This window comes from Anoplophora glabripennis, unplaced genomic scaffold, assembly GCF_000390285.2.
Source record: "Anoplophora glabripennis isolate ALB-LARVAE unplaced genomic scaffold, Agla_2.0 scaffold274, whole genome shotgun sequence".
In the NCBI taxonomy this organism is placed as follows: domain Eukaryota; kingdom Metazoa; phylum Arthropoda; class Insecta; order Coleoptera; family Cerambycidae; genus Anoplophora; species Anoplophora glabripennis.
This window is the reverse complement of record NW_019416630.1, coordinates 368,385-512,563: the sequence shown is the minus strand read 5'-3', so window position 1 is coordinate 512,563 and position 144,179 is coordinate 368,385. Positions and strand designations below refer to the sequence as shown.

General features: G+C 31.8%; 3 protein-coding genes across 6 annotated transcripts in view; all 3 read left to right on the top strand.

Moving 5' to 3' along the window:
• The window catches only part of LOC108908810, a 158,934-nt gene extending 123,441 nt beyond the window's left edge, over positions 1–35,493 (top strand). The window contains exons 4-8 of one of the 3 annotated variants that reach the window (XM_018712953.1): positions 1,474–1,698; positions 9,693–9,808; positions 21,697–21,827; positions 27,358–27,534; positions 35,107–35,493. In XM_018712953.1, the coding sequence (XP_018568469.1) occupies positions 1,474–1,698; positions 9,693–9,808; positions 21,697–21,827; positions 27,358–27,534; positions 35,107–35,153 (696 nt within the window). In that variant the 3' untranslated portion in view covers positions 35,154–35,493. The remainder of the gene's footprint in view (positions 1–1,473; positions 1,699–9,692; positions 9,809–21,696; positions 21,828–27,357; positions 27,535–35,106) is intronic. The other 2 variants (XM_018712952.1, XM_018712951.1) reach the window with 2 other exon arrangements.
• A 31,754-nt stretch (positions 35,494–67,247) lies between these two features.
• Positions 67,248–118,422, top strand: LOC108908811 (vicilin-like seed storage protein At2g18540). 2 transcript variants are annotated; one of them, XM_018712955.2, is made up of 4 exons: positions 67,248–67,649; positions 110,166–110,373; positions 116,607–116,778; positions 117,053–118,422. In XM_018712955.2, the coding sequence occupies exons 2-4, from the start codon at positions 110,249–110,251 to the stop codon at positions 117,848–117,850; spliced, it is 1,095 nt and encodes a 364-aa protein (XP_018568471.1). In that variant the 5' UTR covers positions 67,248–67,649; positions 110,166–110,248; the 3' UTR covers positions 117,851–118,422. The 2 variants fall into 2 exon arrangements, with proteins under 2 accessions (XP_018568471.1, XP_018568470.1); XM_018712954.2 differs by having other exon boundaries at positions 67,250–67,649; positions 110,166–110,388.
• Positions 84,769–88,527, top strand: LOC108908806. The gene has a single exon (XM_018712945.1). The coding sequence runs from the start codon at positions 84,769–84,771 to the stop codon at positions 88,525–88,527; it is 3,759 nt and encodes a 1,252-aa protein (XP_018568461.1).
• Positions 118,423–144,179: the final 25,757 nt, after the last annotated feature.

The window sequence follows — 144,179 nt, the reverse complement described above, 5'->3', positions numbered from 1 at the left end:
TACTTATTTTAATAAGGTTTAAACCTATTTGTACATTACACAGAGTATTTTACTTAACGATAAATCTCCTACAACTTTCATACGGGTTGTCTGATTGATCATACTTGACATCCTGGAGCAAAAGGACATGGTTGAACTGATGAGAACAATTGCATTATTGTAAATACTGTATATTGTGTATTGCTTATTACTTTTCCAGATGCAATTCAAACGGAATAATTTTAATTTATTTGAATTGGAATGTCACAGTGACATCAGGTTTGATATGTCTATCTCTAGTTGTAACAGTTATGTCAAAGAGTGTGTTACTAGCATAAACCTTATAAACTACTACTACTACTAGGTCTATGGTTACTAGTGAAGTGAGTTACACTGAGAGAAATAAAACACTGTGCTTTTGACAAACTCTTTTGACTTTCACTTTACTAATAGAGATAGATCGATCATGAATTATGTTACTTCAATTGCAAGAAAGCACTCTATTTAAATAAATAAAGAGATACAATTTAAAAAATAAATAATCAAACAATCCGTTTAAAATAAATATGTGATAAAAAAACCAGTGCGCATAGCAATCGAGTACTATACACTAACAATATCAGTAAATACATTTGCCAGTATTCGAGTAGGGTTATACCTGGAATAACATTTATACCAAGTAAAGACAATGTCGTAGAAAGAAATATAACAATAAACGCAAACTTTTTACAATCTTGTGTGCTATTGACAATTTCAGTCCATAAACAGTAATTGGTTGAATTTTGAAACTCGGTATCTCACTTTAACCATAAGGTCAAAATAAAGACCTTCCAATTTAGCTCATATTTACTTAATATTGGCACATTTCTGTCATGAAAAGGCTCTGTAAAATAAAGCGTCACATTTGCATGCTGCAATTGGTATGATAATCGAAGTAAACTTAAAGGCTGATTTGGTTTCTCTATTTTAATCTAAGCACCTCCTGCGGTCATATGTAACTGTGGCAAACCCATTTTTTTCTTTAATTATGCGACACAACAAGTTTTGTGCACCAGAATTTTGCTTTCACTTAATGCTTTTATTATATATTAACATTTTAGCATTCCAAGAAGATATTGAAAATCATTCAAAAGAGAGAACGATAATCCCTTTTCTTTCATCTGTAATACTTAATTTCAAAATTGTGCATGATTTTGGCAGCGTCAATCTCAGCACACTTCTATCTGATTCTATAAATTAATTTTAATTAATTTATTTAAATGAATTTAAAATACATAATTTACAAAAATGTACAAATTTTTGTAAATTATATTATGTTTATTAAGAAAGGGATGATCCAAATTTATTTCCCAAGGTCATGTCTTGGAAATTGTAAGAATAAGTATATAATTATCAAAAATGAAAGAGGAAACCACATTCTAACAATTTCTAAGAATTTAGATTTGGGAATTCCACATCCTCCCAAACACCCATTTAAATTCATTTTATTTGCAGAAAATGATCTTTGTTAGAGAACCAATTAGCGGCCTTCTAGAATACAGACTGTACCCTACAGCGCCGTATCTTCGCCACAAAGTTTATAAGCCTTTAAGTTTATATTGCGATTATTACTACCCCATTAGGTCTTTGTACTGGAATTCTTCATACTGGCCGCTATACAGATCTGTCAGTGATTTTCGTAACGACTTGCCAAGTGAGAGAGGCACCCGTTTGCAGAAAGTAAGTATGTCTGGTTTAAATTTTTGATGGACAGCTTGCACTTAAAATTATAGCAAGCGTCGATTATGAAGAAGATGGGAAATAAACCAATTTATACTTGACCACACCTCAAATTTTGTTATTTATCTATTGTAAATAATTTAAGATAATTATAAATTCGATCCTAACATCATTTTTAGTTGCTAGCTAATTAATTAATTTCTATCATCAATCTGATTATACAGAGTGGCCAAATAAAAACGAAACAGCCATTTTCAGGAACTGCGTCAAGACTGTAAAAAACGCTCAGACCCGTCGATTTTAGATTAAAGGGGGACATTTTTTGCTGGTATTTTTGACTCCGCCACTTTCACCCCTAAGCAAGAGTAAGCATCACCTCAAAATATTTAAATGGCATTGGGGGTTGAGTAATATTTCTTTTGAAAGCTCTTACAATTCTCTTTACAACAGACTTTAAATTTTATAATTCCGCCCAATACTTATTAGGAATTTTGATTTTAAAGTTGAAACTTATGTACAAACAATTAGTAACGGTAAAAATGTCAGTCATTCGAGTTAAGTACGCCAATGGTATAAATTTAGTATTTCTTGCGTTACATTGGTTTTTGGCGATTTGTTATCACTTTCGTAAAAAAAAACACAATTGTAAAAAACAGAAATGAATGCTATACACACACAATGAACGTAAAATTAGTGGATTCCAAATTATTTTCTAGTATTATTTGGAAGCGTTGGTTGGTAGTTTATTTAATTGTGTTTTTGAAAATTAAACACTATGGTTTATTCCATTGCGGAAAGGGTAGATATCATTTCGCTTTACTTTATGAACAATAAATGTGCGAATAGAACAGCTCAGCTATTTAATGAACAACATCAAGATCGACATGTCAGGAGGAAGTATGTTCTAGAGTTAGTAAAAAAATTTCAAGAGACAGGGAACGTAGCCAATAAAAAACGAGAAATTGAAAAACCTATAGTTAATGAAGCTAGTGAAGTTGCAGTTTTGGGACAAGTTCATCTTGATCCTACATTAAGTACGAGGCAGCTGGCATCTGTGTCTGGGATCAATCGAACTAGCATACAAACCATTTTGAAGAAGAATAAATTCCATCCATACAAAATACATTTAGTCCAGGAACTTCATGAGGATGATTATGACCGCCGTTTGCAATTTTGCGAAATAATGAGTGAGCGAGCAGGGAACGATCCACAGTTCCTTTTTAACATCTGTTTTTCTGATGAATGCAGTTTTTTCTTGAACGGGACGGTAAATCGTCACAATTGCCGCTATTGGTCCGATTCAAACCCAAGAGTTTTTCACGAGGTGCATACACAGCAACCGGAAAAATTAAATGTATGGGCTGGAATTTTCGGTGACCGGCTGGTGGGTCCTTTTTTTCTACCTGGTAATTTGACTGGCCAAATGTATTTGCAATTACTGGAAGACGCTATTGACCCTGCCTTGACTGATATTATTGAAAATGTTCCAGAGTATGATGAAGATCATTTGATTTTTCAACAGGACGGTGCTCCTCCGCATTATGCGTTAATTGTCCGTCAGTATTTGGACCAACGTTTTCTACGGAATTGGATTGGGAGAAGAGGCAGCATTGAGTGGCCTCCACGATCACCGGATTTATCGCCCCTTGATTTCTTTTTGTGGGGATACCTAAAAAGTAAAATCTATAAAACACAGCCAGCGTCGCTGGAAGATTTGCGTCAAAGAATCGTCAACGAATGTCATCGAATCACTCCGGAAATGCTTCGGAATGTGCGCGAACGTTTCGAACAAAATCGTTATTTTTGCATGGAAGCGGGCGGTCATCAGTTTGAACATTTAATCAAGAAGTAAGTAAGCAACTAAACATAATTTAAATTTTAAAATGTAAATTTTTTCAAAGTATTGGGCGGAATTATAAAATTTAAAGTCTCTTGTAAAGAGAATTGTAAGAGCTTTCAAAAGAGATATTACTCAACCTCCACTGCTGGGTAATGCTCACCCTTGCTTAGGGGGTGAAAGTGGCGGAGTCAAAAAATATCAGCAAAGAATGTCCCCCTTTAATCTAAAATCGACGGGTCTGAGTATTTTTCTACAATCGTGACGCAGTTTCTGAAAATGGCTCTGTTCCGTGTTCATTTGGCCACCCTGTATGTATAGTAGTTGACAATTGGTTTGTCTCTTAAAAAAAAACATCAGCAACAAAGCGTTTGCTTGTATATAATATGATTTTACAGAGCCTTTAAGATACAGAGATCATCATGATGATTCACAATATGGCACTGAAGCATGAAATTGTGCTGAATTGTTGAAAAACAATATTTATCTTTACAAGAAATTTCTAGCAGGCTTGAAACTGTCATGACAAAATGGTATCTACAAAAATATTTGTCAGCTAATTTAACATTAACAGTTTTTATCATAACATCTCATTAACATGGGATCTAGAGAGAAAAAAAAACAAAATAGCAAGAAAATTATACTTTTAATGAAGTAGAAGCCTAAAAATAACTCAAAATATCATGTAGTACTAAAAATTGAATTCCTGTTTAATTTTACCAATCTCTGTTAATAAAAGGAAATCTTGAAGCTCGAGGCTCCCGGCTTCCTTAAAGACATGTCTCGTCCTTTTTAATTAACTATTACGATAATAATTAATTTTTTTCCATTACAGTTTTTTAACAGGATAAGATATCATCTGAATAATATCTGAGCGTAATAAATTTTGCCAGACAAACTTTTTTACTAATGTTGTGATAAATAAGAAAAAGGAAGGACTTTGGAAATGACTGGGGATAAAAAAATCTAATAATTAAGCTTAGGCCCGACTACATCAGCATTATTTAAATATGCGCTTCTTTAAGTGATCTAAACAGTAATTTAGGGTTTAAAACATTTTCTTTGAAGATCTCTAGTACATTTCCTTAGATTTTTAAAAGTAGTGCTTAAAACATATAAATATTAGTTTTTTATTTCAGCCTAGCTTAACATGTAAGTAATAGTAGTGCAAACGGCCATTCATGTTTGTAAGTTGTCTTGTTATGTATTTTAAGTTATTGAATTTAAATAACCTTAACCAAATTCAGAGAAAGATAATGTCTTTGACAGTGCGATGGGAATAGTGAATATTTAATTTTCTAAAACAAAAATAATTATTGCAGGCTTTTAAGAGAAAGGACGTTGATAAATTGACTTTTCAGAAATTAATGGCACAAAATTAGATTTCTATAGAACTCTGGCAAATTAAATTTATGAGATTTAAAGGTCTGGTAACTAATTTTACAATTTATACAGGGTGATTCATTAACAATGGGAAAGTGGAAAGCTGAAGATACTACACGTGAAATGGTGACCATTGGCGCAAACATGCCTTATCCGAAAGTTGATAGTTTCGGAAATACAGGGTGTTGAAAGTTAAAATTTTAAATCGTTTTTTTGCGATTATTCTGAAAATATGTAGGTTAGGAACTTGAAAATTTGTGAAACTATATTTTTTAGGCGACGAATAAGATGCGTGTTGTAATTTCAGCATTGCTCATAGAGGGCGCCACTTATGACCAATTTTACCGAAAATTTAGTTAATAACTTTTTACCCTGTATGTCTAACATGAAACTTGATTCAAAACCTGAAAGAGCAATCATTTTTCCATTAATTATGTATTCTTGTTTCATTTCGGTATCTCGATCCGTTTTCGAGAAAAATCGATTTAACGAACACTATGTTTTGATAATACGAGAAATTAAAAGCGAAACAAACCAAGTGTTTCTTCGTGTTATTACAACAATTAACAATAAAACAAATAAAATACGTAATTATGATTTAAAGTAATTGTTCGAAGAATCCACCGTTGACACTGATACACTTTACACGTTTTCTGAGAGATCTTCGAGTTTGAAACAACATATTGGGATTGCGTCTGACTTCGTTGGCAGCGATTTGTATTCTTTGCCACAACTCTTCACACGAGCCAATAGATTCTTTGTAAACTATATCTTTCATTCGAGACCAAATAGAAAAATCAAGAGGATTGAAGTCCGGACTTCTGGATGGCCAAGCAAAAATGCTTACATGGCCAATCCAGCGATTTGGAAAAACTGCATCTAAATATGCACGCACTGGCCAAGAAAAATGCGGTGGAGCTCCGTCGTGCATGAACCACATGTCTCTTCTTAAATAAAGTGGAACTTCTTCAAGCCGTGGAAGCATTTTTACTTGGCCACCCAGAAGTCCGGACTTCAATCCTCTTCATTTTTCTATTTGGAAGAATCTATTGGTTCGTGTGAAGAGTTGTGGCAAAGAATACAAATCGCTGCCAACGAAGTCAAACGCAATCCCAATATGTTGTTTCAAACTCGAAGATCTCTCAGAAAACGTTGTGTAAAGTGTGTAAATGTCAACGGTGGATTCTTCGAACACTGACTTTAAATCATTATTACGAATTTCATTTGTTTTATTGTTAATTGTTGTAATAACACGAAGAAACACTTGGTTTGTTTCGCTTTTAATTTCTCGTATTATCAAAATATAGTGTTCGTTAAATCGATTTTTCTCGAAAACGGATCGAGATACCGAAATGAAACAAGAATACACAATTAATGGAAAAATTATTGCTTTTTCAGGTTTTGAATCAAGTTTCATGTTAGACATACAGGGTAAAAAGTTATTAACTAAATTTTCGGTAAAATTGGTCGTAAGTGGCGCCCTCTATGAGCAATGCTGAAATTACACGCATCTTATTCGTCGCCTAAAAAAACATAGTTTCACAAATTTTTAAGTTCCTAACCTACATATTTTCAGAATAATCGCAAAAAAAACGATTTAAAATTTTAACTTTCAAACCCTGTATTTCCGAAACTATCAACTTTCGGATAAGGCATATTTGCGCCAATGGTCACCATTTCACGTGTAGTATCTTCAGCTTTCGATTTTCCCATTGTTAATGAATCACCCTGTATACTTACAGTCGAAATTCCTGGCAGATGTTTAGGGAAACCGAGTATACGTATATTATACCTATATTATGCAAATTTGCTTTGGTTGAAGTAATTTAATATTTGAATTGTATAAATAATGTACCTATCTATGTGCATTTAAGGTATAATGCTGTGAAGTTATGGCAGCAGCTATTCAGATACTTTTAGTGAATGTTATCAGTGTCTATATATGTTAACTCATTTCCCTAGTTTTGCCTGCAAAATATCTTCAGATAATATATCCATATTACTTTATTAACAAGTATGTATGCTGCGGTTATAGCCTTCACATATATCATCAATTAATTAAATATTATAGTGAGAAAAATATGTGGGTCCTCATAACCTTACAATTAACGAAAAACAAATTGGTACAAATTCTGGATTAATAATAGAATTTTTTCACTTTCACATTCAGAAAATCCACGCAATATCCATCTCTATTTACATGGCGGTCTTCTTCATTATCATAATAACAATAAAGTCAACATTAAAGTGCATATTAATACGACTAATTAAACACACATCGGCATTTTCATTATTAGAGTAAATAACAAATTAACATGAAAATTCATGTCATATTAATACGCCTATAATTAAATAAAATATTTGTAGATGCTGTGACTTAAGTATGTTTAAAAATGCAAAGGTGGTGACCCTCAGTTATAAAGAAAAAATCTAATTCACAAATATCCAAAAATGTTTAATTCGGTATAAGATGTTAAAATTTCTAAAGTTGTTTCTTATGTACATTTTGATCAGAGGAATTACATATATTTTAATAAAATAATTTTTTTTCCTAAAAAGTGAATTAGGGAAATCAAATTTATCAGGAAACTATTACCTTATGTGTAATTTTACTTTATTTTGTTACTGTACAAGGTAATTTTACAATGATCATAACTTTATAATACAATTTTTATTAGTTATAGTTTCTTTTTCTTAAAATTAGCTATAAACAAGAAAAATGGTGGAAGTTGGCATAGTTATTTAACTAAAGTAAAGAGCGATTAAGGTTGTATAAAATTAAGTTTTTAAAGAACAAATGTTTTTTATGTTTTATTATTAATTAGTAATTCATAAATAAATAATGCAGTAAGGGAAGTTTTCGTTTAATTACGGTCTATAGGATTTTTGTTGTTATACGTAATTGTCATCTGAAAAAAATAAAAGCCATCAATTTGCTAAGGGGTAATGCTTAAAAAAATAGTAATAATTTATTTTCCAAATAATCTAGTAAGTTTATTCTAGATTTATTAAATTGCTGGTAAAAATTGCTCGTTATCCAAAAATAACAAAAGACATCTTTTTTCTTGAAGATTAATAAGAAATCAAATATATTCATGGAATTCCTTAAAATATTCAACGTTAAACTTCTGCCAATTTTAGTGCCACTATCACCCTGTAACTCCACTGGTGGTTAGACATAATTGTCCAAAAATTCAGATATTTTTTTTACCTTTTCTTGTAACTAGCTTAGTTTCGTTAGTATACGTCTGACATTTTCAAAGATATTTACGGAAATGTTACGTTTTCAAAACGTAAGTTGTTTAGGTCATACTCGTGCGAACTTTTCCTTTTAACATATGTCAATTAATCACCTTCTGTAATTGTTTTGCATACTTCAGTTATACCTATTATACATCTGGATAAAATTGTACCATTTGAATTTATACAAATATTAAAAATTCAGTTTAAATTTTACATAGATCAAACTCTAATGACATCATATTTGATTTGTAATTAAAAGATCGGTCATGATTTCTATTGGTACAATTTTCAGGAAATATCAAACTATTTCCATATTATGTGCGAATATCATTAAAATTTTACACAAGCAAACAAAATCCAATAGTAATTTTTAATTCTAAAACGATCATCAAAGATTAGTTTTCTTCGAATTTTATGAAAAAAAATTATATTTTGGAACAATTCTGAAAGTGTGTTACAATGTCGCCACTACACCCTGCATTTAGCATTATTTAACTTTCATTTCATTTAATTTCCTGCATTCATGCCACAATTAATTACACAGGCATACAAAAAGTTATCTATTTGTATTTTAACCTCCAGAAACAGAATCTGCCATGGGAAATGCTCCATCATCTTCATTTTTTTTTAATTGCCACACACCCTGAAACTTACAGAGCTCCCTGCATTCAGTAGGTTCCTTTATAGATATAGCTTTAGAGACGAGTCAACGCATCATACTCGTGGAGCTCATTCTATTGGATTGGATTTTCAAGGGCTCGACCAACCCTTGCAACCCTTCAGTTTCGGGTGAACACCAAGAAACCGCTTCTACAACATAAAAAGCAGCTATTCATGTCACAAACTCAAATCACGAATTTACATCCCGGAGACAAAGAGTTTACAAACATAAATTCCTAGCCTACTAACACTACACATAGTACGATACCTTCACCTAATACTGCAGATACTCGACGTACAAATATGATTATACAATGAAGAGATATACGTACGGAAAGAAAAAAGAAACAAAAATCTTCAGCAGGGGTCATTTGAAGATTCAGTAGACATTACAAAAGAATTTATCTGTGCATTGCGTGGGTAAATTGTACGCATGTAGTATGTGGGTCTATGGAATTTAGGTCCATGATCAAGTAAGTTAGCTTTATTTACTTGCCTGCAATGTAGGATGTGTAGATATCGCTGTCTTCGGACTGTCATCTGGTGGTTTGAATTTGTGACTTAAATCCGCTGAATATAGAATACTAACTTAGTTTTAGATTTTAATGATGACCAGGAGCTGAAGGGTTACAAAAGTTGATTGAGTCTTTGTAAACTCAAAAAATTCAATGTGCCTTGAAGACAAACCTACTAAAGCAGAGTTTTTGATTTGGGGTGGTTATCGGTGGTTAAAAAAAATGAAGGGTTAAGAAATGTTTTCAAAGGCAGATTCGCTTTCTGAGAGTTAAAATACATATGGTGGTATTGCTTTTGTGTGCCTACGTTATTTTCGTCTACTAGATTCGCATCACTAATAAATTCCTTTTTACAGATATTCAATAACGAGACAAGCCTTATTCGCGCGCAAACGGCGTCTCTCCTGAGACGGATTCACGATCCCGTGCCCCGCGTTCCGAGGTTCAGCTGGCCCCTTTCAGTGACATCGAAGTAAGTACTCCTAGTTTTTAGACATTAATTATTACTTGGGAGAAAAGAAATTTATTTTCCGTGTAGCAAAACATTGATTCTGCCTGGAAGATAGATTTCAATATAATTATCGAAAGATAAGAGAGATAGATAATCTCTCATTTCTCAAATTGGTACGACTTTAATAGAAAAATTGTTTGCCCTGCTTAACAGGCTAAACATTTTAAATTTTAGTGTTTATTAATTTGTTCGTTGACTTAAGATGAAATCATAAGGATAATTATCTACAAATTATTTTAATAGCGATATGCATTTATATGCCTTAAGAGAAATCCATTTTTAACTCATTTTGATTTCTTCTTAGAAACAAATGATGTTAACATCAGTTGCTGCCAATTTTGATTTTTCTTTGGGGAAATAGACAAAAATTTAACATTTCAGTAACTCCATTTATCGAGAAAAATTGGTGGATGAAAATCGCATCACGATATTTTGATTCATTTATGAGAAAACGATTAATACTTTTAGTTCTTTTCTGACGACGAATAACTTTTTGATTTGTACAAAGAGGTTTCTTATTCATTTTTTTTTTGCATCTGGTGACGTGCGCAATATTTTTCTATAATTTTCCAATTATAATCCAACCTTATACACTCTAAGAAAAATTGGACTTATTTTCACTCAATTCAGTCAATAATGTATTTATATAATTTCTGTCCACACCTGATTGAGTGAAATTTTCATATATTAGTACCTATGAGTACAACTAAAATTTTATGAATCTATCAGTTTTAGTTCAAATATTATCAATATTGTGTAAAACTATCAATATGGACAATATTGACTGAAAATGTACTCAATAATTTCACACAATGAGACCGATTTATTTACAGTGTTTCTTTGGTTCCTTTTTAAATTGCAGGTGATATTTTTTAATTACGAAAATTTTGAAAATTGAAAGATATGTAGAAGTTCATGTTTAAATATGAAGAGGTTATAGAAATCTCAGAAATAAAAAAGTTAATCGACACCAGAACTCCAAAAAAAAAAAATATACAATAACTTTTTACTAACCCAAGAGGAAACAACTATAACTAACCACATCCAAAGCCAAAATTGACCGTTCTTCTTCGACAATAGACCTTTTTAGAGTGACGTCACATATTTAGGCAACCCGCAACAAATTGACATAGTTGAAATTGTAGAGACCGAATCTGACCATTGTGTACTATTTATATAGATACTATAAAAATAAACAACTTAAAATTAGAATAACTAATACGTGTTTCGTAAAATAGACACACTAATGTGCTTAAAACTTACAAAAAACGAAAATTCCTAAATTTAAATAAAGTAAAAATTTAACATTAGCCGTGTTATTCCTAATGCTCATGCTTGGAAAGAATAGCCTCATACGCAGGTGAGATCTTGTTGATATGTTATCGCTGTCATCATTAGCGTATTTTCTCTTATTTTGTTTAATCTTGGCATTTTATATTTTTACTTATTATTTTTATTGTCATTCTTGGTGTTGTACTGTGTCAGTGTGTTTATCGAGTGTTTTTTTCTTCTAGTGGTTTATTATAGACGTACTCTTAACCACAACCAAACTTTTCCTGGATCCTGTTGCGAGGCTAGTTCGCTTACATGAAATTATGAAATGCGCGTGCTCAGTAACATTGATGTAATTTTAATTTATTAATTACTATAAAAAGTCAATATGTTAAATATATAAATTCTATAATTCTATTAGTTTGTCACTTGGGGTTTGAAACTTCTTAAATATTTCTGATATTGCCAGAATCTCGCGATATTTAAGATCATGACAAAGAAACCATTTTTTGGTACATAAGGTCGAAAATCAATTTAGAAAAAATATTGAGAAATTCTTCATGACAATATGCACTATGGGATTGCCTATTATTTGACGTATGTGACGTCACTACTAAAAAGGTCTATTAACCACAAAATAGCATATTATTGAGATGAATCATCAGTAGTATCGAAAAATGAAGAATAATCGCACCGTAATTTTTTATCCAAATCACTGAAATTATTGTAACGAATAGCGTCAATGAAAAATTAATCCTTCTGCGGAATATCGATAATACGGTTGACTTTTAAACGACACGTGGAAAGCAATCTAGGGTTCGCCTCTTTCGTACGGAAAATGAAGAGACGTGGAAAATTGCCTTTAAGAATCCATTTATAATATTTTTATTGGCTTCTCTTTGAATATCAAATTTCTAAATTAAAAAGCTTTTTAAACGAGTATGAAATATAGATATGTTCGAGAAATTTCAAATCCTTCAAATAAATTTAATTTACGTATTTGATTTTTTGTGGAAGAGAAGCTGTATGGTATTGAGCATTTATATAGATAAATATGAAGTGAAATTTTAAATGAAATAACATTAATTCCAAGACATGTCATACCAATGAAAACCAGACTTACTCTGTAATTTTATGTAGAGTTGGTTTTTCGTTGAACTAAGTCAATTTTTTTCTCATCAGTATGCATTTTGACATCAAATATCAAGTCGTTACCCCCACCATAAATTTTATATAGGTAGATAGTTAAAGGATGCATCATTCAAAAGGCTTGTTTTCACCCTCGATGTCTTTTTTTTAACAATTTAGTAGTTTTTCAGAGGTAGCTGATTTTTTTAATGTGAAACTAGAATAAAAATATATATATTTAATTCCCCATTTAGGCAAAGTAAAATGAAACAAAATTTTTTAAAACAACTTTAACTATTCATTATCGGTATCTGCTCTGTAAAAAAATTATTAAATAATACTTCAACAAAAATTCTACGCATTTTTATTTAAAAAAATTTAATGTAGTAATTAAAAAAGTAAGTAATAAGTAATAATAAATATTTTTTTTTGTTAACATGTGTTGAGTAAAAATTTTTATGATTTTTTATATAAAAAAACTATACTATATAAGGAAAAGTTGGGGTACGGGGGTCAATAAGTATTATGACGTTCCCCCCTTCACGCAACGATTTTTTTACCAAAATTATACGAAAGACATGACAACATAAGGTAAAAGTCTGTGGCAAAATTTCATTTGAATGTCTTAAAAAACAAAAGAAATTTTTTTAATTAAATTTTTACATCCTGTATCTTGAAAAATAAGAATAGGTTAAGGGACGTTCCATTATTTTCACTAAAATAATCTGTGGTTAACGGCTTGACTTTTTGAAACATCCTATATATTGTTGCCGTCACATGTTACCATGTGAGACATTGAGATGATAGGTGGATGCATAATAAATACAATTATATAATAATCTGTAAAAACACTTTGACAGCGACTCTAAAATAATGGGCTTTCCTTAAGCCTGCTGATTAGACGGTAAACTTTTTGTCAATTGAAGAAAAATACCATATACGTGAGTACGCGAAATAAACTAAATAAGAAATTTGAGAAGAAGAAAGAATTTACTGGAAAATAAAGAATATATGAGTATATTTGTATTTTAAAGGTACAACATAGACAAATTATTATTTTTAGACAAGAATAATAATAATTAAATCTTGTAGTGCTTAGTTGTGAATCTAATTAAATAATTTATCACACTGAAAAGGAAAAGAAATTAAGTTTATACTTAAAATTTATAAAATTTTTAAATAATAATTATCTCATGTAGCTAAAAAGGTTGATTTTGTAAACTTATTTTTGTCTAATCAGGAATATTTCACATTGAGAAAGTAGATAACTGTGATTTCATTATAAATACTGTTAAGTCTAAATAAATCAATAATCAAAAATTCAGTAAACGACTTTTTGTATTTTATACGTAAAAGGAAAATACCTTTAAAACAGTATTCAGCTGTATTCAAATGGAAAATATTAAATCGCGACACTAATTTTGTTATTAAAATTTTTTTTAAGGATAAAACACGCAAATATGTTGCAAAATATTAAGGTTAACCTTCAATTTGTCATTAGATGTTATTAATTTGTGTTTGCAGGGATGTAACATTATAGAGTAAACTGATTTTGACATGATAGAATTGAATTAGAGCGTATATAGATCTACGACTAGATTTTTTGTATATTATAACAAGAAAAAACTTAACTTGACCTAACTTAACTTTATGTTACATATTATAAAAAAAACATAACCTGATCTAAGCTAACTTTATGATCTAACCTAACTTCTATCTGTTTATGTAAAGTTAAGTTAGGTTAGGTTAAGTTTCTCTTTGAATGTGTTTACCTAATCCAACATTATGCATACATCTGAAAGGTAGGGTTCTTCTTTGTATGTGTTACATAAAAAAAACTAAATCTAACCTAACTTTGTGTAGGTGTATACAGTCCAATTAGTAAGTTTCCCAAAAGTTTTGTTTCGCAAATTTCATTTTTTATTAGAAACCTGAATTTACTACTACTTTTTTATATCAAATCTAAATTAAAAGTTAAATATGTATATCCCAAGGTGCGATTCTAAACTATGAATAACGCGAGTTTTGTCAAAATATTGATTTAGCAAAAAGCTTTTCACTAAATGTTTACCTATTTTTTATATATTTTTAAGTAATGTGATTTAATTGTTCTCTTCAGAGTAAAATATACTATAAAATGTCACAAGTAAATAATTACGAATAATATCAGAATGCATTTAAAGATGAGTAAAAAATAAGTTTTATGTTTGTCAGTTTTCGAAAAATTGTTACGTTGTTTTAGAAAAAATTAAAAAAAACTGTCAGGAAAATTATAAAGAAATAAAAAGCTTTAAATTAATTATCCCATCATTCAATAATACAATGTCTTCTGACATGAACAAGTTTTAAATATATCTGAATTATTGCATTTAGGAATAAAAGGCGTTTATTTTTTTATAATAATTTGTCCTGTTCAAGAATTACATATTGTTTATTTGAATTTCTGAAGAAACAGATTTAGATTTGATTTTCAAAAATAAAGCATGATATGAATATTGTGTACACGATAAAAATATCCACTTTTCAAATGATTGATTCAAATTTGCATTTAAATTTTTTTGAATTGTTGGTTAGGATTGTACTACATCGTCTCATTTGTGTCAAAATTTATTCTCGTTAAAATAAATAAATAAAAACTGATCAGGTACATTTTAAAAAATTTACTATGTTTTGCACATCGAACTCACATGATAATAAGTGACGATGATATACAGACTCCTCATAAATGATTGCATGTCACGTGATCGCCGAGTTTAGGAAACCAACATCACACGGCTGATTCAATCAACTGAAAGTTCCTAAATCTTAGCGTCACCAATATAACGATTCGTTTACAATCAACAATGACAAACCGTTATGTCTACACTCGAGATAATGCGATCGCTGATTGTTGAAATAAAATCTCGTGAAAAATTACATCGATTACCAGCCGGTGAAACAGAATGTTGTGTTTTAATGTAATTTTAATATATTGCCAACTTTGAGGAAATAAAATTATTATTCCGAACAAAATTACTTGTCGAGCGGCTTGTAATCATTTATGAAGACTCCGTATTTTATGTCCTTAGAACTATTAATCGTAACAAAATTCCGAATATTCTTCCATAATCTGACAATCGCCGTCCAGTTACGTCAGCTGCTAACGCCTTTTGCTACAAAAGAAGGCTTCAGTCTAGCAGCGCCATGTACCTAGTTAGTTCACACTGATTACATAATCTAATTTACATAAAATGTGTTACGCTATCTTATACCAGACTGAAGTACATATTTAATAAATGCACAGAAATTATGGCATGTAAATTTCGCGAACCCGTAAATTTCAACTTCAACTAGTCCTACGCCGCCATCGGCGGGCGGCGGCGTAACGTAGTTAACATTCTAGTTTTGCATACTAGTTTTGCATACTAATGGTTTCTAGGAGTGGATATTATTGCTTGCAACTGTTTGCAGATGTGAAATGTATCATTTCATATCATAGAAACATAATAATTTTGTGAAAACAGAGTCTTTTTAGTTTACATTATATTTTCCTGACATTCCTACTCGTTAATAGGGTGTTATAAGAATAAGAAAGAAACATGTCGTGAGCTCCCAGTAGATACATATATTCCATTTATTTTGCATTGATAAAGACATACACGTCGGATAGGAAATTTGCTCATCTTATACAATAGTTTTCTACCTGTACATAATGTACCCTGTTTAGGGTGTAACTAACATAAGGATAATAATAAAATAGAATGCTAGGTCCAAATAAATAAAATATCGTCAAAATGACAGATCATTTTCAATAAGATTATGTTTGATACTTCGCGTTTTGCGTTATTACTAAAATAGCTTTTACTGGCCTTCAAATTGATAAAATATTATAGAGATACTCAGAATATTTGAAGAAATTATCATAAGATATCATAAGACGTATTCTAAAAACGGAATACACGCAAGCAAAATTGATTGGTTAAAAATTTAAGAATTTCCTTGATAAAAACCAGTACAATGCCGTAGGCATCTCATCTAATCAAGAAATAAAAAAACATTTTTCACTTTATTGTTCCATTCTTTTATCTAAAATTAAAAGTAAATTACTCATATCTCATGCCCCGCTAATAAGGAAAAATAAACAAATTTTCTTAATATTCACGCAAAGATTTGGTGATCTCTGATAAATGTGTAAATGACAATTTTTTTTAACGAAAACATGATCTTATGATGGTAGGCACAGGCTGTGACAAAGTTGATTTATCGCTAGAAGTTGTATTTTTTTAAATGGAACACCCTGCATTTGAGTGGATATTTATATTTTACATGGAATTATGCAACTTTTTCGTAATAGGTACTATGTGTCTATGAGTCAAAAATCAGCCTTTTCCGAGATATTAATATTTTAATATAAAAAATGACATTTTCGGCGTTCGGCGACTTGATCGTTGCTGATATCCTCGTTTTTTGAGATACAATCTAAGCAATCGTGACACATATTATACTAGGTTCACCGTAAATTCTGAAGGGTCACTGTTTATAAATGTCATACAGGGTGTTCACAAAATCGTAACAAATGTTATCTTTTTCAAAGTAAACTCTGTACTTTTTAACGGAATGTGATAGATCTCAAAATCTACAACTTTCGTAATAGGTGTTATATATAAATTCCTCATATTTTACGATATTTTTCGCAATTTCTTTATATTTCATTTTTTACGTAGCGTCGACGTACTAGAGCTAAAGAGTTGAAACAAAGAAGCATTGCTTAAAATGTATCTTTAATTTTTGCAGAAAAGAGCAATGATTCTAAATTATGCAGATTTCTTATTCTCATTGAATTTTTAGTGAAAGAGACCTTTTATATATAAAAGATATATTTATTGATAAAACAAAGTTTTATTAAGTGTTACAATAGATGTTCAAAAATATTGCCTCTTTCTCAAATACACAAGTTAATTTGGCGAAAAATATCAATATGAACGTCATGTACCATTTCTGGTGTAATATCAAGCTTGTCTTATTCTATTTATCATATCCCTCTATACATATACCCTGTATTTTACAAATCCCACAAAGAAAGTTAAGCGGTGTAAGGTCATATGATATAGGAGGCCATGACAGTGGCCCACCTCGACCAATATATTAGGATTCTTTACTTGAGAAATTCATTACGAACAAAAGAACAAAACCATACAAACAATATTGATTAGTTAAGAATAACTATTTGAATAATAGAAAAACGCTACTAAAACAGTCAAAGCTAATGACAGGAAAAACAATTGATAGTTACAAACATTTCTTTTGTTTCACTGCCATATCAATGCCTCTATAGAATATTTTCATAAAAAATAAAGAAATTGCTAAAAATATCGGAAAATATGAGGAACTGATATATGTATAACACCTATTATGAAAATTGTACATTTTGAGAAGGTCTTTCACATCCAGTTCAGGATAACTTTGGCACGATTTTGTGAAAATTCTGTATGACATTTATACAGTGAACACTTCAGAATTTACGGTGAACCTAGTACAATATGTGTGACGACTTCTTAGATTGTATCTACACGAGTATATCAGCAACGATCAAGTGTAACGCAGAAAATGGCATTTTTATACTAAATATTTTTGACACATAGACACATAGTACGTATTACGAAAAAATTGCATAATTCCATGTAAAATATAAATATCCACTCAAATTTAAAAAAATATATCTTCGGTGAGCTTTCCGAAAACGAATCACCTCGTATAAGTCAAATTATTTTTAAAATGTGCATTTCTTGTCCCCCTACACGAACCTATTTTGTAATGTTTTGCCTCAATTATATTCTAGCGATAAATTAACTTTGTCACAGCATTAACTCACCGTGTATAGAGTTAAGGCTATAGTGTAAAAAATTAACCAAAACACTTCGAATACCTACTTTACTCCGAAAAAATAATGAAATACCTATGCATTATTGGAAACATTGGAAACATATTACGTATTAAAGACAATAAAATTATCCCTTAAAGCTATTATACTCCAGTCGGCAGAGGCCGAAAAGTTACTGTTGGTGACATTTTATTGATAAACCGGAAATAACTACACAAGAATACTTTAAATGATGAGTACAATAACAGGCTAATTTGCTGACAGAGTATTTTATCAGGAAAAAAGTTATTAACAATTTAATCGTGAAAAAAATTTTTTTTAGTAGTTTTCTTTAAATAATTCAGCGGGATGACTTTGTACGAAAAAATACTTAGGACATGATTTTGTTCGTAATAAAAATAGCTACAAAATGGTGGTGGTCCTATTACGACATTTGAAATAACAAAGCCGTGAGATTGAAAAAACTATATAAAACTCCAATTTCTTTAAGTTGCTGTAAAAATGTCAATTATAAACAAAAAGTGATAAAACTTTCGAAAACTATAGTTCAATATATATACAATAATGACGCTAAAGCCGAAAATCAGGAGAGCAAAACTTTTTGTTCTATAAGTTTTTATACATCCATCGGCATCTGAAACTCGAAACTTTGCCAAATTTGTTTGAAGTTTTGCTGACACTTGAAATTTGGTATACACATAGTGTAAATATGCAGAAACCAAAAGCAATTTGCAAAATTCAAGTATCTTCATTTTTGCAGTTTTGGTCAGGTTTTATATGTCACCCTAGTTTTATACGTCACCGTTTTTTTTAATTTTTGGAAAAATATATATGTATATTTATAAAATATTCCATCACGGTAGGTTAAGCAGCACAATTACCTACAATTAAAAAAAAAAATATTTTCATCGTTTAGATCCTAAGCTACTTAACATTTTGCGCCTGTTAGCCGTAGTCGTACATTATTCAACATATCAACATAAAACAGAAACGTACGTGTGGGGTAAACCGCTCTTCGGCGCTTGTATACTATTAGAAATATACAACAGTAAATTTAAACAATTATTGTTTACTAAAGGTTAAAGGTTTACCCCACACGTACGTTTTTGTTTTATGTTGATATGTTGAATAATGTACGAGTATGGCTAACAGGCCCAAAATGTTAAGTAGCTTAGGATCTAAACGATGAAAATATATATTTTTAAATTGTAAGTAATTGTGCTGGTTAATCTACCGTAATGGAATATTTTATAAATATACATAAATATACGTCGATAAATTAAAAAAACGGTGACGTATAAAACTAGGATGACGTATAAAACCTTACCAAAACTGCAAAAATGAAGATACTTGAATTTTGCAAATTGTTTTTGGTTTCTGCATATTTACACTATGTGTGTACCAACGCACAATAGGCCTAATTAGGCCGCAGTGCTATGGGACTTTTTAAAGGACCAACCACTAGATGAAGATGAAGATGAAGATGTGTGTACCAAATTTCAAGTTTTAGCAAAGCTTCGAACAAATTTGGCAAAGTTTCGAGTTTCAGATGACGATGAATGTATAACGCCTCATAGAACAAAAAGTTTTGCTTTCCTGATTTTCGCATTTAGCGTCATTATTGTATATATATTGAACTATAGTTTTCGAAAGTTTTATCACTTTTTATTTATAATTGACATGTTTACAGCAGCTTAAAAAAATTGACGTTTTATACCGTTTCTTCAATCTCACGGCTTTGTTATTGTAAGTTTCGTAATCGAACCACCGCCATTTTGTAGCTATTTTTATTACGAATAAAATCATGTCCTAAGCATTTTTTCGTACAGTCATCCCGCTGAGTTATTCAAAGAAAACTACTAAAAAAAAATTTTTTTTCACGATTAAATTTAAATAAAAAATTAAAATATAATTTAAACTTTTTTTCCTGATAAAATACTTTGTCAGCAAATTAGCCTGTTATTGTACTCATCATTTAAAGTAGACCTGTGCAGTTATTTCCGGGTTATCAAGGTTTGACACAGGCCGAACCTCTACGAACTGGACTATTAAGAAACCTTAGATAAGATGAAACGACGGTAATGTTTATTCTAATAACATTGACTACACAAAGTGATTTCTGAGATCTATCCGCCACACGTTTTCACATCTTATGTAAATTCAAGGGTTTATCTAATCAATAAAAAAATATAATAGGTATTCTATTTTTTTTGTGCAGAGTTGTTGGTTATAAATGTCACATCACCCTAATTTTCCTATAGTTAAGTTTAAAAAAAATGTCAATTAAAAGAATTTATGTTAGCAACTAGAAGTATTTCATGTTTGTATTGAAATTGATATAAGGTATTTTAAAAGTAATAATAAATTAAAATTATGATTATTTTTTTATTGGCAGATTACAGTAACATAAGGTTTGATTAAACATGTCGCATTACGTCCATCAAATCTTATATCATGTTAATCCTGAAAAATTTGATATGAAAGAACATTTAGTGTTACATAAAATGAAATCATAAGTTTCGCCTTTTACGAACTTCCTATGTAATATCATCATAAAATATTTCTAGTTTATAGTTGTTATTTTCTTACACACCTTTTTTTAAATTTAAAAATAAGAAAGTTAAGGGGTTTGTAACCAATAGCTGTCTACCTACAACAGAAAGGTTCTTTTTCAGCTAAGAATATTGTTCCTTAAAAAGACTACCTACCATGTAACACCCTCTCAGTTTAAATGATTGTTCAGACGTGCCTAATGAATTGAATAATTTTTCTTTGAATGAGTTGTAATAGTACAAGGAAAAGCCTTTAGGTGGTTTATGTAAAACCCTTGGAAAAACGAAAAATTTACTGCAATATACTATCTCAGTGGGGATCCTCACATAAAAGCAAATATAAACACCGTCGGAATATTTGTTCTATGTGCAAATAAAAATGTTTGCTAAGTACTGCCAGAAAGGAATATGCAGAATGGAGTAAATGTGGTAATTTGCGAGTTGCACTATATGAAAATTGTACACGGAGACACATTGTTACTTTGATTGGCTAGCATTCTTCAGAAACGTCTAAAGCTTATCCACAAATATTTCTTTTTAATTATAAAAATTATTAAGATGGGCCAGTGAAAACGAAATAACTTAACAAAAAAGGTCGATCGTGCTTTGAAGGGGAGCATCTTCAACTTTAACCTTCTAGAGAGAGTTGATTCCCTGAAAATTTCAACGTTTTAATTGATGACCGCTCCCAATTTATACCGCGGTTCAAAGCATCCACATTTGTGATGTTATTCGGTAGTATTTATATCGGACTAATTGGCAGTAATCTTTTAAAAAGGCTGACGGCATTAAGAAAATGTTCATAGTTTAAGAGAAATAAATTTAGTAAAAATAAATATAGCGATCGGGTAAGTTACTCAGATTTTTTTTTTAAAATATATGTGACAGCGTGTTGGAAATTGACGTTAACCATTCGAGGAAAAATTTTTATCAAAATGATATTTTAATAGAATTTAATATCTTTATTTAAATATCCTAAATATCCTTAATTTATAATTAAATTATATTGAAAATATATATTTTTTTTAATTTATCAGGTACTACGACGACGGTCTACCAGCTAGACTCAGCAACGACAACTACATTCACAAGTTGCTGATCACGTCGTCCACCAATCCTAAGGTATCTTACACCACGTACTACACCGAACCCATCAGAAAGTACATCGGTAAGTTCAAAAGGTCTCTTCTCAGAAAATGCCAGATTAAAGCACTAAACACGATTTGATTGCTTCAAATCCTGAATTAGTATAGCTTTGCTTTAGCTAATCCGCTTGCGCTAATCTTGTACGGACGAAATATTGATACTGTCGTGTCTTACATAAGCACTACGTGTTCAATATGTGTTATATTATTGTTATTTACTATGTTAAAGAATTTTATACATGGCACTGTGTATATTTTTATTACCCTAATCCTAGTTTTTCAATTTGGTTTGTCACACAAACATTTATTCCAATAACAATCCAGCACTATTTTGAAATTCTCATAAATGTTTATCCCTACGTCATACTCATAGAAACTAAATTAAAAATGTCACTTCTATTGATTTAAAACTAGAGATGAACAATTATTAGCAACATATATATTAATCTTAAAATAATATCTACTAATAATGTTACGTGGAGAGAAACACGTAGATAGGTATTTTTTACTTATGAATAGCCATTTAGTAAACAAGAAATTTATAATCTAACAAAAAATATTTACCTATGATTAAGCGTCACATAAAATTGATTTTCTATGGCTATATGCAAGAGACTGAAACATATTTTTCTGAAACTTGAAATGAAAAGTAAACAGACATACAAAAACAATTTAAAAATTGATGTTTTTGCTGAACTTGCCTTGGGGTCGTCTCTAGAAAATACTACAGGGATAATCTAAAATCAAAATAATTATTTTATCAGATTGTTCCTTCTAGAGAGCCATATTTTTTTATTAAACGGAAAAGTTCTGGGGTATCAAAACAAAAGTTAGATACAGGGTGTTCCATCTAGATGTCTAGTGTCGAAGAACATTCTTTGATTTCATTTGATAATATTTTATTTAATTTGTTTGAATTAGCTTAATATCTTAAAAATGAGTAAAATCATGTGAGAGCTAATAATAGAACAGATGTATTTTTAAAAAATTATGCAGTCTGTACTTTATTCTAATTTAAATTTACATTCTTCATACAATTACAGTTTAATTACCGCCTACTCTGATATTATTATCATGACAATTTTTGTCACACAAACGTTATTTCGTTCAAATATACCACGGAAGCTACTATGTGAAATTACATCACTTGCTAGTGCACATACAGAATATCAATGGAACTTCGCTACCCTACTTTATTGTATGCAACTTGCTCTGTGTCCTGAATATGTTTACACAAATTCTGCATATGTCAATTCCAGAGAAATTCCAGTTTGATATATGATTCTCTAAAATTGTCTTGATGTTAAGTTCAGGACTGAAAATAATTATTCATGACGTGCTTGCAGAAGTCTAGTCAAGTAATTGACTGAAGGATGTGTATTCTGTATTTCCTTTCTTTAGATATGGTTTATTAAAATAATACGTGTACCAAATTTTAAAACTGTCTTTTAATTGAAAATTATTAGAATATCTACCTACTGCTAGAACAAAGTGTTAATAAGAAAATTGGGGTTTTGTAACTGCTCTAATATTGAATTGTCGAAAAATATGCCATAGATAGTTGTACCATTACTTTTATGGCTAGAACTACGCCTCAAATTTATTTTCCAAATACCCTGTATTATACTCTCCAGATCATATTTCGAAAATTCTCTGCTCTAGAAGGAATGAGATATTAAATTTCGTATATTTTAAATTTTAAAATGTGATTTTTCAAAATATATATGATTAATTTTTTATTCAACATCTGAATAAATCCAACAACGTCATTTTGTTACAAAACTGATTGAAAATTAGTATTTTTCACAATTTTTTATAGAAAAGGCGTGTACGTTATTAAAATTTATTCTTAACTTAGGATAAGGCAAATTGTGGGTGAGCTCTTTGTTCAAGCTGACCTAGAAAATGAAGGGGATGTTACCTTGAATGAAATATGAAACAAAGACAGTGCCTTTCTCCTTAAGCTTTGGAAAAAGCAGCACATTGTGTTAGCTTTTAAATGAATGCGGTTTTTATCTTAGTACAGGAAAGAATACACAATTTTAATTAGACTTAAAGACTTAAGGTACATTTAATTAAATTACGTATTACCAGAACAAGAACGGTTTAACATTTCCAGTAGAACGCATTTGCAAGGAAGAAATTGATGAAAAATTATGTGTTTATAGATGAATTTTTAGTTGCAGAATTTTACAAAAAATGTAAAAAATCAGTTTTTTTATTTCAAGGAAGAATCGACTCTATAACATCAAGATGTTTCTGAAACTTGTAACATAATTGATATAATTGCTTCGAAATATAGACAGTAGTTTTTTTTTGAGAATATTCACTATCAATTAGCTCCTAATTGTTACAACTAGTATCTCAAAGGCTCCAAGCGTATTGTAATTTTAAAGAGGTGGGAGCTAATGTAAAATTAACCTTCTCCCTACCATTAGTAACACAGTTTCCAACTGTTAGCATCGAGCATATTACAGCCTTATTTTATAGGCAACACCTAGCAGTCCCATTTTATAGCTACACCCTAATGATTTCGAAGTTATAATTTCAAAAGGAAGTAAGGGGGAAGTTTGGAGACGACGTGGGTGGTCGCTACCTATGAATTAATGTTATTATAAAGAGCATACCTACCACTGAAAATTATCTATTGTATCCTAGATTGTGTCTGAGAAATGAGCCGACTTAGTTAATGGTAAAGATATACATATAATGTGTTACAAAAATAATTAAAAAAATTTTGCTGCGATGTGTTTTAGTGACATTTTATGTTGTTTTTGACGTTAGATGTTTTATAGAATGAAAACGTAATATTCCATTTACAGAAAAGGTGACATTGTCAAAATGGCTGAAAAAGCACAGTGTTTTAGGAGAGGCAGTAGCTAACCACCTCTAGTTGATGATCAAAAACTACCAACATGTATTTACCACTCTCAAATACTTACGTATACAAAGTTAAATAATTTGTTAGTAGTAATTGCTGCAATTTTCGGAAAAATTCTAAATGGGGAAGGGAGTTTAACGAAATTATCTGTATAAGTTCAGTCACATATCAATCTTTTCCCCTCTATCTTTTTTAACTTTCCATTTAGAGAAAAATAGCATACATACTAGTCTTAGTAAATTTCCTTGTGATGTCAGAAAAGTACATGTAAAAACTATTAATAGCATATTGCATTTCTGAGATATAAACCAAAAGTTTGTCTTTTTGAACGGACCATCCTGTATATTTATGGTTTTTTGATTACACCAATATCTACATAATTATCACGTATTTGCTTCCACAGTTTGTACAACATTTTGGTATATTTACCCCTGCAATAGATAAAGTTAAGATTGCGAACTCTTTGCTGTTAAATTTACTAAACTATGAAGTCTTACATCTGATAAAAGATTTTCCCTCATTCTGGTTTAGACAAAATACATAATATAACTCATATAAATTATTATGTAGTTCTTTGTTTTCTTTATCTTATATTGGGGCAAATTAGGACTTCTTACCTTAAAATTTCCCTTTCATAAGAGAGTTAAAAGAATGTTTTTTTTTTAAACAGAATATATACATATTATGTATTTGCTTTCATTTGCATAATATTTTGATATATTTACTAAAAATGCACAATGGACAATCATGTAAAATCCAATTCAATGGTAATTCACTGTAGCAATTCTAATAGAACTAAGCTGTAATTATAATGTTTTTATAATATTTTGGGAAACAATGGTATTTTTGGATGTTGCACTTCCTGGAAAATGAAATATTATAAATTATTTTATAATAACTATTTAAAAAAGACATACTTTTAGCTATCTTATAAACAAGCAATTTTATGATCAGCAAGAAGTCCTGATCTGACCTCCATGTAGTTCTTTCTATAGAAAATAGTGGGAGAAAAAGTAAATAAAGAACGACTTAATATCTTAAATATCCTAAGGAAGAACATGTTGAACGCAGTTAATAACATCAATGAGATGGATGAAGCAGAGTATTATATTCTTTATCTGGAACAGTATGATGGAATATCTTTTATAATAAGATAATTTTCCAAGAATCGAAAGAAGTTTTGTAAAGGGTATAGCCGATGAAACATTTCAAAACTGCACCAGCGTCTAATGAAGAGTTCTTACCTTGTATCTATTGTGTTTAGAACGATATTATTCTTAGAACAATACATACAAGAATTCTTCATTAGACGCTGGTGCAGTAAGTAAACCAAAATATTATACAAACTGTTGAAGCAAATATACGGCATGTATACATTGCTGAAATAAAAAAATAGGGGATTTCAAAAAACAAATATACAAGGCGTCCTACTTAAAAATAACTGTTTCGTTTATATTTCGGGAAGGTAACATTAACTTGTTTTTATTTATGTACTTGATTAACACCGCAAAGAAATTTACTTTGGACTTAACAATTATTTTGTAAATAGAAAGGTACAAAAGATAAGGGGGTAGAATGTTATTAATTAAAGAGGTGCAACGTTTGACTAAGGCAATTTGGTGCATTGTTCTGTTCTGAAGAACTGTGTCCCATTCTAACGAAACAACCTTCAGTATAGTTGGTTTAAAGACTTCACTGCAACAAAAAAGGGAAACAAAAGTTTTTGTCTTTTAGATCATACTCTATCTATTTTGATGTTCTCAAAATGAATTTCAGTGTTAGAAAAAAATACGATGTGTTTTCCATAAATCACCTTCAAATGAGCGATATTTCAGGTTTTCTTGCATTTTTTAGGTAACCTCATGCCACTCTCAAAAGTGTGATGTGAATAGAAGTTTTTGACATTAGAGACTGCGTATGAAAGGTTGAGGTACAGATTTCCAAGCTATAGAGTATCACCAATTGTCACTTCTATTCCTGCCTCTTTTGGATATCCGAGACCTTGTCGCCAAAGATTTCCTTCCTCTTGAACCAACCATTCTAGGTTTTTTATTCTGGGAACCTGTGAATCTTAGTCCCTCAGGATGAATGTTGACTGAATTAAAAATCAATCAACATTCATCCAGAGCTCAAACCCCAAGGCATTCACCATATTGGGGAATAAATTATATCACTGAATAAAAGTTGATGGCATTGGAGAAAAGGAAAACAAGATATTGACTGTCAAATAAACCGGAAAGTAGGAATTCACAGACACCTAGTTCCATTGAGAAAATGGAGCTCTTGACCCTATTGACAGTCTAGTGAAAAATCACAATTTTGTTTATATCACGCAAGTCTTGAGTTTACCAAAAAATTCCAGAAAACCAGAAATATCGCGCATTAGAAGGTGAATCGTGGAAAACCCTTGCTTCAGAATTTTTTCTAACCCTGAAATTCGTTTTCAGAACATCAAAATATATAGGTAAAACCGGGTCTGATCTAAAAGACAAACCTTTTTTTTTGCGACCTGTGTTATCGAGCAATCCTTGAGTCTGTACAGCTTCCGCGCTTTTGGACCACCGACGGTAGTTTCCGCAGTGGTCTCAGCCTGCTTGACGCTCAATGCATGAACGCTGCGCTACATTTGTTGCCCCTACCTGTTATTGATTTGGGAGTGTGACCGCCTCTAGGCCAAGGCCGTCTAGCGTCTGTCTCGTATGCAGGAGATAGGGCCTACAGCCGCCGGCCGCACATCTACCTCTACGACGACCCTCTGAAGAGCGACATCCAACTGCTCAGCTACTACATCAACAAGTTCAAGCAAGACAAAGCTATCGCAGCATCTGAGTCATCGGTTCCGGCTAAAGGTACGGTTTGGGATTCTTAGGTTCTCGGGGACGAATGGGTTTTGGCGTTCTAGAGGGCTGCCTCTCGGAAAGTGAAAACGTATATCTTGATTGCACTGGTTTTATTAGTCAGGGAATCCAAATTCAATTTCATTTGTTGAACAATGTTGTTATTTAGGTAGACATTTCATTGAGGCAATTAGTGAACCAAGAGAACAACATAAAAATCAGATCTTTCCTTTTCATGACGCTTCTTGGCATAATTAAATCGACCGTTCCAATTTTCACCACAATAACGCAGATCTACTCCTTCTGAATTTATGTCACCATATGAAAAATCCAATTTTTTGTTTATTTGGATAAATTCCCACGTATGAACAATTTTAAATATTATTAAACAAAACTTTGCAACAAAACTGATTAGTTGAGGGATGTTTCTATGAAATTGTGTTTGCTTAAACTAAAACACATACACATACAAAAAAGGAGATGTATTTAAAATAATCTAATTTTTTAAACCGACGCACAGTGAGCGAAAACGCTCAAAATTCTGTGTAAGATAGTAAAAGTTGTATAAATTGGGATATATTTTTTTAAATATTCGTAATTATGCTTTCATTATGCTATGTCACTGTGATAACTGCGATATTTTACGATCTCAACTTGCGATAAACTACAATAAAAACTTACTTGATACCATAAAATATGAGCAATATTTAGCGAATATAAGAAAAGTAAGGTATAGGTAAATATTACAACCAGTTAATTGTAAACCCTTTAACCACACATTCTTGAAACCATAAGTCTAAAAACCTAATAAACCTAAATTCATTAAACTAAACACAAAAAATTCAGACCCATAAAATTTAAACCAATAAAAACTAAACCCACAAAACCTAAATCAACAGGTTTATTGTTTCAATAATTTGTCGTTGAATGGCTTACAATTAACTACTGGTTTTAAAATGTATACCTTACATTTTTTATATTCGCTAAATATTGTTCATATTTTATGATATCATTTATGGGAAACATTTCTGATTGTAGTTTATATGAGTATTTAAAATATCGCAATTGTCACAGTGACATAAAAAATCGGATATAATTACGAGTATTTTCAAAAAATATATCCCAATTTGGACAACTTTTACTACCTCACAAGGAATTTTGGGCGTTTTCGCCCATTGTGCAACGTTTGTAATTAATTAAACAGCTTATATTTTATTGGTTGCTTTCATGATCTTTATATTATGTTTAGTGTATTATTATAATTTATTTATTAATTTAATATTTGTAATCAACGAGGGTCTAATTTCAGGGAATAATTCAACGTACGAAACATTCTTATAATTTTCTTTTATTTGTACTGCCTTTTTTCAAAATTTTGGGGCAAAACCCTATTGAACTATGTGACGTTTTCTGAAGTATGAAAATTGGGTTTTTGATATACCTATTCAATGTGATTCGACCAAAATATTGATGAAATAATATAGTGTTAAAAGAACCCCTCGTTATTTAATTAAATTGCAAAAAATGAACCAATTCGTGAATTTGTTGATTGTAAATATTGAAAGAAATAATAATAAAAAATATATCATGAGTTAACTTAACCAACTTTTAAAATTTCATAGGTGGCAAAATACCTAAATAAGCAAGGATTTTCTTAAGCTACTAATTAACATTCTTCTTAAATACAATTTTACATTCAGAAGGACTAGACTTATTAACAATTTAATTACGATTTAGAAAAATAATAGTAACATCACCAATTCTCCATGTGGGTAAGAACAACTGATTTAATTATGTATTGAGGCAAAATATTGATTGATTATTTGCCGTTTCTCGTCAGTGCATAAATAAAAAAAGAACATGAACTTTTTATACTACTTTTGATTTACTATTTATACTAGAAGAATCTCTTGTAAATAATTGTAGATATACTGAAAACTGTTTATTTTTACCACAAACCAACAAAATTTTACTTTTTTTTGGAAGCAGAAACTTATGTATTTCCGAAGGATTTAGGTGCGCTGAATCCGAATCTAGAAGCAGAATTGCTCTATCACGTCACGTTTTTGAGATATCCTAACCTAAAAGTGTAAAAAACACTGTTTTTCGTCATATTTGAGGTTATGTAGTAATGCCATCTATTCTTTTTTAAAAAACTAATACATTGAATCTAAAAGTACAAAGCTCCCTCCTTCGAATGAGTTTGCTCAAATATCTTTTTCTTTTCGTTGAGATATCACATGTTGAAATTTTTAAGTTTCTCAGTTTCTTAATATGCGAAAATCTACTAAGGATTACTTACAATTAGACATCAAGCAGTCGATTGCAATTCAGAAACATCATACCCATACGGTTTGTGGGTTTGGAGTTGGTGGGCTTGGGGTTTGTAAGCTTGGAGTTTGTAGGTTCGGGTTTGGTGGGATTGGGGTTTGTGGGTTTAGGGATTGTGGGTTTGGGGTTTGTGGGTTTGTGAATTTGGAGTTTGTGAGTTTGAGTTTGTATGTATTGAAGGTTTCTGAATATGAAGTTTCTGAACTGCAATCAACTGTTTAACGTCTAAGGGATCCTTAGTAGATTTTCGCATATTAAGAAATTGATAAATTTTATAATATTTATAAGACTTACCTTATTTTTTCAACACATTAAAAAATCTTGAAACACTTTTTTTTGGCAATAATTCAATTGCCAATTTTTTGAGGATACTGCTGTTAAATATGATTTAGCATCATTTATTTTTTTTACATTCAAGACATATATTCCCAAGAAATTTATCGTAAGTTCGTTTCTTTGCAAATCAAGATATACATTTCACTTAAAACTACGCTCTCATGCTTGAACCGCTTTGCTCACATTCACATCGGTGGAACATTGCTTTTAGATCTATCTAGTCTATCATTTCACTTCATCTAAAATAACTAGCACTTCTTTCTATGAATAAGAAGGATTAACCTCACACTTTATACCACTGTTCCAATAGACTGTTAAATGATGGAAATCTACAAACTTCTGTACACTTTAATTTACAGAAAACGTTCCTATTTACATGTGTCCGAAAATACTTCATTTTTAAGATATAGGGTGTTAAAGTTAAAAGAGAAATTATTTTCTTTTACCTAAAAGGAAGAACTGAAGAGATGTTTTTCAATTTGGCATGTAGCTTTAGTTACCAGTTAATCTAAGTTTAAGTTTAAAGGTAAATGTATACACTTTTTTCTTTTTCGTCGTTGTCTGGTTACCTCCAGACATATTCATTTATCAATAAAATCAAACATGGTTAGTCTATATTTTATATTATTGCCGCTAAAATCATTTTTCAACTCTTTGATATTAAGTTAAAGGTGTGCGTAATTTATTATCAAACATTCTGTATATACAGATATTATTTTTAGGAATTTAAAGACTGTCCGTTGCCTTATTTTTTAATAAATATTCCTTATTAAGGAAAATGATTATTTGTTGAATTTAAAATATCTTTTTACTGCAAACTGAACTGTTAAACAATTAACATTTATTAGATACATTTCTTTTCTTTATCTTGAGAATGGTGTTCTAATGTTGCTAAAATGGCTATAAAAGCAAGTTGATCAACAGAAAGTTTTATCGGAGCATAGTACATTGACGTTGTAAACCAGTCGTTTGGGTAGAAATATGCTTATCGAAAGTCTGACAAACAACTCTATAACTTCCGAACAGTACGACTGAGAGAGAATCTGTGAACTTTAGTCGTTCGTCAAGGTTTTTTTCTTTGACATATGTTAAGGAAATGAAACTGAATTAAACCCTTAGCAAGGGCTGGATCTCGACAATAATTTTTTTATCGATTACAAATATCTAATATGATTTCTTTGTCTTCTTTGTCTATAAGTAGATAGAAATGGAAAGAACTGGCAATATTATTTATTTTGTACAGTGATTCCTGTCAGTATATTATAAAGTTTTAATATGTCTTTTATTAATACTTATAGTTGAAGCAATACTTTGCAAAAAGTTTAACTAGGATGTTCAGCTAGGCGAAAAGAATAATCAAAACTGTGTTCTATAATGCATATAGTCCTGAGAAGTGTTATAAAGGAAAATTGTATTTTGTTATTGAAATTTTTATATAATTTAGCACACTTTTATTAATTTATCTGCGTAATTCGAAACAATCCATATTGCTCGGAGTAGAGAAAGTTCGATGGATTTGAGGTATGTCAATATGTTTCTTAATTCCGAATTTAGAGTAAATGATAACTCAAATCGCAGCCTACCTACTATTTCTATCAATTTCAGAGACACGTAGCATATTTTTTAAGTAACAATGTTGCCTAACTTCTGTATCTGCGGCAGAAAAAGCACAAAAACTATTACAGGATACTTTTGGGTTGAACACAGTGATGTTGAAGAGAAAATCTTACAGTTAATCATTTGGGAGTCTTAATCAATTTGTTTTTACGAATTTAATCAGTTTAATTAGGTAATTTTGTTTCAAGTAAATAATTTAGCAATTTTCCATGGCCTCCACCAAAGATTTTAGTTTACAGTTTGTAACAAAATTAACGCACCACTAAAAGTGACTTTCATTTCAAAATTTACTTTGTCATGAACAGATAATTTGACTTTGATGATACAGGCTGGTTCAGTTTTAAATGAACAAAGTTCAAAGATCAGCAGAATTTCGAAAAATAATGTCAGTATTTTATACATTTTTTTTTATTTCAGGGCTTTAAAAGGGTGTTGAAGTTTTCTAAAAAATATAGACTCTTTTGTATAGTTGTAATGTCGGAAATATTTGGTATACAGTGTAACTAATTAAGGTGTTATAAAATGTTTAAGAATCAAGTACTTTCAATAACCAGTGGTACAGTTACGCTCACTTAATACGCTTAAGTTAAAAAAAAAACAGGTGTGTCATCCTGTATAATATTAAAATTGATGGCATTTTTAAACGTAGAGTACAATTTTAAACAAAAATTGTATTTTAACCTATTTTCGTATTATATGTTACGGTTATACAACAAATTTTACTTTTTTCATTTATGTCACCAATTCACTTATTTGCCTGTTTTAATAGCCAAAGCGGAAAAATTTGTATCTATGGTAAAATTATCTTTTTTATAGGTTTAGAAGTAGCACCTGGTTTGTATTCTGAAAAAAATATTAAAAGTGAATTTTTTAGTTTCTGAATTGGTAGTCATAAAAAAACTAATGATTTTTGTAACACAGAAGATTTAATAAGTAACATCTAACTAAAACAAAATAATTTAAATTTACAGTAAATATAATTCAGAATAGTTGGTCAAAATGTGAGATGACCATCTAAACAAGTCCAGCATCGCTTGAGTAAATTATTCTTAAATTCGTTCCTCGACTGTATTTACCGGTGGCGCATAGTTATTTTATTTTAAACTGGGCTATAAGAAATAATCTAATAGATTTAGATCGGGAAACCGAGTAGGCAGTGGTATGGGTCCATAACCTGATTGCACTGCGACTATTTGTCTATTTCTTGTACGCAGAAAGTCAAGATGTCGGTTAACTCTGTCGAGAATATACCAACAAAAATCGATCCTTTTTTCTAAACCATCTGGCGTCAGATTTTGTACGGGTTGCATGTTAATGATCACGTTTCAGTGTGTTAAACACTTTACTAATCACTTTAACTAAATGAAGAACGAATGTCCACCACCACATATTTTTTTCATTGTTTCTTCATAATATACAATAACTGTTATTGCAGTTTATCTGCAACTCCTTTGTTATTAGGTTTTTAACCTAGAGTACAGGTAATTTTACCATAGATACACATTTTCCCATTTAATTATATATTAAAACTGTTTTTGACAGGAACAATGAAGTAATGGAAAAAGTCAGATTCGCCATATAACCGTAACATACGAAACTAGGGCAAAGTAATTTCCGTTTAAAATTTAATTAAAAATGCCATTGGTTTTAATATTATACAGGGTGGTGCAACTTTTTTTTATAAATGGATGGTAGTAAGTGCCCATACTTCTGCCACTGGTTGTTGTTAGTGTAATTAATAATTATAAGTACTGTATACCAAATAAACCCCGAAATTATAAAAAATTAGATATACAGGCTGTTACAAATTCGCTTCTCGAAAACGGTAAGAGATACAAACTAGCTTAAATAGGGGCAAAGTTGCATAATCAGGGGACCAACATTATGTCTCTAAAAAATCTAGGCTAACATGATTAGTTTTCGAAATATTTGAAAAAAACCGAAATTTTGGAAATCCGTTTTTGTTTCATTTCAGCCTCTTACATTCTTAAGAAAATCAATGTTGATATGTTTATAAACACTTAGGTTTAGAAATAACAAATTTTCCGTTTTACTTTTATTATTTATTTTATTCATTAAACCATCGTCTTACACGGATAAAAAGAATTCTCGGCATTAAGAAATCGGATTATTTGAAGATATGTATTCAATTTAAACAAATATTGTTTGTTTTAACATTTAAAACTAAATTATCCTGAATAACACGTAGCGTTCTCCAGTTAAAATATAAAGTCTATTTTTCTTTATTTATTTCGATATTTTGCGACAAAAAAAATTATAAATGAAATAAATTCTTGAGCCAAAAGGCTTATTTTTTATGAGAATAGGTTTGTTTAACTAAAATTCACCTTTATACATTGGGAAAACGGTCATATAATAAACATTATTTGATGTCTGTCTGATGTGGAAACAAGCAGAAAAAAACAAATTTAAACTGTCAAAACTAATTTAAAACGAAGTGTTATTCCATGTTCTGATTGATTTTGGAAACGTCAACAACTTAACAAAGTGTGCGATATGTAGGGATGAGTATTTCAGTATTAAATTTATTTTCAGGCATTGTATATCAAAAGTTCTCTTCAAAGAATGCTTAACAGTTAACTTTATTCGATTCGACGAGGTGTGTTTCTTTTAATTCTTAGAAACATCTCACTCGCGGATAAAGACAAAATAAACTACTCTTGTATCAAACTGGAGAAATGTAAACATAATGAGAAATAAGCAGATAGCAGATAGTTAAAATTACCATGTTTTTGACAAACGCTCTCTGTGTCTGAAACGGAAAGAGATAGCACTCCGAGACGTGATTTTTCTTTAAAATTGTCAGAAAGCATACATCATTTTTCGATATAACCTAAAATAACATCGAATTTAGTCAACTCTGTCCAATATGTCCTATTTTATATAAACAGTACGTAACCTTGTGTCATGTCATAATAATTTTATTGCAGTTTCTTTATCTACTTCTTCTAGTTTCCTAGTTATCAATGTTAGATATAAAAAAGCCGATTTTACGAGACGCGTACTTCCCGAAAAATTCAGTGGAGTATATCTTTTATTTCTTCAGATATAGGTTAGTCTTTTTTCATAATGTACATGTATGTGACGACTAGGGTTACCCACCAAATGAAGAGCCAAATGAGACAATTTACACTTCATTTCTTGCCCTAACATCATCAGTCATAAACTAACATCTTATTTGCACTGCGATCACTTAGTACCACACACTCACTAACCTCTATCTCACCAGTTTGTACCTAACAAGTGTGTATTGATGTTGTTGGTTTTCTTTCCTTGCAGCTGAGAAAGAGGAAGAGAAGCCCGAAATCACTGAAATTACCGAATAACCTTGCCAACTCCCACATTACATTCTTTACCCCAATTATCTACACGCAAAAATTTATTTTGAGACTTATTATGTGCACATATTGTATTTTTTGATATATTTTACGTTCTGGAAAGCTATATTATATATACCATGTTGTTATTTTATTTTTGTTTAATTAATATAATATATCCTTACACAGTAATCAAGTTTTGTCAAAATACTTAACGAAAATCTAAAAAAAAAATGTGCATAATCCTGAGAAAATTGTAAAATTTTATTGTGTACCTTGTGTTTACGACACCCTGTAATGCATGGTATTGCATATAGCACTGTGTTCAATAAAATTTTATTTTGTTAGAGCATTGTTTTATTTTTTGTATATTGTATGAGCGTAGGTATTCACAAATTCACATGGGCGGCAAATATTACAAAAACAATAATTAATGTTTTTGCTATTACTTAAAATGTTTAAAAAGCGTAAAATAATTTAAAAAGGATATTACAGTTTATAAGGCTATGTACATATATTTGTACCTGCAAAAAACAGTAGCCTACTATATGTATGTATATATCTACTTTGATTTATAAATATTAACTTAAAATTACATTTGTTTAGTACTTTTTAAATAGAAATGAATAAAAGGATAATAAAGTATTAATATACCCAATATGAATATAATAAAACTGTTTTAAAATAAAAGTGACAAAATGTTATAATAATTTTATTAAAATTTCTAATTTAATTATCTTTTTTTAATTACAATACTTTTTTAATCAGAAGGATGCCCTTAAGGGAAAATCAATCACCTAATCAATGTTACATACTTCAAGGGTATAACCTAGAACCTAAATGGGGTCGATTTAACAAAATTTGCTTAAATGAAACAAAAAAAAGTTATAGTGTGTTAAAATTTCTTTTTTATTTCTTGTTTTCTCCTTAACTCAGAACCCAGCTAACCGATTTGAGTTAAATTTGATGTTGCTTAATATCTTTTCATAGTTAAATCATACAGGGCGTTCATTTTAGTACAAACTTTTGTGAATATTCTTCTGTAACTTTTTTGTACCTTTAAATTTTTACACGAAACTATCAGAAATATATAGGTAGAGAATTTTACTCTACACAAAAAATGTATACCTATCAAAAATAGAAATTATGCTCGGTTGTAAAGATATTACAGAAAATATTTATTAACACATACCTCATACTTTTTGGAAATAAGTACGTATCCCTAACAGCATGCCAATTTCGATAAGTCACTGTCAAGTTTGTATTTTGCAAAAGTTTGTTTCTGAAAATATCTCGTCACAATGCATTTACGAATAATGAAATGAGAGACGTGATAGTGATATATTATACAAGTACATTTTAGTGACGTACTGCTAAGAGGACATATGAAGAATTTTATCCGAATCGCAGACAGCCTTCTCATGCATTGTTTGGTTCTTAATTCACCAAATGAGGAAAAACTGGAAACTTTCGGTCTAATTCACGAAATAGAAGGTAAGTTCAAAGAAGGGTACAAGGCGAAGAACAAATTCCAGAAAGAGTAGAAGAAAATCCCGTAATTAGTATTCATCGTTTGTCAGCAGTCGCAGGAGTTTGCCGCAAAAATATTATTTTGGGGGCTGAAGCTTTAACTTGCAAAGTTGAATAGTCAAAATTATTTGGAATTTCTTCGGCAAGAACTTCTTGGGGCTCTGGAAGAAGATCCCATTAATACTAGACGACAAATGTGGTTCATGCACAATGGTACCCCTGCTCATTACAGCCATTTGGTGAGAGATCATTTAAATCAACCATTTCCAAACCGTTGAATTGGTCGAGGTAGTGACTTTCCTTGGTCTTCTCGCTGTCCGAATTTTAATCCGCTAACTTTTACTTTTGGAGTCATTTGAAAGGAATTGTATTAGGTGTTACAGAGAAGAAGTTTGGGATAGAATAAAAGACGCCGTACGACAAGTTAGACAAACGTATAATTCGTTTCCTAGTCTCAATAGCTTCATAAAACGTTTAAAATGTTATTTATTACGTTTATTATGGATATGTAGTTATTTCCAAAAAAATATGAGGTATGTGTTAATAAATATTTTCTGTAATATCTTCATAACCGAGCATAATTTCGATTTTTGATAGGTATACATTTTTTGTGTAGAACAAAATTCTCTATTTATTTCTGATAGTTGCGTGAAAAAATTTAAACCTACAAAAAAGTTACAGAAGAATATTCACAAAGAGTTATAGTAAAATGAACGCCCTGTAGGATTTAACCTAATAGGAACATAAGCACTGCATATTTCATGAAGGGAAACTAAGCAATAGCTTTGCTCAAATCGGTTAACTGGGTTCTGAGTTAAGGAGAAAACAAGCAATAAAAAAAAAACTTTAACACTGTAACATTTTGCGACATTTTTCGTTGAATTTCGTTTGATTAAAACGTCGCCATTTTGGTTCTAGATTATATCCTTGAAATATGTAACATTCGTTAGGTGTATTATACTCTAAAATGTAGACTTCGAAAATTCCTAATTTAGGGATTTAAGAAACTCGACGAGATGTAGCAGAAATAAAAAAGAAAATTAATATAAAATCAACCTTAAATATACATTCTAAGGAAGTTTCCCACAAATTTTGCTGTTCAGTGATGCGAACAGAATAATACAAAGCGTTAATAGAATTTACATTTTTATTATACATTATGAAACGGATTACAAAGTTATACCTAAAGTTAATTATTTCTACTTTGAAGCATTTTAATTATTGGAACGATTTTCAATACCAAACTTATAATATCAGTAATTGTGATTTGAGCTGATAAAGGTAAGTAATTTAAAACTTTTCATGCTACAATTAATTATGAAAATAATTTCGAAATTAGAAATTTTGTTAAATTTATATTTTCTGCTTTTTAATACCTGCAGTTGTTTAATTACTATAGTCACTATTTCAAGTAAGATAAATAAATAAATTTAATATTTTAATATAATTGCAGAAAATGTATTTATACAAAGAAAAATGTTCACTTAATTATGAAATTTATTGCTATTAAGTTTTCTTTTCAATTCAGTAGAGTTAATTCGAAATAGTCAAAATTAAAAATTGGAGAAAATTGATAAAACTTTCATATCCATCTTAGGATAATCAACAGAGGTTCTACGGGGTGCTAAATTGTTTCGAGGTTTGGTAAAGATTTTACTAAAAACCAAATTCTATGGTAGCGGTACTTGAATGAATGAACATGTAGTACTTTTCAGTTTTCTAGACATACAGGAGTGTCCGGTGCGTATTTGCAATTTTTTCTTTACTTTTACTATTGATGTTTGAGAAAATTATTAATTTTTCTATGCATTGTTCCAGCATTTCAGTTTTTTCCAGTTGACATATTTAATTAAGTCAAAATAAAAAATTTAAAAAACATAGGACTTTCATTTCTATCTTAAGATATCAACAGAGCTTCATCCTGGAGAAATCAAATTTCACAACAGTGGTAATTAAATGTATAATATCCCCTTTTTTAAATTTCGTAAATATAAAGGCGAATAATTTTTTCTTTACTGTCTTCTTGATTAATCCAGAAAGTAAAAATAATGATATGTACATATGTATGAAAAATATGTTTACACACACCTAACCTATAGCCTAACAAAATTATTGGGTGATTATATACATAAAATTTATAAGCATGCTTATTAAAGGTATTTAAGCACTTAGGTCAAAACGTTGCTCTTTTATTATTTGGCCTCCCTTCGTTAATCCATATTTTTGGTTTATTGTCACTATTTAAATATTATATTAGTCCAATAGAAACAACGACACCTTATTTTCTATTCTATTTCACGTATGCATTTACATCACAGACGTCTTGGTATATACATGTCTGACCTTAGGATATCGGTTCCACATCTGCCTCTTCAATTTCTACTTTGTGTCTCGGTAGACAATACAAGATATGTTCAGAAAATAACCTAACTTTATTTTTTTTACTGGATGGTCTTTAAAGTATGTGACGAATTTGCTTTGATGTCATCAGTAGTCTGAAAATGGCGTCCTTTCAGCACTGATTTTAATATCGGAAGTAAGAGAAAATCGTAAGGAACTAGGTCTGGTGAGTAAGAAGGGTAAGGGAGGAAAGTAATCTTATTTTTAGAACAAAATTGACGAATTGACAAAGCTGAGCCTGCGGGCGCATTGTCATCGTGCAAGAACTATGTCACAAGGTGACACAGTTAGTGTGACATTAGGGTTAGGGTGACAGACAACATGTGACAAGTTGTCTTGTCATAACTCTGGTGTCTTTTTGGGGATTTTTTCGCGTTAACCGTTGTAAAACCCCTTGATAGTACACACGGTTCACTGCTTCGGCTTAAGAATTCAAAATCACAATTCTATTAAATTAGAAACAACAGTGAGCATCACTTTGACATTGGATCGAGACTGATCTTGGGTTGCAGAACCTTTGCCAATTCATTGTAATAACTGAACTCAATGTCTTAGCCGCAAATCCAGCTTTCTTTCATCTCCCTTTATGATCTTCTGAAAGAATTTTTCATCGTCACTATATTGTTAAAGGAGTTGCCAACAACCGTCCATAAGATTTTCTTTTTGTTGCCCGGTCATCAAACGAATACAAATTTTGTGACACACAACATAGAAATCGACGTTTACAAAAATATACTACTATTCACTAGAAAATATTTTAGATTATATTAAATTTCAGTTAAAATATTTGAATCATGAAGAGAATTACTTATTTTGTCAGAATATCAACATTCACCCTACTTTCCCCCGCATACAACTCATACAGTTAAATGTTTCAGTGAAGAAATTTATTTTTATTTATTCAAGTTATTGAAAAATCAGTCAAAGATTAATACTACGGTAGACCACCAAAAATTAACTGCGAAGATCTCTCTTGGAAGATAGAGTCCATACCAACCAATTTTTTTCTTTTTGTAGAAATTATTATATAAAAAAAATTCTTTTAGGGTGTAACCTATGTAAATTAACAAAAAACAAATGAAATTTTGAGCCCTGAAGAGAGTGTCAGAAAACGTGGAAACATTGACAGCAAGTTGAAAATTGTGACTTTTTAAATATGATTCTTATACATAGGTATAAAAGATCATTAAAATTCAGAAAAATATACCTCTCTTAATTACATTCTTGAATTTTGAAGTTCCACTATTATTATTATTACTATCCATACGTTTGATAACTTCATTTAAATACATTTTCAAATTCAAATATTAATGAACATTTTTCTCAGTGTAAATTAACTTTCCATCAACTTTTGACTTACAATTCTTGCAAAAAGCGCAAATAAATTTAAACTTATACGTAGTGTATAGTGGAACGTTGAAAACGAAAGCACCATGATGAGACTGAAATATTATTAATAATTTATTTGAAGATCAAGCCTAAGAAGCATTTACATAATAGAAGCGTTGCTGAAAGTTCAAAGAGCTGCAGAAGGGGGAAAAATAAACAACGTTAGCATCGCGTCGGTATACTCGGTATACACAAGAAGGCCATAAACGTAAACTTCAGGGTGAGTATAGTTTTGATTTGTACTGTGATGATTTTATTTTTGTTAGTATATTTTAGGACACCCATGTGTTGTGACAATACATTGTGTATTTGTTAGTTGTATGGCACAGTTGTTTTTTTTTAAGTAAATTTAATGATTTAGTGATAATTAGAAAACAACAAACTACAACATGTACGACAACGCACAACTTTAACAATGAGCTGATTATTAAATGCTCGAATATCTAATTGAAAAGCCCACGTTATGTATTGGCTGGTCCACCAAAGTGTGACTCCTTAGTTTTCCCATTATTCTTCGAGATACCTATGAAGAAATGTTTAAATATAAAAGCTTTTGGTACATTTTTTATATCATCGTTGTATATTTTAATATAACGTTTTCTTATGATTACAGAGTTATAAAGTTTGATAGACTGATCTTTAACAGCAAGAAAAAAATGGTTGCCAAGTAACTACATTGGCACATTATTTTGGCGCACCTGCCTTACTATTAGTAATTAGATTATCAGTATAATGATGATTGATGAGGTCCAAATGTACAAAAATACAGGGTGATTCACAACTTATCCAAAAAAATAGATGCGGTGTGAGAAATGGAGTCGATATTGTAAAAGAAATTTTTGTAAAATCCTTATAGTTTCCGAGAAAAAAATAATTGAATTTGTAGTACATTCAACCATTACATAGCTGGACAACTATAGTCCCTAGCGTCATTCGCAATACGCGTGAATAGCCACGTGGCTTAGCAACTCCGAATACTGATATTCCATTTTACAATCGTCGTCGTTGCGATAGTGTTTACTGTGGTGGTGTTTACAATAGTTTTTTAGTAGTTAGTGTCAAAAATGTCAAAACTCGGAATTTATGGATATCGTTTTAATTTATGGTGAAGCAAGACAACATATGTATTATGGTGAAGCATTTGTGTTATGGTGAAGCAAGACAACATTTGTGTTTACACGTCGGTGCATAAAATTTTGAACTGTTGTTCAGGTATGTCAAATTATTTTATTATTTAAAACCAAAAAATAATTTTATTAATTAAAAATAACAATAACGGCTAAAGCAGTTGAATTTGCTGATATAAAATAGGTACCTACTATAAAATTCTATGTAAGTACATTCTTTCCTTGGGAAAGTTTTTGTCCGTTTTTATCACACTTTGCCGCAATGCCGGTCACATTGTGAGAGGTCAGGTTTTACAGTGGATCAGTTTCCAGTGCCGTGCAAAGGTGTATTTTTAAATCATTTTCGAACTGCCCTTATTGATTTTTTCTTTACAAAATAGTATTTGTAAGAGTCCCCTGTACATCCAAAAAATTTTTTTTTGGATAAGTTCTGAATCACTCTGTATATGTGTGTTTTTTAAGATATCGTGTTTCCGATATATTTCTATATATCCGGCTAATCAGTAATTGTTTTCGTCAACAACGAGGAGGTCACGCTGGAAGATCTCCTCCACGCGAAATGATGGAGATCGAGGAAGAAATTTTAGAAACTGTCGAAAACGATCCAACAACGAGCACTAGGTCCATGTTAGTAAATAAACAATTTATCTTCCATCGTAACCTCCTCGTTGCTCCTTTAAATACCCTGTGTCGCGGAGTCTTATAACTAGATTTACAAACATCCACGGAGCCGGATGATTTCGTAAAGAAAACCTTTCCGCGTACAAGCGACATGCTGAGGCTGCATTTTGTTGACACACCCTGTAAGTTAATATTATGTCCACTAGTTCATTGTCTTCATAAACATGTGCCATTTTTATTGCACAAAACACCCACAAATCAAAAATAATATCACGCACTACTGTATGAATTATTTAGCACTGTAAAATCGAAAAGCGTACTTAAAACCGTGCAACTACAAAAAAAAGATATACCCAGTATTAGTAGTAAACAAACAATTTATGTTTTTACAACGGAATGATCGAAAATGACAATAAATCAGGTTTGTATTAGAAAGTTTTTAAATTTCAATTTTTATAAATAATTGTTAATAATTGCTTTATTTGACCACTTTTATATAAACGATTTTTGGTAAATCGACTTTTTTATGAGTTCTACCAGCCGTTAAAATAAATCACTCAACTTTGAGAACACCCGGTATTATATCAACTGCCGATATAATTCGCGACTCCAGAGAAAGTTATTTTTCAAAATTACAAATTGCGGAGATATTAAATTTAATATTTTTTAAATTTGTCCCTTTACATGCACATGTTGAGAACCGCTGTCTGCGTTAAAGGTAATCATCATAATTAGGATTAAATTATGCAGTAATCATAACCTTCATTTTAACATCATAATAAGAAAAAATACTATATGATATGAATTAAATAGTATTATATAATTTAAAACTGAAATATTTAAAAAGCAAATCGTACAAAACAAAATTAAATCGCTCAATAAGCAAATGTAACAAATAAAGGTTTACTACAACGTCAACCAACCTGTCGAGCTAAAGTAGTCATAATCTACGAATACTGACAGTAAACAACAAAAACACAGCCACACACAAAAAAGTTCTGTACCAGAGACATGAGTATATAGATTTTGTGTATTTTTTGGTGTTGAATCCGAATCCGCAGCCCAAAAACAGATTTACCAGGTCAATTTTTAGTAAAACGCAAAAATAGGGTGAAATAGTTAGGATAAGCTAAATCTTTATATTGAAAAGCATCAATTTGTAATTACTTTACATTTACAAACATTTTAAAATAATATTTTGAGCACTGGAAAGAAATATAGACAAATTAAATTCACAGCCACACCTACGAGGGGGTTAATTCCACTCCTAAGATCAATTAACAAAACGATAAACTGTAGCCCCGTAATTTACACTATCAAATATACAGGCTGTCCCCTAAAAAACGCCGCAAGCCATAACTCCGTTATTTATTTTTAAAAAACAAAAAATTAAATGAAATGGCTCTAAATACACTATAAAGCGAGCCTATTAGAGCTCATTTACTATTTTTTTTTTGAAAAGCGATAGTTAACTTTTTTTTCAAAAGGCAATATAATTTTTTTGTTATTTATTATTGTGCAGACGACAAAATATTAGTCGATACCGCTTTCAGCGCCCGGCCACTAATTAATGACAAATATATTTTAACTATTCACCTGTGCCATGGAAAACAAAAAATAATACAGCAAAGCACATTAAACTCAAAATAGAATTTTGTACTTAACAGAAAAGAAACAATACAATGAATATCAATTAAAAGAAAAATAATTTAATTAAATACATTAACCATTATACAAAGTTCAACATGAAATAACATTAATTAAACACAAAACACATTAAACGAAGAACAACAAACACAAAACAACTAAAGAAACAAATTGTAGCCGTCCTCTATTGCCTGTACCTTTTGAGGAATGTATGGCTTGAATTTGTGCTTTTTCAATACTGCATGTACAGTTCTCTTTGATGCTCTATTATTATTAGCAATTTCCCGAATGAAAGTTCTTGGGTTTTCTTCGACGTTAAGAAGAACATTGAACTCGATGTTTTCATTAAATTGGCGTTCTTCTCGTTTTGGTTTCTGAAAAGCACCATAGTTTCTCAAATTTTCTTCAAGTCTTACAAATCTACGTGGTTCTGGAACTTCTCTATGAGGAAATAGTTCTCCATAAAGGCGGACTCCTGCACCATGATTTTTGTTACACCGAAAGTATACCTGAATCGTTCGTCAATTGATTATTACTCATATTTTGCACTGTTGAGCTTATTTCAATAAATAACCTACTGTAAATGACACCGAAAGAGAATAATGCGTAAAAAACTGGGACACGAACGCTAAAATTACATTTACTTGCTTTGTTGTATTATTTTTTGTTTTCCAGGCATACATGATTAATCAAAATATGTTTGTTGTCAATTAAGCGACCGGGCGCTAATAATGCGGTATTTACTAATATTTTCATGCGTTTTCTGTAATCCATGTTTCACAAAAGTAGACTTTATATACATCGTTGAATTCAGAATAGAATTCTGCACAATAATAATAATATAAAAAAAACATATTTTGCAATTTGAAAAAAAAAGTTGACTCGCATTTCAAAAAAAAAATTAATAAATACGCCCCAATAGGCTCACTCTATAGTGTCTTTCTTATAATTTTTTGTTTTTTAAAATCAGACTATAAATGACGGAGTTATGGCTTGCGGCGTTTTTTAGGAGATGGTCTGAATAAATATAGGTTGATAGACAACATACCGAAGAAATATGGTACCTAATACAAGTTATCCCTCAAATTGTTGGAAAACACTTACAGACCAGGGTTCCACTTACCCCTTTAAACCACACATTTTTCTGTTCACTATTTTTTCCTCAATTTTGTTGCCGCGGGTTTTTGGAGTCGTTGATTACAAATTTGAAATCCAAATTCGAAAATTTCTGAATTAAAAGATGGCGGATCCAATATGGCAGATGAAAAAATTGGAAAAGTATTCAAAATTTGGGGATTATGGCTGAAACTTGTTACTCGGTGGTTGTCAAAGTCACTAATCACGAATATAAGGTTTTAAATGGGAAATTCTTAAATCCAAAATGTCCGACCCGTTGTGGCGGATTAAAAAACATATAGAAACCATAGAAACTGTTATTTACCATCCAAGGAAAGAAATGTTTAAAAATAGGAAATAGATAATATAAATTCGCTTTGCAGTGTGCTGCCTCTTTCAAATCCCGGCAGGGAAATATAAGAGACGCACAAAATGAATAAGATTCTAGAGATAAAAAAATAAATTTGATCATTCAGCTACCAAGTGCCAGCTAGAATTTAGTCGAGACAGTATTTGGGCTGTAGATTTGGATTTAATATCAAAAAATAGACAAAGAAATACCAATTTTGGGCCCATCTTAGAAAAGTGCACTGTCCAACGATTTTGGTATGCTGATTACAAATATATGACCTCCGTTTTGCTGTAAATTGATCCGTTTCAGAAATAGAGAGGACGTACTCACTATAAGGAAAGAGAGATTCTCGCAGGAAGAAAGATATAGATTTAGACAAGGCAGGTCCAGAAGTCATTTGTGACTACTGTTGACAGTTTAAGAACGGACTTAGAATTGTTGGATGCTGCGCACGTCATGACATTTATTTGGTATTTAGGATATTAGCAATACCAAAAAAACAATAAGACTACCCGCCGAAGATGTATCGCTAATACCAGTTTTGCAAGAGTATTCTGATGAAGATAACTGATACCATTAGAGCGCTATTAAATAATATTAAATGTCTTAAACTTTAGAGTACTTTACATTTATGACAAAAATATATTTTTTTAAATATTTGAAAAATTCATGATGAGTAGAGCCAAACTGAGGTTAGATTCGGTTTTGCGGACCAAAATACATTGAAATAGTCCAAATAGTCCAAATAGTCCAAATAGATTTAGTCCATTGCGCATGACTTCTTTTATTTGTGGGCCAGTGTAGTTTTTGAACTTCAGCAGCTTTGAAAACCAAGATCCTTGAAACCGTCCAATTTGGGGGGTTATGGGTATTGACTTTTTTCTTTGCTCGACCAAGTACTACAACTTGGTGCCTTTAGAAACTTGGACGTTGTGGGCCCAAAGTCTACTCTACTATTAAGATCTCCTATCTTTGTCGCTCTTACTGGGGGCTCTCTTCTTGATCTGCACATCTCGCGGACAAGATGAGTTTAGTGAAGCTGTAAACGAATATATTGCAATATACAATTAACGAATATTAAGATAAATAAATTTGAAATAAAATAACATTTCAATCTAGTGCAGAATTGTCAAAACAGTGACTACAACCATGATTTTCTTGTTTGCCTTAAATTGTCGAAACTAACCAATACTCCATAGATATTTATAACAGAAAATAAATAGTATTGCTGAATAATAATAAAAGGCGCACAAAGGACCCCGCACAAATCTTATGGAAATTGGGTCTCGGTCAAATTCGCTGAATTTTTGATATGCGATAGAGTTCATCATACTGGTCAATTGTCTCAATGGCCACAAAGCTCAAAAATGGATAGTTTGGCCGGTACAGAGCTTTAAAGCTCCGAATATCCTCCACGGATTTATGTATATGCGCAGTGTGTATAGACTTTTGAAATAGCCTATTTCATTTTTTTTATTATCTAGGTTTATATTTTTGAGGTTGCTGAATTCAGATCTGTTGTTAGATTTTCAAAATTGACAGTTGGCAGCTGTCAACTAGCTGTCAATTTGCTATAATAAAGCCAGAAACTTGTTTTTTTATGATTTATTTTTTTTTTTTTTTAGTTCGATAAGTTCAAAGACGATATCAAATCAATAACAATGACTATCGGCAGCTGTCATTTAGCTGTCAACAATTCTTCAAAGTCCGGTAATAAAGTCAAAAAATTATTTTTTGTTTATAACTTCAAGTTTTTTAGATAAGTGAATATAAATATGATATAAAATTATGTAGTCATCAGCTTACAGCTGTCAACAAGCTGTCAACTAACTGTCAAAATGCAATAATAGAGCAAGTAACTTATTTTTTGTGCTTAACTTTGTGGATAAGAAATCAAACATGATATAAGTTTATGACATCACTTTTGAACTCAGTGATCTAAGCAACTTAAAGCTTTTTAAAAAAAGTAACTTTTTGACTTTATTATTGCATTTTGACAGTTAGTTGACAGCTTGTTGACAGCTGTAAGCTGATGACTACATAATTTTATATCATATTTATATTCACTTATCTAAAAAACTTGAAGTTATAAACAAAAAATAATTTTTTGACTTTATTACCGGACTTTGAAGAATTGTTGACAGCTAAATGACAGCTGCCGATAGTCATTGTTATTGATTTGATATCGTCTTTGAACTTATCGAACTAAAAAAAAAGAAAGATAAAACATAAAAAAACAAGTTTTTGGCTTTATTATAGCACATTGACAGCTATTTGACAGCTGCCAACTGTCAATTTTGAAAATCTAACAACAGATCTGAATTCAGCAACCTCAAAAATATAAACCTAGATAATAAAAAAAATGAAATAGGCTATTTCAAAAGTCTATACACACTGCGCATATACATAAATCCGTGGAGGATATTCGGAGCTTTAAAGCTCTGTACCGGCCAAACTATCCATTTTTGAGCTTTGTGGCCATTGAGACAATTGACCAGTATGATGAACTCTATCACATATCAAAAATTCAGCGAATTTGACCGGGACCCAATTTCCATAAGATTTGTGCGGGATCCTTTGGTTTTGGTGTAGACATTTTGTAACGTGTCCACCGCTGAATATAAGAATAAGGGCAGGAGGCCCTAGACATTTGAAGATATATTAAAGTTTCTGTCGGAAGTATCATATAAAACTATTTTCTACAAAATTATTTAACTCTTTTCTCCCAATTTCATATAAAAAAATTAAAGAATTCCATGTAACACTGGCAACACTGAATAGTTTATTCGCATGTACCAGCACGGTAGGGGGCGTAAATGCCAGTGTAAAGACAGAGGTTCTCAACAAGTTTTCTGTAAAAATGTCACGCATATTTATATTAAATTTTAATGTTTTAATTCCTATTTAAAAAAAATATTAGTCGTATGTTCTACAAAGTAAACTATACCGCTGTTTAATATATATATGTGCAACCAAGGTTCACCCTGTATAAACGATTTGCTTCCGTTTGCAACATCTAAAAGCACAGATTAGGCTACAGTATGATTATTGTTTGGATTGCTGATGATGTTGATGTACTTTACAAGGTGTTATAAAATCCAGTAAAAATTCGTTTTCAAAGTAACCCTCCACTATTTAATCAAAATTGAATCGTGAATGAAAATTAGTATATCGGTATTCGACGTGAAATACTCGATAATATAAAAAAAACTTCTTAATAAGATATGTATTGGTTAGAAAATATTGAAAATCAAATGTTTCAGAAATTTTAAATGATACGTTTAGTTCTCTTTCCAGTGTATTTAAGGTAATATACAGGAGGTAACTTTTGAGTGGGGGGCCATGTTTATAGGGAGACTGCCTTTGACCTCTAGAAACATATATCAATAGTTTATTTTTCAAATTCCGTCTTGACAACTAAATTTTTTTTTAACCTTTTAATAAATTTCATACCCCGCCTTTGGACAAGCTAATGTGACCACAAACAACGGCACGCGTTAGCCTTAGCGCATGAACAATTGGAAACTGGGCTCTGTATTGTTGTCAAATCTCATAACCACCACCCGCAGTGAGATACTTCTCCTTGGCACGTTACTTTTGTTGAGTGGGTATTCAACAGCAGTCCTATCATCTTACATAAGCGAAAATTTAGTGCTTTTAAACGAAATAAGTTATGAAACAGTACCTAACAAATAATCTAACAGAAAACTACCGGTGTGAAAACAGCAGCCAAAGATAGCAGCTAAATCGCCCGACCATGCCCGAACGCAACCATGGATATTCAAAATTAACTGGAGCATTACAGACCATAATGATTTGAAATATTAAATAAAAGAATTTGTCTGAATGCAAAAATAATTACTTGCGAAAAGCAAATAGGGGCGCAATCCACCCTTATCTGGAGACATGAAAAATATATAATTAAAAAATAATACCCATATACTCCAAAACGGCATTAGATTGGAAGAAACTAGTTACCTGAGGACATGAAGTACCCCTTCTAGAATGTCTGGACGCAAAAATAATTACTTGCGAAAAGCAAATAAGGGAGCAATATACCCTTTTCTGGAAACATGAAAAATAAGTATTTGAAAAATACTATAATCTTATATTTTTCATGCTATCAGATAAGGGTATATTGCTCCCTTATTTGCTTTTCGCAAGTAATTATTTTTGCATCCAGACATTGTAGAAGGGGTACTTCATGTCCCCAGGGAACTAGTTTTTTTCCGATCTAATGCCGTTTTGGAGTATATGGGTATTATTTTTTAATTAGACATTTTTCATGTTTCCAGATAAGGGTATATTGCTCCCTTATTTGCTTTTTGCAAGTAATTATTTTTGCATCAATACATTCTAGAGGGAGTACTCCATGTCTCCAGGCAATTAGTTTTTTCCAATCGAATGCCGTTTTGGAGTAGATAGGTATTATTTTTCAATTATATATTTTTCATGTTTCCAAAAAAGGGTAGATTGCTCCCTTATTTGCTCTTCGCAAGTAATTATTTTTGCGTTCAGACATTCTAGATGGGGTACTTCATGTCTACAGAGAACTAGTTTTTTCCGATGTTATGCCGTTTTGGAGTATATGGGTATTATTTTTTAATTAGACATTTTTCATGTTTACAGATAAAGATGTATTGCTCCCTTATTTGCTTTTCGCAAGTAATTATTTTTGCATCAATACATTCTAGATGGAGTACTCTATGTCTCCTGTTAACTAGTTTCTTCCAATCTAATGCAGTTTTGGAGTATATGGGTATTATTTTTTAATTGTATATTTTTCATGTTACCAGATAAGGGTATATTGCTCCCTTATTTGCTTTTTGCAAGTAATTATTTTACCATTCCTACATTCTAGAGGGAGTACTCCATGTCTCCAGGGAACTAGTTTTTTCCAATCGAATGCCATTTTGGAGTAGATAGGTAATATTTTTCAATTATATATTTTTCATGGTTCCGGAAAAGGGTATATTGCTCCCTTATTTGCTTTTTGCAAGTAATTATTTTTCCATCCCTACATTTTAGAGGGAGTACTCTATGTCTCCAGGGAACTAGTTTTATCCAATCGAATGCCGTTTTAGAGTAGATAGATATTATTTTTCATTTACATATTTTTCATGTTTCCAGAAAAGGGTAGATTGCTCCCTTATTTGCTTTTTGCAAGTAATTATTTTTCCATCCCTACATTCTAGAGGGAGTACTCTATGTCTCCAGGTAACTAGTTTTTTTCCAATCGAATGCCTTTTTGGAGTAGATAGGTATTATTTTTGAATTATATATTTTTCATGTTTCCCGATAAGGGTATATTGCTCCCTTACTTGCTTTTTGCAAGTAATTATTTTTGCATCTAGACACTCCAGAAGGGATACTTTATGTTGTCTTCAGGTAACTAGTTTCTTCCGATTTATTGCCGTTTAGGAGTATTGGGACATTAATTTATATGGTGTGTATTTTTCATGTATCCAGATAAGGGTAGATTGCGCCTCTATTTGCTTTTCGCAAGTAATTATTTTTGCATCCAGACAAATTCTTTTATTTAATATTTCAAAACATTATGGTCCGTAACGCTCCAGTTAATTTTGAATATCCATGGTTGCGTTCGGGCATGGTCGGGCGATTTAGCTGCTATCTTTGGCTGCTGTTTTCACACCGGTCAGAAAACTCAAGCAGTAATCAATAATAAAAATTGAAATACACAAAAATAAGTAAATAATCTGTTTCCTCACCAGATTTTTACAACATATGACACTGGTACTGGTATCAGGATCCTCTTTGATAGCGTTTAAATTTCTGGTTCCAAATTTCTCATTCTCTGAGTTTGTTTGTTCTATCTTCCGGTTTAAGCCGCCCAGAGGCGGTGTATAAAAGAATTAAAGTGTAGTTTAAAAACTAATTATAACTCTACTATTTATTTGATTAAAAAAAGAAGTTCAGATTGGTATGCAGGAGAACACGTACTAGTAACCACTAAAAAACAGATCCCCGTTTAAAGTTATACCCTGTATATTCAGAAAATGCATGAATCATTAATTTTTACATTAATGATTAACTTTTATATTATACCGTCAAAATTTTACATGGATTTACAAAAGATTTCAAGTTAGGGAAATGCATTGCAATGGCACAAACTATTTTGGTACATTGACCCGGATCAAGTTTTGCTGATTGAGATGATTATTTCAAAGATCCTAGACTTAGATGAAACGAATAAGTTACTTTCATAAAAAAAATCTATTCTCCATTCATAGTTTTTTCATTTCCCTGTCACTCTGGCAATGGGATCCTAAGGGAAATAGGAACGTGAAGTTCGTTGTAACAAATTTGTTTTCGGTAATGGAAAAGTGCGTGAAGATATACAGCGTGTCTATTTAGTCTCCCAATTCCTCTAGCGTAGCTTTATTTTAGTCAGAGAAAACAATCTCGTCGTATCAGTCAATGGGGCTGAAAAGAGCACATTTAAAATTAGTAACGGGATACGGTGTTGCAAAAAACTTATAGCCTTTAAAAGTTCTTTAACTGAAACATGACGAATATTTTCGTTCAAACTGTTCTTAAGTCAATTATAAATTTAATTTATTCTTAAAATGTCACGTCGCTAAGAGTAACTTATGTTTCTTTTAATTCTCTGGACCATTCAAATATTAATCTTATTTTACGCGCTAGTTTATCATTTCATTTTTAAGGGTTAAAAAAATTGTAAATACTCTGAAGTCCTTGATCCTTAATTTCTTAATATTTGTATTGCTGTTGTTAGCAAAAAATTTTCACTCTCTCTTTCACACACACTATAATTATTTAGATTCATTCGGTACTCTGGATTCGCCTTATGTTCCACAAATGCTTATTTCTCTATGTTGTTATTCTTTCTTTCGCCATCGTTCTTGCAGGTCGTCCTGAGAAAGGTTGTTTCTATGTTCTCTGAAATGTAATAGATTTCTTAAAATACGATCTACCTTGTCAGTACATTATTACATAGAGCATAAATGATTTATTGGTTTTAAGGCTTTCACGGCCTGTGTCGAATACAGTGAATTACCTTTAACTTCCTTAACATTAGCTAGGAATCTTTGATCTGCCTTTGTTGTTGTCGGGCTAGGCTCCGTAGCGGCGGACCAGCTATTAGAACTTGTAGTTCCGCCTTATGTTTATTTTGGTTACAATTAGGTCTAAGGCCGCACCGGACAGAACCGCAGCTCAGGTAATGATACTCTTTTGAGACGTTTCGTACTGGACTTTGCAACTGGTAGCATGTAATGCTTCCAAAAGTTTCGTTGTTCTTCACTGGCGGAGTCTTCAATGGTTACTCTGCAAATATTTCGCCGCGACTGAATCCCGTCTGTGATCTCGTCACTGGTCTTATAGCGTCGGTGTCGCTGCGTGCGCAATACAGTGGTGAGAGTAGGGTCCGGAGGTCGCTGCGCGCCTCTAGTCCTGTGGAGTGGGGGAAAGGGCGTGTCCTCGGGTGCACTGTTAGTACCGTTGCGCACATATCACATTGAGTGGGAGGTGCCTGTTGTGTCATGAATGACGTCAGTATCGCCGCGCGCACCTCGATATGTGAAGTGAGGTAGAAGTCGTGATCTCGGGTACCTAGGTTCCCGTCAGCAATCCAGTGAAGAACGGCGAAATCTTTGGAAGCATTGTAAGCGACCAGTTGCAGCGGTTCCGTCCATAAAGGGCTAATAAGAACCGAAATCAACATCAGGGCGGACCTAGATGTTTTAATAGCTGGTCTGCCCCTACAGAGTCTAGCAAGAGAACAACAAGGGCATGTCAAAGATTCTTTATAATAACTTGTTTGATATTTCTGTTAGCATTTTCATTTCCTCTGAAAGCTGATCGTAGATGTTGTCCAAATGCTTTGTTCGTAGATGACGCGTTATCGACACACTAATGCTGACGACGTTCTTTTAGCTTATAAACGTCGTGCTCTAGATTGCCATCCATACGTGGCATATCCCAACCAAAACCTCGGCTTAAGAATTAGTAACATCGAGATATTTTCCTCGAAAGATTCCTTGTAGATATTTTCCAAGGTCCGAGTTTGTTCATGAACACTTCATGAAGAAACTGTCTAATATCTAACAACAACTTATTTACTCTATATACAAAAATGCACTGATAAGATACGCTGCCGACCTCTTAACAAAACTATTCTGTAAGAACTATGTACTCATCACATCAGCATCGCATCACATACACATGGTAACCTAACCTTGCCTAACCAAGTACACATTGGAGAAACAGGAAAATGCATTAGCATGAGACTAAAATCTCTTTTAAAGAAGAACAACGTAGATAAATCACCAGTTGCAGAGCACAAGACGGACTCTTAGTGTCCTAAGTAATACATGAATAATAAGCGGTTTGGAGGGAGGGGAGAAGGAGAGGGTGGAAGAAGGAAAGAAAGGGAGGGAGAGGGAGAGGGGGAGAGGGGGAGGGAGGAGGAGAGATGGAGAGGGATAGGGAGGGAGCGAGAGAAAATTTTGGCTAGGACTGTACAGAGAAGCCAAGGAAATCCGGGCCCTCGATCTGATATTTGGACACGACACATTCAAAAACCAAAGGCACCTAACTACTATGATTACTGCTAGCTCATATTACCTGTAGGGGAGAGTAACCTAAGACGGGACGATTTTTTTCTAAGATGAATATTTCAAAAGTGAAAGGAATAAAACAACTTCTATGGCACCAAATGAATATTTATTCAACTAAGAAACAGTCTTTGGAAATAAATTGCGTCAATGTAAACAAAATGTCTTTATTTCTATAACTACAAAAAAAAAATAGCAAATGTCCCATCTTAGGACGCTGGGTTCCTAAGTTGGGTCGCCTGGTTACCTAAGAAGGGACATCATACTGCTACAATGCGCAAATGCTACATGTGAAATACTTTTCATCTAAAACTCCACATGATTCATGAACCCATCCTAAGCACTGGTGGCAGTTGTACCAATCTTCTACGCTCTCCAAGTACTTTTCGCCGCATACGATGCAACTGGTGTCGTCAACGTCTGCACTGGTGTTGGATTTAATGGGCCTCACACTACACTTTTTATCATTTTTACTTTTGGCTTCGTTAAAAATAGATTTTTTTACTTTCTGTGATTTTGGGGTCTCCAAGGTTTGTTGCAATTCGTTTTTGTAGGGTGATTCTGTTAAAATAGTTGATTTTAAGGATCTTTTGCCAGATGTTTTTTTATTTTTTTCCTTTGCTATTGGCAATGGACTGATGTCAATAAGTTTTATCTTAGAAGGAAAACTTTCATCAGCCATGCTTTTGTCACTTTTATGTTTAGTTATAAAAGTTGATAGCGGCTTATCGTCTTCGGAATCACTATTTTGATGTTTTTTTTTGTGTAGGCGTTCTTTGCTCTCTTGACGTAGAAGGGGTGGGATCTTCGAACAAATTCACATCTAGAGGAGTATGGCATTTTATTGCTCGATGAATTTCCTTCGCTTCCGTTGGATTCATATTTTCAGAATCTCGTAATTCAGTTGTTTGTGATGCAGCAAATTCGAAATCCTGGAATACACTGTCATTAAATGGCCAAATACCAGTTTTTCGATATCCATTTGTGGCAGTCTCTACACTTGAAGCCTTCTCAAAGGCTTCTTTAACAGCTCCAGCTATTTGGTAGATGCCGAAGGTACGACCGCAATGATTTTTCAACCATCTATTTATGTGCATGTCGTAATAAGTCATAAATGATTTAAAATATGCAAGTCAAATACTTGATTAAAACGTTGATATTTTTTTCTAATATACCCCGCTTAATATCCTCATTCTTATCTCAATGATTATACTAGAAATCAGAGTTTGGTAGGGGGGAGGGGGCATTTAGAAGGCCACGTTTGCACCCTGGAACATCTTAGTTGGTAAGCTTCTAACCACCGTTCATGCAGGAATGAGGGAAATCTGGAAACCACATTAATTAGTGGACCAACAATTTTTTCACACTGCCATATCCGCAAAGAGAGTGCCCACTTACCCTCTACGAATATAAACTCATTTACAGTCTTTTGACAGCGCGGCTCAAACCCATGACTGTGACAAGATTGATTCAAGGAACAACTTAAGAATGCCATTTTGAGAATATTTAAAATATTATTTTTTTTTCGTTTACTGCATATTAATCGTAAAAATTTAACTAACTTTGTAACCATTGTAACTATAACTATACCGACATTAGCAATAGTACTGACTTAATTTAAGGACCTTAGCAGTAGTGGCGATTTAATTCGACACATACTGTATATTTACAATATTTAGGTATATATACTTAAGAGCTAAGTTCAGTGTCTTAAGTTTATATTTCTCCTTTGTCAATCAGTCTTTGCAGTCCTTTAAAATACTAGCCTGGGAGCTATTTTTATAATTTTCATATTTAGATGCTGGAAAACATTCAAAGAAGTTTATCCCAAGGGAAATTATAATTATTGAGGCTTATAAATTCTTGCAATAGCTATTCTATATCGCGAATATATTTTTCCTGTAGGAATAAAAATGTTATTGAAAAAATTACAAGAGGCTTCTAAAGAGTAGTAAACAACTTAACAGGTGCATTTTATTTAATTTAAAAGTTATAGTTTCATAATTGTATTCTATTAATTTCCAAAATTACATAAATGTTATTAATAAAATTGAAAATAAATTACAAAACTGGAGACAATTAATATAGGAAATTATTGTTACGTGATGAGTATCGTAGAATAAGCATCTGGTTTATACAGGGTGTCCCAGAATGACATGTATAACGGAATACCCCAGATTCGTAGACCCAAAATAGGCAGATTTAGGCTAGTTAACCTATATCCGAAATCGCTTCGTTTGGCCGCTAGATGGCCTCAAAGTTAGTGAAAATTTTTTGAATTTTGTAAATAACTCGAATACGTATTATTCGATTCAATTTTTTTTGGGGTGTGGACTTTTGCTTTTAGTCTAACCATTTTGGTGTTATACAGAGTGTTTTTTAAAACTTACAACTCCTACAAAATTAATGTATGGTGATAATATCTGTTTAATAACTTCTTCCTCTTTCGGGCAATAATGATTTGGAAATATTTGGGTCTCTTGTAGAATTTTGATTAAATAAGTGGTTTGGTTACAAACATTTTTTTTTCTAATGTCTACATTACCTTGCCACTCATATTACAATACTTAACAGTAGGCACTGATTTTATAGTTTGACTGTAATTTCAGTTTGATCTTTAAGTCATTCTACCTACCAATTCTTCATGATATGTTTACTACGATAAGATATACCACATGTTACTTCGATATGGATACACACACACATACGACGAATTATTTACAACATGCCTAATTTTATTGAGATAATTCAATAAAATGCTATCAAATACAATAAAAAATGTTGGAGCTAAAAGTAACAACTTATTATAAAACTGTTCAAAATGACCACCGTTGTTTCTACAACAAACGTTAATTTGGCGAAGTTAAGAAAGTTAAAAGACACCCTTTGCAGTTTTTGAGGGCAATTTTTTAAAACAGTTATGGCAATTTGGATATGTCTCCCACATCTCTTCTTCAGTGTTAGATGTGGAAGCATACATTGTTTTTTTCAAAGTGTACCCGAAGATAATAGTCGCAAGGTGTTAAGTTTGGTTAACGAACAGGCCAGTTAACAGGAACATTATCCCCTCTACGGATCCATCGACGAGGGAATCTTTGGTAGAGATAGTGCCGGACATTGACAGTGAAATGTGGTGGAGCTCCATCATGCATAAACCATATGTTAGCTCTGAACAATAACGGCACACCTTCCAATAACTGGGGTAAAGTGTTTTGCAAAAATTCTAAACAAAATTCGCCATTCAGTCTATTGGGTAGAATAACAGGGTCAATAATAATGCTATCAATCCGTTGAATTTGATTGTTTTTTCTAATTTTTTGAGTAAAATTAGGCACGTTGTAAATAATTCTACTTCGTCGTATGTGTGTGTATCCATATCTAAAAATGAAGTAACAGGTGGTATATCTCACCGTCATGAAGACTCACTAAGAATTGTCAGGTATAATGAGTTAAAGATCAGACTAAAATTACAGTCAATCTACGAAATCAGTGCCTACTAACAATTTGTTAACTATTAATATGGGTGGCACGTAGATATTTAAAAAATTTTTTTTTTTGTGGCCAAACCGTTCATTTAATCAAAATTCTACAAGAGGCCCAAAAACTTCCAAATCACCCATCAGATAAAAAGTAGTTGTCATTATTGCCCAAAACAGGAAAAAGTTATGACAGGATATTATCACCATACATCACAAACACTTTGTATAACACCAAAATGTGTAGATTGAAAGCAAAAGTTCACACCCCAAAAATAATCGATTAATACGTATTTGAGTTATTTACAAAATTCAAAATATTTTCATAAACTTTGAGGCCATCTAGCGGCCAAACGAAGCGATCTCGGACATAGGTGAATTAGCCTAAATCTGCCTATTTTGAGTCTACGAATCTGTGTTCATCTGTTGTACACATTAATCTGGGACACCCTGTATATTATAAACTAGGTAACATAAGATTGAAGGGTAGCATGTATGCAATAAGAATGTAGTCATTGATTTTAATAGAATATAGAAATTCAACTACCTTTTATTTAACATATAATAACATAATATAACATTAAATTATAAGAATATGGTCTCTTGGTTTGAACATTTTACAAGGGCGTTAACTTATAACAACTGAGTTATACAGGGTAGTTCACAACTTATGCAAAAAAATTGGGAATTGATGCATCATGAACAAAATTGTAAAATCCTTATAGTTTCCGAGAAAAAAATTATTGAAGTTCAACTGAACTTGAATAATCTTCAACTTGAAGTATTTTCAACCTTTACATCGCTGGGCTACTGTAGTCTCTAGCGTCAATCGCTTTGTGCGCTGTGAGCATTGCACTCTCTGTCCATGTGGCCTCAGGCGATTCCAAATACTGAAATCCGATTTTAGTACTAACATTTGTGAGATAGTGTTTATTTTAGTTTTTCAAATGTCAAAAATGGCTTACGTGTATAGCAACTCAGAGTTGATGAATATTGCTTTAACTTATGGTGAAGCAAGACAACATTTGTGTTAGATTGTAGAAATAGGGTAAGACGGACCCAAATCTATTTATACGTCGGTGGACAAAATTTTGAAGAGTTGTTGTAACATCAGGTCTGTCAAATTATTTTATTAATTAAAACCACAAATTAATTTTATTAAGTAATAATAACAATAGCGGGAAAAAGCAGTTGAATTTGCTGATATAAAATAGGTGTTATAAAATTTTATTTATTTCTTTCTTTGGGTCATTTTCGAATTCTCCTTTTTTTTAATTGTAATTTTAAGAGCCCCTGTACATTCAAAAATGTTTTTTTGGATAAGTTCTGTATCACCCTGTTTAGTATATAAACTTTTTAAGAAGTTCTGAACTACTATTTAATTTACAAAAAATGAGGGGTTATACACAAAATGGGGGCTACAGAAAATGTATTTTTGGAAAATATTTTTTTTACCACCGATTACTGTCTTAATTTATTCATTTCTAGAAGATAAAAAGAAGATATCTTTGTTGATTTTTGAAATGTTTATATTATAGAATATAATACATTTACAACCAATTTAAGAAACGAAACTTTTTTAGGTAGTCACTTTAGGTTACTTATCAATGTCGTGAATATAAAAAAATCTAAATATACCTACCGGTAATTAAATATCAATTCCTTAAAAATTTACAGCTGTTTGTAGTTGTGGGTACCTATATAGAGTCCAGGTTCAATTATTCTGAAGTAGACCTGTTTTAATTATCCTGCGTGGGCCAATCCCTATTAAACTTCGCTATAAATAAACTATCCCTTAAATATGAATTAATTGCGTAACAGCAGAAATTAATTAATTGGAATGAGCTGCTTGTATGAGTCAAAATAAACCGCGAATATAATAATTGTGTAATTGTATGCAATTTATTTCTACATACTGGTTAGGAAGCTGTTAAAACTGATTTCTTAATAATGCACTTAAACCGTATTTTAAAAATATTTGTAATTTAATCATGTAATGTAGTTTTTAAGGTATTTATTAAAATGCCTCAGCCATATTTACTAGAATTGTACAAAGCGTTTTCCAATTTTAGGTGTGCAGGGTGTCCCAAACTCGACGCCCCAATGATCTTACAGGGTAACGAAAAATGTTGCTGAAAATTTGAAGTATGAAGTTCAAGAGACATGGGACATGGATTGAAGTGCATTTTGCACCAAAAATTTAAGTTTTAGATATTTCAAAAATTGTGTTAATGACGTCAAGAAATATTTTTTTCAGAAACATACCTGTATTCATCCTTAATTACAAAGAACATATTTTTCCGATAAACTGTTAATTAAAAAAATGTTATCTATCAATTTTCATTAAAAAGTTATGCTATGGCACTGTTATCATGCAAGGTGCCAGAAGTCCTTGAAATAGTAGTATCAAATACATATTTAAATATTAAACATGTATTTAACTAATTACAAAGAAAGCAAAAACAATAAAAGTAGAACAAAAAACAAGAAGTACTGTACAACCAAAATTATTAAAACATATTTTCTATATGTCCACCCCCTGTAGCTAAACATAAATCTAACCGACGCCTAACTTCTTTTATAATTGCGTTCCTCAGCATATTGGGAGTAAACTCTTCACAGGCACTTCAATTCATACCTCTTGAACTCCATACTTCAAATTTTCAGTAGCATTTTTCGTTACGCTGTAATAGTATTGGGGCGTCGAGTTTGGGACACCCTGTACATTATGAAATATTATCTAATAATTAGAACTCGTTTTATTATTTGTAAGGAAACAAATAACATTTATTGGAAATGGTTCATTATACAACAAAATTAGAGCGCTATAAATACCAGGTATCCTCAGTACACCCATCCTGCGCCTACAAAGAAAGAAGAGCTCCAGAAGAAACTTTCAACCAGGAGAGGATGAGGCCCCATAAATCGCTCGACGACGGGAAAGGCCCTGCCTCTACGAGGAGTTCAGGACTACAGAGATGGCATGGGTAAAGAGCGATGGTCCCGCTCGGCCCCGCTCCTAATTATTATTAAGTCATTGGCGTAGAAGTTGGTGTAAAAAAATTCCGCTTTACTACACATTCCTACGCCACTGACCTACAAAAATTTGTAAATTTTACAGTAAATTATGCACGTGTAAATGTTAACACCACATAAAATTTAAATCAATTTGTTATATGTATAGCAAAGTTTTCATAATTAATATGATTTTAAAAACCAACTAATGTACAGTGAAAACGGTGAGACTTAGACTCTTGCTTTATAAGGCAATTCTGAATTACTTATTGAGTTCTATTCGTGTTTAAAGTTTGATTCATTCGAAATGAAACACTCTGCATAATCAATATAGAGGGTGTCCGGTAACTACGGGGAAAAATAAAGGGTTATATAGAGCAGGTCAAAAGAGTGCTAGTCCTGCATATAAACTTTTTACCTAGGTGCCATTGTTGAGGAGTTATTGTCACTCAAAGTAAGAAGTTGAAAAATGAATATTGCCCATAATTTCTAAAGGGCTACTTTGATTAACTTGAAATTTGGGGGAACAAAGCAACTCATTCAAATGAATCTTTGTACATTTAAAATTGAATCAAATATTTTTTATTATGCAAGAACGGTCGAAATTATGTTCTAAAATTTACGCAACTTTGACAGAGCTGTCAAATTTGACATTTCGCCCTGGCAGGCTGGTAGCCCTGTTACTTTTCTATAAAAAAAGGTATACTTCATGACTTATGAAAAAATGAACGGTTGTCAAGATAATGAAATTTTTGTATTTTGTGTATAGCCACAACCGGAGACACAACGCAACAGAAAAAAGTTAAGAATGAAACATATGGATAAAATGAGGTTACTTCAGTAAACGCTCGATATGTCCTCCATCTAGTTCAGTGCACTTCCTTATTCTTTTAAGATTATTTTGTTGCACTCTAAATAGCATTTGTGGATTCTGTTTAATTTCCTTACAATGATGTTCTATTCTTGCCATCAATTCTTCTCTTGTATAAACCGGAATTGAATACACCAATTATTTTAGGTAACCCCACAGGAAGAAGTCAAGGGGGTTAAGATCTGGTGACCTAGGTGCCCATAAGTGTGGTCCGCCTCGCCCAATCTACCTATCACCAAATGTTGCGTTGAGGTAATTTCTAAGTTCACGACTGAAGTGGGGCGGTGCCTCATCATGCATGAAATACGTCTCCTGTCTTGTTTGCAATGGCACATTTTCTAGTAGTAGATTTAGATCGTGTTGTAAAAAATTCAAAGATCGGGCACCATTTAATCTATTATTCCTGCCCATACATTAACTATGAATCTTTGCTGGTGTTTGCCTTGAATGACTAAATGAGGGTTTTCATGCAACAAAATAATCTTAAAAGAATAAGGAAGTGCATTGAACTAGATGGAGGACATATCGAGCATTTACTGAAGTAACATCTTTTAAGCCATATGTCTCATTCTTAACTTTTTTATGTTGCGTTGTGTCCCCGGTTGTGGCTATACACAAAATACAAAAATTTTATTATCTTGACAACCGTTCATTTTTTCATAAGTCATGAAGTATACCTTTTTTTATAGAAAAGTAACAGAGCTATCAGCCTGCGAGGGCAAAATGTCAAATTTGACAGCTCTGTCAAAGTTGCGTAAATTTTAGAACATAATTTCGACCGTCCTTGTATAATAAAAAATATTTGATTCAATTTTAAATGTACAAAGATACGTTTGAATGAGTTGCTTTGATCCCCCAAATTTCAATTTGATCAAAGTAACCCTTTAGATATTATGGGCAATATTCATTTTTCAACTTCTTACTTTGAGTGACAATAACTCCTCAACAATGGCACCTAGGTAAATAGTTTATATGAAGGACTAGCACTCTTTTGACCTGCTCTATATAACCCTTTAATTTTTCCCCGTAGTTACCGGACATCCTGTATATTTTAAAGTTTTTACTTAATATTACATAAATGTTACATGAATTTTACTTGAATATTCCATGGAAACTGGTTACCATAGAAAGTTCAAGGAATTTTACCAATTTTTCCACCACTTTTTATATTCTCACGATTGAATCCGTATCTTGCCTCTGATTGTTCTATAGTTTCCTTGGCAGAAACCCAGCACAAGTAGCATATAAACTTGTTCGCTAAATATAAATTTTCCAGCCATTTTCAAAAACAATCAGGGGCAACTGTTGAAATAAAATAATTTTATTACTAACTGACAAGTTTGAAAGATAAATTCATTGACTACTATTGACTTTTTGATTATTTTCTAATGAACACTGTTAAAATCTTGTGTCAATTAATACGGGTTTTCTTGAAAACCATAAAGTTTTTTGAAATTTAACAAGAATTTAAAATTAAATTCTGCTGTGAACTAATATAATTTTTCAATTCGGTCAATGAAAAAAAAAGTTCTAAACAATTTTAGGGGTGAGTTATTCCCAATGAACACCTTGTAGTGCTTCAATTAACTTTAAATCATAGTCAAACAAGACCAGTAATAAACCTAAATCATGTACCAAATTTGATTCTTTTACGGTAAAGTGTTGCAGAGATATTATTTTTTTTTCGAAACTTAGGGCTCCACTTTGGGGGCTAATAACTCCTCAGGGGTGCAACTTTGAATATAGGTAAGTTTGGTTAAATTACAATATTTTGGACACCCCTACATGCATCTGCCCTGTATCGGTTCTTATGCGGGCACCTGTATTCAGACATGAGTGTATAAGGTGTATAAATTATTTTACAAAAACAGTGTAGAGCTAAAAGTTTTATAAAATAAACATTTATTTTTTTATCATTTTTGTTGTTTTTTATTCGGAAATTCTATTTAGGTAGGGTTCATCACATCTATAAACCATTATTCCTTAATTCATTCATTCTGACACAAGATACTAATAAAAATGGATAATGTATATGTATGTACTGTACAGCTTTTCACAAAATAACTTTATTTTATAATAAAACAATACAACAATGACCAAATTATCTCAACACAACACCTCGTCAGTCGTCTGTGGTCATTCTCTCTCTCCCGTGTCCCTGCCTTTCAGTCCGAATTTCCGCGCCTTGGCCTTCACTTCTTATCGTTGTTTTATAAACAACGGCCCCAGTCGAAATAATACCCTAACAGTACTTTTTTTCTTATAAAATTGTGTTAAAATGAAGTTATTTATCCTGAATTTGCCTCGGTTACAATTTTTTCTGAAAGAATAAGTGGACAACCATGTTAGAAATGGAAAACGTGTGAATCATAGAATTGTCTCTTTATAAAAGGATCTTCCTTTGTCTAGAATAGAGCGAGAACATATTTTATAGTGTACTATTTTTTTTCTCAATAAAAAAATTACTGATCTGAGTAAATTTAATATAGGAAAAGCTTAATATGCACTGATTCCATGGCAATCTTGACTTTATTCATTACCGCATAAATTAAAACGTTGTGGAAACTATCAAAGTATATATAACATGTATACCGGGTAATTCAGTTTGAAATTCGCGGCCTCGTATCTCTTTTATTTTAGCAAATAGCTATAACAAACCCTATATATTTTTAAATCGCCGCTGAAACTCTATCAAATTACATTATTAGATCGTCTCCATGGTAACATATGTCAAAATTGCTATAATCCACCGTTTTTGTTCAACTGGCACACTATATATTTTTTTATCAATTATGGAAAATATTTTTTCTGCATTCAGCTGTATAAGGAAGTCTTATAGTTTCATTTGACATATTGCTAGAAAAACAGCAAAAAAGATGAACCCTACTTTCAGTGGCTTTATTAAGAAACATGATAGCGAGCTGTGGAAACAACTGAATTTTGACGTTTCTAAATAATGGTTTGAGAAAATAATTGACATTTTGTACCTATTCTATCTATAACTAATTATAATATGAATACTTACAGTAACCAAGAAATACTAGATATGATTTTAATTTATGGAGAGTGCCGAAAGAAGCCTAAAACTGCCAGGCATTTATACCATCACCGTTTTTCGCAGAGACAACTTCCACAGATAAAATTTTGGGAAAGTTAGTCACGAATTTGGCAGCAGATGGAAGTTTTCATAAGAAAAGAAGAGTTTTTAAACCCAAAAGAGCAAAAGATGAAGAGCATTCGATAAAGATTATAAAGGGCTTGCTTTTCCGGATCTCACTATAGATTTCTTTGGCTTTACCTAAAAGAAAACTCGCCTTTGAATGATATTGACGTCCTTAAAAACAGAATAAGAGTAGAATGTCGAAGATTAAATGAAGAAACACTAGAATGTGTTTGCAGAGAAGGAGATAAACAGAGCTATTCTGTGTTTAGAAGCAAATGGAGGTCATTTTAAACATTTGAAATAAGTATTATCTTAAATTGTTATATTATTATCGTATTAAAAATGAAATACATTATGTTACTTTAAAATACATAATACATAACTTGTTTCCGCAGCTGGCTATCATTTTTCAGAATAAAGCTACTAAAAGTAGGGTTTATCTTTTTTGCTGTTTTTCTAGCAATATTTCTAATGAAACTATAGACTTCCTCACATAGCTGAACGCAGAAAAAAATATCTTCCATAATTGATAAAAAAATATATAGTATGCCTATTGTTTTTTTATGAACTTCTTAAAAATAAAAAGGATAGGTTTTTCTTAAAGCTTCAGCACGTCTCATTTTTTTTTATAGATATGAGACCAAACAAATAATACCCTTGTATTTGTATCAGTGTAGTTTTTAAGGGCACAGTCCCGCCACAGCTACAATTAAATATGTGCAAAATTTGTATTTACCTTTTTGCCAGTCAGTTTTTGTTGAAGCAAAGTCAACAAGGAAACTTTTGTAAATTATTGTTATTATTGTATATACCTACACGCATATGAAGGGTAACAAACGAATAAAGAACATCCGAACACATTAGTTTGCCTCAGGTACGTAGGTATATACAAGGTGTTAACGAAATATGATGAAAACCTTAGTAGAGTGAGTTTTTGTCAGTGGCGGCCACTAAGGGAGATACAACCCCTTGAAGGGGTAACTCAGGAAACAGTTTTTATTTCATAACTTCAAAACGGTTTAATATTAAATCACGAAATTTTGGGGATGTATTACTATTTATATGCTTAATAATCAGTATAATATGCAAACAAAAATTTGCTACAGGGGCCTAAGAAAATGCGGGATCATGGGGCAAATTTTACAATTTTTTTTGGACGCAATTTTTTCTACTTCCTAAACCGAAAATATGAAAATTTATCATATTTTGCATAAAAAAGCTATTCTTGTTAGATTTTAATAGCATGAGCAGTTTTCTAGTAAAATCCATTGCAATAATTCATTACTTGCCCGAACTTCCTACTGCAAAATAAAAAATGTATCAAATTGTGCCGTGAGAATATTATTATTTTTATTTCATTTTCCTCTTGTACTGTTATTATTATTATTATTATTATTGTAGTTGTTATGTAACTGTTACTAAAGGGTTTTATATTACAGTTAAATAGATAGTTCTGTAGTAAACAGTAACATAAATAATTTTGAATAATAAAAATCAAATAATACCAAAAAAAGATCCATGAAACATAAACTTACGTATGTTTCCATTTTCGAATTGGTTGATACCTGCCCACCGCGGATAGGTGATCCGCGCGGATTCCTCTGTATCTAAACTAGTAGCCTTATAATAATTTAGTTTATTTATAATATGTTTATTACAGTATCTAAATTTAAATTTCTTAGATTGGAATGTTGAGTAGGTAAAGTAATCAGTAATTGACATATACTTGACACCTCTGTTAAGTGTCATAAATGGTAATTTTCTTATGGCACAATTTGGTACATTTATTTTCAGCAGGAATTTTTGAGCACGTAATGAATTATTGAAATGAATTTTACTAGAAAACGGCTCTTACTATTAAAATCTAACAAGAGTACCTTTTTTATGCGAAATATGATAAATTTTCATAATTTGGGTTCAAGAAGTAGAAAAAATTGCGTACAAAAAAAATGTCATATTTGCCCCATGGTTCCGCATTTTCTTACGCCCCTGTAGCAAATTTTGATTTGTATATTATGACGATTATTAAGCATATAAGTGGTAATACAACCCTAAAATTTCATGATTTAATATTAAACCGTTTTGAAGTTATGAAATAAAAACCGTTTCCTGAGCTACCCCTTCAAGGGGCTGTATCTCCCTTAGGGGCCGACACTGAAAAAAACTCTACTAAGGTTTTCATCATATTTCGACATGTTTTACATACCCTCCAATTTTGAGTACTTATTTCGTTAACATATTGTATACAGTGGAGGAAGGAAAAGATCAACAAATTCTCTCCTTTGATGTGTACTTTGTCATCAAAAAGGAAGTAAGTATCTCGAAGAATCTGTATGCGGGTGTACCGAGTTTACTTTAAATCGTACGCCAGATCCAAATGATATGGTCACTGGCCAAACATTTGTCAAACATAAATGTCAAATATGCAAAAATCCTCAGCGCCATCATGAAATATGAGTACATGACCAATCCTGAAATATAAAAATATAATTAGTTTTGGCAAATATTTGGCAAGTGAAGATATTCTTTCGAATGTCGATATGCAATACCACACGATATGGCATTTGTTTACGTTTGACAAATATTTGGCTAATCCACATTTTCTGGAGATAACGATTGAAATTGAGTAAATGGTTGCGTTAGCAATTATTAAGAGAAAATGTAGACGTCAAAATAAATTTTGTAGGGAATTTGTCACATTTCGTTCGCCCTGTGTGTATATGTCTCAACAGAGCAAAATCTTCAATGTGATGTGAAACACTTTTAGCAATTTTACAATGTCCTGTACGTTGTTCCAAACGTACTAAGATGACTGGTATTTTTGTGGAACCAAGTATAGAATTATATATCATTAGAGAGGTTTTACTTGCTTTAATTTTGAGTAAAGTCCCGTACAATATTGCTGAACCATGTGAATTTGTGAAAGCGTACTAAACAAAAACAATGCTGTAAACAAACAATAAAGAAACAATTTGCAAATTTCCTTTCCCTTCACCTTTTCCTTTCCTAAAAATTCTCACCGATCAAAGTGCAGGCCACTATGATTCTCAGCTTGATTTTTACCTCTAAGATATTTTTGTATTTTTCCTAAGATGTGATTTTTTTTTAACATAAAACAGTACCTAAACCAAAAATATAAATTAAAATCCTTTAAAATCCTACGTCCGACTGATAGATGTGGATCTACGCCGATCTCCAGATGTAAGTTTAAAACAAAGATCTAAACACAATGCTTAAAACAGACACGTTAAATTGAATACTCACTTGCATCAGCATCTAACATAAATAAGTGTGCTTTTGTCGCTATGACAGTGATCACTGTTTTTCTCTGATTCAAATATATTTATCCAAAAATTTGCTTTTCTCACTTGGTTAATCATATTTTTATATCGCAACAAATTTCGTTAGAACAGAAATACGAGTACCTAGAATGCGAAATGGAAATAGGTAAATATATTCAGATCATTATTTATTAATTGTGACAGATACATAGGTATATTTCAAAAGTAATATTATTATTTTGTTTGTGTTTTTAGGGCAGAGTTAATTGGTAATCGATATAATTTAATTCTCTAAAATAGTTTGACCTTTCTCGATTCCATAAAGGCATCATAATTATACATGTTTCTATTTAAAACTGTAAACATACATCAATTTTAATCCAAAAAATTACGGCTTTATTTTAATATTAAAACGTAGCTTTTTACAGATAAAATGAAATTTACAACACTGCATATTGATTCTACTCTTAGATAGAGAAAAATACAGAACTTTAATAAATGATTACAAGCCACGTGGCTATCGGGCTTAGGCAACAGTAGGTATGGCGACAGTAGAGCCAGACGGACGCCCGAGACGCCGGGCGTCGGGACGCCCGCTTGTGGCCTTCGGTGGTGTGCGATCGCGGGTCGCTCGGCCCCCGATCGGCAGGTAGGTACAAGCGAGTTATGGAACCTGGGACTGGGGAAAGGTAAAATAAGCATTAGACAATTAATTCATTTCGCTCGGTCATAATTAACATATATCCGGCACATGATTATTTATAATTAATGTAAAGATACATGGGGTAAGAGAATATTTTAGGAATTGAAAATAGGTATTTATTCTTAATAATTGCATACGTTATGTCGAACTATATATACGTTGACAATTATTTTTAGATAATTGAGTGTCAAAGTATGGCCATAATCCTGTTTATCAAGATTTCAGGTAAGTATTGTAACTGTCTAGTTTACCTTCATGAAAATTTAAAATTTCTTCAAAAAATTGCATAGAATGTTTCGATAATTGTTTGACTAGAAAAGTATAATATATACAGATCTACAAATAAGGAAATTCGTTAAATGGGTTAGTAAAGTGTTCGACAAATAAGTAAAGCACAAAATGTAGAGTCGAGGTGGCCGAGGAGGTATTATAAGTATTTATGTACCAAAGCCCGTGTACTCTGGGACGTTGCCATAATTGTTTTTATTAGTCTGTCTATACATTTCAATCATTACAGATTTAGTGTTCCTGAGACAGAAAATTGTTAAATAAATTTGCAACGTTTTTCGCTTATAATATACAAGGGCAAGATATATTTTTTATCACAAAACGGGTAAGGGTTACGGTTAATAAAGATTGCACTCTAAGATTTGCTTACATTTAAGAAGTGTTTGTAGATGCTTTAAAAATTAAAAAATATTTATCTGTAATTGACAAAGCCCAGAGGTATATTTTATATTACATGCTTAATTTTAACACATTGTTTTCATTATTAGCATACTTTAGAACTACAACAGAAAACTGCAAGGTTCAAATAAGAAAAGAAAATATATGAACCTAACAACACCTTAAAAATAATAGAAAAACAGGCATCGCCCAATCATAACTGTAGTCAAACAAAAAGACATTGGGATCATTTACAACAGGTCAAGTTGATTTTCCATCTATAATTAGATCAAAATTTGGAACAAAATTATATCGGATATAAATAAATCTGTGTGGCTCTGTATATCGCGTGTATCGTATATTAGCTATATGTGTAGTGACAGTATATGCACATACAACTCTGAAACCGAAACGATAATCTTTCTGTATGTTCTTTGTCTTGTTCTATTAAAAATATGTAATGGAACAATATTTATTAGCTATCAATAACCATCTGGCAATTATCGCCGAGATCCCCAGTGTTAAAATAAAAATTCAAAACAAGGGAATTGAAAATGTAATTTTAAATATAAAGTAAATTTTTAGTTATCTTTATATTCATTACCTATAACTGGTGATTAGCAGAGTGTATCAAATTTATACAAAAATAAGCATCACTTGCAACTTCTACGATAAAACGTAGTGAGTTGTTAATATGATACTTTTAAGTGAATATCAAGTCAGCAGTAGTCTTATGACATAACCGACAGCAGTATTTTTATTTTAATAGGAAAAAATACTTATTGGGTAAAGTATTTCCACAGTTATTATAAATATAATAGCGCACAAACATTTAAAAATACAATGTGTATAAATATTCCCGATATAACTATTAATGTATTCATAACTTAACCGGAATATATTTGGGTGTATTAGCCCAATGTAAATACCTCTTTTAATATTATGTGTACTTACCTCCATAACTATTTACGGCTATTTACCAAAGTTTAAAATAATACAACAAGCTAACGAGCCGAAAAGACAAGTACCGAGATATATTCATTCCGTTACTTTCTTTAATAATAAGGCTAATATTTTTACATACGTGAGCGTATAATAAAAGTATATTAATATAAGAAAAAATAAAATTAAAGTTTACACTGTAGACAGCCCTAGCAAACTTTTCTCTATAATTACGTCTTATAAGATAAAATTTGGCAACAAAATTATTTCGAACACAAATAAAAAATATGTTTTTATATATCATATGTAATGTCACAGTTTTAAAATAAATTACATTTTTAGACATTGCCATAACCATAAAGTCTCAAGTATAATTTTACCTAACGATTCGCTTACGACAAATTTCCATCGTATATGTTAATGCTTCAGGCGTCCTTTTTATTAAAGAATGTAATGGAATTTCTGTTATCCGACAACTAGCGCAAATGTTACTGCATTGAAAGTTATTAATTAAACCTATTCAAAACAAGAGAGTTTCAAACTATAAATATAATTGAATACATTTTTCTATTAAGGTATAGTGACTATAACGTTTCAAGTATACCGAATTCCTCAGAAAAATACTGTTTTACTAAAAATTGCTTGAGGCGTAAATATGTATTACATGTGTACAAGCGAAGGCATAAAAGCGTTCAAATTATCTTGGTACACCAAACTTGTGTACAGGTTTTAAGGTAAGGTGTTAGTGAATATGTGAATAGGTAATATTTAGATATATGTACTTAGAAACATGTATTTGTTTTTAGTACTTAGTGGAAGGGAGATGAAGGTGGAAAATGTAATATGTATACGAAAATAATAATATATTTTAAAATATCCTTTATGATAATGAAGCGAGATGCATGCGAACGTAGGGGGATATATTTTGCTAGAAATATTATTTTAAGGGGAATATTAGCTAACCGAAATAACATTCTTAATCAGTGGAAACAGACAAGACTTTAGTATATCTATCCATTTACATTTAGGTAGTGTACAGTTTTTCACAAAATAACTTTATTTTAGAATAAAACAATACAACAATGACCAAATTATCTCAACACAACACCTCGTCAGTCGTCTGTGGTCATTCTCTCTCTCCCGTGTCCCTGCCTTTCAGTCCGAATTTCCGCGCCTTGGCCTTCACTTCTTATCGTTGTTTTATAAACAACGGCCCCAGTCGAAATAATACCCTAACAGTACTTTTTTTCTTATAAAATTGTGTTAAAATGAAGTTATTTATCCTGAATTTGCCTCGGTTACAATTTTTTCTGAAAGAATAAGTGGACAACCATGTTAGAAATGGAAAACGTGTGAATCATAGAATTGTCTCTTTATAAAAGGATCTTCCTTTGTCTAGAATAGAGCGAGAACATATTTTATAGTGTACTATTTTTTTTCTCAATAAAAAAATTACTGATCTGAGTAAATTTAATATAGGAAAAGCTTAATATGCACTGATTCCATGGCAATCTTGACTTTATTCATTACCGCATAAATTAAAACGTTGTGGAAACTATCAAAGTATATATAACATGTATACCGGGTAATTCAGTTTGAAATTCGCGGCCTCGTATCTCTTTTATTTTAGCAAATAGCTATAACAAACCCTATATATTTTTAAATCGCCGCTGAAACTCTATCAAATTACATTATTAGATCGTCTCCATGGTAACATATGTCAAAATTGCTATAATCCACCGTTTTTGTTCAACTGGCACACTATATATTTTTTTATCAATTATGGAAAATATTTTTTCTGCATTCAGCTGTATAAGGAAGTCTTATAGTTTCATTTGACATATTGCTAGAAAAACAGCAAAAAAGATGAACCCTACTTTCAGTGGCTTTATTAAGAAACATGATAGCGAGCTGTGGAAACAACTGAATTTTGACGTTTCTAAATAATGGTTTGAGAAAATAATTGACATTTTGTACCTATTCTATCTATAACTAATTATAATATGAATACTTACAGTAACCAAGAAATACTAGATATGATTTTAATTTATGGAGAGTGCCGAAAGAAGCCTAAAACTGCCAGGCATTTATACCATCACCGTTTTTCGCAGAGACAACTTCCACAGATAAAATTTTGGGAAAGTTAGTCACGAATTTGGCAGCAGATGGAAGTTTTCATAAGAAAAGAAGAGTTTTTAAACCCAAAAGAGCAAAAGATGAAGAGCATTCGATAAAGATTATAAAGGGCTTGCTTTTCCGGATCTCACTATAGATTTCTTTGGCTTTACCTAAAAGAAAACTCGCCTTTGAATGATATTGACGTCCTTAAAAACAGAATAAGAGTAGAATGTCGAAGATTAAATGAAGAAACACTAGAATGTGTTTGCAGAGAAGGAGATAAACAGAGCTATTCTGTGTTTAGAAGCAAATGGAGGTCATTTTAAACATTTGAAATAAGTATTATCTTAAATTGTTATATTATTATCGTATTAAAAATGAAATACATTATGTTACTTTAAAATACATAATACATAACTTGTTTCCGCAGCTGGCTATCATTTTTCAGAATAAAGCTACTAAAAGTAGGGTTTATCTTTTTTGCTGTTTTTCTAGCAATATTTCTAATGAAACTATAGACTTCCTCACATAGCTGAACGCAGAAAAAAATATCTTCCATAATTGATAAAAAAATATATAGTATGCCTATTGTTTTTTTATGAACTTCTTAAAAATAAAAAGGATAGGTTTTTCTTAAAGCTTCAGCACGTCTCATTTTTTTTTATAGATATGAGACCAAACAAATAATACCCTTGTATTTGTATCAGTGTAGTTTTTAAGGGCACAGTCCCGCCACAGCTACAATTAAATATGTGCAAAATTTGTATTTACCTTTTTGCCAGTCAGTTTTTGTTGAAGCAAAGTCAACAAGGAAACTTTTGTAAATTATTGTTATTATTGTATATACCTACACGCATATGAAGGGTAACAAACGAATAAAGAACATCCGCAACACCTCGTCAGTCGTCTGTGGTCATTCTCTCTCTCCCGTGTCCCTGCCTTTCAGTCCGAATTTCCGCGCCTTGGCCTTCACTTCTTATCGTTGTTTTATAAACAACGGCCCCAGTCGAAATAATACCCTAACAGTACTTTTTTTCTTATAAAATTGTGTTAAAATGAAGTTATTTATCCTGAATTTGCCTCGGTTACAATTTTTTCTGAAAGAATAAGTGGACAACCATGTTAGAAATGGAAAACGTGTGAATCATAGAATTGTCTCTTTATAAAAGGATCTTCCTTTGTCTAGAATAGAGCGAGAACATATTTTATAGTGTACTATTTTTTTTCTCAATAAAAAAATTACTGATCTGAGTAAATTTAATATAGGAAAAGCTTAATATGCACTGATTCCATGGCAATCTTGACTTTATTCATTACCGCATAAATTAAAACGTTGTGGAAACTATCAAAGTATATATAACATGTATACCGGGTAATTCAGTTTGAAATTCGCGGCCTCGTATCTCTTTTATTTTAGCAAATAGCTATAACAAACCCTATATATTTTTAAATCGCCGCTGAAACTCTATCAAATTACATTATTAGATCGTCTCCATGGTAACATATGTCAAAATTGCTATAATCCACCGTTTTTGTTCAACTGGCACACTATATATTTTTTTATCAATTATGGAAAATATTTTTTCTGCATTCAGCTGTATAAGGAAGTCTTATAGTTTCATTTGACATATTGCTAGAAAAACAGCAAAAAAGATGAACCCTACTTTCAGTGGCTTTATTAAGAAACATGATAGCGAGCTGTGGAAACAACTGAATTTTGACGTTTCTAAATAATGGTTTGAGAAAATAATTGACATTTTGTACCTATTCTATCTATAACTAATTATAATATGAATACTTACAGTAACCAAGAAATACTAGATATGATTTTAATTTATGGAGAGTGCCGAAAGAAGCCTAAAACTGCCAGGCATTTATACCATCACCGTTTTTCGCAGAGACAACTTCCACAGATAAAATTTTGGGAAAGTTAGTCACGAATTTGGCAGCAGATGGAAGTTTTCATAAGAAAAGAAGAGTTTTTAAACCCAAAAGAGCAAAAGATGAAGAGCATTCGATAAAGATTATAAAGGGCTTGCTTTTCCGGATCTCACTATAGATTTCTTTGGCTTTACCTAAAAGAAAACTCGCCTTTGAATGATATTGACGTCCTTAAAAACAGAATAAGAGTAGAATGTCGAAGATTAAATGAAGAAACACTAGAATGTGTTTGCAGAGAAGGAGATAAACAGAGCTATTCTGTGTTTAGAAGCAAATGGAGGTCATTTTAAACATTTGAAATAAGTATTATCTTAAATTGTTATATTATTATCGTATTAAAAATGAAATACATTATGTTACTTTAAAATACATAATACATAACTTGTTTCCGCAGCTGGCTATCATTTTTCAGAATAAAGCTACTAAAAGTAGGGTTTATCTTTTTTGCTGTTTTTCTAGCAATATTTCTAATGAAACTATAGACTTCCTCACATAGCTGAACGCAGAAAAAAATATCTTCCATAATTGATAAAAAAATATATAGTATGCCTATTGTTTTTTTATGAACTTCTTAAAAATAAAAAGGATAGGTTTTTCTTAAAGCTTCAGCACGTCTCATTTTTTTTTATAGATATGAGACCAAACAAATAATACCCTTGTATTTGTATCAGTGTAGTTTTTAAGGGCACAGTCCCGCCACAGCTACAATTAAATATGTGCAAAATTTGTATTTACCTTTTTGCCAGTCAGTTTTTGTTGAAGCAAAGTCAACAAGGAAACTTTTGTAAATTATTGTTATTATTGTATATACCTACACGCATATGAAGGGTAACAAACGAATAAAGAACATCCGAACACATTAGTTTGCCTCAGGTACGTAGGTATATACAAGGTGTTAACGAAATATGATGAAAACCTTAGTAGAGTGAGTTTTTGTCAGTGGCGGCCACTAAGGGAGATACAACCCCTTGAAGGGGTAACTCAGGAAACAGTTTTTATTTCATAACTTCAAAACGGTTTAATATTAAATCACGAAATTTTGGGGATGTATTACTATTTATATGCTTAATAATCAGTATAATATGCAAACAAAAATTTGCTACAGGGGCCTAAGAAAATGCGGGATCATGGGGCAAATTTTACAATTTTTTTTGGACGCAATTTTTTCTACTTCCTAAACCGAAAATATGAAAATTTATCATATTTTGCATAAAAAAGCTATTCTTGTTAGATTTTAATAGCATGAGCAGTTTTCTAGTAAAATCCATTGCAATAATTCATTACTTGCCCGAACTTCCTACTGCAAAATAAAAAATGTATCAAATTGTGCCGTGAGAATATTATTATTTTTATTTCATTTTCCTCTTGTACTGTTATTATTATTATTATTATTATTGTAGTTGTTATGTAACTGTTACTAAAGGGTTTTATATTACAGTTAAATAGATAGTTCTGTAGTAAACAGTAACATAAATAATTTTGAATAATAAAAATCAAATAATACCAAAAAAAGATCCATGAAACATAAACTTACGTATGTTTCCATTTTCGAATTGGTTGATACCTGCCCACCGCGGATAGGTGATCCGCGCGGATTCCTCTGTATCTAAACTAGTAGCCTTATAATAATTTAGTTTATTTATAATATGTTTATTACAGTATCTAAATTTAAATTTCTTAGATTGGAATGTTGAGTAGGTAAAGTAATCAGTAATTGACATATACTTGACACCTCTGTTAAGTGTCATAAATGGTAATTTTCTTATGGCACAATTTGGTACATTTATTTTCAGCAGGAATTTTTGAGCACGTAATGAATTATTGAAATGAATTTTACTAGAAAACGGCTCTTACTATTAAAATCTAACAAGAGTACCTTTTTTATGCGAAATATGATAAATTTTCATAATTTGGGTTCAAGAAGTAGAAAAAATTGCGTACAAAAAAAATGTCATATTTGCCCCATGGTTCCGCATTTTCTTACGCCCCTGTAGCAAATTTTGATTTGTATATTATGACGATTATTAAGCATATAAGTGGTAATACAACCCTAAAATTTCATGATTTAATATTAAACCGTTTTGAAGTTATGAAATAAAAACCGTTTCCTGAGCTACCCCTTCAAGGGGCTGTATCTCCCTTAGGGGCCGACACTGAAAAAAACTCTACTAAGGTTTTCATCATATTTCGACATGTTTTACATACCCTCCAATTTTGAGTACTTATTTCGTTAACATATTGTATACAGTGGAGGAAGGAAAAGATCAACAAATTCTCTCCTTTGATGTGTACTTTGTCATCAAAAAGGAAGTAAGTATCTCGAAGAATCTGTATGCGGGTGTACCGAGTTTACTTTAAATCGTACGCCAGATCCAAATGATATGGTCACTGGCCAAACATTTGTCAAACATAAATGTCAAATATGCAAAAATCCTCAGCGCCATCATGAAATATGAGTACATGACCAATCCTGAAATATAAAAATATAATTAGTTTTGGCAAATATTTGGCAAGTGAAGATATTCTTTCGAATGTCGATATGCAATACCACACGATATGGCATTTGTTTACGTTTGACAAATATTTGGCTAATCCACATTTTCTGGAGATAACGATTGAAATTGAGTAAATGGTTGCGTTAGCAATTATTAAGAGAAAATGTAGACGTCAAAATAAATTTTGTAGGGAATTTGTCACATTTCGTTCGCCCTGTGTGTATATGTCTCAACAGAGCAAAATCTTCAATGTGATGTGAAACACTTTTAGCAATTTTACAATGTCCTGTACGTTGTTCCAAACGTACTAAGATGACTGGTATTTTTGTGGAACCAAGTATAGAATTATATATCATTAGAGAGGTTTTACTTGCTTTAATTTTGAGTAAAGTCCCGTACAATATTGCTGAACCATGTGAATTTGTGAAAGCGTACTAAACAAAAACAATGCTGTAAACAAACAATAAAGAAACAATTTGCAAATTTCCTTTCCCTTCACCTTTTCCTTTCCTAAAAATTCTCACCGATCAAAGTGCAGGCCACTATGATTCTCAGCTTGATTTTNGGGAGGGGGGGGGGATATATTTTGCTAGAAATATTATTTTAATGAGATTATTAGCTAACCGAAATAACATTCTTAATAAGTGGAAACAGACAAGACTTTAGTATACCTATCCATTTACATTTAGGTAGATATTCAAGTACAACGTGTGAATGAAGTATTTAATGTTTAAATTAGATTTAAATTAATTTTCTTTAAATAATCGAGAATTGTTTTGAAAATTCTATGACTCAAAGTATGCGAGCATTTAAATATTTGTAGTATTGCAATACTGAATGGTTTACTCTTAGCGTCGTTCTTTTTATATTTTATGTTTAACTTATCAATACCGTTTCGATTATTAGCATACTTTAGGCGCACAACAGTGAACTTCACTGTCAATAGATAAGTAAAAAGGAATACGACAAGATTTATTGTTTCAATAACCAAACAAGAAAAACAACTGTTGTACTGTGCCGATACAAAAAATTCAAACATCTCCGCTTTATTAAGAACGACGCAAAGGGAATAATACAAATTTATTATTTAACTAAAAATATCATTTTAAAATGCCTGAAATAAGAAAATTTCAAAACACATATACAAGATATCGCTGAAAGGGTAAAGAAAATTGACCTGAATTCGTTGTATTTATAATTATTAATTTATATAAAATCCAACTATAAAATTCATAAGAATGTTTAATTAAAAATAGATTTAGACTTTACAATAAAAAATAGTACTAGCTGTACTCTAAATATGACAAATTTATATAAAAGGAAGTATACTTGCCGCTTCTTTGAGAGGAAAGTAAAGAGGTGCTAATATTTGCTTATGGAATATTTATAGTATCTGCTGGCTATAATTTTTTAAAACGAGACAATGATAATGTATGTGAATAGCATAAGAAAACAGGATGTTAATGTAGAGAAGAAGAAAAGTTATTAATAAGTCAGTAAATTTTCTGTTAAACTCATTATGGTATTATTGGTAAGTATTGACTATAATAATAAAATATAAAATTTTCTATAATAATATTCCCAAAATGTGATTGTCGCTGCTACAAGTAACAATTTTAATTCATGTGTTTTTAGTGAAGCTTGTATAAACTTGTTCCAAGTTACATCTGGGTGGTCTTGTAGAATATGAGTAGTCGCGATAAGAGGAGTGCACCCTGTCTGGATTTTCGAGACGGCCATATATTAGGAGAGGGGTCGTCGTTTTCTTTTCTGTTATACATGGCTTAGTTTGAATTTACATCTTGTAGTTGATTTGAGTGGGGGGAGGAGTGCACCCCCGTTGAATCCCGAGATTGCGGTCAAAAGAAGTTAGTGTTACGTTATTTACTTGTTCGTTCTGAAGAGGAAAGGACGCGTCTACGACTGAACTCTCAGTGTTTTAGTGCTTTTAATCTCAAAATATAATTGTGTTATTTTTTTTATTCCGAGTCCATTTGCACTTTTATACTTTACANGAAGTTAGTGTTACGTTATTTACTTGTTCGTTCTGAAGAGGAAAGGACGCGTCTACGACTGAACTCTCAGTGTTTTAGTGCTTTTAATCTCAAAATATAATTCTATAATTTTCTTTGATTCCGAGTCCATTTGCACCTTTATACTTTACACAGGTAAGTCATTTTACTCGTTAAGTAAACTAAGGCACAAATAACTATTTTTATTCCCCGCAATGAATTTACACACGCGTGTTGTTTCTAGTAATCTATATTATTTTTGCCTTCCGCTGAATTTTAAAATTACTCTAACGACTTATAGTAAATACAAGCATTTTTAAAAACACTTGCTTATTTTTAAAAGACCGTGCAAATTTTAGAAGAATATAATATATAATAATTACACATTTTTACATTTTGTAAATATCTCACATTTCTTGATATATTAAATGTTGTTATTTAGATCTTTAAAAAGTAATTTGTAGTTGGGATATTTTTAGACCTAAAGATAATATAGTTAACTTTAATGTAATAGTAATGAAAGATCGCAATAGGTTTTAGTAGTAACTAGTAATTATACAACTATATTAATGTTTCGACGAACATAGTATGCATAGTATAGAATAGTACAATGCCAGATCAATTATGCCTTATTTGAGGATTTTGAGCATTTAATACGATTGCAATGGAAAACACTTTTATATTCTAGTTAATCAAACTTAATAACTTTGTACCAGTATATGGTCGTAAATCCTCCTTTTTATTGTAATTAATATAAATATCTCGTTTGTGTGTCTTAGAAAAGGTATCATTTATAACAACGTTATATTATTTATTAAAAAGAATTGAAAAGTATGTTTTTCAACAATCACATCGTTGTAAAGACTACATAAAAATCACCAAGGTAAAAGGATTTATCTAAAAATTAGGTACATTCTTAAGAATCTTATTTTTAGTAATTTTTTAAAAATAAATGTCATAAACAAAAGTAAATATCACATGTCATACGTCATCGATATAAAATTAATTCTATCATACCATTCGTTTGAAAATATAGTTGTATTGTATTAGTATAATAAACTTTATTCAATATTTTTGCAGAAATTGTATCGTAACTGTATACATCATACTGTTAATATTTATTTTGCGCTACAAAGATAGTCGCTGGTGTGTGGTGGTAAACAAATCTTTGTATAGCAGCCATTAAGTTAATCAGGTATTTACTTTTTGGTAATTTTATAAGAACATGCTCTATGACAAGCATTGCATTTAAAGGTATAGCGTATATATATATATCTTTTTAAATATAAATCCCTTTTTTTTTTGAAGTTTTTTCATAAGAATTGCATATACTCGTATACTACTCGTATAATAATAAAGAATCAGAATAAATATAACGTCAATAATTACGCTGTTTATTCAAAGTATAGATATAAATTAATTATTTTCAATACGAATATAAATATGGTTTTTGACTGAGATGGCTACATCTGAATAATCTGAAAATACAAATTTTTGTGTCAGTTAATAGCTGCTTTGTTTGTAGATCTCTACTTCCATAAAAGCTTAGTTTTACCACTTGATATACTATCATAACGTACCCATATATCAACATATATTAGAAATACAAAGTTTAGAATGTAACTTTTGAAGTAAATGTTTATGCCAATTATGTGAATATATTTAAAGTAAAATCTATATAATGATCTTAAAATGAGTATAGCGTAACAGCGTAAAGTATAATAACTTGTTTGTTTTACCCTCTAATAAGACCAATATCCATTTTACTTATGCAAATAATGTATAGATTTTTCAGAGGTTTATGTTAAAATAAAGGGGCAGGATTTATTTTGAATTTACTACATGTATATATGTATACTACATATAATATTTCCACCGGAAATGTTTTGTTATGGTTGTTTCTATGTCATAGGCTGGACAAGATCAATACATTTATGAAAACTTTGCGTTTTAGGCGCTAGAATTATTTATATTTAAATTTTTGTTTTGATACCCAAAAGTAAATTACAAATGAGAAACAATTTTAAGTTGTACAGTGCAATATTTATATTTATTTCTTGGAATAGAAGAAAAGAAAGAGAACGAGATGAATGAACTTGGTAATAAGACAATTTAATTATACGTTTAAAGTTGAATTGTAAAGTTAATCTCTGCACTTAAGTCACAAAAATATTCGATGACGTAGAACTGTAATAAATATACATAACTGGAATATCATGAATTAAAAAGGTATAAAGAATTAGAAAAGGAGACAGGTATTACATTGTGTGTGACGATAACAGGAATATTATTGGATACAATAATTATTTTAAATATTGATTATGTAAAAATTAAGAAGTAACCACGAAAGCTGCAATTTTTTGTATTTATCCGATATTTTGCCAGCTTTTTTATAGTTACTGTAAGTAAGTAAGTAAGTAAGTGTCACTTACTGGAAGAATCAAAAGGTTTTAACGATTTTTTCCTAACAATATTTATTAATTTATCGTAGATAATAATAAAATGCAAAGGATAAAAAATAGCCTTGAAAATAAAAAATAACATGTCTTTCCAGATGTATGGCAATCAACTCCATCCGATTCTAAGAGGAAGTTTATTATCTCGCAATTTAAAAAACTAGTTAAAATTACTATTATACACCGTACAGCTTTCAATTATAACGAGGACGTGTTAGTTGGAGTTTGTTATTTACCTGTTTTTTTTTATCATCCCTAACATAAACTGAGGTCCAATTTACATTTTGAATTTACAACAACAATTTAAAACAACAATTTACAACAACACTTTATTTTGAATATTTTGAACAATTTACTTTGAATTCATATTCATACTCTTAATGGTTTTATGAATGAAAACTAGCAATTTGTATTTCTTTATATAACTATCAATTTGTATGTGTTCCTAAGGCAAGTCTCTTGATCATTTGCGACGATCTCCAACAATAGTAAGACATAGCTTTATGCACAAGAATTAAATAAACGGAAAAACACCACCTTCGTACACCTTTACCACTATTTACAAGTTTCGATTTGTTCCTTAAATGTATATATTCTTATACCATCGACATCAATTTAACCATAAATTTTTGGTTATTTTGATGTTTTGCTAGAATAATTAGACAATTTTCATGAGAACAAGTAAAATAAAGCAAAAAGGACCATTATTTGCCATGGAATTGAAAATATCTACGAGTATATAGTAGAACAAAAGAAATGGATATAGTTTTATTTACTGTATTTCAACCATTTTTAAACCGAACAGAATTTCCAGCTATAACTTTCATTAATCACCTATGGCTTTCAATTGGCAAATAATCACTTCATATTCATATTTGGCTTGTAAATGTTTATAATAGACGTTTAATGTACATTGATCATCAGTGTGACCGCTAATATTAAAACGTGCATTGAAATAAATTTTTAGGCGTTACCTACAAATATAATCTTTTCCGGTAATAACATCAGAAGTCAAAAACTGTAGCAAACATATTTTTTCGGTAGATAATTAGGTTAGCGAATATATTTTAGTAGAAGTATCTTTAAAATATATCTTAAAGTTGCTCCATATACCTACAATATCGTCACAACTGAAGAACATCGATATAAAGCGTCCATATTCATTATTTTGAATATGTTGAAATATTCCCTAAATATTTACACGCTTTTGTATAATTTATANTTGCTAGAATAATTAGACAATTTTCATGAGAACAAGTAAAATAAAGCAAAAATGTAAGGGTAGGACCATTATTTGCCATGGAATTGAAAATATCTACGAGTATATAGTAGAACAAAAGAAATGGATATACAGTTTTATTTACTGTATTTTAACCATTTTTAAACCTAACAGAATTTCCAGCTATAATTTTCATTAATCACCTAAGGCTTTCAATTGGCAAATAATCACTTCATATCATACAATTTGGCTTGTAAATGTTTATAATAGACGTTTAATGTACATTGATCATCAATGTGACCGCTAATATTAAAACGTGCATTGAAATAAATTTTTAGGCGTTACCTACAAAGTCAAAAACTGTAGCAAACATATTTTTTCGGTAGATAATTAGGTTAAAAAATACGCATGCTAATAATTTAGCGTTCGCATTTAGCGAATATATTTTAGTAGAAGTATCTTTAAAATATATCTTAAAGTTGCTCCATATACCTACAATATCGTCATAACTGAAGAACATCGATATAAAGCGTCCATATTCAATATTTTGAATATGTTGAAAAATTCCCTAAATATTTACACGCTTTTGTATAATTTATATAAATACATAAAATATATAAAGCCTCTATAAAAGTAAATTATGAATATGTAATTATAACTATTGGTTTATAGTTGTTAATTCTTTTAATAGGGGTATGACACCCCCCTGCGTGTTAAGTTATATTAGGCTAGATGCAGTGGCGGTTCTTGACTTCCATACCAGGAAGGACGGAAAAATTTAGCTACAAAGTATTGACAAAGAAATCAAATATAATTGGATAGTTTTATTTAAAGTACTTTTGAAATATAGAGAAAATGTGCCTAACATTATTTTTTATAGTTAAAGTCCATTCCTCTACTTTTGCTCGAAATAGAGTTTTCAATTACTTTTTCAGTAAAGTTCGGAATTTCCGCGCACCCTTAATTTTTCAATGAATAGCATTGCAAGTACTGTTAGTATGTCTTTAGTCTAATTTAAACTTTTACAGTCTTTAAAACAAAACACAAGAAACAATACATAGCTAACAAAATTTACGTTTAATAAAAAAACCGGTAAACAGCTATCATTTGGTTATGGACGAACTAAACGGAGTCTTTCATTGTTGCACGACAGTAACCATGACCACTGCTGTAAACACTTTACAGATTTAGAAGCGCACTATGAGTGTATTCGGTATTTTTGCAAAATTAATTTTACAGGGCGAATTAAATTGACTGCGCATTACAAATTTAACATTTCCTTTTTAATGTATTTCATGTGTATCATAAGGTTAATCTATTTAATTCATTAGATAAAATTATTATTTCAGCTAAAAATGGTGATATACTGAAAACTGACGTCCAATTTAATAATATTTTAGTTGGTTGCACTATTTACAGTCTATTATATTAAATAACAAAAACGGTCGTTTCTTACCATCAAAATAAGCAGCGAAAAAAGCAAAGAAATACTATACTTAAATAGAATAACGAGGGGTTCTCATTTGAAATTGTACGCTCTCCTATTATTAAAGAGAACATTATTTAAGAGTCTTTAAGGCGGAACATAAATTTACATAAAATAAGAAATAATAAATAACTACATTCCAATTCCATTTTAAATAGAAAATTGTTTCAATTCTTCAAACTTGTATGAAAACAAAAAATTTTTATGGAAGAGACGGATAAGTTATTTATTTTAGTCTAGCTTTTTAAATACTTGGAGTTTGAAAACAGATTAAGATATCTTAAGAATTATTTCAATTTAAATTTGTGTGGCCATATATATATGCGTTTAAATGGAAAACTGTTGCAAACCACCTAAATTTGTAAAGAATGCATCGCCTTTATGTAAATAACGAACAAATTACAAGTACTAGAGAGCCTTTTTGGATATGGGAAATATTGAAATAGTCTTTGAAATATTACTTGTTCACATAAAATTTGAGGCTCTTTATTCATGGAGAACTGTTTTGCATCACCAGGATTGTAAAAATGCATTGTTTTTATGTAAATAAAGAAGAAATAATGAATTTCAGAGGGCCTTTTAGAAATATAAAATAGTTTCATGTTACTTCAGGATATAAATAGGAATTCGTGAATTGAAAATATTTAGTCTATTGTTGTACGTCATATGTATTACTAGTATTGTAACAGTGTAAAATTTTAAAAATATTTCTCTATTTAAGGAAAATATACTTTTATTATTAATATTTGTGTTCTTAGAATTACTACTTAAATTTTAAGCGGATAACCTGGTAATTACCTTTACATTCATGTTATATACTTAGCGAATCAATAATTTAAATTCATATTACTAATCAGCCTCTTTATTTTCAGGTTTCATCGATACCTTATATCGAGAACATATAAATAAGGGAGTTGTATAGGCAACCGATCAGTTTTCAACTTTGATTTGTACTGTGAAGACGTCCTTTGCGTTACCCTTTACTTGATAAGTTGAGAAATATGGAAAAATTTGTTATCATTAAAGATATGCTGAAAAAGGTACGCCGATTCAATTTGATGGGTCGTACTCTTGAATTTAAAATTAAACCCATAGCTGATGGTATTGAACCTATAGGATGGATAAAGGATGCTGTTAACCAAATAATAGCTAAAGGTACAGAAGCTCTGGATCCCCAGGATCAAGTAGCGTTTTCATTCTGTTCTAAGGATTTTCTACGGGGCGAAGGCTGGGTCCGTTTCAGACCAGTGAACGAGATTACTTATGACGACATATGGAGCATAATAAGCAGTGTATACCAATCAAACTCGTCTGGAATCAACACGGAAACATTTTGCCTCGGTGTGACTAGTGTGAAAATGCCTGTTGGTCGCGGAAAAGGTCGGTCTCGTAAATTCAATACGTTTGATGAAGAGTGCAGTATGCGTAGAGGAATTATTTCTATTAACAATAAAGACAGCTTATGCCTACCTCGCGCATTAGTGGTTGCAAAGAGTTACGTTGACAAAGATCCTGAATATACAAAAGTGCGTAAAGATATCGCAAAAATCCAAACACAAAGAGCTTTGGAGCTTTGTCATAACGCTAGTGTCCCGATTCCTGATGAGGGAGCTGGTATACCTGAGTTACAAATATTTCAGAGACACCTCACGGGCTACAAAATTGTTGTTTATGATTATGGACACAAAGGCCGTGAAGTAATATTCAGTGGTGCTGGTGAGGGACCTTCACTTAATTTACTCCATCATAAGGGTCACTACAACGTGATCACTTCGTTGACTGCTGCTTTTTGTTGTGGTTATTATTGCGAGATATGTTACACTCCATACGACCACAAAAATAAGCACAGATGTGGAGGTACATGCCCATGTTGTCAACAAACACCCACATGTCCCCCAGGGCTAAAGTTAGTATGCGATTGTTGCAAAAGATCATTCAGGGGTCAAGATTGTTACGATAATCACAGAAAATCTGGTTCATTTGGACAAAGCACAGTTTGCGAGCAAATTACATATTGTGATAAATGCTTGAGGACCGTAAAAGCCGACAGAAAGCACCATTGTGGTGAAATATTTTGTAAAATATGTAACGTTCATGTACCTCAAGATCATCTGTGCTTCATACAACCCGACTTAAGGAAACCTAAAACTAACGACCTGCTTTTTGTTTTTTACGACCTAGAAACAAAACAAGAAAAACAACAAGACAATGGATCGCACCTCCATGAACCTAACCTATGCGTGTACAAACAGTGTTGTGATACATGTATGAACTCACAACAAAATACCTGCACGAAGTGTGGCGTCCGTTTGCATGTACTGAAAGTAGACCCGATTACAAGATTCGTAGAATTTCTGCTAAATCAGAGAAAATTATTCAAGAAGGTGGTAGTCATGGCCCATAATGGAGGTAGCTTTGATCATCAATTTATTTTAAATCATATCCTGACTAAAACGAATCTTACTCCTGAATTAATTATGCGTGGCACAAAGTTGATTTTAATGGAATTGGATAACTTAAAATTTTTGGACTCTCTTAATTATTTTCCAATGGCGTTGTCTAAACTACCTAAAGCATTTGGGTTGACACAGCTGAAAAAGGGTTATTTCCCCCATCTTTTTAATACATCCGGAAATGAAAATTATAAAGGATCATTGCCCGCTCTAGAATATTATAGTCCTGATAACTTAATAGGGAGCGAAAAAAGTAATTTAATAAAATGGCATTCAGAGAAGATCCGTGAAAAATACGTGTTCGACTTTCAGAAAGAGCTAATGGAATACTGTATATCCGATGTAGAAATACTTACTACGGCGTGTTTGAAATTTAGGCAGCAGCTTTTGGAAACATGTAAAGTGTGCCCTTTTACCGAAGCCTGCACCATAGCATCAGCATGCAATAAAGTGTTTCGTCGCAACTTTCTCCAGGCAAACACCATAGGTATTATCCCTAAGAACGGGTACAGATGGCGTGATAACCAGAGTAGAATAGCCATACAGTGGTTGGTGTGGGAAGAAAGACAACGTGGTGTAAATATAATGCATGCTGCCAAAGGAAAAGAAACAGTGTTGGAGGGAGTAAAAGTCGATGGTTATTGCAATCAAACAAATCAAATCTTTGAGTTTTATGGGTGCTATTACCACGGTTGTGCACATTGTTTCAAATACAACAGAAATAATCCCACATATGAAGATCCGTCAGATACTTTAGAAAGACGCTTTGAAAGCACTGCTGCCAAAACGGAACGTCTCAAAAATCTAGGATACGATATCATCGAAATGTGGGAATGCAACTTTCGTACGCTAATGAAAGACAATAAAGATATTGATTTGTATACTGAAAAGCATCCTCTACTTGTTAATGCTCCATTAAACCCTCGCGATGCATTTTATGGTGGAAGAACGGGCAATACCTTCGAATACTATAAAGTTAATCAGGGTGAAAAAATCAAGTATCTAGATGTATGTTCCCTATATCCTTGGGTTTGTAAATATGGCAAATTTCCTGTAGGTCATCCGAAAATCTATCTCGGTGAAGAATGTAACACTTTAGATTTAAAAGAAATAGATGGTCTTATAAAATGCAAAATCTTACCGCCTCAGAACTTGTATCATCCTGTTCTACCACAGAAGATAAATAATAAACTTATGTTTGTACTTTGTCGGATATGTGCACAACAAATGCAAAGGAACACTTGCAGTCATGAAGAGGATGAAAGAGCTTTAAGCGGAACATGGGTTATCGATGAGGTAGTGAAAGCTTTGGAGAAAGGGTACAGATTGATGGAAATCTATGAAGTCTGGAATTATGAGATGCAAAAATTTGACAAAATTACAAAAGCGGAAGGTTTGTTCACTACTATGATGAACAAATTTATAAAAGCAAAGCAGCAAGCTTCCGGATGGCCCAAAACGTGTGACACAACAGAAAAACGTAACCAATATATCGAAGAGTTCCTAGTCCGGGAAAACGTTCAATTAGAATTTAATGAAATCTGTGAAAATCCTGGTCTTCGTTCTCTAGCTAAATTAATGCTTAATTCATTCTGGGGCAAGTTTGGTCAGAGAGAAAACCAGACAAAAACAACAATAGTCAATACACCAAAAGAATTCTATGATATGTTAACAAATCCTTCCATTGATGTGTATCACGCATTTCCCGTAAATGAGAACACCCTAATAATAAATTGGCAATTCAAAGAAGAAGCTTGTGACTCTCTCGCCACCGTTAATGTGTGCATTGCAGCCTACACCACTACGCAAGCAAGGTTAAAACTATACAGTTACTTGGAGCAGTTAGGAAAAAGGGTGTTATATTACGATACAGATTCGATTATCTTTACCCACCGGGAAGGAGAATTTGAACCAACAGTGGGTAAATTCATAGGCGACTTGACAGATGAATTGGAATCTTATGGTCCTGGGGCTTACATCACGGAATTTGCAAGCGGCGGCCCAAAAAATTACGCCTACAAAGTATTATCACCTAGCAATCAGCATGAAGAAATAGTGTGCAAAGTTAAAGGTATATCTTTGACACATGCGGCCTCACTAATTGTAAATTTCGAAACTATAAAGGATATGGTTCTCCAACCTTCCGAGCCCGTGTACATAACTTCAAACCGTATAAGAAGAACAAATATACACGAAATTATAAATCGCGTGGAAACCAAAATATACCGTCCAAATTCTACAAAAAGATGGTTTCGCGAAGATCACGAGTCAGTGCCATATGGCTACAAAAAACAAAGGACTGAATAATTGTATTTTAAGTAACACAGCAAGGACATATCGCATAAAACATTGAGAATATATAAGTAACAATTGCTATTGTTTCATATAAATATTTAAAAAATCAAAGAACTTAGTAATTATGCTTAAATATATCTATTTAAGATGTTAGAATATTTGTTAGTATCATGTGATTAGTTAATCCTGTTATTTTTATTAAAACAGTTTTTAATATACAATTTAATTACACTGTATGTATTCTTTAATTACCTTTCTTTATTGCGTATTTATAAAAAAAGACTGAAAAATTGTATGTTAAAAATATGTGTATTTTCGACAGAACTATATTTTTACAATCATAATAATCATTATAGTAGTATCAGTTGTTTACACTATTTATGTAATATAATATTAATTAAATTATTTGAATGACTTTGTTACTATTACCATATATTGTCATTTATTGCGCAAAGGAGGCGTGGATACTAAATGCACTATTTGAGTAATTTTTCAAGAAAAGAAGTCAGTATAAGCACTTTCTCGCAATTATGTACCAACACAAGTATGTAGTTATGCTTTCATTACCCTAAGCGCTTTATTCAAAAGAGACTGATTGATTTTTGCTTTGTTTCTCATTTACAAAATCGGCGACCGATATTTAACGTACATAAAATTAAAAATATCTTTAAATATTTAAAATTTAAATATTTTATCAAAAGAGTTCTAAAAAATATGGTGCTATAATTTATATTTTTTATTATCAGCTTTTCTAGATTTACTTTAATGTAGCTAGCAGATACTATAAATATTCCATAAGCAAATATTAGCACCTCTTTACTTTCCTCTCAAAGAAGCGGTAAGTATACTTCCTTTTATACAAATTTGTCATATTTAGAGCATAGCTAGTACTATTTTTTATTGTAATGTCTATATCTATTTTTAATTAAACATTCTTATGAATTTTATAGTTGGATTTTAGATAAATTAATAATTATAAATACAACGAATTCAGGTCCATGTTCTTTACCCTTTCAGCGATATCTTGTGCACGTGTTTTGAAATTTTCTTATTTCAGTCAGTTTAAAGTGATATTTTTAGTTAAATAATAAATTTGTATTATTCCCTTTGCGTCGTTTTTAATAAACCGGAGATGTTTGAATTTATTGTATCTGCATAGTACAACAGTTGTTTTTCTTGTTTGGTTATTGGAACAATAAATCTTGTCTTATTCCTTTTTACTTATCTATTGACAGCGAAGTTCACTGTTGCCCGCCTAAAGTATGTAATAATTGAAACGGTATTGATAAGTTAAACATAAAATATAATAAGAACGAGGATAGGAGTAAACCATTCGGTATTGCAATACTACAAATATTTAAATTCTCGCATACTTTGAGTCATAGGATTTTCAAAACAATTCTCGATTATTTAAACAAAATTAATTTAAATCTAATTTAAACATTAAATACTTCATTCACACGATGTACTTGAATATCTACTGTTAGGGTATTATTTCGACTGGGGGCCGCTGTTTATAAAACAACGATAAGAAGTGAAGGCCAAGGCGCGGAAATTCGGACTGAAAGGCAGGGACACGAGAGACAGAGAATGACCACAGACGACTGACGAGGTGTTGTGTTGAGATAATTTGGTCATTGTTGTATTGTTTTATTCTAAAATAAAGTTATTTTGTGAAAAACTGTACACTACCTAAATGTAAATGGATAGATATACTAAAGTCTTGTCTGTTTCCACTGATTAAGAATGTTATTTCGGTTAGCTAATATTCCCCTTAAAATAATATTTCTAGCAAAATATATCCCCCTACGTTCGCATGCATCTCGCTTCATTATCATAAAGGATATTTTAAAATATATTATTATTTTCGTATACATATTACATTTTCCACCTTCATCTCCCTTCCACTAAGTACTAAAAACAAATACATGTTTCTAAGTACATATATCTAAATATTACCTATTCACATATTCACTAACACCTTACCTTAAAACCTGTACACAAGTTTGGTGTACCAAGATAATTTGAACGCTTTTATGCCTTCGCTTGTACACATGTAATACATATTTACGCCTCAAGCAATTTTTAGTAAAACAGTATTTTTCTGAGGAATTCGGTATACTTGAAACGTTATAGTCACTATACCTTAATAGAAAAATGTATTCAATTATATTTATAGTTTGAAACTCTCTTGTTTTGAATAGGTTTAATTAATAACTTTCAATGCAGTAACATTTGCGCTAGTTGTCGGATAACAGAAATTCCATTACATTCTTTAATAAAAAGGACGCCTGAAGCATTAACATATACGATGGAAATTTGTCGTAAGCGAATCGTTAGGTAAAATTATACTTGAGACTTTATGGTTATGGCAATGTCTAAAAATGTAATTTATTTTAAAACTGTGACATTACATATGATATATAAAAACATATTTTTTATTTGTGTTCGAAATAATTTTGTTGCCAAATTTTATCTTATAAGACGTAATTATAGAGAAAAGTTTGCTAGGGCTGTCTACAGTGTAAACTTTAATTTTATTTTTTCTTATATTAATATACTTTTATTATACGCTCACGTATGTAAAAATATTAGCCTTATTATTAAAGAAAGTAACGGAATGAATATATCTCGGTACTTGTCTTTTCGGCTCGTTAGCTTGTTGTATTATTTTAAACTTTGGTAAATAGCCGTAAATAGTTATGGAGGTAAGTACACATAATATTAAAAGAGGTATTTACATTGGGCTAATACACCCAAATATATTCCGGTTAAGTTATGAATACATTAATAGTTATATCGGGAATATTTATACACATTGTATTTTTAAATGTTTGTGCGCTATTATATTTATAATAACTGTGGAAATACTTCTACCCAATAAGTATTTTTTCCTATTAAAATAAAAATACTGCTGTCGGTTATGTCATAAGACTACTGCTGACTTGATATTCACTTAAAAGTATCATATTAACAACTCACTACGTTTTATCGTAGAAGTTGCAAGTGATGCTTATTTTTGTATAAATTTGATACACTCTGCTAATCACCAGTTATAGGTAATGAATATAAAGATAACTAAAAATTTACTTTATATTTAAAATTACATTTTCAATTCCCTTGTTTTGAATTTTTATTTTAACACTGGGGATCTCGGCGATAATTGCCAGATGGTTATTGATAGCTAATAAATATTGTTCCATTACATATTTTTAATAGAACAAGACAAAGAACATACAGAAAGATTATCGTTTCGGTTTCAGAGTTGTATGTGCATATACTGTCACTACACATATAGCTAATATACGATACACGCGATATACAGAGCCACACAGATTTATTTATATCCGATATAATTTTGTTCCAAATTTTGATCTAATTATAGATGGAAAATCAACTTGACCTGTTGTAAATGATCCCAATGTCTTTTTGTTTGACTACAGTTATGATTGGGCGATGCCTGTTTTTCTATTATTTTTAAGGTGTTGTTAGGTTCATATATTTTCTTTTCTTATTTGAACCTTGCAGTTTTCTGTTGTAGTTCTAAAGTATGCTAATAATGAAAACAATGTGTTAAAATTAAGCATGTAATATAAAATATACCTCTGGGCTTTGTCAATTACAGATAAATATTTTTTAATTTTTAAAGCATCTACAAACACTTCTTAAATGTAAGCAAATCTTAGAGTGCAATCTTTATTAACCGTAACCCTTACCCGTTTTGTGATAAAAAATATATCTTGCCCTTGTATATTATAAGCGAAAAACGTTGCAAATTTATTTAACAATTTTCTGTCTCAGGAACACTAAATCTGTAATGATTGAAATGTATAGACAGACTAATAAAAACAATTATGGCAACGTCCCAGAGTACACGGGCTTTGGTACATAAATACTTATAATACCTCCTCGGCCACCTCGACTCTACATTTTGTGCTTTACTTATTTGTCGAACACTTTACTAACCCATTTAACGAATTTCCTTATTTGTAGATCTGTATATATTATACTTTTCTAGTCAAACAATTATCGAAACATTCTATGCAATTTTTTGAAGAAATTTTAAATTTTCATGAAGGTAAACTAGACAGTTACAATACTTACCTGAAATCTTGATAAACAGGATTATGGCCATACTTTGACACTCAATTATCTAAAAATAATTGTCAACGTATATATAGTTCGACATAACGTATGCAATTATTAAGAATAAATACCTATTTTCAATTCCTAAAATATTCTCTTACCCCATGTATCTTTACATTAATTATAAATAATCATGTGCCGGATATATGTTAATTATGACCGAGCGAAATGAATTAATTGTCTAATGCTTATTTTACCTTACCCCAGTCCCAGGTTCCATAACTCGCTTGTACCTACCTGCCGATCGGGGGCCGAGCGACCCGCGATCGCACACCACCGAAGGCCACAAGCGGGCGTCCCGACGCCCGGCGTCTCGGGCGTCCGTCTGGCTCTACTGTCGCCATACCTACTGGCAACCCAACATTGCGCTACTGGTACTTCAATTCAAAATCCCTAAATCTTAGCGACAATAATATTTATTAATGATTCGAATAATGACAAACCTATGCTCGACATAATGTGATCGCTGATTCGTTGAATAAAATCTCGTGAAAAATCACCACCCGGTGAATGTTGCGGTTGAATGTAATCTTCATCTTACTGGTTTAATAATAATTTTTAATTCTACCTAAATTTAATTGCCAACGCGAAGGAAATAAAAAATTACTATTCCAAACAAAGTTACTGTCCGTGTAGCTTTTAATCACTTACGAAGGCTCTGTATACAGGGATGGCCAGAAGTACGGAATAAAATTAATATCTTTTGAATGAGTTAATTTTTTTTAAAACGCCGAAACACGTTAAGTGATTTTGATTTTTTCCCATTTTTCGGTTATATAATAATTAATTTTTCTTCAACCCCCTAACCCAAGCTACCCCTACTTTTTATTTCAAATGGAAACATAAGGCATGAGGTGGCTCGTTGAAAAGCTTATAGAAAACCGAATCCAGTCATACCAAATAAACAAGTTTTATTTTTTCAATAACAAGTTTTTTTCATTTAGAAATTGAAACAACTAGATAATTTACAAAAATAAACTCAATGTCGCAATGCTGAAAATGTCCTCCATTCACTATTTGGCATTCTCCAAGACGATAGTAAAAGCTGTCCACAGCATTCTGAATGACTTCAGCTGGTAAATTATGCATCTCCGCCCTAATCTTGTTCTTTAAATTCTCAATATTATCCGGTCTGTCCTGGTAGACTCTTTCTTTCAAATATCCCCAAAGAAAATAATCCAGGGGTGTTAAGTCGGGGGATCTTGGCGGCCATTCAACTGTACCCCGTCTACCAATCCAGCGATTTGGAAACATTTCATCTAAGTATCTTCGAACATCAATACCAAAATGTGGGGGAGCGCCATCTTGTTGGAACCAAATTCTTTCATTCGGTATATCTGGATCAATTTCATGAGGGAAAATCACAGCTAGAGCAGGTATCAGGTCAAATGTTAGGAAATCCAGGTAGCGTGCGGCAGTAAGATTTTCTTCAAAAAAGAATGGGCCCAAGATTCTGTTGTTGATGATACCTGCCCATACATTAACTTTTTGTGGATGCTGCGTATGCGATTCGCATGTCCAGTGTGGATTTTCCTGGGACCAAAAGCGATAGTTGTGCCTGTTAACCACTCCATTTAAATAAAACGTAGCTTCATCCGAAAAAAGTACGTCTCGTTGAAAACCATTATTGTCGTCACACCGTCTCATCATTTCCTCACAAAATTGTAATCGCCTATCATAATCGTCTTCCAAAAGCTCTTGGACAAGACATACCTTATAGGGGTGGTATTTCTCTTGTTTCAGAAACATTCGAATTGCAGTTCGAGAAGCATCGTGATTGCGGGCCAATGAAACAGTTGAAGTATGAGGATTTTCAACAAGTTCTAATGCAATGTCTAATTTCTTTTCTTCATTCAAAGCACGTGCCCGTCCAGTTTTGGGCAAAGTCTGTACTGTACCGTGTTCCTCAAATTTGTGAAATATTTTACTAACTGTCCCTTGCGAGATTTGGTTTTCGGGATATTTCGCATTAAATAAATCGCGCACTTCAGCCTGACTTCTTATTTTGTCTCCACATCCAAGCAATATCAAGATTTCGATGCGTTGCCTTTCCGACAATACCATTGCAATTCAGTAAATAACTTGATTTTGACACAATAGTAACGTTTCGAACTCCAATTTACAACTAAAGCGAAAAATTAACCAGAAAGCCTGGCAAGTAAGTGGTGCCAAAAAAACGCAACATAAAAAATATATCTTTTTTGCGTTAGCAGTGATAGGTACAGTTTCAAATTCTTTATTTTATTCTGTGCAAATTCATGGAGGATAACACTGAAGATAATTAAATTTTATTTCACTTGTTAAGTAGGTGTTTTATACAACACTAAAAACCTTGCTATTGAAAAAATAAAACTTGTTTATTTGGTATGGCTGGATTCGGTTTTCTATAAGCTTTTCAACAAGCCCTCTCATGCCTTATGTTTCCATTTGAAAACAAAGTAGGGGTACCTGGGGGTTAGGGGGTTGAAGAAAAATTAATTATTATATAACCGAAAGATGGGAAAAACTCAGATAAACGTGTTTCGGCGTTTTTAAAAAAATTAACTCATTCAAAAGATATGAATTTTATTCCGTACTTCTGGCGATTCCTGTATGTATAAGTACAATGTATCTGTTGTAATATAAGTCAGTTTGATTTAAAAAAATCATAATGAATCAAAGGTTTAAAGTTATTGGTTTTTAACATACAAGGTGTTAAAGTATAAACAGATATCATATTTTTTAGTAAAAAAATCTCATTTGAAAAAAATTCTATTAGATTTATTCAACTACATTTTATTTTTAAATTTAAAGAAACAAAAACTTGAAAATGCATTTATCCGATTTTATTTTATTGATTTTCAAATTTTAGTGGTGTCGAACTTATTAGAGATAGTACTTCCTAATCATCGCTGCTGGTCACCAGTTTTGTATGTCGATTCTAAGGCCATACAGTAGGCTATGTTAGTTAGCTATGTTCGTGATGTATATAACGTACTCATATACGCTAATTTGATATAGGTAAGGGGCGTATCCACAAAGTAAGAGAACTCAATTTTTTAAAAGTCGAAAGTATATTTATGAAAGATTTACAAATTCAGATACATCCAACACTTTAATTCGACATAGTCGCCTTCAACCTCAGTGCACTTTGTGAGCCGATAATTCTTCTGAAACCATCGTCAAAAAAATCTCCCGCCGCCTTTTGGGCCCATTATTTCATGGCACTGTGGACCTCATCAACGGTAGAAATCTATTTCCAACCATAAACACATTCAGAGAAGTGAAAATATGAAAATCAGAAGGTGTCAGGTCAGGGCTGTAAGCGGGGTGGTTCCTGATGTTCCAACTGAATGAATTGAAGAGTTGTTTCGTGCTATTGGGTATGTGAGGACATGCATTGTCATGCAACAAACACACTCCCTTCGTTAACGACGGATATCGCCTCTATATTGTCTTTTCATCTCAAGGGTGTAGTGGGCCGGTAACAATGCAGTCAAAGAATTTTTGACCTTCCAGTTCGAAACGCTCGAGAAATTTCCGTGAAAATGCGATTATGTTGACTTTGTGTTGATTCGTGAGCTGTTTAGTTACCTCCTCGCACACAATTTTCGATAACCCAGTGTTTCAGTAATGATTTCATGCAGAAGTGATCTGGAGATTTGCGGAAACATTGCGTTCATCTGATCCAAAGTTAATCGACGGTCGCAACGAAGCATTTCTTCGATCTTGTTCACCATCTCATCAGTCACGATCGAGGGACGCCCACTCGTTTGTCCATCATGAACATTCGTTCTGCCAGTTTTATACTCACAAGACCACTTGTACACATTAGTCCGATTTATCACACCATTCCCATAAACAATTTTGATTTCGTTAAAAATCTGGGACGGCGCCTTTTCCTTTGCAAGAAGAAATCGGAGTACGCTCCTCGATTTGCAGTTGGTGGGATTCGCAAACGACACTCTTTTCAATACGCCACTACAACAACACTTCTTAACTGATTGAGACAAAGGAGTGCGTCTTCTGTTCCCAACATCTTGGTCTTGAATGCAATGTTGCCAACTTCGTCGAAAACAAAAACCACAAAGCATCATAGTCTCAATACTCTTACTTTGTGGATCTGCCTCGTAGATGTGATAAATATTTTTAAAACATGTCTGAGTTATTAAAGAGTAGTGAACTGTATTCATTTCGGTTCTTACTATCTCAATGATATCTAAATAAGTTTCGCGACAATACTACCGTTGACCGATAGTGTGTGAAAGTCGTGAAGAATTTGAAAATCAATAAATCTATTCAAATTGTGTCTGAAATTCTGTAAACATTTTCTCCTAACAGTTATCTTATATATTCTGATTCTAATAGTTGTGCACAGTTTTGGTCTATATACAGGGTGTCCCAGAATATGTAGGCAATCTCTCGGATTTATACAAGAGGCATTAAAATAACAGGACAAGTTCCTATAAAAATTTTCCATAGAGGGCCCCCAATGGACGCCCCTGAAAATTGATTTTTAAATTTTAAAATACTTTGCGTAATTTAATTACTTTTAGGAAAAAACAAATGTAAATAAAAGTGGCATTTTTTAGATAGGCGCAGAAATAATGTAAATTTTATCGGTTTATTTCCCTTCTATTTCTATCTACGGATGATTATAAATATTTTTTGTCGAAAACAGTTCATTTTAACGATATCAACCAAGAGTACCTTTATTATTTTTGTGTCTTTGTCGTAAAGGGTGTAAAAAAATTGCCATTATTGTGCTGCAGTCCATCCCAGGTAAACCAAATAAGCCAAATTGTTTTCATGGGTCAATTTTTAAGGAGTCTCATCCGTTGTCCATCGTATTAAAATACAATTATTTATACAAAGTATTTTAAAAGTTATTAAAAAAGATCTTCAGGACCTGTATGTCCATAAGAGGCCCTCATGTGAAAATTTTTATAGGGACTGGTCATGTTATTTTAACGTCCCCTGTATAAATACGAAAGATTACCCACATATTCTGGAACACCCTATATACCTATGTTTCTTTACATCCTTTGTAAATGCCCTACTATAAGTAATAAAAATTTATTGACAAAATTAATTAATTAAGAATTAATTATTAAAAAAAATATATCACTAAATTCACTTAAAAACAATGTAATTGTATACGTGGACAACATTCGCCATCAGAGGCGGTGACATTTCAAAAGGAAGTTGAAAACACAAATTCTTCAATTTGTCTATCATCGCGGATGTACCGTACGTATTGTAAGCACTCTGTATGGATAGGTCTTTTTAAAACAGCTAAACACAGCGAGCGTATCACACACAGCTAACATAGCATAGTTTTGTCGTCAAATCAAATAATATAAGAAAAAGGATCTGTCGAAACTCCTTGAAAAACTTTTCATCGTAATTTATTAGCTAATAAAGTATTATAAACGAATTATGATGTAAAGATGATAAACATCATGATAGTAAAAGTTATCTTAGGACTAAAGTATTTTACTTTAGTTACATTTGATAATTTCTTTGATAAACTGTTTTCAACACAGTTTTTGCTAGTAGTAGAGAAACAAACTAAGAGAATACTTTTGTAAACATATACCTAATACAAATTGTAAAAAACATTAGACAAGGAATATAATTTAACCACTGACAGAACACAAACAATATGCACCAAAATGCACAAAGCTGATCATTTACAACTCCTTTTTATCGAGTGTTTCGTGACAGTGCATGAAAGGCGCTGGCAATGGCCTCATTTAACCATTCCACTTTGCCAATTTTATTCAATATAATTACTCGATCTCACTAAAGGGAAATATATTTGAATCATTACCACAGATCACACGCCATTCCTATTATTCACGTTTGTACACAGAAAAGATGCCTCATTTACTTTATGTATAATATATCCCCTCATCTCTTCGTTCATTCATCGAAACGACTCTTCTCTTCGACCAAAACATGTTTACGAAGGGTTCATTAGGATGTCCCGAGATGCTATCTTTGCCACTGGGGTTATTTATACATGATTTAAATGCTGAGACGTCTCGAATAAGCTTCAACCGCTCACACATACACAATATATGTATATTTAGTCAAATCATCTAGCATCTAACTGCTCGGCATATCTGAAATTATCTCTAGATTTATTTTAAATGAAAGTCAAATTCTAAATAGCGTAATAATTCCTTACACTATTTATACAGCATGTAATCATGCCAATAGATATTTGAACTTAATTATGTTAAGAGTTCAACTACCAGCGTTTTAAGGATAAGAATTTTGAGAACATTAACAAATCAGATAATGAATATTTTTATGTATTTTTTTACTCAAGGGTTGATTTTTATCAGAAGTACTCCAAATCATTAAAAATGGTATACAGGGTGTCCCAAAAGTATGGAAACAGCACAATAACTTTCGAAAAATACATTTTGAGGAAAAATGATTCAGACAAAAGATTTAGGATTTTTCCCTGGCTATTCAATGGTGACCCTAGATTTGACCTTGACCTTCAAGGTTATTTCTAGGTCAAGTTAATTTTTTCAAATGGGATGCCCTACTTTTGGCCCCGGAAATGAAAAGAGCGGAAAATTTTACGTTCAGATATGTCCTTGACCATTTTCCGAATTTGACCTCTCATGGTCATTAAAGGTCAAATCAAGGTCACGCATGGTCTGGCGCGCTGTTTTGAAAATAACGGGTTGCAAAAAAAATGATCATAACTAACGTTGTAGGATTTTTCCCTGGCTATCTGACGGTGACCCTTGATTTGACCGTGACCTTCATCTTCAAAAACCGCATTATATCAATTTTGGCAAAAATCGGTTGATTTTTGAAATCGCGTCCACCATCTTGGATCCGCCATCTTGGACTAAAATTCCTCAAAAATAGATTTCCGATTCGTAGTCAGCGACCTAAAAACCCCCCTATACCAAATTTGGCGTAAATCGGTAAATTTTTTGAAATCGCGTCCGCCATCTTGGATCCGCTATCTTGGAAAATGGTTAAGGATATATCTGAACGTAAAATTTTCCGCACTTTTCATTTCCGGGGTCAAAAGTAGGGCATCCCATTTGAAAAAATTAACTTGACCTTGAAATAACTTTGAAGGTCAAGGTCAAGGTCAAATCTAGGGTCACCCTTGAATAGCCAGGGAAAAATCCTAAATCTTTTGTCTGAATCATTTTTCCTCAAAATGCATTTTTCGAAAGTTATTGTGCTGTTTCCATACTTTTGGGACACGTTGTATAAGGTTACAATTATTATGGGACCACTGTAAAGTTAATGTTCCAATAGTTTCATGTGTAATATTTTGTCTAGCACTAGGTGGTAATTTTTAAGTTGCGAATTATTTCCACAGAATTTCTGCTAGTGAAGTTGTCTTTATAAATGATTGGTAAAATCAATTTTAAAAATGATTTAACTTTGTATTAGACCAGGGTCGATAATTTTTGAAACCAAAAAAAATTATAATAGGATGAAACCCATTGGAAAAGAAAGAGAATATAACAGAAATTAAAGGAAAAATAATTTACGGGCGATCTGAGGTCGGGAAGGGGTAGGGGGTGAGTTTTTAAGGGTAAAAAACGGTTTCCCTTGATTTCTAGAAAAACTACTAGTCTTATGGAAAAAAGTTAAATGACAAAGTTGTAACTTTGCCATTTAACTTTTTTCCATAAGACTTGTAGTTTTTCCGGAAATCAAGATAAACCGTTTTTTACCCTTAAAAACTCACCCCCTTCCTCTTCCCGACCACAGATCGCCCGTAAATTATTTTTATTTTCGTTTCTGTTATATTCTCTTCCTTTTCCAATGGGTTTTATACTACTATAATTTTTTTTTACTTTTTACCATTTTTGAAGGCTAAGCACTGGTCTATATGTTCCTCCAATAAAGTTAATTCTAATTCCGAATATTTTCTTAAATTCTCATCAAATAAAGAAATTCCTCTATACAGGCTGTTACAAATTCGCTTGTCGTTACAGGGATCTCGAAAACGGTAAGAGATAGCTAGCTTAAATGGGGGCTAAGTTGCGTAATCAGGGGACCAACATTATGCTTCTAAAAAATCAAAGCTAACATGAGTAGTTTTCGAAATATTTGAAAAAAACGATATTTTAGAAATCCGTCTTTGTTTCATTTTTAGCTTGTTTGAGGTGATATTGAAAAAAGAAGAACATTTTCTCAAGGCCACTTTTGCCCTCTATAGAATGGCATAATCAATTTTTATATGTAACGTTTCGTCTCCAGGACCATCATGAACTTCATTTTTTTACACGACCCTGGAAATTTTATTACATGTTTTGCAAGCCATCATGACTCCCAATACCGTACTGTCTCAGCCCGAACCAAATTCAGACGTTTTGTCTCGAAAAATTGATTTTCAATGTATTAGTTCCAAATTTATTTAAATTTTTTAGTTAGATTTCTTTGTTTATTGAATTACCGTACACTGCCAGTGTCGTTAGACCCTGTGAAATCAATTTAGTTATTTAAACTATTACCACTACGCATTAAAATGAAACATTATTAGAGTTTTGTTCCCGTGTCCATAGTTATTTCTAGGCTTCTCGAGTGCTCAAAATTCAAACAAATTCCGATCTATTTTTTTCAGGATATTCATATAAATAGGTACATCTGACATGCTCTTTCACAGTTGCGGTTACAGATATAATAAATTTCGATAATATTACGCTGATCTTCATTTTCAATCTTTGCCAAAACGAAAATGTTGTTGAACATTTCCTGAAATTTTGTAAAGAATAATATTCAGTTTTCGTTTTGGTTGTTCATATGCATTTTTAAGAATTAATTTGTCACAATAAAATTAAAATTGTAATAATGTTTTAATTTTGACGCAACAACTTATTCAGCTATGTATGACCAAGTGATGGTAACACATGTTTTATTGTAACGCATGGTGGTAATAGTTTAAATAACTAGATGGATTTCACAGGGTCTAACGACACTTACAGTGTACGATATTTCAATAAACAAAGAAATCTTAATAAAAAATTTATAAATTTGGAACGAATACATAGAAGATCAATTTTTCGAGACAAAACTGAGGCAGTACAGTATTGAGGGTCATGAAGGCTTGCAAAAAATGTAATACAATTTCTAGGCTCGTATTTAAAAAAATGAAGTTAATGATGGTCCTGGAGAGACGAAACGTTACATATAAAAATTGATTATAACATTCGATAAAAGGCAAAAAGTGTCCATGAGAAAGTGTTCTTCTTTTGTCAATATCATCACCTCAAACAAGGCTCAAATGAAACAAAAATAGATTTCCAAAATTTCAGATTTTTTTTTCAAATATTTCGAAAACTAATCATGTTAGCCTTGATTTTTTAAAGGCATAACGTTAGTCCTCTGATTATGCAACTTTACCCCCATTTAAGCTACTTCGTACCTCTTACCGTTTCTGAGATCCCTGTAGTGAGAAGCGAATTTGCAACGCCTATATAGCAAATTTTAATGCTAAATAAAACTAAAAACATACTTGTTATATTGAAATCATTAAACAACCTTCCAGGATTGTTTTTTTCATGCTGTCGCCTTTCTTTGAAGGTTTGCAACATTATTTACTGATTTCAATATGGCTGTTTGTATGTTTTTAATTAATTTGACATTTTTTATTTTCCGATTAATATTTAATATTACCCATTCGTCTACAGAGTTATTTCCGAGGTTGCATAGACTCTTTTGTACCAAATTTGGCACCTAGGAGTCTATGCGAGTATACCTAATCGTAAATTAATTCAGAGACAAGTTAAGAAAATAGTTGCTTGGAATTAACAAATATTTTTGTGATATACAAGTATGTTTTTAAAATATTGTAAAAAGTAGATTACTAAATTATACATAAAAATATGCTGTACAAAATGTCGGATTAAGTTTATAGCTCCAGATTTATAAATAAAATGGATGGACTTCCATGAATAATATCATATTTATCTCCTTTTCTTTCTAACAAACAAAGTATCTTATAATATAGGCCATTATTCAGAAACAACCCACATTACTCGCTGTACAAAAATAGCATATTTAATTTGATTTTCAAATGAAGAGAAAAGAAAGTACGTTGTAAATTTATAAATAAAATTATATGCTTTTTTATAAACTCACCGTCGCTGAAACGACTGCTATGTAAATATACTTTTCAGAAGTCGTGGAAAAGTTAATGTTTCAGAATATTTTTAGAATTCAGATCTGTTGTATAAATCTGGAACAGAAGTTTAAATTAAAAACACAAAGTAACAAAAAAGGATATTCCTGTGTTATATAGGAATTTGGATTAATATTCGGGAAAACATCCTGGAGATTGAAATATATTTTGAGGACATAATATTGTCGACGTACACGTAGCCCTGATTCACTATGTTTTGACCTCCCCTTTAATTTGTTTCTTTTAAGAGTTAAGAAAATGTGAAATACAAAATTTGCACAAATTTTTATGAATTTTTCGAAAATGATAGTCCAAACAAAATGGCCGCTGATGTTAATTTTGTTAATTTAAATGGAACACCCAGTATATTTTTACAAATTTGGATAAAACGTTCACTGTCGAACATAGTCATATAAGGTTTGTTGGGTCCATCTCTAACAATAAGCGAGATACTGTTAAAGAACGAAACGATGGTTTTTTTATTAAGAAAATAAGATATCTTGTAATTGTTAGGCATCAATTTAGTTAAAATACCTATAGTAGGATCGTATTCGACGCAAAGTAGAGCAAAAAGTTGTCGGTCTTTTATCAAAGGAAAATCGTGTCATCATTTTTAGGAGGCGTAAGACAAATCATTTCAAATTTAAAATGAAATTCAATGTAAAATCTGAAATACCGCTGCATACGCACTGTGTTCTGGTAGTAGCTGTAGTCGCCCAGGTGCATCGAGTGTACGAACTGGTCGGTTATACGTCAAATACTAACCTGGCGAGCTTTGCCGTCAATTAGAGAGCGCTTCCAAAAAACAAGTAAACAACAGTGGCGCGTACAGAGATAAAATGTAGTACATATGTGGAATTTAGGAAACAAATTAGATTTATAATAAATTATATTTGAAATAAATAGTTTATGAAAATAAAGGAATTTTTGTAGGAACAAGGGTGCCAGACCCGAACTGATCCCTTCGTCCCTTCATAATGTATAAAGAAATTATTCAATTTGTAAAACCCTTAAAAGCGTACTTCATTGGTTCCCTTGACAGGCAATGATTTATTACTTTGCATCGAATATGATCCTACTATATACGCATTTTGGACCATATCAGTGTCCGATATGGCAAAATATATTACAGCTAAATCTGTAAATCCTTATGTAATTGGAAAAAGGCAGAAATGCTTGAAAGATGTCTAACAATTACAAGATATCTTATTTTCTTAATATAAAACCATTTTTTTATTTTTTAATAGTCGCATATTATTAGAGATGGACCCAACAAACCCTATATAACTATGCTCCATAGGGAACGTTCTATCCAAATATGTAAAAATATACAGGTTATTCCATTTAAATTGACAAAGTTAACATCAGTGGCTATTCTATTTGGACATCATTTGTTTTTCAACTATCATTTTCGAAAAATTCATAAAAAAACGTGCAACTTTTGCATTTTACATTTTTTTATAACTTTTAAAACAAAAAAGTTAAAGGGGGGTCAAAATATAGTTAATCACTCTGTACATATTTTAAGTAAAATTTACACTGTAAAGATTAGTAGGTACAGTTTTGGAGCTTCTATATCTCGAAAATATAAAAAATATTTAGTTTTGCGAAGTCTTCTAATTTTGTCTGATTTCTATGGTGTCCTATAATTTTTTCGTGAAAAGATTTTTTCGCATAAAATCTAGAAAAGTAAGCGAAACTTTTCAGTCATAATTAATATAAACTCTATTTACTTATATTTTAAATAGAATACCCATACATACAGGGTGGCCTAGAATATATGGGCAATCTCTCGGATTCATACTGGGGGACGTTAAAATAACATGACAAGTTCCTATGAAAATTTTCTCTAGAGGGCCCCTCTACGAAGATACAGGCCCCTAAAGGACGCTCCTGAAAATTGATTTTTTTTATAACTGTTAAAAATAAATAAAAGTGGATTTTTTTTAATTCATCGGTTTATTTCTCTTTACGGATATAATAAAGATCATATTATACAAAAATAGGTTTTTCTCGAAAACTCTAGGGAAAATTTTTAGTCTTCTCATTTATTTTAACGTCCCCTATATAAATCTGAGAGATTGCCCACATATTATGGGACACCCTGTATATGAAATAGTATGTCGCTATGGTACACTTAATTGACACAATTATATCAAAGAACAGTTCATTTATAAAAAATAATTCTAGGTGTTTAAACGTGGAAAATAATAATAAGACATCGGTTAAACGGAAATTTTAAACAAATTTCAAAAATCATAAAATATATAAAAAATGTAAGTTTGGTGTCTCAAACATAGGAAGCTAAAGTATTAATAGGTTAATGGAATTATACGCTGTTTTAGGAATGGACTGACGAAAATTTTTTAAACTAAAATAACATAAGAATTTTTAAAATGTAATTTGGTTTCAAAAATTATAGTCACTTCTGGTTACCGGAAGTGAAAAAGAAATTGTAACGGTAGTATTGTGTATTATCTACTTAAAAGTGACAAAGATAGCATAGGTAGTTAAGTAAGAAAACTCTTTACAAGAATACTATGATTAAGAAAAATCATTTGCCACTAAATCTTAAAAAAGAAGAAACAATAAAAAGACTGAATTATTATAGTGCACAAACACCGTCTAACTGATTGATTTCCGAGCTGGTTGCCACGTCATTGGTTTAGATTTCCGGACATTTTGAAAGATATACCACTCTTCCTTAAAAGAAACTTTGAAGTTGGATAATAAATACTCTGGCCAGTATTTGTATTTGTTGATTTTAGCCGTTTCCAAAGGACCCCGCATAAACCTTATGGGTATGAATTCTCAAGGCACTTTCATTCGAAATATCTCTAAAATAGGGGTAGAAAAACTAAAACATTTATATCTTAGGTTGTTATGAGATTGTTCACCTGTTTGGAAGCATTCTGTACGGCTAAGAGCATGTGTTGAAAAATCCTCGAGCCGTGTCCACCTGGAAACACCCTTCAAATAGGGGTAAAAAATGTTTAGGATTTCTACACATATGCTCTTAGCCATATAGAATGATTTATTGAAATAAAAAAAAACGTGGATAATCTCGTAATAACTTGAGATATGAATATTTTAGTTTTTCAACCCTTATTTTGGGGGAGCCTCGGGGGTAGAGTTGATTTCCATTCCAGATACATATTATGAATACTTAAATTGATCCAAACCCGATAAATAATACAAGAATGGATAATAGTAATTTTCAAAAGTGTTCCTTTCCATTTTCAGGTTCATAGAAATATTCAATTGTTTGAGACTTTGCGCCCTCGATATCTCGAAAACTGTTAATATCCGGACTTTGGGCCTATAAACACTTTTGTCAAGTACAACATATCAAAAATTCAAACGAATCGACCGGAAACTAGAACCCATTGTGTGGGTCCTTCCTTTCAGGAAGTTCTAGGCACTTACCTAGGTTGGAATTATTACGATTTTTCTGAATTTCTATTCCTTTTTTGTAGAGCTTTGACCAAAATCTTCTCCCTTATTAGAATATTGATATTACTTAGACCCATCGCATGACCTGTATCTGCCCTGTTTCGCAATTGCTGATTTATCTCCGTTATCATTCCTCAGTGTTCTTTTACCTCTTGTTAACATGTTTCTGTATTTGTCCAAAATACACTTTGTCACATGTACATGGGATCCAGTATATTAGAGACTTGCATGGTTCTGCAGCCCGTCTTGGGAATTTAACCGAGAATTTCTTGGGATTTCATCAAACACCCTATAAAGAAAAAAGTTATAGGTCAGTGATTTCAAACCCACTACCGGGAAAACTCGGGCCGATAATATTTAGTTTCAGAGTTTCTTTGGAAGAACAGGGTCTAAAAGTCTAAGTTCAACCACTAAGTTCAATAACTGCCAATACCATCTAATTTATCGATAGTATAATACAGTATAACAATACATTTACATAAATACACACTGCTTTGCACTTATTTAGATTTATTTCATTGGACGTCTGCTACTCACTTTTAAAGTAAAACAACTTCATTTTGTTCCACATTTTATCTGGTTTTCTAAAAAGCCTAGTGATTCATATTATTTTTGGAAAAAGTAGAAGAAAAAAGTAAGTTATTTTAATAATATTTAAATTTCGACTTAATTGAGAAGTGTGTTGTTTAACAGAACAATCTGTATAATATCCACACGTAAAATTTGAAAAAGCTATCCATTAACGTTAAAAGAATCTCATTTGATTCAACTGTCAAAATGGTTATAAATTGAATAGAATCGCTGAAATAGAAATTATAGAGTTTGCAAATAAAAATTCGGAAACCACGACAATGTTAAAAACATTATTATCAGTCACAGGCCAGAGAAAAACGTATATTTTTTGCTCTGCGTTCTCAACAGTTAAACATAATTATAAAAAATAATCGTCAATACAAGTACCTTTAAATTATACTGATTTCTATCAATACTCCCTTCATAATAATGCTCTTAACATTGTTTTAGTTTGGACCTTTAACAGTGAATGACCCACAATACGAGTATTATAAGTAATTTTGGAAAATCTGAAAAATGATTTTAATTCGGTAGATAACTGTTTGACAGTTGAAATCCCTTAAATCTCATTTAATTCCTAAGCCATTTGTTAGTTTTATTTAAATTTTATTTACTCTTTTTTTTATTTAATTTGATGCGTGGAACCAATAATAAAAAATAAATAACACAGGTCAACAAGGGTCAAGAAGCAGACACACTAATATGCATTCCCGAAGGATTTTGGCGCGCTGAATCCGAATCTGGCAGCAGAATTGCTCTATCACATGAAGTTTTTGAGATATCCTATCCTAAAAGTGCAAAAACACTATTTTTCGTCATATTTGAGGTTGTGTAATAATGCCATCTATTCTTTTTACAAAAAAATACATATAATTTAAAAGTACAAGGCTCCCTCTTTCGAATGCCGTTGAGTTTGCTCAAATATCTTTTTTTTTCGTTGAGATATCACATGTTGAAATTTCTCAGTTTATCAGTTTCTTAATATGCGAAAATCTACTAAGGATCCCTTAGACGTCAAACAATTGATTGCAGTTCAGAAACTTCATACTCAGAAACCTTCAATACATACGAACTCAAACTCACAAACTCAAAATCCACAAATCCACAAACCCCAAACCCACAATCCCTAAACCCACAAACCCCAATCCCACAAAACCCGATGCGACAAACTCCAAGCTTACAAACCCCAAGATCACCAACTCCAAACCCACAAATCGCATGGGTATGAAGTTTTTGAATTGCAATCGACTGCTCGATGTCTAAAGACGGTTTTCCACTAAACGGACAAAACAAAAACAAAATACAAACTTGTGTCGAATAAAACAGAACTGTAACTTTTCGCAAACTTTTTGAAGACTGGCGTGTTTTGCGACAGTTGGAGTTTTGTTTTTTGGGTCCCGCTTCAAAGAGGCGGTTTTCCACTAAACGGACAAAACAAAAACAAAACACATACTTGTGTCGAATAAAACAAAACTGTAACTTTTCGCAAACTTTTTGAATACTGGCGTGTTTTGCGACAGTTGAGTTTTGTTTTTCGGGTCCCGCTCGAAAGCGGTCACATCAAAAGGTTTCGACGTGTTTTGAAACTCAAGTCTGTTTAGTGGAAACGGTCGTGTTGTGTTTTCTATTTAAGTGATTCAATCCAATATCTATGTTGGCGTTTTCTTCTTCCCAAAAACGATATTTTAATCATTAATGAATTATAGCTATTAAAAAATATATATGGGTACGGTTAAAGTGTTTACTTGGCTAAGATACAAACTAACCAAGTAAACACTTTAACCGTGCGTATACCACGAACTCCATCGATGGATATCTGGGAAACCGCTATATTTTTTTGAAATTGTGATGGCGTGATACGGACTGTGGAGCCTACCAAGCTAAAATATTTTCAAGGTCATCGTATTTCCGGTTATACCGGAAGTTGATACTAACTTTCTTATTTTAAATGGAACCCCTTGTATATTATTGCAAAAAAATTAGGGGTTTCCATTTAAAAATTTCGAGTTTTCCACATATTCTGAACTTCATATTCGATAAAAAAAATTTGACCACCCTGTATAAAAACTGGAAAATTTTCATGTCAAATTCGATAAAGTAGGTCTTCCTCTACAAAATATCCAATTAGCACAAAAAAATAAACCGGGAAAACTAAATTTTGCTGATAGTCTGCATCTGTCAATTTTTGTTTAAAAATCGAAATATCTCGGCAACGGTCAATCCTAAGTATGGAGTGTGCTATGTTTTCAACTTAAAAATGGATGATGTTTCCAAAAATGCAATAATATATAGGGAGTTCCATTTAAAATAAGAAAGTTAGTATCGACTTCCGGTGTAACCGGAAGTATGATGACCTTGAAAATATTTTAAATTGGTGGGCCCCACAGTCCGTATCACACCATCACAATTTCAAAAAAAATCGTTAGAGCGGTTTCCCAGATATCCATCGATGGTGTTCGAAGTGGGACACTCTGTAGACACATTTTTTTTTCCAAGGACTTCAGTATAAACCAGCCATAACTAAGAATAAAAATATGTTCTGACTTCCTCGCGACAACCAGTGGAAAAGGACTGAAAACAAAAACAAAACTCGAACAAAATGTAGCCCGCTTGATGGAAACAAGAGTTTTGGGTTTGTTTCAGTTTTGTATTTGTTTTGTTCTAGAAAACACAAACAGGACATAAATTCAACTGTCCGTTTAGTGGAAAACAGCCATAAGAGATCCTTAGTAGATTTTGCATATTAAGAAACTGAGAAACTTAAAAATTTACACGTAATATCTCAACGAAAAATAAAAAAAATTGAGCAAACTCAACGGCATTCGAAGGAGGGAGCCTTGTACGTTTAGATTCAATGTATTAGTTTTTTTTTAAAAGAATAGATTACTACATAACCTCAAATATGACGAAAAACAGTGTTTTTTGCACTTTTAGGTTAGGATATCTCAAAAACCTGACGTGATAGAGCAATTCTGCTGCCAGATTCGGATTCAGCGCACCTAAATCCTTCGGAAATATATATTCAAGTTTCTGCTTCCAAACAAAAGTTAAATTTTGTTGGTCTGTATAATTAATCATAGCCAACTGTACGAACACAAATAACCTAAAGCACAGAAGCAAACGTCCAGTGCAATGAATTTATTGTATGAAACGCACAAAATATTATTTTAACAATTTTGGCGATTCGCTAAGATATTAACAGGTTGTTCTAGGCTAATGTGTCATCGAAGGTAATTTCACAGAAAACCTCTAGCAACTGTCATTAAAACAACAACTCCAGCATGATGTTTTCCATAAACTTTATTTCCACGATTTTAATTTTTAGGGTACGCAACACCCTTATCATCATCGAGACCAACCAGGAGGTTTGGTGCTCCCAAAGTTGTCGATGCAGCCGCCGAAAAAGAAATGCAGCAACTTCGGGAAGCCAGGGCTGCCCGTTTGGCATTTATTCAAGAGGAAGAGAAGAGGGAGAAACCATCTACCGACGTAGAGGACGCTGTAAAGGCGAAAAAGAAGCAGGAGGAAGAGAGGTTAGCGGAAGAGAAGTGAGTGCAAAAATTGGCACAACTTTTTGGTTCTAAATTTTCATTACTTGCACTACATACCCAAATAAAAACAAATGAAAAGTCTGTTATAGCAAATATCTAATAGTTGAAAATTTAGTTACAATAACCAGTTAGGTTAGTGATATTTTTTTTTAATCTTTTCAGATGACACTAATTATACAGGATGTTTTTCCATACTTTCTGAATACATTTAGTCAAAATTAACAAAGAAAGAACAATTGTTATCAATATATATAATCTAAATATGATCATGAAACATAGATTTTGATAAATTTTTCAAGAACTGCAGAGTTTGGTAGAGAGGTGCGATATTTTTGCGATCGATATAATAATAGTAGTGGAGGGAATAACAGTACTGGAATATCTGACAGGTCCTCGTTAGTAGATGCCAGTGAAGATGTTAGAATCCAATTTCGCAGAATTCTGCCAGCTGAAAGTTAAGGCTCTTTATTAAAAAAACTAACTCTAGAAAGCAATATCAGATGCCATAATATGAAAAATTCCACCAAGTTCCTTCATAGTTCCATAAGTTCTATAGTTGTTAACTTGTATTTTAATAATTAGAATTCTGGTAACTTATTTTATATAAAGGACACTATATCAAGTTACAGTGGCTCTATACAAGACAGTGGCGATAATAGCGATTAAACCCCGCCCATCCGCCATGTTGCATCCAATGTCAAATTAAAAGTAACTTTTATAAAATATAAATTAAAGACAAGAGTATTTTTCTTATAAATTTTACGCACAGATTTTAAGCAAGTAACTCCCTTGCAAAGTGATTTTAAATAATGAATTAATGTAGAATCTACTTGTGCAATAGGGGAGGACAAATATATATTAGTAGCAACTATTGGTTTTTATTTTCTAGGCAAGTAAAATTAAGCTTACTTACATTACACAATGAAATTTATTGAGTTTACATTACAAAAATAAATACTTACTACTATTTGTTACAATAAATGTCCAGCAACACTTTTACTTGCAAGCTTTTTTATGCTTTTTGGCATTCTTTGGAAGCTATGTTTAATCGGAACATAATAAATCTTTTAACAATATTATATTTGATCTGATGACAATTTGGTAGATCTAAATTTAAACCAGACATTTCTTTTAAGAAAAACTCTTTTAAATTTATGTTTTGTCAAGATACAATCGCAAAAAATGTTGTAAAACACTTTCCATCTGCAAGAAGAAATAAAATTACCACTTCATTGGAAAAAAGAGTGCATGTTCTCTAAATATCTTAAGTACGGTAAATTTTGAAAATGTTTTATAAATCGGCGTTTTAGAACTAACAGCGTGTACACAGTTTGTACAAGTTTTTGATGTTTTAACGATACTTTGAACAATATATCCGTACACATTATAAAGAGAATTTAATTCACTAAAACTAAGATTAAATTTTGGTTCTTCTATGGTAGCAGGAACCTTAACTTCCTTAGGTGTTATATTTTTTGTTATAGTGTCCAAAAAACCTGAAAGAAATTCACGGTTGTCGTCCTTATAGGAACTTCTGCAAACATTATAACTATCCCTTAGCACAGAATACCCAATATAGTATCACTAATAATCACCAAAATTAAAATAAAACAATACAAATATTGAATAACACCATAAGAATGCTCCTGACACCATGACACATCACAGATGAATTTGACACTGGATGCAACATGGCAGCTAAAATCACGTGGACCAATTAAAAATGATACACTCTATTGTCGCCACTGTCTTGTATAGAGTCACTGTATATCAAGTTATATGGAGAGATTACTAGAATATAAATTGCAAAATTTCATATACAGTTGAACTGTTGGATCTTTACGTTCACGTCATCAAACAGTCGTATGAACTAGATTTGAAACGAGTTCAAGTCAGTGGTTGTAATCATGAATGTTCATTTAAGAAATAGTGAGGATTCTCATTTGTATAATGAAAAATGTTTTGTGATTTTTTGTATCATAACAACATATTAAAATCCACTAAAACCAAACAAACTTAACCTCGATTTACTGAAACAATCACAGAACTGACAGAAACTCCATGTGTGACAACAAAGTACGTAGGAAACGATGTTAGTCAAATATTTTACACTACATTTTAAGCAACTACAATATGTCTGACTCTTTCTCAGTCATCCGGGAAAATTAATAACCTCTGTCGGAACTAAATAGTATCAGTCGCATAACACATGAACGTGATTGCTTGTCTTTTTCTGTCATTAGTTAATTCACGTTGATCAATAATTGAACATTTGTCTTTTATATTGATGTATGTTGATGACGTGAACGTTAAAGACCAGCGGTTCAACTGTATACCTAACTAAATACACTTCGGGGAAACATATTTGTTTTTGTATAGCTATATATTATTATGGAGTGAATATTTGTCATCTCAAATAATTGTTAATATACACTGTGGACCATTTTGGTGAACATAATACAGTGCTTTCGAAAAGTAACGAATAAATTCATTATTTTTTAAATTGAGAAGTTTTCGAAAAAATCCCCTGGCACGTCGATTTTGTTTTTAAAAAAGACACTTTTTGACATACGACCCATATTTGTGACGTCATCGTTGTTCGAGATATGACGTCATCGACAATTTTTTTAAATAACAACCCCCAATTTTGACCATGCCATTTGAAAGAGCGTGTCATTCTACACACGCATCGTCAAAAATCATGGTTGCCTGACAGTAGCCTTAGCGACAGAGAATGTTTTTTATTGCTGTCAGATAAAAACTTGAAATCGTACTTTATTAAATAGTTTTTTCGTTTTTTTGAGTTATTTCTTTAGTTCTTATATTTTGTTTGGCAAAAGCAGTGCGTTTGAAGTGTTTATTGAGTAGTAACTTTGTCATTTTATAAAAAAAATGGTTCAATTAACTGAACGAGAACGAATTGAAATTCTTTGCATGATCGGATTTGGAGACAAGATGCGCACCCAAAAAGAAGTAGTTGAATTGTTCAATGAAACTCATCCTGATCGACATCCCATTAGCCAAAGCATGGTAAGCAATATTGATATTGATACCGTAACTTTGGACATGTTCGTGATCTTCCTAAATCTGGTCGACCGTCAAAATCGGTAGATGATGAGCTTAATGTTTTGTTGGCAATACAAGAAAATCATCACTCAACACTTAACCAATTGGCTTCTGATTTCAATATGGCAGCGTCCACAGTTCACAAAATTATAAAAAAGCAAAGTATCATCCTTATAAGGTATGCCTTGTTCATGAGTTATCTGAAGACGACTTTGATCGGCGAAATCAATTCTGCGAGCAAATGCAAGAACTATGCAATAATGATAATAATTTCGTAAAAAACGTAATTTTTTCTGAAGAGGCTACGTTTGTTTTGAACGGCCATGTCAATAGGCAAAACTGCCGTTATTGGGCTGCCGAGAATCCCCGATGGATGATGGAGTATCACACTCAAAGTCCCCAGAAAGTAAATGTGTGGTGCGGCATAGTCGACGGAAGAATTCTGGGTCCCTATTTCTTTGACGTCAACCTAACTGGTGCAAAATATTTGGATTTTCTTCGAGACGACCTCATTCCTGAACTAATAACTTTATATCCAGATATAGAGGGACATGATATTCCAAGAAATGACATTTTATCCGTGCTTATTTGGATGAGCTGTTCCCGAATCGTTGGATAGGGAGAAGGGGCCGATTTGACACCCTTAGATTATTTCTTGTGGGGATACTTAAAAAGCAAAGTGTACGTTACTAGACCGGTTAATTTAGAAGATTTAAAAGCAAGAATTCGTCACGAGATACATCGTATACCTCCTGAAGTTATTGATAATGTCCAAAAAGAATTTATTAATCGTCTTGGCTACTGTCAGGCAGCCAACGGTGCACAATTTGAACATTTAATTTTGTCGATTTTTACATAATTTTCAGTATTGTGAAAATTAAATTTTAAAATCTTCAAACATTATTTTCTTGAAATTTTTGTTATGTAACACCATAATTTTTCATGATGTGTATGTAGAATGACACGCTCTTTCAAATGGAATGGTCAAAATTGGAGGTTGCTATTTAAAAAAATTGTCGATGTCGTCATATCTCGAACAACGATGACGTCACAAATATGGATCGTATGTCAAAAAGTGCCTTTTTTAAAAACAAAATCGACGTGCCAGGGGATTTTTTCGAAAACTTCTCAATTTAAAAAATAATGAATTTATTCGTTACTTTTCGAAAGCACTGTATATTGGTACCTTGGAAACTTTAAGAGATAGGAAAATGATTAAATGGGGAAAGTTTTAGACAGTGTTTTTGAAATATTTTCTTGCTTATATTATATCATTAAAAAGCCAAAAGAATACTCTATTTGATCAGCTTAAAATTCAATATGACGCCCATAAGAAAAAAGAAAGTTAATGATGGTTTCTCGCAACCGAAACATGGCAATAAAAATCTAAATATACAGTAAAATTCCTCGAAAAAACTTGCTGTGAGAAAGTGTTTTCAGATTTTAAAAATTTGACTAATTCATGCATCCAAATGGTCCACACTGTATATGTATATGCTTGAAAAGTAGATGGACAACTTTATCATCCGTTTCAAAGAATACTTGGACAAAATCAGTAGTCATTTGAATGACGCCATTTAGTGCAGTTTTTTAAAATCGTCACATCTGTTTGCCGAACACTGTATTTAAATGTTGAATTTGGTAGCTCCATCATGATAACGACATACGTATAAAATTTAAACAAAAACTAACCCCCTAGCATCGGAATTAGGGAAACGATGGAGTTTCATTTGTCAAAGGAAAGATATTTGGCTTCGCATAAAGTCTTCTTTATATATTTCCAATGAAAATTACAGAACGCACCTTGGACATTTTTAGAATGTAGCTACTGCCAGGGAATTAGGTATCTGCGCTGAGATAAAAGCCTATAATTTCATTGGTTTGAGTCACTGAAAAAATTACTTATTACCTCAAATCTTCCGAAAGATCGTAGAGCCTATAAAATCCATCTTGTTTTGTTAATTTTGACGAGCGGAATGAATTCTGAAAATTGGTCTGAAGGTCGCTATTACACCCTATATATCTACAATATATTGTCAAAAAGTAGTTTGATATATAAGTAAAAGCGCACTTACACAGGTTACTTTAAATAATCATTACAGATCATTCAAAGTGAATTAATTGCGACTTAATTTGATATTTACACATTGTACTGAAAGGGAAATACTTGTTCAATATTCAGCTCGTCTACAATTTTATGTAAGAATTTGCCCCCATTTGCAGCATTTTGCATGTTCAAAGTGGTCGAAATGAGTCTCTCTGAGGTGGGATTTTATTTTGAAGAGAAAGTAGGGGATTGTAGGGGACTAGGTGGGAGCAGTATTGTTGTTTTGAAAAGCGTTAGAATAGAGCGTTGGAACAAACAAAGCTGTGTGACAGGCGTCGTGATGGAATATCCGTGATGCGCCGAACTCGGAAGGACCTCTCAAACTTCTAAATAAAAAGTCTCATTAACTGCGTCTCGGCGGGTATAAATTCTTTGCGAATGACACCTCTTGAGTGAAAGAACATAATCTCCATCGACTACATTCGGAATTATAAAACGGAAGTGTATCATCTGCAATTTTGCCGTTTACTCTCTGGATCGTACTCGGACATCCAAGATTAGGCACGTTTGATCTCTCTACTCAGTCCGCTTCTTTGACAAATAATGATTGATGTCCTCATTTCGATAGCCCCATTTCAGAAACAATGGCTCCGACGGTCAAATGGCTATCTGTGTCAGAACAGCTTTGACGTGGACAATATTTTCTCGTCTTCAACGTTTTCTCTTCCATCTTTCCAACTATTTCAATCGTCAATTCACCCCTCCTTGCTTATTTCCCTCCTCGACTGATTTAAGGGAGATCTTAGGGGCCATAAAAAATATCAGCCCTATTACTTTTGGGGCGCACCTAGCTCTTGCGTCATCATCCCAATGATCATATTTGATGATTTATTGTATACTTGTATACAACATGCTTGTCATTTTTCATTCATGATTTGTCTGCAATGATCATGCAACCCGCATGAATCCGACAGAAGGTAAATTATATATTACATGAAAAATACAGGAGCAAAAAGGAGCAGTTTTTTATTATTTTTTTGTATTTTGTTTAAGTATTTTTGTTTCTGTGGAACAAATTTTTAATAGAACACTCTAATTTTAGGGCGTTGGCAGAAGAACAAGCAAGAAAAGAAGCTCAAGCTAGAAAAGAAGAAGCGGCGAGGAAAGCAGAGTTAGCCAGGCAAGAAGCACTTGCTGCTCAAGCTGCCGCCGAAAGAGCCGCAGAACTGGAAAGACAAGCCGAGTTAGCAAGACAGGAAGAATTAGCTAAACAGGTGAAATATGGAGTGACAAAGAAAACAATTTTGTTTCAACAATTTAAAAATTTAGAATTAATAATATGTTGATGTTACACATTAATTAGACTAATTTTTTTTTCAGAGGTACTTGATGTTTATTTTTCTGTCACTAGTTTTTGCTAGTCTTAGAATCAAAACTTTTTTGACATGGACTTTGATTATAAAATGGCGTAATAACCTATCAACATAATTAAAATTTTATTTTAACAGAGTGTTTTTGTCATAGCTTTGAAGTATTTCCTGTTCGCAGGCTGAGATCGAGAGAGCTCGCCAAGCAGAAGAGGAACGGCTCCGCTTAGAGGAACAGCGCAGATTAGAAGAAGAAGCCAAAGCCGAAGAAGAACGCCAACAGCTGTTGCGACTAGAAGAGTTAGCGCGACAGGCTGAGGAAGAGAAGGAGGCCGAGCTCGCCCGACAAGCCGAGGAGCTTGCTGAGTTGGCGAGACAAGAGGCCGAACTAGCTGAAGAAGCTAAAAAACAGGCGGAAATAGAAGAATTGGCAAGACAAGAAGCAGAACTTGCTGAATTAGAACGACAAGAAGCAGAACTGGCTGAACTGGAAAGAAAGGAAAAAGAACTAGCGGAGTTAGCCAGACAGGAAGCTGAGGAAGCTGAAAGGGCCAGACAAGAAGCTGAAGCTGCCAAGAGGGAAGCTGAACTAGCAGAACTCGCCAGACAGGAAGCCGAGCTGGCTGAATTGGAAAGACAACAAGCAGAACTGGACGCCCTGGAGGCAGAAGCTAAAGCCCTAGAAGAGGAACCTCCAGTGGAAGAAGAGGAAGAAGCTCCAGCAGCGAAACGCGCAGCAAATGAAGACGAGGAAGATGAAGAAACGAGAAAGCAGAGAGAAATGGATGAAATCATACAACAAAAATTTGAATTAGCTGAATTGGAAAGGCAGCAAGCCGAGCTTGATGCTCTGGAAGCTGAAGCCAAAGCTCTAGCGGGTGATACTGATGAGACAGCTCAAGACGATGAAGATGAACCAGCTATTGCTGAAGACGTTCCTGGAGTCCAATCCGATGCGGAGGAGCAAGAAGATCTTTAAGTATCATCATTAAGTTCATGTTCGAATTTAAGACTATTACAAATTTCACAGTGCTTTTATTCTTTGCTTCTTTGGAATCGTGGCATTTAGTTATTGCATTTCACTAATTTTTTATTTTTGTTTTCGTAGGTAACTGTTTTGTTTTGTGTCCAGTCAACATTGAGATTGTTAATTATTAACTAAGAATTATTTTACATTCATGTTCATTTGCTGCACCATTTGCTTCAATCAGGATTTAGATTTTTATATAATTGTATAAAGTTTATTGCGTTTTTAATAATTTGTTAATATTTATTAACAACTGTTAATTAACTTGTAAAAAGGATTAACCTTTTTTAAAAAGACAATACGGTAAAACCTGTAATTTAAAATACTATGTATTTAAACAATTGTTTAAAATGTTAAAAGGAAATAGTATTAAATACACAGATTAATACGTAACTAAATTATCTTATAAACACTAAATTATTGATAACATTTGTAACCTTGCCATGAAATTCAGTTTGTCCTGTACCTAATATGTCGTTGTACTGGAGCTCTTTACAAATAAATCTGATAGTGTATCGAATTGATGTTCGTTTTATTACTCTTGAGCAATAATAGAGTACTAAAAAGCAACCACGTAATAAATACATTAAGATTACGTGAAGTCAAATAACAACTCCAATTTTATTTTTACTCCTTCAGGATCAGTGCGTTAGTATAGAGAGGCGTACACGGTGGAATACTTTTCTCTATGTTCCTAGTACTTTAAGAGTAATACAAAATAAAAAATGTCTAAATAGTTATCTAACGACTAACTAAGAAACAGTTTAGTCATGTGTAAATTCAAAAGGTTCGACTCGCAAAATGAAAATAATAAAAAAATGTAATGATCAGCAATATTGCTTCGAACATATACGTGAAGTAATTGAAATCATTTCTAACCAGTCAAATAGCTTTTGCTTCATTACTTTTAACTGAAAATTTCTACTTTGCAACTCATCATCCTGAAATTTTCATCTTCTCCACACAGTTTATGGCTTCTGAACTTGCTATACGATAAGCATTAACATTTTTCACCAGCCCATTATAAAGATAATGAATTGGACGTATCCTACCAGTGAACCATTAATCATTTTCGAACATATTAACCCTTAAGCTGAATCTCGCTTACTCTTACCGACGTATCCATCAACCCTTAGCACTGGATTTGTGAGAAAACATTTTGTCTGAATTTATCAATAACCTTTTAAGGTGATGCTCATTTGTCTTCATGATGGCACATCCTGATATTTTATTTGAGGTCTAATAATCTCTGTTTAAACTATTCTCTTGTCTCTAAGGATGAAGTAGTAGGAAGTTGCGCAATCCATTTTCAATAGAAAGGCAACTATGGAAAAAGACATCTTCTACGAGAACAAGCATATTATCAAAACCGTACATTAAATTCTAATTTAATAAAGACAGTAGCATTAAATTTGTTGGATTTTGCACAATGGGGTTGTACAATGTTGTACAAAAAATTAAAGATATACTTTTAGATAATTTTGTATGTTTTTAATCAGTTTCTGGTTTGAAATCATTTTGTTCAACAAAAGTACTGAACTTCATTTATGTAATTTTCTAGAGATTGGGCATTAGACAATTTTTTATAGCAAATGTAAAGATTGCGATTGAATTCATGGTTCAGTTGCTATAAGGACAATCATCACAAACAAAAGCCGTCATGCCTTAAATGGCGATTTCATTAACAGATAGCTAATGTAATTTAGACGACAATTAGAAATATGAACTGCTATTCAAAGTTCAGTCACATGCAATATACTAAACGTGAAATCGTAGCCGAAATATAGCTTATAAAACCAGTGACCTAAACCAGCATAAACAATAAATTTAACAACACTTGATATTATGGAAGACAACTACTCTGCGGACTAATGCCTCGACCACCATCGAGTCACAATATCTAATAAACAGTTAAGATCATTCGTCAGTCAGTAGAACCACTAAAACTATAACTGTAGATAGACATCAAACTAGCTAGATCGTTCGTTCGTCGTCTCACGTGTGTTTACTGATGATGATAATGGGAACTAATGAGTCGAAACCAGTGGTGGTTCTACTGGCAGATGATCTTAGCAATTTACTATTTACTAAAGCATTAGTCTGCAGAGTAATTGTTTCCCACAATAGGTAAAAACATTATGTTTCGCATAGTGCGACAATGGTCTTGATTTCGTAGTATCTGCTTTCTGACTATATTGAAGACTAGACGTAGCAGTGATCATTTAAATTGTAATGCACTTTGTCTGTTAATTGTTGCCAACAAATTTTATCACTAAACAGCTGTTGAGCAAATGCAGCATCTGCCTGGACATGGGAATTCTAATGATTTAAGGGAGCGAACAATTTTTCGCATAAGTATACAGGGTGTCCCGGTACTTGATACAAAAAATTCGAGTGCAAATAGATGAGGTCAAAATAATGTCAATTCTTCATATAAATTTTTTTCATATGGGGCTTTCATTAACAAGTTACGGGCACCCAAAAGTGAAAATTAAAAAGCTATTTTTATTTACAGTCGCTAAACTATTAACTTCAGCATGATGCAAATTCGGTGATCGATAACACATGCGTAAAGCTTGTTTTTGATGTAAGTGAAACTTCATTATGCCCAGAACGCCAGGGACGGACTATGCCCAATAGTTAACAACCCATAATTTTTGCATAGATGACGATCGCAGATGCCTATATCAAAAATAAGTTCCCTGAAGAATTTGCCAACGATAATACCCTCTTGGTTCAACTCGGTAAAATTAACAGTTTAGGAGATATTAGTGATTTTATGTCACAGTGCACATCGAGCGGCGCCTCCACCATTTTTTGTTTTTAATTTTTAATTGGTCATAATTACTATGTTAGAACCTTACATACTTTTAAAATAAGAGCCTAGAATATCTCACTATCTGCTAATGCAATTTTCAGTAACGAAATTTGATAAACACACTTTACACAACACAAAATAAATAAAACAAAACAAGAATAAGTTAAAGTAAGTTAAAAAAATATTTAAAAGAAAGAAAACTATAAAAATAAATTTTCAGTATGGGTACTTTCCACCTCCACACACTTCCTAAGTCTACGAATGTTATTTGTTTGTATACGAAAAAGCAGTTCTGGGGTATGTCTAATACTATCACAATGGAAATTAATTCTCTGTAGCAATTCATCCCTTGTCTGTACAGGGATCGCGTACACAAAATTTTTCAGGTATGCCCATAGGAAGAAGTCCATCGGATTAAAGTCTGGAAAACCTAGTGGCCATGAAATTGGGTTTCCTATTCCAATCCATTTATTATTTAGCATAAATAATTTCCTACATCAACATTCAAATGTGGAGGTGGAAGGTGCCCATATTGAAAATGTATTTTGATAACTTTCTTTCTTTTAAATAATTTTTTTAACTTTAACTTATTCTTGGTTTGTTTTTCTATTTTGTGTTATATGTAAAATGTGTTTGTCAAATTTTGTTAGCAGATTTTCGAGGCTATTATTTTAAAAATATGTACGGTTCTAACACAATAATTACGTCCAATTAAAAATTAAAAACAAAAAATGGTGGAGGCACCGCTCGATGTGCACTGTGACATAAAATCAAAAATATTTCATAAACTGTTAATTTTACCGAGTTGAACCAAGAGGATATTTTCGTTGGCAAATTCTTCAGGAAACTTTTTTTTGATACAGACAGATTGCGATTGTCATTTATGTAAAAATTATAGTTGTTAACCGTTGGGCATAGTACTTGGCGTTCTGGGTATAATGAAGTTTCATTAACAACATCAAAAACAAGCTGTATGCATGTGTTATCGATCACTAAATTTGCATCATGTTGAAGTTAATAGTTTAGTGACTGTAAATAAAAATAACTTTTTAATTTTCACCTTTGAAGGCCCGTAACTTGTTAACGAAGGCCCTAATGAAAAAAAATTATATGAAGGACTGATATTATTTTGACCTCGTCTATTTGTACACGTCTTTTTTGTTTCAAGTACCGGGGCACCCTGTATACACAGAATTAATTAAACAGATTGATTTTATTAGCCGTTGTTAATATTAATAACTTAGGGGGTATCCTCGTATAAATCGATCGAAAAATCTACTTATTTTTTTATTACACAAATCGAAAGCATAACATTTCAGGAATACTGTTAAAATTTTAAAGCGAAATTCAAAGCAGTTTAGCTGCTAGGGCTACTTTCGCAAACATCCTTCGGGGGGCGGAGCCGCGCGGACCAGGTCGATTAGCGAAAAAATGAGAGCTGCTGCCGAATCACAACAATTTGAAGTGGAAGAAGGTCTCCTTTATGGTGTAGGCATTACTGATTAGGCGAAACATGGATAAATAGCCGTGAATATAAAAAAATCGCAATTTTCATTTACCGCAAACTTCAAACTCATTTTTCTCGAAATGAAAATTTTATTTTATGCCGGCAATTACACAACGAATATTCAACCTATCGAAAAAAATCATTTTAAAGGAAATTTAATTAGCTAATCCACTAACCTAAAAGATTTTGTTAAAAATAATTATTTAATAACTTTTTTGCAAAAACAATGAAAAAACTTTCTTCATTTGTTTTTTAAATGTCCGCCATTTTGTTAATATTTTTTTTTTATATTTTTAAATTAGGTTCAAGGATGAGGTATAGGTGTTATAATAACAAAAATATTCGATTGCCATGTTTCAGAATGATACAGCGGTTGTGAAACGTGGCATAAATGAAGAAAAAAAAACCGTCTCCTATGTTCTCTTAAACTACAAATAAAATAGTCTCAAAGTTTCAAATATAAATATTTTAGTTTTCTCAAAAAAAATTTCTGAATTTCGCATTAATATTTTGCAATCTATATGAGGATACCCCCTAAAAACATGAAAGACATTATTTTTCTAACACACCAATCATCAATTATGGTAAATTCAAGTTATATTGGAGATGAATCTGATATTACAAATTTTAGAGAAAATTTTAAGATCATCAGGTAAGGAGCCAAGAATATAATTTTGAAATACTCACATATTGTATCTGTTGTTGGAAAAGCATGGAAAAGCCAAAAGAAATCAACTTTATCGAAGGCTTTCGATAAAGTTAATAAGTTTCGATTGACATCCCTCATCAATATTTGTAGAAATAAATTCAGTTATACCTACAAAGTTTTGTTGTTGTTGATTGACTGAAAAAAAAACATTCTAAATGCTCAGTGAGTATATCAAACAGAAGCATTTCAAAACACTTAGAAAAATTATTAATTAGATGTAGCTGTTTACACTTCCCCTTTTCTTAACACTGGAACAAAATATGTTCTATATTGCAGGAAGAATACCAATGAGGTTAAACAACATTGTCGATGGATTAGAAAATATTGATGCACAGTCTTTAAGTAAAAATGATGCAGTTCTATTTTAAAGTAAACGTTTTGAGACCGACTACGTGTAGTCTAGGTAACAGTGCCAGTTAAAAAATAATAGTACTTTAAACTAGAATATCTTCATATTGTACATAAACTTATCAGTTATTCATAAATGGCACCTTAATTTTATAGCCAAACAGCACTCCCCAAAGAGTATTATTTAAGCATCCTTGTGTTTAAATACTTCCCTAAATTTGTTAAAATGGATCTAATACAAAATCAGTATTTTGTTGAAGAAATATTTCTGATCGTTCAAATATATATATTAAAATATATTGAAAAGTTTTAAGCGAATTTAAACTTTGATAAGAACGTTAAAAAAAGTTTAATGCGATTTTTAACATTTAAATATCACGAAGACTTTTACAGCCTTGAATAAATATCCAATTCTTAACAAAGATGTTTTACATTTCTTATTTTTATCTTATTTAACTTGAGCTGGAACGGCTGGGAAAGTACCATTTGCAAGAACAACAACAAGAAACTCAAAGTTGCGACTCTAGTTATTCAGAAATGGGATTCCAGCACCGTTCATGATTGAAATGCGACAGAACGGATAACGGATAAACTTTAGTAGTAATAAATTTTGTACCCAGCAGTTGAAAAAAATAAATGTTTTGTTGTAGTTATATTTGTTCCAATTTAGTTTTGTAGAGTCAATTTCCAAACAGTCTATATGTGTTTCAGGATTATATGGCGAGATTTAAAATTTTAATTCGGGTGATTAAAATAAGAAAAAAGTCATATGAAAGAAAGTTCAGAATAGTTTTGTTAAGGTGGCCATATCTCTGTCCGAGAAATAGTTAAATTTCTGGCGTTTTTAGGTACTGAAATCTTGAAAATTAAAACGTGTAGAACAAAAGCACAAAAATAAAGTCATTGATGTTCTGTTTATTCATTGCTACTATTTAAATTAATTCAAATAAAATAATAACTTTAAAAAAGCGTTTGTAAAACATGCGTTTGCTGTTATCCTAATCCAACATTTTAAGAATTATTTTCACGTAGTTTCACGTAATTTTATATGTAGGACTAAGCAAGTAAATGTTATAAGAATATTTACTTGGAGTTGTATATAAAAAAGTTAGTATTTTCGTAGATTTCAGTACCTAAAACCTTGACGGTTTCATCGTTTTTTGCACCTGTTTATTCGTTTTATTGCGGCGTCTTTGAAAATACTTAGGTGGCATGACATAACATTCCTATTATTTGGTAAGCTTTAGATTATTCAGTTATTTTATTATATGTTTGTAATTATTTGTCTTTGAGGAAAACACTATTTAAAGAATATGGCGCCCTTAACGAGATGTAGATTATTGAATTTAAAAAACTTTTCCAAAATACACTACTGGAAAAAATTAAGGGAACAAAAAATTTCACAATTTTTTTTATGATGTTTAAAGCGTTTTGAAGCTTTAAGTTTCTAGTTTCAAGATCTTTCAACAAAAAACTTTTTGGTATACAGTTATCGAGCTACCTTTAGAAAAAAATGTTTCTGTTAGCTTGTTTATTTAACTTCAAATTGCTTTTTTCTTCCTTGATATTAATTTGAAAAAAGTGCAAAAATGGCTTTTTACAGTTTTGAGGAAAACTATCGCTAACTTACAAATATTGACGAAAAGACTAATATTGACAGAAATTTTTACATTTCAATGTACCCACAATAACACTGTAAATTTTCAAGCTGATCCATCGAACCGTTTTTCTGTTCCAAATGAACAATGTTTTGGTGAAAAAGGCATTTTCCTAAGTGCGTGAACAGAAAATTGATTTTCTTTTCTCGAGGTATTCCTGTTGATTGTTTAAAAACCGTTGCTTAAAAGAATTTTCTGTCAAAAGATCTTGAAACTAGAAACTTAAATCTTCAAAATTTTTTTTATTTTGACACCACCATTTTCACTGAGACTGTATAGCCTTTAAAAATTACTAAAAAATTTGCGAAACTTTTTTGTGCCTTTAATTTTTTCCAGTAGTTTACTTCTCTTAAATGTTTGACGAAGAATAATGAAAATTATTATATATATTATACTGATTATAGGTAAAAATAGGTTGAATTCAGATATCTCAACTATTTGTGGCAATTGGAATCGCTATCACTAAGATCATTGTATTTTTAATTTCTGAGAATTTTATAAATCTATAAAAATATATTACTGGTTATAGTAATATTTTGAAGGCAGTTGCACTAATCAAATTAACATTAACGAGTAAAATGAGTAATTTTCCAAGTTTAGAGATACATTCTAAATTATTTTGATGAAAATTTATCATCAAATTATTTTACATCTAGAGCTTTAAGAAATATTGTCTAATAGCAAATTTCTAACGTATACGATATTAAATTTCTAGTATATTAAGTTTGTTAAAAAAATTTCTTACTACTAAACCTAATCTTTTTGGGGCTGACAAATTTTTCAACCAAAATTAGGTTGAATGCAGGCATGGAAATTTTATTATTGGCAAAGTATTTAACCTGTTCTCTTTGCGAAAATTATGTTATATTTAGTTTGTTAACACGAAGCAAGATGACATATTGTCGCTTGGCTAAAAGAAAGCTTATTTGGCTTTAAAAACATACTAATTTGGTGGGAAATTCAATTTTGAAAAAAAAACTTTTTCTGTTTTTCTCATTCCTCGCAGGTAAAAGCTGATGAAATTCTGCACATTTTGAAAAAAAAAAAAACGTTTCGACAGGATGATTTGGGTCAAAATGACGTCCACTTCAAAAAAATATGCATTTTCATTTTCGGAATAATGCTGTCACAATGTAAATTTTGATATGGCACCATAGAGCAGCAAAATTTTTTTTAGGAAAAACACAAAAACATGGATCTCATAAAATTGAAAGTAGATTTACAGCCCAAAGTTTCAAAAAATTTGAAGAGGTCGATTTTTGTTTGCTCGTTGAATCTATATGGAAACTACTGCAGGTAGTTAAATAATATTTCGGTAATGCTTTTTCGGCATCTTATTAATCTTTTTTTTATCTTACTGTATACCTACGTATCGTTGAAATGTTAAAACATGTTCTTTTCGTTCAACATAAAATTTAGTAGGGCGCAAAAAAACAGAAAGCTAATGACGGTTTTTTAGAGACGAAACGTTCAAATAATCTGAGATCACAGTGAAACATGTGTGAAAGTTGCAATAGTATCTAGTGTTTTTCAGATATCAAAGAATTCTTAAAAATAACAGTAGATGCTGAATGGAAATTGTGGTATAATAACCCCAGGTTCGATCGAAAAAAAACAGAAAACACAAACGTAGTTGTGGTCAAAAATATGTAATCGTCATAAGGAATACCTACGTTGTGTGTATCTATCTTTAATTGACCGGAAGGCGCTGGCTACTAACTTTTTTAGAGGGGATGTATGGTTTAATTTTATAAAACAAAAACAGAGTAAATACACCTAATTTTATTATTTACATATAACAGTCTTCAAATTAAACAAGTGACAAATAGAAAGAACAACAACAACATTAACAACCATTTAACATAAAATGAGAGTGCCAGGCTCACCTAGAGCTCCTGTGGGGAAAGAGCATGGCAGAGAAACCCACGATCGTTGCTCTTACCACCCAAATATAAACACAAAACAACCGCTAACCAAAGGCACACATTAAGAACCTTTGCTAATGATAATTAAAACTGGAATTATTTAATTTCTCACTAAATGTCATCTCACTCAAATTAGACATACACACTTCCAAGTAAAACTGAAGAGGTTAGAATAATAATAATAACAACAACAATAATAACAATAACAATAACAATAATAATAATAATAGGTAAGGTACTGGCGTCCCTTACGGGAGGCAATCTAGCTATGAGTTGAGATTTCGGAGAACAACAACAATAATAATAATAATCAAGGGCGAAAATGTTAGTAAATTCAACAAAGCTCTTATATGCGTATGACATAAAGTGAGAACAAGAAATCAAAGAACAACGTAATCGTGATAAAACAAGTTAAAAATGAAACAAAGAAGTTGCTATTGCAATATCTGGGCAGTCACGACAAAATATACATATTTTAACATGTAACAAATAATGAGCAATAATTGTAACAATTTTATCTTAGAAAGATTTACGCCCCTGAGCGTAAGACAATGAAAGCTAAACATACAAAGAATTATTATCATGAAACATCTATAACCATCACAATCATAAGATTATATAGAACAATTAACAACAAAGTACTTAAAGAATATTACCTGCTAATTAATACCGGTTAAACACTTATATTTTTCACTACTTTGACACACTTCCCGCCGACCGTCTTGCTACCTATCTGCACACTGTTCTCACTTCAACTACTTATCTTCAACTATTTAGGCTTCCTTCCAGAATTCCCTACCTAAGCGCTTGTTTTTTGTGCTTCCTTCTACCGACCGTTAATATTACTTTTTCATTGTTATACAACACTCATGTAACAGGTGACGTCGAAATTGATTAAGATAAGAACGGTTTTGCACAAAATAAAAATGAATATCAAACATTAGTAGCATGAACATAGCTTTAAGTTTTTTTAAGTTCCCAATATATGCAACATCAAAATAACGAACACTATAAACAGCCATTTTTCTGATATACGCAACTTTTCTCGTGAAAGTTTACGAACCATCTATGGTAATTGAGTTGAAATAATTAGTCACGCATCTTTGACCGCTCATGATCTTAGTGAATGGAGCGCCAGCTTGTTTTGTACGTCGAACTGTAAACATTGTAAGTACCGAAAATTAATAATAATTTACTATTACGGAATAACTTACCAAAACTAAAAAAATCTTCTTAATCACTAGGAACTATAGCGGGGTCGCCAACTCTGTCTTATATTCGTTCTATCTACGGAATTTAGCCGTTAAGTTGTGATACTGCTAGATTCTATGGTCAAGTAATCCAAATATGACGTGGTTTACGGCAAATTCGCATCTTGAAGCACGCTATGCGGCTGTGCTACGCTATTAAATGGACTACACGTGATAAAAACTGGTTGGGATTTGTTTTCGCCCATACAACTCTATCTCTATATCAAGATGGCGGGCGGTAAACGTACAGGCACCTTAATTTTACGCCAAACACAGCTAAATCGGCACAACCGTTGAATAGTCTGTCACCGCTCCATCATTAGATGGATTTTGTACAGCAGTGCAGCAGAGCGAATTGATCTCTTAAAAAAATTCAGTTAATTAATTGTTATACAATTCCATTAGTTTCTAGTACTCCACAAAATTATATAATATATATTTTTTCGTTCATTTAAAAAATTAAAACCGCATCTAGCTTAATGAAGCAGCCTTGTTATTCCTGTACTTAACCTAACGTTGAGCCAAGTACTAAGATCTGTGTGCTAATACTCAAATTTTTCATTTACTATTAACTAATCTGTGTCTAAATTCCAATGTAAATATTATACTATTGGTATTGTATGTTCTTGGGCACAAAAATTAATATTTAAAAAATCTATTTACCTAACCTCTAGGCCTTTACTAACTCTAACTAAGGCTAAAAGTATTTTTACTCCAATTCGGATTCTACTAAGGTTTTGAAAAGGGGTGCGCGAAAGAAAAAGGTTGTGTACCACTGCTTTACAGGTTTTGTAAGTACAGTCTTAGGAATCAAGACAAGTAATAGTTTCTACTTTTATTTTTATGCTTGCTGTATACCTATCGGTCTTGTCATTTTATAAACTTTAACATAAAAGGAAGTAATGTAATGTTATAATCATATCTGCAAAGTTCTACAAAAAATTAAAACTTTAGTTATATGGATAAGACTAGAAAAATTCTAATGCACTAGAATTAGAGATTACGTTTCATGAAATAGGCTGCCAGGGAAGCCTTTATTGACGTTTTTTACGTCTTTCTTCGTTTAATACTTAAATGAAAGATTTTCGAAAGGCAGACTCATATAATCTGCCAACTGTGGACGAGTACCAAATAGGTACTACAAAATACGAAACTATTAGTAGTTTATTAACATGTAATAGCTTTGCTCTGAAACAAGGATGCGAACACAGTTGCATAAGCGGTGGAGCATTTTTATAAAGCAGTTTTTTAAAACACAGTTGATTTTTAAGAAGAAACTCATTTTTGTTGTAACTTTAAATGGATAAGTTAAGAATAAGTGACAGTGACACAAACTTTTATTTATCCGAAATTACTCGATCTACAGGGTGATTCATTAAAAATGGGAAAATCGAAAGCTGAAGATACTACACGTGAAATGGTGACCATTGGCGCAAACATGCCTTATCTGAAAGTTGATAGTTTCGGAAATACAGGGTGTTGAAAGTTCAAATTTTAAATCGATTTTTTGCGATTATTCTGGAAATATGTGGGTTAGGAACTTGAAAATTTGTGAAACTATATTTTTTTAAGCAACGAATAAGATGTGTGTGTGTTTCTTCGTGTTATTACAACAATTAACAATAAAACAAATGAAATTCGTAATAATGATTTAAAGTCAGTGTTCGAAGAATCCACTATTGACATTTACACACTTTACACAACGTTTTCTGAGATATCTGACTTCGTTGATAGCGATTTGTATTATTTGCCACAACTCTTCACGCGAACAAATAGATTATTTGTAAACTATACCTTTCATTCTAGTCTAGACCAAATAGAAAAATCAAGTGGATTGAAGTCCGGACTTCTGGATGGCCAAGCAAAAATGCTTCCACGGCCTGAAGAAGTTCCACTTTATTTAAGAAGAGACATGTGGTTCATGTACGACGGAGCTCCACTGCATTTTTTTCAGCCAGTGCGTACATATTTTGATGCAGTTTTTCCAAATCGCTGGATTGGCTATGTAAGCATTTTTGCTTGGCCACCCAGAAGTTCGGACTTCAAACCTCTTGATTTTTCTATTTGGTCTCGAATGAAAGATATAGTTCACAAAGAATCTATTGGCTCGTGTGAAGAGTTGTGGCAAAGAATACAAATCGCTGCCAACGAAGTCAGACGCAATCCCAATATGTTGTTTCAAACTCAAAGTTCTCTCAGAAAACGTGTAAAGTGTATCAGTGTCAACGGTGGATTCTTCGAACAATTACTTTAAATCATAATTACGTATTTTATTTGTTTTATTGTTAATTTGTTGTACTAATACAAAGAAACATTTGGTTTGTTTCACTTTTAATTTCTCGAATTATCAAAACATAGTGTTCGTTAAATCGATTTTTCTCGAAAACGGATCGAGATACCGAAATAAAACAAGAATAGATAATTAATAGAAAAATGATTGCTCATTCAGGTTTTGAATCAAATTTCATGTTAGACATACAGGGTAAAAAGTTATTAATTAAATTTTCTGTAAAATTGGTCGTAAGTGGCGCTCTCTATGAGAAATGCTGAAATTACAACACACATCTTATTCGGCGCCTAAAAAAATATAGTTTCACAAATTTTCAAGTTCTTAACCTACATATTTTCAGAATAATCGCAAAAAAACCGATTTAAAATTTTAACTTTCAACACCCTGTATTTCCGAAACTATCAACTTTCGGATAAGGCATGTTTGCGCCAATGATCACCATTTCACGTGAAGTATCTTCAGCTTTCGATTTTCCCATTGTTAATGAATCACCCTGTATATGTAACACTATATAGACTATCTTATATGCATCTTATATCTACTAGAAATAATATTACATTACAGTTTTACCAGAGAAAGTTATGGAGATTCAGCCATTGGCTCTATTAAACAGAGCTTTTTTCCTTGCAAATTAGACGCATTTAAAACATTTACTGGTTCATTTATTGACGTATTTGTACATTCAAGTACAAAACACCTTGATACTGTTGTGTCTCATTATTGACAAAAAAAACTTTTGCCTATGATAAAACGATACTTAAACAAAAACGTTTAAAGGACCTAATCTAGAGCATGTAAACAGATTTCACTGCCAATTGATGTTCTGTTCCTTTGTTATGCTACTACTTGATAGTATACCCATGACACATTTTGAACTACAGAGCCTTCATAAATGATTACAAGCCACGTGACCGCCGAGCTTAGGCAACCCAACATTGCACGACTGGTACTGTCAACTAAAACTCCCTAAATCTTGGAGTAAACCAATACCAATGATTCGTTTACAATGAGAAATGACAAATGCCAATGTGAAGGAAAAAAAATTACTGTTCTAAACAAACCTACTGGTCACATGGCTTGTAATCATTTATGAAGGCCCTGTAGTAACTGAAGTAATTGAATTGTTTATGGAAATAGAAATGATATTCTCACTCCCAATCAATTTCTTATTTTATTATAAAACCCCTGAAGATAAAATTTCATAACCTTTTTAACAGACTATGATATCCCCTGGAATCTTCATAAATCCTCCATCAAATCAGGATGTTTACCTACCCTCAAATAATAGCTCAAAATCAGTGATCTCTATTCTTCGTTAATACAGCTAACATTTTTAAATTAAACACGTTTCTTTGTTTGTTGTTAGTGTGTTAACTGGGTAAAAATAAGAACTTTTTATTCTTGAACTTTTTTTCTCTAAAATGTATTCTTGTGGAGGTTTAGGCATTTTAATGCTCAACATTGGTTAGAAATGGTTGTAACTTCAAAGGGAGACATTTTAGACAAAAAAGTGTAAGTATTAAAAGTTTTTATTTTGACACGTTTGTATGTTTTTACTGATTTTGAACTATTTTTTGAGGTTAGGTGAAAATCCTAATTCGATAGAGCAATATATGTAATTGTTTCTTTTTGTGTGGCTGAGTTATCATCAAAAATTTGATTTATTCGATAATAAAGTAAATAATGCTTAATGGAATTGAGAAAATTATTGATAATGGTCACAAGTTTTAATGGCATTGTTAAGCCAAAAAGGAAAATGCAATAAAATAATAATCACGTTTATTTCAGATTTACCTCATTCTGCAGATCATAGACAATGGCTTCTTATCGAATTCATGTAATTTAATCCTACTCAATTAAGATTGATCATATAAATTAATACTTAATAGTCACAGTTTACAGAATGGGAGATTTCTGCGACGAGTCCAATTATTATTATTTTTTTAAAATGAATTATGTATTACTAAAATTTTTTATTATAATAATAATTTTCTTGAGAAAACATTCGCCTAGAAGTTTCTGAACTCCTTAAAGCAATATTTCTATTTTATTATTAAAATGAATTGTGGTAGTTTTATGTACATAGAATATTGGAACACCCTGTATAACATCAATAGTTATATTTCACCCACACTCAAAGCACAACACTTGTCTCTTAATTATAAGTAATTTCGTTGCTCCACTATCTTTATATCATAAGATTAAATAATTTTAATAGCGTGACTTTTGAGTAAAGTATATTCTGAGTACAAGTAAGTTTAAAGATAGAGGAGTATTTCTCAAGGTAACAAGAAGTGAAGTATGGGAAAACCGACTGCTCGTGCACTATGAAGTGAAGCGTTGGAAAGTGTTTCATGTAAATTCAGTTAATAGGTACCTAATATGCTAACAATATGTTGTTATTTCCTCCATCAATTTTACGATATTTGTTCGATTAATTTCTTTTCTTTTTAACGTTTTTTTTTTTATAAAACCGTCATCTCGAATGAACATATAGCTTCATTCTTCTTTGAGACAAAATATTTCTATATATACAGGCTGTTACAAATTCTCTTCTCACTACAGGGATCTCGGAAACGGTAGAGATACGAAGTAGCTTAAATGGGGCAAAGTTGCGTAACCAGGGGACCAACATTATGCCTCTAAAAAATCAAGGCTAACATGCTTAGTTTTCCAAATATTTGAGAAAAACGAAATTTTGGAAATCTTGTTTAATTTCAGCCTTTTTTGAGGTGATATTGAATTGAAACTCTAATAATGTTTTATTGTAACGTGTAATGCTAATAGTTTCATTAACTAGGTAGATTTCACAGGGTCTAACGACACTTAAAGTGTACGATAATAATTTAAGAAACATATAAATCTAAAAAAAAAAAAATAAATTTGGAACTAATATATTGAATATGAATTTGTAGAAACAAAACGTCTGAATCTGGTTCGAGCTGAAGCAGTACAGTATTGGGGATCATGAAGGCTTGCAAAAAATGTAATAAAATTTCCAGGGTCGTATTTAATAAAATGAAATTGATGATGGTCCTGGAGAGACGAAACGTTATATATAAAAATTGATTATGACATTCGATAGAGGACAAAAAGCCATGAGAAGGTGTTCTTCTTTTTTCAATATCACCTCAAACAAGGCTGAAATTAAACAAAAATGGATTTCCAAAATTTCGTTTTTATTTCAAATATTTCGAAAACTAATCATGTTAGCCTTGATTTTTTAGAGGTATAACGTTGGTCCCCTAATTACGCAACTTTTCCTCCATTGAAGTTACTTCGTATCTCTTACCATTTCCGAGATCCCTGTAGCGAGAAGCGAATTTGTAACAGCCTGTATAGAGAAATACACAAAATATTTGACATTGTTGTTTTTACTTCTTTTTTTTCTTCCCTGTATAATAATAATGATAATACTAATACCAATATTCTTTCGTATGTTACTGAATAATTTGAATGTACCGACACAAAATGATTTGTTCATTTTAATAGCCATTCTTTCGATCTCGTTCAGTCCCCCCTCCGTAGTGACTAAAGTGTTTGCATTCTGCATTCCTCTTTCCTCTCGAGCACAAAAATTTTCGTTGTTCACATTATTCAAATCCTATCAGTTATTCAGTTAAGTAAATCTTAACTTCAAATCGATGAAACTGTTAAAAAACCAAAAATATCATGGAAAACAAACATGTTTTTTATAGTTCAATTCAGAATATGAAAGCACTATCCTAAGTGAAGTGTTGCTAGAATTGTTACTACTACTAGAATTTGAGGCTTAGTTGAAAAGAACTTGTTGCTTTTTCATTCTAACCTGCTAGGACTCCATGAAAACGCCTACAAATATGAAGATTGAAAAACTATAACCTCAAACATTAACTCCTTTCAACACCAACATTTTATCCCGATATTGATTTTTGTGTTGAGACGAATAAAAAACATTTTCAGTTTAGTCTATTCAATTTCTTCATCACGAAAGAATATTAGTAATGATGGCGATGATGATGATGATGAAGAGGAAGATGACGACAACCGCGATGACGATGATTTGTGTTAGCTTAATACCTTTGTAATAAAGTAAACGAGACTATGACTATGAATAAATATGAAAGTAGACCTTTTTATTTATTTTATTTTATTTTATTTTATTTAATACACTATTCAACAGGTACGACACAATTATAGAACAGGGATTTTACAGACAATAATAAAAGAAGTACATTAATTACAAACAAAATTAAAAGGACAAACAAAAAAAATACAAATACATCATAAAAAAGAAGAAAATAAATAAAATCTATACGCTAAATAATACACATAAATGAAGATTAAAATTACATATTTGAAACTACCAGACGTTAAAAATAGAATTTTTTAAGTCATTAAGGCTGCAGTTAAAGATATCTAGAGAATTTTTATTACAGTTGTTACTGACTTCATAAAGTGGTGAATGTTTAAGTACATTAGTACGAGGAGTTTTCTTTAGAGCTAAGTCTAGGTATAGAGAATGATAATTTGGCTAGAAATTCCTGGCAGTCAGCCAAATTACGTAAAATTTTAAAAATAAGGACCTGCGAAAAGAATTTCCGTCTAGTTTCAAGGCTAATAAAGGAGTGTCTACTCAAAAAATCCTCATGCGGATATCCGATATATGGATAGTAGCCATCAGATTTAAAATTTAAAAATTTAAAAAATCGACGCTGAATCGATTCCAGTTTATTAATGTGGACGCCACTGTGCGGAGACCATAAGGGAGAGGCATATTCAAGTTTCGATCTAACGTAACTAAAGTAAATGAGCTTTATGACATCTAAGCTTGAAAAATCACGACAGTTGCAAACTATAAATGCATACGCTTTATTAGCTTCAGAGACAACGGTATCAATATGATTATTAAATGAAATTCAACCAATCAAATACAACGCCCAGGTCTCGAAATGTTTTCGGTCTTAACAAAACGTCTTTATCAATGCTGTAATTAAACATAATGCGAGTGAACTTGTTGGAGAAGGACATGATATTACATTTTTCCACATTTAACATTAGTATGTTATTATTACACCAAGATTGTATATTAAGTAAGTTTCGTTGAAGTTGAATACAGTCATTAATGTTGCTAACTGAGTAGTATATTTTCACATCATCGGCATAAAGAAGCAAATTTACATCTAAGTTGTTAACTAAATCGTTGATGAATATAATGAATAATAAAAAGGTCCAAGTATGGAACCTTGAGGAACTCCTGATGTAGCGACATACTCAACCGATTTATACCCATTATAAACAATATACTGTTTTCTGTTGTCTAAATATGATTTAAAGAAATTCAATAAGGCCCTGATACGCCAAACATATCAAGCTTCTGGAGTAAAATTGAGTGATCAAGCCTATCAAACGCCTTGCTGAAGTCCGTAGATATAACATCAGTTTGTAAGTTGTTGTCTATAGAATCGGCTATAAATTGCGTAACACAGATCAAGTTAGTGGCAGTAGAACGTCTTTTCATAAAACCATGCTGACAAGGTGTTATCATATTAGAGACGCTTTTTATAACAAATATAGTAACATTTTGTAAAACGCTTGTGTTTTCTCAAAGTATCTACAGAACCTTCATAAATGATTACAAGCCAAGTGATCGATGAACTTAAGTAGCCGACATTTCACAGCTGATACTGTCAACTAAAAATCCCAAAATCACAGCAATCACAACCGTGAAACAGAATGTTGTGTTTTAATGTAATCTAGTTTCTATTGTTTTAAACAAATAAAATTACTGTTCCAAACAAAACTGCTAGTCACGTGGCTTGTAATCATTTATGAAGGCCCTGTACCAATAAAAAAATATGTGAAAAGATTGTCTTATTAAGATTCATTAGATTTTTTAGATTTCCTAAAAGGTACTATTTACATTTAGAGAATTTTTATAATAGAATGATCATCTATAACTATTGTGACTCTGTATAAAGAAAATTTTCAGTCTATCGACGTCAGTTATCGAGGTAATATATCTCAGTCTTCCAAGTGCAGCGCACGACCACTTGACATTGAAATCGGAGCTCAACTGGCACGTCGTTCAAGAAAATTTCCTCTACGTCTGAATTGAAGTGGTATAATGTAAATAAATCTAACATTCACAATACAATAAACATCAGAATATAAAACACATTAAAGACAGCCATTAGTACGAATTCCCTCTTGCTCCGCTTCTGTCGTTATGCGGAGATTAGTTTAATTTTAAAGTTAAAGTATGCATTGACGTAAAATTTGCGTCAAGGTACTAAAAGGAGATTAATCTATTTCTGGTCGGCATGTTTTTATTGTGCAGGAGCCCGAGTTATCAATGAAGATCTTGGTGAGGCCCCTTGACAGTCTGGTAAATCGTTTAGGAATGGATGGCTGCCGATCGCGAAAAGCTAGGCAATAAACATGAAATTTTTCATTGATTTCACAGAAGATGTGTATTTTCTTGGGAAAATAAACATTCCTTGGCTGCACAAATCTACGTATACATCCATATTCACTTTTTATTGTAATTTGTTCCACTACTAAGATATTTGTAGACATATGTATAAAACTTCCGAGGAATCAGAATATACAATCAGAAAAAAAACAATAAAAAATAAAATAACTATTTTTTTAAAAAAGCTTTTTGATGAAAGTTATTCACTTGTTCAAAATCCAGTTTCAATGAAAATTAATTTCAGCGGTATTTATTTTTGACAATCTCCGTATATTATAGTAGTATTTCCAATTGCGATGCCAGCAATATACTCGTCATGCTTGTGATATTTTATAAGGCTAATTATCAACAAAATAAAAATGATTGTGCTTAAGATAGGTGCAGTTTTATAAATTTGGAAAGTGTGCTCTGAAAAACAATTATCTGTAAGATGGAACCACTGACATCAAATATTTAGATAAAAATTATATATTACCTACTTATAGATACGTTAACACGCGCGTCTTGCTAATTTATTGATAGTGTATTAATCATAATGCTTTTTGATTAAATGTTTAAACACCACAATTGACCTCTAAACACTTTTTGCTTTGTCTACGAAGGGCGTCTATATTTCTCCTGATTGCTGCATGTCTTTCTTCAATAAGTGTTGCACCATTGATGATATGTTGGTGCCTCACTAGTGTTCACTCTAACTTTCTTCCCTGTGTGAATTGAAACTTTCTCAGTGGGAAACTTTCCAGTTTCGCACAGTTTGTTGAAAACTCTAATAAATACATTTTTATCAGGACATCTATGATGTGGAAATCGTTGGAGATATTCTTCAACAGCAGCATTAGCATCCTCATTACAAAAGCCATAATCAAACATCATATTTGCACACATTGAATTCGAATAAGTTCTTGGCATTTTGTAACAATTTAATGGCACAAAGGTGTAATCAAATGTTCAACTACTGCAACATAAAATAAGACTCATAAATGTCCTACTTTTAAATTTTTAAAATTTGTAATTACGCCATTATTTGAAAACAAATGAATATCGCACCACAATACTTAAGTTTTTACTTATACAGGGATGGCCAGAAGTACGGAATAAAATTCATATCTTTTGAATGAGGAATTTTTTTTTAAAACGCCAGAACACGTTAATTGTGATTTTTTCCCATCTTTCGGTTATATAATAATTAATTTTTCTTCAACCCCCTAACCCCCAGCTACCCCTACTTTTTTTTTAAAATGGAAACAAGGCATGAGGGGGCTCGTTGAAAAGCTTATAGAAAACCTTATCCAGCCATACCAAATAAACAAGTTTTATTTTTTCAATAACAAGTTTTTTTCATTTAGAAATCGAAACAACTAGATAATTTACAAAAATAAACTCAATGTTGCAAATGCTGAAAATGTCCTCCATTCACTATTTGGCATTCTCCAAGATAATAGTAAAAGCTGTCCACAGCATTCTGAATGACTTCAGCCGGTAAATTATGCATCTCCGCCCTAATCTTGTTCTTTAAATTCTCAATATTATCCGGTCTGTCCAGGTAGGCTCTTTCTTTCAAATATCCCCAAAGAAAATAATCCAGGGGTGTTAAGTCGGGGGATCTTGGCGGCCATTCAACTGTACCCCGTCTACCAATCCAGCGATTTGGAAACATTTCATCTAAGTATCTTCGAACATCAATACCAAAATGTGGGGGAGCGCCATCTTGTTGGAACCAAATTCTTTCATTCGGTATATCTGGATCAATTTCATGAGGGAAAATCACAGCTAGAGCAGGTATCAGGTCAAATGTTAGGAAATCCAGGTAGCGTGCGGCAGTAAGATTTTCTTCAAAAAAGAATGGGCCCAAGATTCTGTTGTTGATGATACCTGCCCATACATTAACTTTTTGTGGATGCTGCGTATGCGATTCGCATGTCCAGTGTGGATTTTCCTGGGACCAAAAGCGATAGTTGTGCCTGTTAACCACTCCATTTAAATAAAACGTAGCTTCATCCGAAAAAAGTACGTCTCGTTGAAAACCATTATTGTCGTCACACCGTCTCATCATTTCCTCACAAAATTGTAATCGCCTATCATAATCGTCTTCCAAAAGCTCTTGGACAAGACATACCTTATAGGGGTGGTATTTCTCTTGTTTCAGAAACATTCGAATTGCAGTTCGAGAAGCATCGTGATTGCGGGCCAATGAAACAGTTGAAGTATGAGGATTTTCAACAAGTTCTAATGCAATGTCTAATTTCTTTTCTTCATTCAAAGCACGTGCCCGTCCAGTTTTGGGCAAAGTCTGTACTGTACCGTGTTCCTCAAATTTGTGAAATATTTTACTAACTGTCCCTTGCGAGATTTGGTTTTCGGGATATTTCGCATTAAATAAATCGCGCACTTCAGCCTGACTTCTTATTTTGTCTCCACATCCAAGCAATATCAAGATTTCGATGCGTTGCCTTTCCGACAATACCATTGCAATTCAGTAAATAACTTGATTTTGACACAATAGTAACGTTTCGAACTCCAATTTACAACTAAAGCGAAAAATTAACCAGAAAGCCTGGCAAGTAAGTAGTGCCAAAAAAACGCAACATAAAAAATATATCTTTTTTTGCGTTAGCAGTGATAGGTACAGTTTCAAATTCTTTATTTTATTCTGTGCAAATTCATTGAGGATAACACTGACAAATTTTATTTCACTTGTTAAGTAAGAAGTGTTTTATACAACCCTAAAAACCTTGCTATTGAAAAAATAAAACTTGTTTATTTGGTATGGCTGGATTCGATTTTCTATAAGCTTTTCAACGAGCCCCCTCATGCCTTATGTTTCCATTTGAAAAAAAAGTAGGAGTAGGTGCGAAAAATTAATTATTATTAAACCGAATGATGGGAAAAAATCAAAATCAGTTAACGTGTTTCGGCGTTTTAAAAAAATTAACTCATTCAAAAGATATGAATTTTATTCCGTACTTCTGGCCATCCCTGTATTTACACCTAGAATAAATTCCTGGAGTTTGGTGCGATTCTCCCTATTCACCTTGTATATATATATATACAGCCAAAATATCTCGTATATTTTGATTGCATGGATAGCTAAAAATAAATACCATGAGATTGATTTCCAGTTCAATCGGAAGTTAAACAAATTAATGAATATCACGGAAAAGTTTGTAATGTACGCCTATATCATTTTCTGCAAAGAAATATTGGATGCTCTTTCTTAAAAAATCAGTTTTCGGCTATATATTTTTAAATTGACGTTCAATTGTCTTAAAAAATGCAAGAGTTGTGACTTTAAGGAAATGTTCAGGACTAGAAACATTACATTACACACATCAAGCTCATTTTGGCCCTGAGGATAGGATGCGCATTGGCAAAGAAGTTGAGCGGAAAACGGAGCTTCTATGGATCTTCTACTTCCATGTAATTCTACAATAAACGTTATCTTTTTGATTTGCTCTTTCGAGCTCAAATTAAATTTGTCCATATAGTTAGCAGTTCTGGCGTGTTTTTTTTATTGCTGATTGTGCCAAGAATGGCTAGTAGTTATTATATATGTGAATTTTTAACAAAACCTAAACAGCTACCAAAACTAATTACAAAAAGAACTGAGCATAATTAAATAAATAAATTGTTTAATCAGTGATATTTTCAGAAAAGTTTGTTTGATCAAATTATGAGATGGGTCCTGGTTTTATTGTAACACCATCACACAACAAAGAGGTATTAGGAGACATATCTACTACCAATCTACAAATTTAAAATTTATCCGTACAGGACAAAGAACAAATTAATTAGTTCATTGTGAATGAGCTAAGACATAGGTACAAGAAGAGTTAAGTTAAAATAAAAAACTATTGGATTTTGATCTTTAGAGGAAACCTCATTTGCATTTTCAGCTTAATATTTTAAAAAAGATTAAATTTGTCATCTCCAAAGTGAAAGAATACTTAATAGTCATCATTCTGTAACTAGAATTCTATCCTGAACGTTATGCAGGTAGATACAAAATGTATAATCAATAAATTGCGAAGATAATTATTAATTTTATTCCAATCTTTACATTGCTAAGTTGATAATGCCAACAACGGCCAATAGTCTCGAATACGCAACTTATTTTGAAAACGAAAAAATACATTTATCAAATATAGTAAAATTACCACTAAGGTTGAATTAAGTTATGGAGAACGTAATAATCTGTGCTAATAGTAAGATATTTGAAGCAAAATCAGAAGAATCAGAAGAAATATACCTATGTAAAAGAATAATTTGGTAAGAGGATACCTGAAACCAACAGAAGAATAAGCAAGAATTAAAAAATACATAGATTATATAAAGGAAAAGGATGGTTTCTAAGTATTGTTTCAAAAGATTTGTCTAAAATATTGAAATCTTATTTCATCTTTTCATTTCAAATTACCGCTTCGAATGACGTAGTTTATGGAAATTTGCACACTATTTTCTTCCAAATGAAAAGACAAATATACAACAAATTCTTTGAAGACGGGAGACATAAACAATTCTATCTTAGAATTCATTAACAGAGTACGATATTTGTTTTCGCGTTTCGTTAGGATTTAATCCAGTATATTGAAGACTGCATTTAGTGAGTAGCCGTTACTATACTACATCCACGTTTTAAGGCAAATTTACTTGTTATATTCGAGAAATATTACTACATTCTTTCAAAATTTGTTATCACGTTCAAAGCCAAATTTAAAAGGTCTGATTTCTATTGTAAAGTTTTAATAGTATTTACAATACCCTTTTTTAAAATAAGATAATGAAGATATTTTAAGTCCTTACTTCAAATGACGTATGAACAAACACTGTTTTCTTTCCAAAGTCTCCCACTTCCTATTATCCCTTGAAGCCACTCTGTAAGTACTTGCAACTGACGTCAATCCTTCTACGTAACAGACTATTTAAAAATGAAGATTTATCGAACCCATTTCATTGCCCGGAATGTTAACAGATCGATACCTCATAAAATTGTAACGCTGGTAGGATTCCACGTTCCATATTCTTAGTGGTGAGGTAAATAAACTTGACGAGGAACATTTTTCATGTAAATCCAAGCTTTCGCTATACGCGAAGCTATGAGATATGCCATTTTGGAAGGGTTATAAAATATAACAAAATATTCATAACGGTACGTATATAAGTTAAAAACTTACCATAAAATTTCATCAGATGATTGGTTGGGGAGAGGTTAAAAATAATATAGTAAAAACTTTTTTTATTTAGCCATCGACGTTTCTATTTCTATAAAATTACACAGGCCGACAAAAAAGTTTTCTTTATGTATTCTGAAAACGAATTTCGAGGTTGAGAAAAAATCTGAAGCAAGGGTTTTCTTCATATCAAATTCAAATCAAATCATTGAAATTCAGATTTCCAAGCTATGGAGTATCATCAATAATTGTAAATCAATGGATATCATTAAAACCTCTAGAAACTAATTAAAAACCCTAAATTTATACAGGGTGTCCCTGAAAAGGATGGACAACGCTTGGCCACAGGTTCCTTGGATGAAAATAAGACTATTTAGCCTAACTTACCTATACAAAATTGCACGCCTACTGAGATATAGCATTCAAAATATAGAATAGAAAACGTAGTTTTCTTCAAATAATTTGAAAACTAGTTTTCTTAGGAACTTCAAATTTGGTACACTTATTTTCTTATATAAGCTCAACGTTAATAAAAAATTTGGTGATGATAGTGCTCCGCAAATCCTTCTTTCACCCAGCGGGGTGAAATGAGGTTCTGTTATTGCGTGAGCGTCCATCTGATGATCTAAGGCGAACCCTAGGAACTCCCCAGACGGCAGGGACTCCGTCTTGTCAAAATTCAGTAATAATCGGGCTTTGCTTACGGTAATCTGGTACGGTTTCTTTGTTTGGTTCTTGGGAACGCAATCCCAGCAAGAAAAACGATTCGCAGATAAGTTTTGACACTTTTTATTGACAATAGTTAGTCTGACAAGTACACACAAAAAAAAACAGAAACAATTTGATATTATTGAATTGTGATTCCAAATACCAAGTTTAGAGCACAGATTCGTGGTTTCCCAGTAAAAGCTGGGGAACCTAAGACAATAGATATACAGGATGTTCTCTTTCTAGTGCCTGTGCGCCACTGGCTATACCGTAATTTTTTTGTGTGTACGCCAGTGATGCCAGAATTTATATTTTTAAGAGTAAGCACTATTTTAGAAGATTTTTTTGCTCTAACAAAATTTTGATATCGTTTATAGATTTCGAGTAAAATTGGCATTTTTATACATTAAATATAGGCAAATATTCCGATTTGTAAAAAATAATTTATTATAACTGCGGCCTCAAAGCAGCGATTTAATAATTAAAAAACGACACATTAAAAAAAATAACTACACATTTTTAGTCTTAGTATTAATCAATCAATAAAATAAAAATCAACATTAATATTTTAAATAAACAATATCAACTAATAATGTAAGAAAGTCAACATTAACATTTTAAATAAACCTAAATTGGTATTTGTAATCACATTAAATTAATATTACAGGAAATGCTCAAAGTGACTTCCTTGTTCTTAAACGCAAGTATTAGTTCTTCGAAAATTAAAATGAATTTTATCCAATAATTGTGCATTACCTCTCATAACATTAATTTTATGTTGTATTCTTTCCCATGATTCGTTTTCTGTATTTACTGAAAAGTTATAAACTGTGGTTCTCAACGCTTTTCAATTCAGCCGACATTCCTTCAGACAGATTAAGATTCATCTATGGGCATATTATGTGTTATATTTATGGAGCTAATTGTTACATACAAATAGATAGAAATAATCTTAACGGCACCAAAACCGACGACAAAGGAAACTGATCGTAATAAAATAAATTAATTGTTAAACAGGCAACATTTTGTGAAATGTCTCTATGATCCAATAAAGTGAAAGGGGGGGTGGAGTTAGGTGAAACACCAAAATATAAAAACCAATTAATTCAATAAACGTTTTTTTCACGATTTCAATTAAAAAATCTATCAGTAAGAACATCAACATTTATTTATTTTCATTCAGTGTCACACTTATCTACTTGCAACTAATGTTCAATAAAAATTCTAGGAAATTCTCAACTCCTCGATGTAGTAGGCAGTATAACAGTAGTAGCACGAGCATTGTTTGAAATTGTTTCCTCAAATGACCTTCTTTGCAAAATTTGATTTGACAACGCGTTTTGTTTAGATTCTGCTATGTAACATTCTGCCACAGTCAAAGGCTTCAACCACCATGTCTCTTTAACTTTAAAACATCTCCTCCTGCATCTATCTTCTGGATTGCAG

Coding starts and splice junctions, on each gene's coding strand:
- LOC108908806 (XM_018712945.1), top strand. CDS start 84,769: ATGGAAAAATTTGTTATCATTAAAGATATGCTGAAAAAGGTACGCCGA.
- LOC108908811 (XM_018712954.2), top strand. CDS start 110,249: ATGCAGCAACTTCGGGAAGCCAGGGCTGCCCGTTTGGCATTTATTCAA. Junction 110,389..116,606: donor GAGAGGTTAGCGGAAGAGAA/GTGAGTGCAAAA, acceptor CTCTAATTTTAG/GGCGTTGGCAGAAGAACAAG. Junction 116,779..117,052: donor AGGAAGAATTAGCTAAACAG/GTGAAATATGGA, acceptor TCCTGTTCGCAG/GCTGAGATCGAGAGAGCTCG.